Consider the following 139,642-nt stretch of genomic DNA (forward strand, 5'->3'; position numbering starts at 1 on the left):
GGGGGTGGACAAGATTGGGGGTGTGGACTCGAAACTACCACACCAATGCAACTACCAACAATGTGGAAATTGGTCTTGATCAAGGACACATGATAAAACTAGTGGAAATGCGCATCGGCTATGGGGGGGGGAGTGGGGGGGGGAGGGTGAAGGGGAAAGGAGGAGCATGAATCATGTAACCATGTTAAAAATGAATATTAATAAATGTTAAAAAAAAAAATGTAGGCAAATCACATAAATTAAATCTTCAGCAGTTCCCTGAACTTATAGGGATCCCTAAATAAATAGGAAACCATGCTGCCTATTTGTAATTACATCTTCCTTTCCTAGACGTTCATTAATTAACCATTTGACCAGGAAATGCAGTTAGGCCAAAAGCAGTATTGATTCCATTTCCTTTCCTTTTTGAAAGCATTTAACATTTGCCCCTTTCCAGTTCTGTAACACTTCTCCTGGGTTCCATAATCTTTCAAAAACCATTTATAGAAAGAGGGGAGAATATACAGACAAAAGGTGGTACAGAAATACATTTCACTCAAAAGGGAAATCGGAGGAAGAAAGTTAGAATATAGATTAAGGGATTAGTCCTAGATGAAATATGGATATACAAAAATATACATACCTCTTTAGACTCTGGGGTGCACATCAGTTGGGGAATGGCTAAACAAGTTATAGTATATGTGATGGCATACTATTGTGCCCTAAGAAATGATGAAGGAAATCAATTCCTAGAAATCTGGGAAGATTTGTGATGGGCAAACTACAGCCTGAGGGCCAGATGAGCCCCCCACCCACCCACCCACCCAAAGTTTAAAAGCAGGAGACATTATTCCTAATCTGATGAATACAATGAGTAGGATACAATACAATGAAACTTCGAAAGGGTTGCCTTAGAAAGAGACTGACAGATGAGCATTTCCTTTGGCCCCCTCTTTAAAAAGAAAACCCATCACTGGTATAAACTAACATTCAGAGTGAGGTGAGCAGAACCAGAAGAACCTGTATTTTCTTACTCCCTATGACATCAAGATTTTTCTTTACATTATGCTTTCTAGGCAGAGATGAAGCAGTTAATAACCTACTTTTAACACTCTTCTTCATTTCATACCTATCTCTAATACCAAGTGATTTTTGCTTAAATGAAAAATCTTATGTTCTCTGCACATCTGTTAAGGTCCAGTAGTGATTGTAACCACCCAAACTTCTTTTCCTTTCACAATTTTCTGCCTCTAACAAAACAATTTATTTGGGAATATGAATTTGCCATAAAACTGAAACTCAGGAAATTCACGTTTCTGACTAGCCTATATCAACCTGGACAAGTTATTTAACTTTTCTGACCCTCAGTTTCCTTATTTGCAAAATTGGGGGGGCCAGCCCTGAAACAAATGTTCCCTAATGACTTTCCCTAATCTAATAATCTATGGACAAACTTTTAAGGTGTAGGAGAGGGCTACTATATTCTTACTTGCTTCTGTTTTCTTTGCCATATATAAGGATACTTAGATTGCAAAGTATAAAACAAAAATGAATAACAGGGAATTGATACCTGAGATAAATAAGGAGATGAACTAGATAAATAGATAAGAAGTGTGTTTAACTGTCAGAAATATGTTCAAGTCCTTTGGCCCAGATGAACTGTATCTTTGAATACTGACTAAACTGGTGGACATAATTCCTGAGCCACTCTCAGTCATACTTGTATTTTTAAATTAAATGTAATTTTTTAAAATCAATAAAAATCTGCCTTTTCAATCTTCCCCTTCCCTCAAGTGAAAAAGAAAAACAAAATCTTTGTTACAGGCATGGATAGTTTAGCAAAATAAATTTCTCACATTGGTCATGCTAGATGGCATGACTAATGTAGAAATCTATTTTACTTATTTATGATTACTGGCTGTGAGTGGGTTTTGCTTTTCTTTTCAACGGGGAGAATAGTGGTATGAACAGAAGGAAGGTCAGAAACTGGACAACTTTGAAAGCTACATGATTAATTTATTGTACTTAAAAGAAAAGAAAGCTCTACATAATAAAGATGCAGTTTCATTTACAATCCCCTTCTGTTCTACCATCTATATAGAAAAGCTCATTTTGTTATATTAAGTTTTTTAAAAGTTAAAGTATTGATACTAAAAAATGGAATATGGATGAAAGAAAAACATTAAAGTTTTGAATATTGACTTCTACAGGATTAATTCCATTATATATTACTACCTCACACACTCTAACCAAGCTAGCTTTCTTCTCTTCACACAAAACACAGCTTCCGGTCTAGATGCCTTTTGACTTTCTGTCCCTCACACCTAAAGAATGAGATCCCTCCTCCCTCCCAGTCTCCAAGTCCATTTCCTTTAAGGGTCAGCTTTTCAACAAAGACTTTTCTAACAGCCCCAATCCCTTTATAATTGATATATACTTTTATCTATATATTTACTCTCATATCTTTGTTGTCTCCCATATTGGAACATATGCTCTATGGGTAGGAATTGTTTTATTTTGGCCTCTGTATCCCCAGAATTTAGTCCAATTACTAGCATATTTTAAGAATTTAATAAATGCTTGTTGTTTAACAAGGAAGTCCCCAAAAAAGCTAAAAGAAAACTACCTTAGCAGGTATTTCACTGGCTAGAAAGATAAAGATGGCAAGTAAGGGAAATACTAGTTTAAATATATTTTACCTGAGCAGTTTTACAGCATGATCCATGGAACACTGGCCTCCAAATGAGTCTCACACCCAAAAAAAATCAGTGGAGAAGTCTGGCAGGTTGTGAATAGGAAGGTCATTGAAAAACTTTTTTTTTTACAAAAGCATCTCAAGATAAGCAGAACAGCTCTGAAATTAACTTGCTGAAATATATACTTTTTAAAAAGTAAACAATATAGAAAAGAAGTTCAGGGTATAATATAGAATTATATTTTTATGTTCTATTTTATATATGGAAAACCTCAAAATGTTTCTTAAATACAATAAAAAAATAGAGTGGAAAAAGATGAAGTGGTCCTGTGACAAAAATCGAGAGATAACCAATGGACAGCCTTGTATCAAGAGAAAATGAGTTTGATCCATTAAACAAGACTTTGTATGGTGGGCAATTGGTTCAAAATATAGGGAATGGATAGGTTATAATAATTACTGAAGAGACTGCAGATCTAGTCAGAGTATGAGTGTAAGAATGAAATTTGGGGAGTTAGAAAGTTCAGAATTGTCAAATTGAAACACACTATGTTAAATTAAAAAAGAAGAAAATAGCGTTGGGGGAGAGGAGGGATTTGGATGAGTTCTCAGTTCTATTTCAAGAATAATATTCTATGAAGATGTGTCTCAATATGCACATTTAGTCCTTAATCTCTATTACCCAAGCTTGAAGCTAAACAGAAACTGAATACAACACAGAAGTCAAGAGAAATTAGAAAGATAAATTGAAGAATGCTATCCTTCTTACAGAGGGAGAAGAAACAAATGTCCTCTTCAGAACTCTAATGTCTAGGTTAGTTCTGCTTCAGTTCAAAGAAGGAAGTAAGAATTAAAAGTAAAATGAATCCAACTGATACATGGCAAATACTAGGTGCTTAATAAGTGCTTGTTGACTTGTAGAAAAGAATGGAGTGGAACTTGCTATTTCCCATAACTGAGTCAGTTTGCTATTTCTCATAATTGAATCTATGCTATAAAGATTATATAAACATGGGAATGAAGCAAGTAGGCATCAGATGAACCTCACTCAACTTCAACAATGTGAAACACGGTTAAGCACAAGTCAATAGGTAATATATTCTAGCTTACCCATCACTGCCTTTTTGGTTACTTGAAAGTTTTATTAATTGGCCATCACAATAGCCCAACATTTTCATCATGAGACTATCTGTGTTGTAAAGATGAGTACTAAGTTTAGGATTATTGAAAATTCTTTGCTAATTTCCCCAAACCGATCCCTGCTCACATTCTATCCAAATATGGTCTGAACTCATAATCCATCTGAACTGTTTATTCAAGATATAAGTACTGATTCAATGGATTATCCCAATTGCTTATTACATTATGAATAATATCTTGTATTATGGCTGGAAATCTTGGAACCCTACAGTCTGTTCAAAATTGAAAATTACTAAAACCCAGAAGGCCATTGAAAAGCATATGGTGAGTACAAACAAAAAATTAGGGGCAACCATAATATTACCACTCCTGGGCCAAGGATGGTCCCTAGCCCTGATGAAAAAGGAGGGTTGGGCGTGGGGCTAGCAACCCCACCCTGTAAAAACTACATCTGCTAAAGAAACTGCAACCTAAATTAGGGGCAGCTGGGCTAGCTCAGTGGATTGAGAGCCAGGCCTAGAGACGAAAGGTCCTAGGTTCAAATCCGGGCTCAGACACTTCCCAGCTGGGTGACCCTGAGCGACTGCGTGACCCATTGCCTACTGGTTGTGGCCCTATGCTCCTAAAATGGAGTCCCAGGATAAATATAAAAATAAAAATAATAATATTATCCAAGGAACATATGAGCAAGATCTTCTGGGTTAAGATGACAATGTGAAAGATAATTTATATTATTTAGACACATATATCTATGTAATTTTTCCAAATGGATAACTAATTACTCTCTTTAGGGCTACATCTCATTAAGGAAGTTCTCTACTATTGTGGGACTTAATGCAATCATTACAATGTCATCCCCATCAGAAGCATCCGAAACAGGAAATCCTAGTCCTTTTTGGACTTTGTAAAGAATACACTTCAGGAAATTAAAAAACACCTTTGGTGAATTTGTCTCCTTTTATACTTTGCTTAACAGAATTTACCCAAGACTGAAAAAGTTCTCTGAGATATTGAGGAACAACCAAAAATAAATGAATGAATAATTAATAAATCAATAAATAGGTGCAGCACATTTTTAGCAAAAAAATTTATGTTCTATATTGCATGTATGAATTTTGTGATAAATAAAATACTATGTTACTAATCGCAAAGGTTCAAAGGCTTTAATGAACAGTACAATACAGAGATGGTATAATTTTCAAGCCTTATAGGAGGTACACAAATACCTTATTCAGGGGCCAGCCACAACTTTCATAATCATTTTTTTAAGAGTTAAAGGAGCCTTAAAGGTCATCCTTGTCCGACCTATCTTAGAGAAGGAAACTATGTAGGCCCTGAGAATACATGACTTGCCCCACAGCCACAGAGTAATTTACTTGCAAAACTCAAAAGATTTCATGTCTTTGAGATCCATTCATTCCTATATATCATTTCATTAGATGAAATTTGGAATTCTTTAAATGGAGAGTCCAATATAACATCAGATGGTTAAAATTTTCTCAATCCCAAGGACCCCTGGCTATGCAAAACACAGTGGAATTTCTCATTGGCTGGTGGGGGCAGGCGGGACATGAATCATGTAACCATGGAAAAATATTCTAAGTTAATTAATTAATAAAAATTTTCAATTCAATCCAAGGACCCCTGGAAACACAAGTAGCCTGCCTCAGACCCCAGACCTTTTTTCTAATCCAGACCTTACAGTCATCACTGAGAAGCCCTTAGGGAAGGAGTCCACTATCCCCACAAACATCAACTGTAACTGTCAAGGCAGTTGCTTAGCTTTACAGAAGAAACAAGGTATCCTGAGGGAGATAGGAAGGCATCCATCAAGAAGGTTTTCAAACCATCTTTACTGCGGGGTGGGGGTGGGGGGGGTTGGCATTCTTATGGGAATGGCAGACTTTCCACACACCCAGGCCTTTCAACTTGGCTCTTCTGCCACCATAAATGGAAACAAACTAGAGAGAAGAGTCCTGCCACCATCAACCATCACTAATAGGTAGAGTCCAAATATAAAAGCACTGAGAATAGCAACATTGCCCACCCATCTCCCACTCTCAGGGGTCCTGTTTCTAACCTGATTGTGGTACATGATCATGATGGAATACTATTGTACTAAAATAAATGGCGGAACAGGATGCTTTCAGAAAAAACTTACATGAACAAATTAAGAATGAAATGAGCAGAACCAGGAAACATTGTACACAGTAACAGCAACACTGTAAAGATGATCAACTGTGAATGACTTAGTTATTCTCAGCAATACAATGATCCAAGACAAATTACAAAGGATTTACAACGAAAAATGCTATCTACTTCCAAAGAGCTGATAAAAGACTGAATGGATATTGAGGCATATACTTTTTTAAAAAACTTATTATTCTGGAGATTTTTTGCTTTATCTTCTTTTGGAACATGGCTAATAGAAAGAAAATAGTATTTTTAAAGAGAAGAAAAAATGTTTACATGTAATTGAGAAAAAAATAAAAATTAAATATATCCCCCAAATATTTTATCATTCATTGTTCATTCAGCCTTTACTCAGAGATACACTGTACAGAGCAGAATAACTTTCCAGTTATGCTACTGTTAGGTAACTAAGTTCACTTAAATATTCTTTCTTACCTAACTTGATCTTAATTACTATGGTACTAAGATAAAATATGCAATTGTCAGAGTAGGCATTTGACAAATGTATGTTGATTGACTGTAATTATGTAGAGTAGCACATAGATACAGTATCCCTGTATATTGCACGGTCATTTCTTTTAAGTGTTGGTATTTAAGAGTTCGCTTTATGGAAGTTGCGTAAATTTTTTTAAGAATGGAAACTTTATTTCCATGTTTAACTTTTTGCAGATCAGGGCATGCAACCCAAAACAGAATGAAAATGAAATACTCTAAAAAATTAAAATCAGGAAACTAATGTTAGATTCCCTTGACTTATGTGTCTATATAGACATTCACTATATCATTCCAGATTTAAACAAAAATAGCTTTTTATTCCTGAATATCAAGAACTGCAGGATGAATTAATTAGATAGATTGTAGAGCTAGAAGGAACGTGAGAAACCATCTAGTCCAGCTTTCTCCTTTTTATAAATAAGTAAAATAAGGCCCAGGGAGATTCACTTGGCAAGTTATCCAGGTAATTTGCTTCAGAGGTAGGACTTGAACTCAGGTCTTCGGAGGAGGAGGAGGAGGAGGAGGAGGAGGAGGAGGAAGAGGAAGCACTGTACAATGGAAAAAATAATGGCCTGAATTTTAGTTCTGGTACTGACTCTTACAAGACATAGTAAGTAAGACAAGGCAACTCATTTAACCTCACCTGAGCTTTGGGACCTTCTTGGTAATTATGGACAATACTTTCCACTGGCCTAATCCAAAAGGTTGTTGTAAGGATCAAATAAGACCATGTGTAAAGGACTTTGTAATCCATAAAGTATTGGTTACAAACAGGTTATTAAGTCCATCGAGCTAACGGATATTTCAGGTGAATAGTGTTACTTCATGTTTAGGGAAAAAAATCTTAAGATTTTCTTTTAAAGAAAAATTTAAATCAAAATTTTTCCTAACATGTATAGTTAACTTTTTGAATACCAAGTTTCAGGCAGAACATGAATTAACAAAATCTATCAAAAACATATAAAACTTTTCTTCCTAACTTAATCTTGGGTAATAAAGGATAAGCAATATCCTGCCCTCAAAATTATTGGGCAGCATGCTGGTTTACATTTTCAGCAAATTTGAGTGTTGTCTGAAAATTATGTTAATCTTTCTACAGGCTAGGTGAGTTCATTAGCAATTAATAAAAAAACTACATAAACCTTTCATTGTGGGAGAAATTTAAAAGTGGCTTAATTAGCTTTCATACTACTTAGAATAGAAAAGGACATTCAATTCTGTTGGTAACACTAAGGTACTTCTTCAATTCCAACAAAGAAACATGCTAAGCACTTATATAAAGACACTATAGTTAGAGATGTATAGACATAGAGCTGATAAACTCCCAGGCTTCCATAAAGCTCACAAAGTAGTAAAGGGATATGACATACCACAATTGAGACCATAAATGAGTAAACTAAAGTGGGAGGAGAGGGGAAAAAAAACTTTCTTCCAAAATCAAATGTAATGTTAAAGTCTCAGAGAACAAGGGTAACCAAGCAAAAATCTCATGGAACAGAAACCATTTGAAACTTAAAACAATGAGGAGTAGGATTTCACATAGCAAAAAAATGGGAGAGAGAGGAGCACAAGGGACAGTAAAGGCAATATAACCTGAGTAATGGGATAAGAGCTACTAATAATTATTATTAACCCATCTGGTTAGTATAGAATAAAGTTGGAAAAAAGTTTGAGCAATGGCAAACTGTTGAAGGCTTTGAATACTAGGCCGAGTTTAATTAGAATGTTACTGCAATAATCTAAAGAGATAGTAATAAAGACATGATCAATAATTGTGGACACAGGAAGAAAGAGGACTAAACAAATAACTACTAGGAAAGAAATTGAAAGAAAAATCTAAAATAACATCTACAATATCCTACTACCAAACTGGTCTCTAGATCCTTCCATTTTTGTCTACTCAAAAATCTATGCCTCCCAACTATTTCCAGGGAGGCACACAAATGCCTCAACCTGACATTAAAGTCCTCCACAAAAAAATGACCACTTATTTCTCATTTCTCTCCTCCCCCTTCCTAGAACAAACTACCCTGTGCTACCTATTTCTCATACAAAGCATTCTATCTACCACCACCTTGCTTTCGAAAGATGAAGGCAGTATATAGTGGAACATAACTCCTTGATAGTTTTGATCCTCTTAATGCTTCCATTAATATTATCTCATTTGTTTACTTAAAATATACTGTAGACATGTAGTCTACAATCCACCAAAATCCCCTAGATCTTAGATACCCCCTTTTCCTTGCCAAGGTTAATTCCCAAACCCATGCTCCTCCCCCAAAATCTCCATTTTAAATAGGGCCCCTCAGTCATCTATTTCTCTACCTTGCAGCAACACTTTGGACTTCATCATGCTCCCAACTCCTTTGTAGCTTCCCTCTCTTGACTTCCTTTATCTTCCTTTTGTGTTGTCTTTCCCGATCAGATTAGACTATAAAATCTGTGGGGAAAGGATTCTTTCTTTTTCAGTATTTGTATCTCAGCACTTAGCAAGTGGTTTGCATATACTAGTAGTGTTTGTAAATATTTACTAACAGATACCTCTCCATTTTATTCTTGAGAAATTGGTGTTTGTACCCAAATGAAAGACTACATTTATTCCCTACTGAATTTCAACTATGAAAATCAATAGATTTTAAGTCCAATGGACTAGTCCTTTTGGATCCTGCTATACAATGTGTTGGCTATTCTTCCCAGCTTTGTGTAAACTGCAACATGATGAGCTTTATGCAAATTACTGTTTAAAAATTATTAAAACAGCACAGTCAAGACCAGATCCCTGGGACCACTTCACTAGAAATATTTTTTCCTATTGATAAAGCCTTTAACAATTACTCTGTGGGGGCAGCTGGATGGGTTAGGGGATTGAGAGTACCTAGCTGGGTAACCCTGGGCAAGTCTCTTAACCCCCACTGCCTAGCCCTTACCACTTTTCTGCCTTAGAACCAAAACACAGTATTGATTCTAAGGTGAAAGGTAAGGGTTTAAAGAAGAAAACACAATTATTCCACGTTTATTCATTCAACCAATTCTGAATTGACTATTTTATCATCTAACGATAATCTATCTCTCCATCTTCTCTAAAAGCACAGTAAGAAATACTTTGATAAGAGCTTTGCTAAAATCCAAGTAAACTATAATCACAGGTATTCATCTCATTTTTACTTTAGTAATCCTGTCAAAAAAGGAAATTAGGAAATCAGTTTGGCATGACCTGTTCTTTATGAAGCTATACTGGGTCCATACCATCTCTTGCCAATCTAGATGTTCACCAACCACCTTCTCTTTAATGTTCAAAAATTTTTCCCTTGAATGAAAATCTCGCCTATGTAGTTTGTAAGCTTTGTTCTGTTAGATTCACTAGAAATGGTCTCCAACAATACTTATAATTTTTCCTCAAAACTGTTTTAGCTAAATATACTGAAATTTTCTTTCTATTTTTCAAATGTACAATATGTACAAAAAAGAATTTAAGAATAGTCTAAAGACTTTTTAATCTATGCAAAGAACTGACTCACTTCTTGAAAATGAGACTATTTCTAACGTGACCTTTGTACTACACCTCAGGTTAGGCTGGTGACTTAAGCTTTCAGAGAACAAATGAGTTCAGAAAGAAAGGGGAAAAAGTTGAGAATAGCTATCTCTAATTCCGAACTTCCAAAGGGAGACCTGTCTTTGCACAACTTCTCAAGAGGGACTAAAAAAATTTTTCCTTCACTTTCCCACTGCTTCAAATTCTATCAACTAGCTTATTCGTTTTCTAAATACAATTGTAGAAACCTCTAGAAAACCCTCCCAACGGTAATTAAAAATTTTCCCTCACTTTTTTGCCTCAACTTTGTTCGACCAATTAACACTACCACCTAAGAATGTATATGTCTAGAAAGGATGCCAGGTCTACCAGTCACATTATTTCAATTAAAAACTGACTGCTGGGGCAGCTAGGTAGCGCAGTAGATAAGAGTTGAAGACTGAAGTGGAGAAATCTGGCCTCAAAACACTTTCTAGCTGTGTGATCCTGAACAAATCACTTAAACTCAATTGCCTAGTCCTGACTGCCTTGGAATGGATACTTAGTATTGATTCTAAGACAAAAGGTTATGGTTAAAATTTGACTCTTTACTACTAGTTCAACAAAAATCCTTTCCCACAAATATCTAACCACAAATATCTAATTGAGATATGCAGCACTGAGAGGAAGGGGATTTTGATCAATTGGTGGCACATAATTCTAAGATATTCTAATGGAAATACAAGTCTGAATAGAATGCCTAAAGCTTCAGGAGTGTATCAGCTCACAGAAGGAAATTGGAAAAAAAAAAAAAATCAGAGGGTGGGGGAGAGACAAACTAACTTTTGCCCACAGGTCTAGATCAGTGGCCAAGAAAGGAGGAAACTACCTTCCTTCCCTTGCCCAGAAACTTTTAGTATTAGTTTAGCTACTTTATTATCATGCCTGAATGCCTCATTACCTGTCTCCAAAATTAACTTCTTAAGGTTCATGAACCCATCAAACAGCTTTATATACCATCACCAAACCTTGCAAGGAAGGTTGGAAGTCTTTGTTGAGTAAACATTTTTTCTATGGGAAAATATTCTCTTTACTACTAACTTAAAAAACAAAAGCAGCATGGTGTAATGGATAAAGAGCTGGCCAGGAAAACCAGGGTTCTGACACACAGAGTCCAGTCACTGACTTCTCAGTATTCTAGGCTAGCAGTGTCAAATGGAAAAGGAAGCCACTAAGCCACAGGTAAGGAAGGATCCCTGTGGGCCCTATATATTTGATTTAGAAAAACACATTAAAATTACATATTTTATTTTTGTTTATCTTGTTAACTATTTCCCCATTACATTTTAATATGGTTCAGGGTATACTGGGAAGTGATGTGAGAGCTTCGTGTTTTTGACACTTCTGCTCTAGGCAACTTTATAATTCTAAATTATAGAGAAGATTCAGGTCTGCATTAGTAAAGGAAGTTTCCCAAAGAAATCACAAATTAGTTTTTATTTATCTCTACAATTAAAAATATGAAACCCATTTTTGAGGAAGAGTATATTAAATACATTCTAATGCTAAATTTCTTATTCAGTAGCAGGCTTAATATTTCAACAGGAATACAAATTGATGTACTTATCATGAAAAACAAATATTCTACTTTAAAAATTAACAAGCATAGAGTTCAACAATTGAAGGAAGACCTTTTATATACCCAAATTATGGTAAGAATATGTCAAATTTCTACTAAATGTTTTTCGTAGCTTCCATTTTTAGCAATTATAAAAATCATTTCAGAATCTTAAGTTTGATATAATTAAGAGTTTACTAGTCATTAGCAAATTAATCACATTTTCAAGTTACTCACTAGTTAGTAGAAGGTAAAAAATAATTTCCAATAAAACTCAACTAATTCTTATAAAATTCATAACTACAATCAGGCTTTTTCAACATGAACATGTACTAAACTGCAGCTTCCTGGTAAAGAGCCAAAAGATAACAATAGGTTTAGATAATTTACCAGAACTAGTTACTATCATATCAAGAGAACAAAGTTGTCACCTAAATAGCAAATATATCAATGTCAATACAAAGTTGAAATTTCTGAGAATAGTTTGATTCAGAAAAAAATGTCAAGTTATTGACATTAGGAGTAGAAAAAGAAAAACCACAATAAGAAATCCAAAATTTAGAGCTCATATTTTCATCATGAATCCAGGGAAATCATAAAACGAAAGTCAATACAATCAAAAAAGAAAATTTTAGTATCAAAACTGTCTACAGAGACAAAATTTAGAAGTATCAACTCAGAGCTAGAGGAATATAAACAAGTCTACCCACACAAGAAGCACTTTTCATTTTGTAATACAAAGGGGAATGCATGAAACTCAAAGACAAAGAAACGGAAGCCTTAGAAACCTGCGGGAAGAAAATTATATTCAACCAAGAAAATGTACTAGTATGGGAAATATACTCATATATCAGTGATAATCAGTTGTGAAGATTAACTGTTGCTTCAAAACTACTGCCAGCTTTTTATGCAGAATGTCAATCACAAGAGCACCTATTATCTCTAATATAGGAGAATAAAAATCCACTCAACCACCCCTCCTCATTGTTAGATCGGTTTCAAAATCTTTATAAGGTCTGGTGGCTTTCGCGATGGAGGGGAGAGAATGTTGGTTTTTCCTCCCAACTTTTTGATGGGATGGGGAGGGAAAATAGTTGGCTTTCTTCCCATTAGCTAACGAGGAGCATAAAGCCGACCTCACTCCCAGATGGAATGGTTCTCTCCCTCCCTTAAATTTTCCTAGAGCACTTTTAGTTCTCTTTTGCCCCCTCTTATAGAAATTGCACTAATTTTTGTACGTATGCTGTACAGTATTAGTTTCCCTCTTTTCCTCCAGGAACAGTAAGCTTCTGGAGGGCAGGGCCTGTTTCGTTTTTTGTCTTCATTTTCGAATCCCCCAGCGCCTTTTTGAACGTAGTAGGCTCTAAATCCAGGTTTCTCCAATTTAACTAATCCAAATCTTGACACTCTCCGGGAAAATCGAGATCCATTAGAAATGCCCATAACTGAAGGAGAAGAAAATGGGGAGTTTCGAGGATGAAAAAGGAAACAATTGGGGGTGGTGGGGGGTGTAAAAAAAATGGAGGCATATAAAAGGCCTGATAAAGGCGGGGGGTGGGGGTGGGGAAGGGAGAAGAAACGGAACGTTCTTGCAAGAGGAAATTGGATCTAAACCGACACATGGCCCTTCTTTTCCTGGACTCCGGGGCCAGGGTGGAGGCCTCGTACAAGGCCGGTCCCGACAGGTTCACCCCACCACCCGCTCGTTCCCTCCACGGCTGGGCAGCCTCGACCTCATGGCGGAGGGAAAGGGAAGGAAATAAGGCCGGGAAGCTGGGCGCGGGCGCCTCGGGGGACAATAAGCCGGCCCAGCCGAGGCCTCCCAACTAACCAACTAACCAACCAACCAACCATCGGGCCCCTTCCTCGGCGGCAGCTCCCAACCGAGGTTTCGTTCCGCACCGCACGACTCACAGGGTCTTGGGCATCTCGTCCTCCATGGCTGCGGCTATGGCGGTGGCTCCTCGGCCTCCTGCTTCCCAACCCTACTACCACCCTCGGCGGCCCGGCAGTAAGGGCTACCGGGGTTTTCTGTCGCTCTAGACGAAGCGGGGTCTAGTCCGCTCTCTCCTACTACAGCAGCGGCAGCGACACGAGCCCGCCCGCCCCTGTGCCCGAACAATGAAGTCCCGACACAAGATGGCGGCGAGCCGGGCGCCCAGGAGCAGCCGAGCGGCCCGGGCCACGCAAGCGCAGAGAGAGCCCACTCTCTCTAAGACCCCGTCTGCCCCGCGCCACGGCACCACCGACGCCGGCTCGTTTGTTGCGCAGGCGTGCTTCCGTCTCACGTACTGGGGGCGCTTCTTGTACTGCGCAAGTACCGACCTCCCTGCCTGCCGCCAAAGTTCTGCCTTGTTTCCTGACTGCGCAAGCGCAACCTTTACTAGATTAGAAACCAATAAAAACAATGAAATTTAAATAGCATAGGTTTGCAATCAAATTAATCCAGGTTTTCAGTGACTTGATTTTTTTCGAAAGCAGGAGAAAGAGATGTTCGCTGTTTCGATAACAGGAGAAAGGTGTACAAAAATACGTGCGCCGCCCGGGAATCGAACCCGGGTCGCAAGAATGGGAATCTTGCATGATACCACTACACCAGCGGCGCGGCTGGAGAAAAGTTTTCTTTCGAAGCCTGAAGTAGATTAAAGGGGAGGAGTTTTTGTTCTGTTTTGTTTCTTTTGGTGGGGAGAAACACATTTTGCAGAGTTCTCAGTTGAAATCGAAAGCCGTCCTCCCCCACACCCCCGAGCCGCGTGTTCCACAGAAATGGATGTCGTGAATGCCCATTCTTTAAAGCTACTTTTAACGACTCCTGGCCATCTTTTAAACCTGCCTAAATTTTAGAGCTTTATCTTCATCTCTTAATCAGCCAGGGGAAAAAACACTGGATTAACGGAAGAGAAAACGTAACTTTCCTTATTATTCTACTGTTTATTCGACTTTTCTCCAAAAAAAATCTGAATTTCCTGTTTGATGAGTGAGCCCTAAAAGGAGTCACAGGCACTCGGGTGCTCAGGGCACAACCATGACTATAATGAGAGACTTTGGGCATAATTATCCACATTAAGACCCCGGAATAATTCACCTGCACTTTGGAAATGAATACTTTTCTTAGTGTTTTCAAGTCTTTCTAGAATACTACGTTTACACTAAAACAGCAAGAATTAATTTAGCCAAGAAGAGGTAGGGGGAGAGTGAGGAAGAAGAAGGGAAATAAAAATGAAAAAAGAATCTACGCTGTCGAGGAGTTTCATTCTCTAGGAGGGAAAAAAACCATATATAACTAAAGAATAAGCATACAAAGTAATGGGGAGGTTTGGAGGAGAGGAGGTCCAGTGGGGGTTGTTAAACTGTGCCTGACTTTTCAGGACATCGTACTGTCCAAGAGGTTTTCTTGACAAAGATACTAGAGTAGTTTTACCATTTCCTTCTCCAGTGGACCAAGAAACAGGTTAAGTGACTTTCCTAAGGTCACACAGTTAATGTCTGAGGTCACTTTCAAACTCTGGTTATCCTGACTCCAGGGCCAGGGCTTTATCCACTGAACTATAGCTACTCAATGAGGATGAGGGAAGTGATGGGAGGCACTAGCAAATGGGAAGTGGAGGCAGAAGCTAGGAAATCTAAGGCTGAGATGAAGAGAGCATGCATGCATTCCAGGAATGAGCAACATCCAGTAAAGTACTTGGGCTAGAACCTAGAGTGCATAAAAGGGAATATTGTGCCCAGGAAACCTGGAAAGGTAAATTAGAGCCAGGCTGTGAAGGATTTAACACTTTAGCTTGTGCAAGAGATAAGTTGAAACCACTCTACTTGGCTCTAAATTAGGTGAAAACTAATTTTGATTGAATCAATAAGAATTAAATACAAACAAGGCCTTAACTACTCCTAGAAGAAATCAAAACCATCATGAGAGTTATTAGGTCATGCTTTTAAGAAATTTGTATAAAAGGCAAAAGTTTCCTCCAAGTGTAGGGAAGAAGAGATTTTTGAGCATCTGATTTTGAGAGGTTGGAATAAAGTTGGAGGAAATGTCAACTTGGAGAAACACAGAACTACCAAAGTAGTAAGAAAAACCAAGTCTTTAATCAGGAAAGAGACAGGTCCATAATAATCTGCTGCTACACAGAGCCAAGTGCGAAATATTACACAGAATCAAAACCCTGGGGCTCTGGAAACAGTATCATTGGAAGGATCATCATTCTAGAAAATTATCTGAAGAATAATAGAACTTGGGGAGCTTATATACCATTTGCGGAACTAAGGACAGGGAAGTATGATTGACTGGCATTACCATAGCTACAAAGAAATGAGAAGTCCAAGACAGAATTATCAGGGACAAGCTGATGCTTTACAATAGATATAAAAGGGAAAGGTCCTGCCAAGCACTGGGCTACCTGGGAGAGGACTTAATACAATGGGAGAGACTACTAGGAAAAAAAACATTTGATTAGGTCTACTAGTCCCAACTGCACTGGGGCCATTAAGTATTTTAAGGTCTATTGTTCAGTGGAGTGAGTTCTCAGGGGATATAGACAAACTTGGGGACTTCAGATTTCAAGTTGACAGGGAAGACTGAGCTATAGCAAAGGAAGATATCCAGGAGAATCACTGATCAACCAGCAATTCAGAAATGAGGACCCAGGCCAAGGGAAGTTCCAAGAAAAAGGTTACCTCTTTTTCCAACTTTCCCTCCCAATGCCTCTTTATCCAGATACACAATAATATAATCTGCTTTTTCATTACCCAAACTTTCCAGCAAACTGAATTTATCTTCAAACAAAAAGAAGCCAGAAGTTAGAGACAGACATAAATGTAGGGCTTGACTGAGAACCTAACATCTCTCTAAGTATCTATGAAAAAAATTAATGCTAATAATGTTCTCTGTTTTACACTGAAGTCTAGCAGGGACAATTTTGTTGAATTTAATATTAATCTATAAAAAATATATTATATAACATATAATATGTTATATAGTTTATATACATATATATTTCTAGCTTGTAGAGAGAGATGACATAATATTCCATGCCTTCCACATGACACTGTAATTCAAGAAAATTTCAGGTAGCATTTACAAGAATCTTGAAAAGAAAAGATCATTAGTTAAAACACAGTTTTGACTTAGCATTCAAAAACTGCTCATTTCCTTTCTGGACCACTACTGTTAACTGAAAAGAACTCTTACCTGTCCACATATCTTTATCAATCTGTTTTCCTACCTATATTAACTACAAATTTTAAAAGAGAAAACAGCCTTTAAAGTGGGTCATGTTAGGGATTCACTGTGAGTGAGTGGAAAGACCAAGATCTTATCTAGAAAAATTATTTTGATTATTATCCTTATACCATTTCAAAGGAAGGCCTTAGCTTTTCTTACCACTTTCCTAAAGGGTAAGAAATATTATTTCCAAATATTTTCAGAGAAACTAAAAAGGAGAGTTTTTTAAAACACACCTCCAATGCAATGACCCAGGACAATTCTGAGGGATTCACAGAAAAGAACACTCTCCACATTCAGAGGAAAAACTACAGGAGTTGAAAACCCAGAAGAAAAACAACTGCTTGAACACATGGGTTGATGTGGACATGATTGGGGATATATACTCAAAATGACCACACCACTGCAACTATCAATAATATGGAAATAAGTCTTGATCAATGACACATGTTAAAACCAGTTGAAATGCATGTGGGCTATGGGAGGGGGGGATTGAGGGGGAAAATAAAAACATGAATCATGTAACCATGGAAATTTTTTCAAAAAAAACATGCCTCCACAAAGGTGTTGGGAGTTTTTCCTAACTGGGGCCCCAGAGTGATTCCTACTGATTTTGGAACTTTTCATCTAAAATAAACTCCCCAAGACTTCTGGGGGTGGAGCCAAGATGACAGAGTAATCCAGAGCAGTTCTGTACCACCAGGAAAATCCTCTCCAACCAAGATTAAAGTATTGCCACAAAACAAATAAAGGAGTGAAAGAACCAATAAGGAGAAAGAATGAAACAACTTTCAAAAAAAGAAAAACCTAAAAGATAGGCAAAGAACATCTGGAGCACTGGGGTGAGAGGAGAGCCAAACCAGCAAGAAGCTGTAGCAAGGAGGGAAGAGCAAGCCACACGCTCCCACAAAACATTTGCTGCCCCACCTTTGGCCAAGCTAACATCCAGACCCTAAGATCCTCCCTGGCAAAATAGTGGTACAAGCCAACTCATAAGCCTTGAAATTTCAAATCTGTGGAGAAGTCTGGAGCCCCAGCCCAGGGAATTCTAGACTGGGCTTGGGATAAGGACATAGTTCACACTTAGGAATGGTTGATAGTATTAAATACTAAGTACTAATCCTTTTGCCTAAAGCTCAGTATGGAGCTCCAAGACAGGACAATCTAGGGTATGTCTGATTGGATCAAGTACGTAGTGAGACCAAAAAAACTTGAGCCTAAGTCTGGGGCTAGAATTTGATCAGCCCCTGACCTAATCAAGTTCAGAGTGAGATTGAAAGCTTCCACCTAAGACTGAGACAAGTCTTTAAGCTATCAGTTTCACAAGGGTCAATTGAAACAGCAGGGAGGGAGAGCTCTCAGAGCTCTCAGACCTCAGACCATCACATTATCCCCCAACCTATATATAATCAGATAGGAAAAATGAGCAAACAACCAAAAAAGCACCTAACTCTAAAGAATTTTTATGGAGACAAAAAGCAGAGGACAGTGAAAGCAAAGGAAACACATGCAAAGTCAAAAAGAAAAATATGGATTGGACACAGATTCTGGAAGAACTCAAAAAAAGATTTCAAAAACCAATTAAGAAAGGCAGACGAAAAGTGGGAAAGAGAAATGAAAGTGATGCAAGAAGAAATAGGCCAATTGAAAAAAGGAGAACCAAAAACTGACAGAGGAAAATCAGGTCTTAACAATCAGAACTGACCATCTAGAAACTAATGATTTCATGAGAAACCAAGTAATAATAAAACAAAATCAAAGGAATGAAAAAATAGAGGAAAATATGAAATATCCTATTAAAAAAACAACTGACCTAGAAAATAGATCTAGGAAAGGCAATTTGAAAGTTATTGGACTACCTGAAAGCCACAATCCAAAAAAATAAAAAAATAAAAAAACCTTAGACATCACACTACAAGAAATTATCAAAGAAAACTGGCCAAAGATCCTCAAAAAATAAAATAAAATGGAAATGGAAAGAATTCATAGATCACCTCCAGAAATAAATCCTCAAATGACAACTTCCAGGAATGTAATAGCTAAATTCAAGAACCACCAAGCTAAGGAGAAAATTCTTCAGTCAGTAAGAAACCATTCAAATACCATGGAGCTACAATCAGGATCACACAGGATCTAGTGGTTTCTATAGTAAAGGATCAGATGGCATGGAATATGATATACAAGAAGGCAAAAGATTTGGGTCCATAACCCAGAGTCACCTATCTAGCAAAACTGGAACTACTCTTTCAGGGGAAAAAAATAGATATTCAATAAGATGGAAGATTCCCAAGCATTCCTGAAGAATAAGTCAGACCTAAACAAAAAAATCTGAAGTTCAAACATGAGACACAAGAGAAGCCCAAAAAGGTAAATAAGAAAGAGAAAATTTAAGGGACTCATCAAGGTCAAAATGTTTATATGTCTACATGGAAAGAGGATACCTGTAATTCTCAAAAATTACTCTTACTAGTAGAGAAGATAGAAAGAATTTACCCAGAAAGAGGGTGGGAAAGTAAGCTGATTATGATGATATGATGTATAACATAACATAACATAACATAATATAATATAATACAATACAATACAATATAATATAATATAACATAATATAATGTAACAATATAATATGGTTGTAAATGTGATGATATGAAACAATATGTATGTATGATATGTATGCATATGAATGATATGTAAAAAAATTCAAGGGGTGAAAGAAAGGACCTCTGAGACAAAAGAGAAGGGAGAGATAGAATGGAATAAATTATATAACATAAAGAGGTATGAAAAATAATTACAGAGAGGGGAGGATAAGGATGATGACGTGCAATTCTTAAACTTTATTCTCATCATAACTGGCTCGGAAAGAGAAAAACAAGTATACTCAGTGGGGTATAGAATTTTATCACCCTACAGACAAGTAGAAGAGGAATAAGACAAGAGAAGGGGAAGGTAATTGAAGGAGGGGAGAAGTGGGAGGAGGTGACAAAAAGCAAAATGTTGGTGAGGAGGAACAGAGTGAAAGTGAATAGAGCAGGATCTAAAGGAGATAATATGAGGGAGGGCACTACACAGTTAGTAATCATAATGCTGAATGTGAATGGGATGGACTTACCCATAAAATGGAAGTAGATAGCAGAGTGGATTAAAAACCAGAATCCTATTATATGTTGTTTATAAGAAATACATTTGAGGCAGGGTGACACACACAAATTCAAGGCAAAAGGCTAGAGCAGAATTTATTATCTGTCAGCTAAAGCAAAAAAAGCAGGAGTAGCAATCATGATAATACCAGACAAAGCTAAATTAAAAGAGATAAGGAAGGAAATTACATTTTGCTAAAGGGTACTATAAACAATGAAGTGATATCACTACTAAACATTTATGCACCAAATAGTATAGCACCTAGATTTCTAAAGGAAAAATTAAAGGAGCTCAAGCACAAAATAGATAATAAGACCATAATAGTGGGGGGATCTCAACTTTCCCCTTTCAGAACTAGATAAATCAAACCAAAAAGTAAATAAGAAAGAAGAAAGGGAATTAGAGTTAATAGATATCTGGAAAAAAATTGAACAGAGATAAAAAGAAATATACCTTCTTCTCAACAGTATATGGTATATATACAAAGATCAACCATGTACTAGGGCATTGAAATATTGCAAACAAATGCAGAAAAGCAGAAATAATAAATGCAGCTTTTTCAGGTCATAATGTGATAAAATTTTAATTAATAAGAATCCATGGAAAGGCAAATTTAAAATTAATTGGAAACTAAATAATCTAATTCTTCAAAACTGGTGAGTCAAAAAAGAAATAATAGAAACAATTATGGACTTCATTAAAAAGAATGACAATGAGGAGACAATATGTCAAAACCTATGGGATACAGACAAAGCAATACTCAGGGGAAATTTTATATCTCTGAGTGCGCATAGCAACAAAATAGAGAGTGAGGAGATCAATGAATTGGGCTTTCAACTTAAAAAAATTAGAAAAAGAACAAATTAAAAATTCCCAGATAAAAATTAAATTGGAAATCCTAAATATTAAAGGAGAAATTAATCAAATTGAAAGTAAAAGAACTATCGAACTAATAAATAAGACTAGGAGCTGGTACTTTGAAAAAACAAATAAAATAGATAAAGTACTGGTTAATCTAATTTAAAAAAAGAAAGAAGAGAATCAAATCAATAGTATCAAAGATGAAAAGGGTGATCTCACCTCTAATGAAGATGAAATTAAGGTAATTATTAAGAAGTATTTTACCCAATTATATGGCTATAAATATGATAATCTAGGTGAAATGTGTGAATATTTACAAAAATATAAATTGCCTAGATTAATAAAAGAGAAAATAGAATACTTAAATAATCCTATCTCAGAAAAAGAAATTGAACAAGCCATCAAGGAACTTCCTAAGAAAAAATCCCCAGGGCCAGATGGATTCAGAAGTGAATTCTATCAAACATTTAAAGAACAACTAATCCCAATACTATCCAAATTATTTGACAAAATAAGCACAAAAGGAGTCTTACCAAATTCTTTTTATGACACAAATATGGTATTAATTCCAAAGTCAGGTAGACCAAAAACAGAGAAAGGAAACTACAGAACAATCTCCTTAATGAACATAGATGCAAAAATCTTAAATAAAATACTAGCAAAAAGATTCCAGCAAGTTATCACAAGGATTATTCACTATGACCAGGTGGAATTTATACCAAAAATGCAAACATGGTTTAATATTAGGAAAATCATCCACATAATTGACCATATCAATAATCAAACCAATAGAAATCTCATGATTATCTCAATAGATGCAGAAAAAGTCTTTGTCAAAATACATTACTGATTCCTGTTGAAAACACTAGAAATTATAAGAATAGAAGGGCCATTCCTCAAAATAATAAACAGTATATATTTAAAACCATCAACAAGTATCATCTGCTGTGGGGACAAGTTAGAAGCTTCCCAATAAGATCAGGAGTGAAACAAGGATGCCCATTATCAGCTCTGTTATTAAATATTGTACTAGAAATGCTAGCAGTAGCAATCAGAGAAGAAAAAGAGATTGAAGGGATTAGAGTGGGTAATGAGGAAACTAAACTATCACTCTTTGCAGATGATATGATGGTCTAGTAAAAGAATCCTAGAAAATCAACCAAAAGGCTAGGGGAAATAATTAACAACTTTAGCAAAGTTGCAGGGTACATGATAAATCCACATAAATCATCAGCATTTTCACATATTTCTAACAAAATTCAACAGCAGGAGCTAGAAATAGAAACTCCATTTAAAATCACTTTAGACAATATAAAATATTTAGGGGTTTATCTGCCAAGACAAACACAGGAAATATATGAACACAACTACAAAACACTTCACACAGTTAAAACTAGATCTAAATAATTGAAAAAACATTAATTGCTTATGGGTTAGATAAGCTAATATAATAAAAATGAAAATTCTACCAAATTAATTTACTTATTTAGTGCTATATCTATCAAACTACCAAAAAACTTTTTTTGTAGAATTAGAAAAAATTATAACAAAGTTCATCTGGAAGAACAAAAGATCAAGAATACCAAAGGAAATAATGGGGAAAAAATGTGAAGGATGGAGGCCTAGCAGTACCAGATCTTAAACTGTACTATAAAGCAGTGGTCAGCAAAACAATATGGTATTGGCTAAAAGACAGAAGGGTGGATCAATGGAATAGACTGGGCTATTCCCAGCTTTTAGGACAAGCATTTGCTATTTGACAAAAACTGCTAGGAAAATTAGAAAAATAGTAGGGAAAAAATTAGGTTTAGATCAACATCTTACACCTTATACTAAGATAAATTCAAAATGGCTAAATGCCTTAAATATAATGAGTGAAATCATAAATAAATTAGGTGAACATAGAATAGTATACCTGTCAGATCTGCATGAAAGGAATGAATTAAAGACCAAGCAAGAGATAGAAAACATTACAAAATGTAAAATGAATGACTTTGATTATATCAAATTAAAAAGGTTTTATACAAACTCAATGCAACTAAAATTAGAAGGAAAGCAACAAACTGGAAAAAATGTTTATAACAAAACTTTCTGACAAAAGTTTAATTTCCCAGATATATAAGGAACTAAGTCAAATTTGCAAAAAAAAAAAAAAAAAAAAGCCATTCCCCAATTGACAAATGGTCAAGTGGCATGAATAGGTGGTTTTCCCATGAAGAAATCAAAACAATCAATAGTCACATGAAAAAATGTTCTAAATCCCTCCTGATTAGAGAAATGCAAATTAAAACAATGCTGAGGTACCACCTCACACCTAGCAGAATGTTCAAGGGGATGTTGCAAAATTGGGACAGCAATTTGGAATTATGCCCAAAGGGCTTTAAAAAAAAGCTTGTCCTTTGTTCCACTGCTGGATTTGAACCCCAAAGAGATAATAAGGAAAAATACTTGTGCAAAAATATTTTTAGGCATGCTCTTTGTGGTAGCAAAAAAATTGGAAAATGAGGGGGTGTCTATCAATTGGGGAATGGTTGAACAAATTGTGGTATCTAATGGTGGTGAAATACTATTGTGCTGAAAAGAACAATGAACTGGAGGAATTCCATGTGAACTGGAATGACCTCCAGGAATTGATGCAGAGCAAAATGAGCAGAACCAGGAGACCATTGTACACAGAGAGTGATACATTATGGCACAATGAAATGTATTAGACTTTTCTGCTAGCACCAATGCAGTGACCCAGGACAATCCAGAGGAACCTATGAGAAAGAACACTATCCACAACCAGAAAAAGAACCATGGGAGCAGAAATGCAGACGAAAAACACATGATCAATCATGTGGTTTGATGGGAATATGATTGGGATTTTGATGTTAAAAGATCACTCTATTGCAAATATGAATAACATGGAAATAGGTTTTGAACAATGATACATGTATAACCCAAGTAGAATTGCTTGTTAGCTCCAGGAGGTAGGAGGGAAGAGAGGTGGGAAAAATCATGAATCATGTAGCCATGGAAAAATATTCTAAATAAGTAAATAAAATTAAAATAAAATATAAAATGAACTCCCTTAAGCTGGAGAGAAGAAAACCACATGGTCCTTAGGGTCCATTATTTTGTTCCTTAGGCTCGAAATGAGCTCATTATTACAAAGTATTACTCTTAGAAGCAATACATATACACTGGGGCATTTGCAGCAGGAGAGTGACTTGGTCATCTCAGTGATTTATCATTGTTCCAGGTGCCTAATATACATTCCTTCCTATCTGCCTCTTAAGATCCCTAGTTTTCTTCCTGACTCAGCTCAAGCACCACTTTCCACATAAGATTTTTCTTAATACCCATAATTATTAGTGTCTTACCTCAATAAATTATCTTATATGTAATATATAAATATAAAAGTACATAGATGTAAATTATATGTGAATAGTACATGCATGTATGTGTATGTATTCATATACATGTATATATATATACATATATACACACACACACAAATATAGGGATCTCTTTACATCCATGTCCTGGGTAACAGCCTCAGAAACTTACATAGTCTATGACTTTGGGCAAGTCTCTTCACCCTGTTTGCCTCAGTTTCCTCATCTGTAAAATGAGCTAGAGAAGGAAATGGAAAGTTCTTTCAGTATCTTGGCAAAAAACTCCCCACAAACAAACCCAAATGGAGTCATGAAGTCAGACATGACTGAACAACAGCAAAGAGAAATGATAAGTATGTGAGGGAGAAGAGGGAACCTTACATTTTTAAGAGCATGTCATTATTTTTGCCAATAAAACTCCAAAGAGGGTCATGAAGAGTCAGACATGATTGAACAGCAACCATTATGCTTCCTATATAATACAATAGTGTAAAATGGGAATTTAAGATGATGAATGAGAAAATAATTTTTTTAAACCCCTAGTTTCTGTCTGAAAATCAGTACTATGCATTGGTTCTAAGGCAATAGAACAGCAATGGTTAGGCAATGGGAGATAAGTAACTTGACCAGGATCACATAGCTAGGTCGTATCTGAAGTCAAATTTGAAGCTGTGACCCTCAGATGAGGCCCTCAATCCACTGAGCCACCTGGCTGCCCAAAATAACTTTTAAAAATCCCCTACCTTCTGTTGGAGATACTAAGTATCAGTTCCATGGCAAAAGAGTGCTAAGAGGTAGGTAATTGGGGTTAAGTGATTTGTCCAGGGTCACACAGCAAGCAAGGAAGTATCTGATGTAACATTTGAACCTAGGACCTAGAGCCCTCAGGTGAGAGAGAGAGAGAGAGAGAGAGAGAGAGAGAGAGACAGACAGACAGACAGACAGACAGACAGACAGAGAGACAGACAGACAGAGAGACAGACAGACAGAGAGACAGAGACAGAGAGACAGAGAGAGACAGAGTCAGAGGGAGAGACAGAGAGAGACAGAGAGAGACAGAGAGAGATTTGACAAATGTAGCAGAGGTTGCACCTCATGGAGCACGTGAGTAATGAACTCCTATAGAGGAGCCATCCCATGGAGCATTCATCAGTGACTCTGACAATTTATGTGGCTCAGCACTCACCACTGAACAGATTGGCACTTGAGATGAAGAAGGAAATTCCAGGATGGTCCCTTAGTCCTTCTCTGTTATTGAGATAGGGAAGGGGAACTTCATCAGTTAAAAAGGAGAAATCAGTTTTGCTCCTACTCTTACTTCAGCTCTTTAGGACTTGTGGCAATTAACTCCCTGAAGTGATAGGGAAAGTCACTAATATTTATTAATGCCACTGAGGTTTCATGGTAGTAATGAGCATAAGACAGCTAAATAAAGCATATGTCCTGCCTTAGCAAGCCTGAGATTGGATCTCAGAATTCTAGTTGCCACTTCTACTTTCTATTTCTTTGTCTGGTCATAGGTAACAGAAGAACAATCCCAAGATGGAAATGTCCAGACTTGGAAAAAAGTCTTCTGAATTTGAGAGAGGTCAGGAGATCCTGCATCCAGTCAATGCTAGCTTCTCTGGGTAGGAATTATAGATCCACTTAGAGCAATTCTGGGAAATGACCACAGACTAGCTTTCCAGAAGACAGGGACCTGGAGGTTAAATTATTTGGATAGTGTGAATTGAAGTCAAATATAAAATGTCTGTTTAGCAATACCATTGTTTTGATGGTATTTGATGTTCTCGAAGTTAGTTATTCAAATCCTACCATTCACACTTTTGACCTCATAGTATTCCAGATCCTTTTCTAAGACTACAAGTTACAGATCAAGCATTCATTTTCATCAATGGAGGGAATTTCCATACCGAGATTTCCCTAAACTGACAAAATAACAGGTCTGAATCAAAAAACAAGTGGGCTAGGCACTGTCCTTATCCNTTTGCCATTTCCTTCTCCAGTTCATTTTACAGATGAAGAACTAAGGCAAGCAGAGTTAAGTGGCTGTGTATGTGTGTATACACACACATATACATATAGATATGAATATGTATATGTATATGGACTCTAGGTTAAGAACTCTGCCTTAGGAAATTGTGTCAAGAATATAATGGTGGTTTAAATCTTGTCTTAGACACTTCCTAGTTGTGTGACCCTGTACAAATCACTTAACCTTGTTTGCCTAGCCCTTGCCCCTCTGTCTTAAAACTTTAAGAAAGAAAAAAGGAAAGAAAGGAAGGAAGGAAGGAAGGAAGGAAGGAAGGAAGGAAGGAAGGAAGGAAGGAAGGTGGCTGAAAGGTCACAGGGCTTTTGAATTCTGGGACAGTTGGGAGTTTTGTAGCTGGTGGAGGAGCTTGTGCCCTGATCTCACTGGAGAAACCCCATTTGGACTGCATTTTGAGGAACTACAAACAGGTCTAGATCAGTATCTTTGGAGGGTGGACCTCCAGGCCTGTGACAGCCTATTGGAGTGACCCAGTGGAGTTTGTGGACTGTACCAACATCCTGGACCCTGGGACAGCTGAGAACATCATTGGAGAAAGCAGTGAGATCCCCATAACCCTGTCAAGCTTGCATTTAGTCTAGTGTAGTATAGTATTAATTGTATCTTCCCTGCCCTGATTTCCTGAACCACCTAAACCCCTGTTTCTTCCCTCTTGTAGCTGTTAAGAATAATTTGACCCATTACCCACTTGTCTCACCTTATTCATTATTAAAATCCTTTAATGTTACTTCCTATTGTCTCAATATAACCTTAAAGGACTCAAAGAAGGTTAATTAGTTCCCCTGGCTAAGTTGTGTTTTTAACTGTCACACCAAGTATTTCCTGTCTTCCTCCATTCCCCTATTTCACTATCCCTCATCTCTGGTTCTTTTTGTAGGGTAATATTGACCATTAAGGATCTAAGTTCAGGAAAAATGGGAAACACCAAGGCAATGAGAAATCGTAATAGAGATGTCACAGTGGATAGAGTGCCACTCTTAGAGTCAGGAAAACTCATCTTCCCAAGTTCAGATCTGACATTAGATACTGTAATAGGCATAGATTTAAAAGTAGGTGTGTAAGCAGGCTAGGAAAAGCCTTAGCTGGAGGTCTTGGACATTCTGAATGGAATGCAGGAGAAGGAGGAAGTGGCTTGTGCTTGAGAGAGACTCCGTGGGGGTTGGGACAAAAACTGTGGCTGACCCTGGGGGAGATCTCGGAGCTAGGGGAATTGTATCCAGATTCCCTAGTATCCTGGAGAGCGGTGAAGGCTTAAAGCAGAGGACATCAGACCTGCAGAGCAGCACTGAGTAGGGAGTGGTTTGTGATCTGGTGGACAGCACTGCAAACTTTCTCTCCCTACCTGGATACCTTGGGTCATCTGTTCTGGTGGAGTTGGCTCCTGGCATCCTGAAACCATCCCTGGATTAGCAGTGAGATCCCACGTAAAGCCATCCTCAGGTCCTTAGCTAAGCTGACCAAACCTGGCTGGAACCAGGTTGGGAGGAACTTTCCCCTTGTAACTCCAGTACTGCTTTCTTTGGGCCCTGTCTTGCTTAGATCTTAGAAGAGTGAAGTTAAGTCCCTTTCCCTTGACCCTGTGGTTTGCCCTTAGTCTATTAGTGTAGAAAAACCCTATTCCCATCCTTTACCTTAGTTTGTCCCTGATTAAAATGTGTTATTAAACTCTTGCCTTTACTTATCAGTTTCCATAGGCTCTGTCTTGTTGATGTTGGGTAACAGTTGGAGGCCAACAGCCATTTCTGTTACAGACATCCAAACAACCGTTATAACCCAGTCTCCCTACTTGTTGGGCCCCTTTCTGTCATTCCTGTCTCCCACACACCCACTTGGACCCATATTTACTGTTTAAGGCACCTTTCCCTGGTTTCTCTCTTAACAATACTTACAAACTGTGTGACCCTGATGAGCAAGTCACTTTATCTTATTTGCCTCAGTTTCTTCATCTGTAAAAAAAAAAAAAAAGGTAAAGGAAATGACAAACCATTCCAATATCTTTGCCAAGAAAACCCCAAAAGGGATCAAGAAAAATCAGATGTGACTGAATAATGGCAACAAATAGAAAAGATATGTATATGTGGGACTGGGGGGAATCTTACATTTTTAAGAGTAGGGGCCAGCCAACTATAATAGGGAGCTCCTGATATAATGGGTTTGATCTGGGCAGATGAAACCTTTCTGACTTATCCTAGGGCCGTACTTTGAGACTGATTTCTGTGTTTAAAAGAAATCAAATATGTTTGTGCATTTAGATCTTACCCAATAGGTAACCCAGTGGTTCAGCTTCATCTGGGTGAATATTAAATAACAAAAGGGCAAATAAGGGGAGTTCTGCAGGTCTGGTGTTGACAAAAGTCATTGTACATGTGATACCAAGGGAGATCCTTTGTACAACCTGTCTTTACAGAAATAAAATCTTCCACAAATTCCCTATCACCTATAGGCATCATCAGTTTCTTATCACCAGATGTGTGGTTTTAGATTTTTCCAGGCAGATTGCTTTGGCAACCCCATCCTACTGGTCAAACCCAGGCTCATTGAATAGGCTTATATTTCTATCTACCTCAACTCTATGCAGAAGAGATGCATGCTTGAATACTGTGTGGAGCTTTTATTTTTAACACAAGAACATTAAAAGCAATCAACAATATAAATATCAAATATCAAATGAGTAACTGCTTACCTTTCCCCTACCATTCCCCAAGCACAGTTTTATTTATTTTATTTTTTAGGTGTAATAGGGCTTTTTTAATAGACCAGCTAAGAGGTGACAAGTGGTTATGACATACTTCAAAAGAAACTACTAACTCTAAATATTCAGTATGAAAGGATACAATACACTCTGATACCTTCTATTGAGAAAGGAAATCTCTCCATATGGAGGAGTTACAGTGGCAGTTTTAATATACAATATGTAATAAATAGATCTCATCCAAAAGAGATTTTAAGAAGGCCAGCTTATTTTAAAATTTTTATTTCTTTTCATTTTATTTTCCCTAATTAAATGTAAAAAGTTTGTAATTTTTTTTTAGTTTCCAACATTTTAAAAAGAATTTTGAATCTCAGATTCTTTCCCTCCCTTCTTCCTACGTCTCACTGAATTGGAAACAATTTAATAGATTGTACATGTGCAATCATGTAAAACATTTTTACATATTAAGTTTTTTGTGGAAGGAAACTAGAACAAAAAAAAAAGTTAAGAAAGAAAGTAAAAAAGTTTGCTTTGGTCTGGATTTAGATTCCATCAGTTCTTTCTCTGGAAGAAGATAATATTTTTAATCATGAGTCCTTTGGGATTGGTTTGGATCATTGTATTGCTGAGAATAGCTAAGCTATTCACAGATGTTCACCATACAGTATTTGACACTGTTCTCCTAGTTCAGCTTACTTTGTTCTGCTTCAGTGCATATAAGTCTTTCCAGATTTTTCTGAGCTCCTCCTGATCTTTACATCTTAGAACACAACGGTATTCATAGCTTACTCAGCCATTCTCCAATTGATGGGCATTCCCTCATTTCCCAAAATCTTTGACCCTTTAAAAAGAGCTGTTTTAAGTATTTTTGTACAAAAAGATCCTTCCCCTTTTTGTTTTGTATCTCTTTGGGACACAAACCTAATAATGGTGATGCCTGGTCAAAGAGTCTGCACTGTTTTTTACCCTTTGGGCATAGCTCCAAAATGCTCTCCAGAATGGTTGAATCAGATCACAAAGTATAATGTACAGTTCACAAAGTATATTTAATTTCTCTGTTAGAAAAAAGTCTACTCTATGTGTTACTCATTCTTTTATTTGGACTAATCTTTGGAGTTACAAAAACTCTGGACTCTTAGAAACTTGGCTGGGCTTTTGACTCAGAACTCAGAGACCCAGAGTGCACTGGAACTCTTGAGAGCTGATTGGTTGCTGGCAGAGACCTCTAACAACTTCTAGTTTTGACCAGCCATCCATCTCAGAAAAGGAGAAGGATGAGTAAACCTAACAACCAGGCCTTACAAGGAGCAATGCTACTGTTACATGCTAGCTTCCCTCCAACAAGTAACTTGGCAAGGAGATATTCTCTCTTTATGTTTCCATCCTGAAATCCAATTCAATTTAATTAACCATGCAGAGCCCTGAAGCTCCAGATAGCACAGGCAGGGGAGAGACCGACAAGATGAGAGGAAATCCCCTAATGGTGATAAATTTTTTTTTAATCCTTACTTTCCATCTTAGAATCAATACTGAGTAATTATTTCAAGGCAGAAGAGCGATACAAGCTAGGAAGTTAGGAATAAGTGACACCCCAAGGTCATACAATTAGGAAATGTCTGAGGTCACATTTGAACCCAGGACTTCCCAACTCCAGAACTGGCTCTTCTCCATCCATTGAGTCATTTAGCTGCCCCTACAAGTAGCTTAAGTGTTAGAAACTGTCAGAAGTTATTTGGTATACTATAAGAAATCAAGATTGGTTTTCTTAGTCGAAAACTATTAGCTCTATGAGATAGTATCCAGAAATGTAGAGCTAGAGAGGACTTTAGATATCATCTCCTTCCAACTGCCCTATTTTACAAATGAGGAAGTTGAGGCCAGAGTTGGGTCTGTGACACCTCAAGTAACATAGGTATCAAGTAGTAAAACAGAAATTTGATCCCAAACTTGAGACAACAAATTCAATGTTCTTTCTGCTTGTAGGTTTCATTTTATTCTCTTTTTATTACAACTCACAAATTATCTTTGAAGGCAATTCTGTAAAAAATGAACTCTAAAAATGTTCTGAATCCAGGTAGCATTACTGGAATTAAACCTCCAAAGGAGACTGCTTTGATGATACAGTACAGGAAAGTTCGGAGGATCAGCAACCGAGCCACACGGGGATCACAGTTAACAGAACTTTATCACTATTCACAAAGAGAGAAGGGGAACAGGATGCAGTCTCCATTTCCCTCAGTGAAAGGCAGCCTGCTGTGAGATGGCTTCAGGACAGAGAATTATGCAATAGCTTTAATACTCTTGTGGAATGCCCAGAGCTCCTCGGGGCTCGAAATTATCTAGAGTTTTGAACAAAGAGCATCTAAAAGAATGGCATTTAAGAGAAAATTGCCCTGATATCCGTGAGGCTTTAGTAGCATAATCTGAGACAGTGAAATGAGTGTTTTCTAAATCACCTAAGAAGGATTGAGGAATGAGAGGCAGAGACAGAAGGAACTTAATTCTAATTGTCATCCAACAAAAGGCTGGGGTGAAAAGGAGGTAACTGCCTAGTCTCTGGGTTATGTCTTAGATTAAATGCATTCTGGGATGCTGGGATCATGCCAATCAAAATGACTTACACCAGTTCAAGGACATTACTTTGGTATATACATTTTACTATGTTAAAAAAAAAAAACAAAAAATCCTCAATAGGTTACTCTTCTTGCAAGCTGTAGCATTTCTCTCCTTGTATCTATTTCCTGGAATTGTTGAAAGTGAATGTTAATATCGAGTTTGTTTTAAGTTTTACTGATGACCCTTGCCCCCCTCCCTTTTTTAAAAAAACAAAAATGTAATTTCCCCATATTTTCTTGCCAGGCATTCCGCAAATATTTAAGTGCTACTATGTGTCAAGTACTGTGGTAGGCACAGGAAACAATGCAACAAATAAATCTGACTCAAGCAGTTTACTTTCAAATAAGTAAGACAAGAACAATTAAAAGTATATACAAAATGGGGGTAGCGAGGTGGTTCAATGACAGAACCAGGCCTGGAGAGGGGAATGTCCTGTGTTCAAATCCGACTTCAGACACTTACTGTTTTAACTCCCATTGTCTAGCATTTACTATTCCTATGCTAATATTCTAAGATGGAAGGTAAGGGTATTCTTTTTAAGTACATATGAAATAAATGAAAACAATAAATATTTAAAAATACAAAGTAATTCAAATAAAGGTATTTTGAGAGGAAGGGAACAAGCTATTGAGAGAATCATGAAAGGTTTCATATAGAAAGTAGTTTGTCTGAACTTCATAAAGAAGATTCTCTGAAACAGAGGTGAAGTGGATTCTAGACTTGAGGGAAGACAAATGCAAAGATATTGAGATGGTCGATAAAATATCATGTGTAAGGAATAAAGAGAAGGTCAGAATTTAAGAGGAGAAGAAATATCCAATGAATCTGGAAAGGTTGGCCAAGGAAAAGCCATGAAGGGCTCAAAAGACAAACAGAGGAATTTGTTTATATTTGATCCCAGCACTAGCTTTTTAAATCATCCTTTGTAACAAAAGGAAAATAGGTAAGCCAAAATGACCAAGAAAAAGATCATATTTGGCAAATAATGAGATATTCTGCAACCATATTTCTCTATTTCTCTATGATAAGTATATTTTGCCATCTATGAAAATGACCAAAATTGGCCACTGTGATTCATTTGAGTTGAATTGCCTTTTAGTATATTTTTCATTCACTTTATTAAAGTCATTATGTATCTTTATACTCCTGGCGATACTTATTTTACAATATATGAGTTAATATATGTTTTCTAGACAATTGGAAGCATAGTGAATGCCTAGAGCACTGAGTCTGGCATCAGGAAGATTTGAAACCCTTACTAGCCGTGTGACCCTGGGCAACTTCTGTTTGCCCCAGCTTCTTCAACCATAAAATGGGGATAACACCTATCTCCTGGGGTTGTTATGAGGATTAAATGAAATAATATTTACAAAAATTACTTAGCATAGTTTGTGGCACATAGTAAACACTATATTAATACTTATTCTCTTTCTTTCCCATAAATACCAGAAGTCTTTCTGGCATTATAGTACAGTAGCATTCTATTATATTCATATTTCATATCATATTTGGTTATTTCCCAACAGATGATTATTCATTCAGTTTATTTCATATATATATACATATATATGTATATATATATATATATGCCTCGATGCCAGCATTTCTCATTGATTTTATGATGCTGATTGCCTGTGGGTCCAATAAAATGCCTAAAGCTTCTCAAAAAAAAGTATTACTACTACAACAGTACTACTACAAATGTGTATGTGTGTCTGAATATGTCTCTGTGTGTGTGTGTGTATGTGTATATATTATTCTACTTTTTTGATTTTGACCTTCCTTGGGGTACATGCCCTGGAGTAGTATCTCTGAGTCAAAGAGTATGAGAGATTTGGTGAATTTTCTTCTATGATCTCAAACAGCTTTCTGAGATAGTCTCTTCTGTTCACAGTTCCACCAACAGTATGTTTATATGCCTATCTTCCCACAGTTTCTCTAACACAGGTAATTTTGACCTTTCACCTTCTTTGTAAACTCAATGAGTATAAGGTGAAACCTCAGACTTGTTTTAATTTTCATTTCTCTTATCTTTAGTGGCTTGGAGCATTTTTCATACAGTTGTTGATCATTCACATTTTTTCTTTTGAACATTTCACATCTTTTGAGTACTTATCTACTAACTAATAGCCTTAAAAATTATTATTTTTAACATACATTTCTTTAAAATTTTGAGTGCCAAATCCTCTTTTTTCCTCCTTCCCTTCCTCCATCCTTTCAGAAGGCAAGCAATATATCAATTATACATATGAATTTATATGAAACATATTCCATATTAGTAATGCTGGAGGAGGGAGGAAATCCCTATAATAATAAGCAAGAAATATAAAGAAAGTAAAAAGTATGCTTCAATGTGCACTCAGAGTTCATTAGTTATCTCTCTGGAAGTAGATAGCATTTTTCATTATGGGTCCTTTAGAATTGTCTTGGATCATTGTATTGATGAGAAGAGCTAAATCCTTCATAATTGATCATCATTATAACATTGCTATTAATGTTTACAGTGTTTTCCTGGTTCTGCTCATTTCATTTTTATCAATTCATATAAGTCTTCCCAGGTTTTTCTGAAACCATTCTGCTCATCATTTCTTATAGCACAATTATACTCCATCATTTTCATATGCTACAACTCATTTAGTCATTCCTCAATTGATGGGTATTCCCTCAGTTTCCAATTTTTTGCTACTATAAAAAGAGCTATATATATGCATATATATATAAATATTTTTGCAACCTATAAGTCCTTTTCCCTTTTCTTTGATCTCTTTGGAATATAATGCACAGTTTTATAGTCCTCTAGATATAGTTTTACATTGTTCCCCAGAATGGTTGGACCAGTTGATTAATGGCTTTTAATGATATGTATATACATTAGCTTCCTATTTTTTCTAGATATATGACTTTGTTTTATTAGGGGGCAAAGGTCCTGAAAAAGAAGACCCAACACCTCTTGCCCTCCTCAAATCTCTTACTGTATAGCCTCTTCTCCAGCCTATTCTTTTTTATTTTTAAACCCTTAACTCTGTACATTGGCTCCTAGGTGGAACAGTAGTAAGTGTGGGCAATGGGGGTCAAGGAACTTGCCCAGGGTCACACAGCTGGGAAGTGTCTGAGGCCGGATTTGAACTTAGGACCTCCCATCTCTAGGCCTGACTCTCAATCCATTGAGCTACCAGCTACCCCCTTCTCCAGCCTATTCTTAGCTTTTGTTCATAGAAACTTATCAGTTATTTAATGCAAAGCTTTTTTTTTCTGGTGGTATTAATTTTTTTTTCAGCAGGACTTGTTGAATAGGAAGGGGGTCTTTTTCTTAATCAGTTCAACTACATACTCTCCTCTGTGCTTTAGTCTTTTGACCCATTGTTTTATTGCCATCCATCTCTTTCCAAACCCAAGCCCTAGATTTTTCCCACCATCTGCTATCCCCATTGTTATTCTGGCCTATTGAACATTGTAGAGGAAGTAATATAATTTTGCTGACTGAGTCTACTACAAATTTATAGTATCCAGTTTCAACAGGGCCCTCATTGCTACCCAGAAATCTTTTCACTTCCTCTCCTGAATATCTTAGTCCTCATGGCTTCTGCCCCAAGCTTTCTATTCTCTCACAGAGCTACTCCTCCCCTTCCCTTTCATCAGAAGATCTCAGCTCATATATCACTGTAAAAATCGAGGCCATCTGTGTTGATCTGATTCTCCTCCTGAATTCCACATTTCATGTCACCTCAACATCTTCTGTCATTATATCCTTCTTTTTAGACGATGAGGTAGCTCTTCTCTTTGCAGATGTCAACCCCTTGATCTTCTCAGTCCTTCAAGGGTCCTTTAGCTGCTTTACCCCTTTGATCATCTCTTTCTTCCCAAAGATCTTTCCAATGCTAGGACATTTGGTGCTGCTGGCAGGATCTTTTTATGGTAATTTAATTCTTCTGTCCTCATTGCCCCATGAATGACAAGCCATTTTTCTTGGTTTTTAATTGCTATTTTAACTGCACTATCTCTTTTACAAAGCTTGTTAATGTTTTTCAAAAAAGTGGTCACGAGCAGGTGTAGTTCTCTGGGAAATGATTTTCGGTGACTGGAGACTATCAAAGGTAGACATTGTGGGAGTCTGGGAGCTGTATCCTAAACTGATAAGACCTCCTTGTCTCTAAAATGCAAGGGTTAGACCCTAGAGTCCCAATCTTTCTAAGGGACTAGGTCTGCCATGAGTTCTGTCTCCTGCTGGGGGATAGTCATAGATGGAAAATCCATCAATTCTGTAAGTGAGCCATAAATTGGGGTCCTTTTGGGGTCGAACTTTTCCTTTAGTGAGAATCTGTTACTTGCTTTGATTAGCTCTAGAGTATGTCATAAATTGGATGACTGCTAAATCAGAAACCATCACATGATTGAGAGAGCCTCAGGGAAAATGGCATTAAGAAACAACTAATCGTGGGGGCAGCTGGGTAGCTCAGTGGAGTGAGAGTCAGGCCTAGAGACAGAAGGTCCTAGGTTCAAACCCGGTCTCAGCCAATTCCCAGCTGTGCGACCCTGGGCAAGTCACTTGACCCCCATTGCCCACCCTTACCACTCTTCCACCTATGAGACAATACACCGAAGTACAAGGGTTATAAAAAATAAAAAAATATATATTTCTAAAAAAGAAACAACTAATCGTGAGGCCCAGGGAATGCTGTTCACTGTTCCTAAAACCAGCACAAGGGGAGCCCTATTCAATGGCAAGCAAGAGATGCTGATACTTATTGCCAGGAACCTTCTGCCAATATTTGTGGTATAAAAAGAAGGAGAGTACAGAGGGCCGTTTTGAGGAGAAAAGCTTCCAAAGCCTAGAAATGGGTGTTCAGTGTCTTTTCAAATTGTCATTCCTTTGTGTTAGAAAGTTTCCTTCTCTATTGAAGAATTAGGAACTCTAGCAAAACAGACATTTCAATATTTTTGTATGAATATATTTTGTTTTATATCATCTTCTTTTCCCAGTGTATCCTTCCTCAAACCCTGCATCTGGGAGTTAAACCTAAAACAAAGAATGACAATATGAGGCAAAAAAGCCATTAAGCAAAACAAAACCAACATCAGCTGTTAGCAATAGTATATTCAGCATCTACACCCATAGGCCCTCATCTCTGCAGATTTCCAGAAGGTTCTGTCTAATTACTTTTCTTTCCTGGACAACTGCTCTCACCATGTTTCTCTTTATTACTCTGCCATCTTTTCAGATGTCTTAGTGTACATATGTAATCCCAGCCCCTTTTCCAGTTCTACTTAAAATATTCTAATGGATGAATTAAAAGTTGTTATTCACAGATGAAAGAATATTAAAAATTGTTTTAAGGTTATTTTTTGTGACTTCAAAATTATCATTGCTGGGGCAGCTAGATGGCTCAGTGGATTGAAAAACAGGAGGTCTTGATTTCAAATCTGGCCTCAGATACTTCCTAGCTATGTGACCTTAGATAAGTCACTAGACCCCACTTGCCTATCCCTTGCTGCTCTTCTGCCTTGGAACACAGTATTCCAAAAAAGAAGGTAAGGATTTAAAAAGCAAACAAACTGTCAATTCCAGAAAGAGCATATTAATCTTTGCCACTCTGTCTTTGTAACTTCCCAAAATTAAAATACCCTTCCCTTGTCAATACTCTACTATTATATCATTTCCCTAGGTAGAATAATATATTCTCTTTGTGAACAGGGACTGTCTTCACTTTTGTTTTCATATTCCCCATGCTTGGCACGGTCTTTTAGCACGTAATGATGCTTAATAAATACCCTTTCTTCTATCCATTCATTATAATTACACAATCTTTAGTTTTGTCATTTCAATTTACATTGTTATAGTCACTGTACTTATTGTTATCTGGTTCTGTTTACTTCATTTTGAATCAGTTCATATAAATCTCATTCTTTCTATATATTCTTCATATTCATTGTTCCTTAGGGGACAGTAATAGTCTATTACATTCATGTACCACAATTTGTTTAGCCATTACACAAACAAAGGAAATTTACTTTGTTTCTAGTTCTTTGCTACCTTGTGATGTTGTAAATATTTTGGTGTATATGAGTTCTTTATATCTTTTACCTCTTTGAGGATATACCTAAAGGTATTATCTCTGGGTCAAAAGATTGATGGCTATTTTAATCACTTTATTAAATTTTTATTTTTCTATTATTTATTTGTTTGCTTATTTATTTATTTATTTATTTATTTAAGCCCTTACCTTCCGACTTGGAGTCAATACTGTGTATTGGCTCCAAGGAAGAAGAGTGGTAAGGGTAGGCAATGGGGGGTCAAGTGACTTGCCCAGGGTCACACAGCTGGGAAGTGTCTGGGGTCAGATTTGAACCTAGGACCTCTTGTCTCTAGGCCTGGCTCTCAATCCACTGAGCTACCCAGCTGCCCCCTTAATCACTTTTTAAAATAAATTGTTTTCCAACATGGTTGAGCCAATTCACAATCTCATCAACAATGTATTTAGTCTGCCTGTCCTTTCAAGGCTTTTCTGACATTGATTACTCCTATCTTTTGTCATCTTTGCTAATTTACTGGGTTTGAAGTTTGAAAACCTCAAAGTTGTTTTCACTTTCATATCTCTTATCAGAGATTTGTAACAGTCTCAAATATTGCTTTTAATGTTCTTTTGAGAATTGTTTATTTCCTTTGACTACTTATCAACTGGGAAATGGCTATTCCTCAGCTTTATTGCAAGCAACCTCTGACTTTGAAGTTCAAAAGTAAGAGTCAGGCCTTTGGAGAGAAGATGTGTGATCCTAAATTATCACTGGTCATGGCTTGGCTGAATCCCACAGGCAAGACTGCCAGTGCTTCAGAAAAGGAAGTTTAAGAGTAATGAATAGAGAAATACATAGAATTATACTAATAATTACATATGATATATAATTATATATTATTGTATTAACTATAATATGGCATAACATAACAATATCAGTATATAATATATATGTAGAATTATACTCAGCTAGAAAACAAGAAAAAAGAAACTGAGAGAATGTACATAGGTATATCTCCTTATCCATCCCCTCTCCCCCTATCCCCAAGTTTTCACCTGGCTATTCAACTTTTGGTCTTCTTTGACTTTTCCACCATGTCTCCAAGTCAGATAGTTTCCCCTGACCACTGCTCTCTTCCATTTTCCTTCTTCCTTGTGTTGTCTTTCCCCATTAGATTGTAAACTCCTTGAGGGTGCATACTATATCTCTTTTTTTCATATTTGTATCCCCACACTTAACACAATGTCTGGCACAGAGTAGATACTTAATAAGTGTTTATTAACTGTCTAATGGGACACATAATGTCTACCTCCTCTCTCTCTGTCTTTCCTTTTCCTTTCTGCAGGAAGGCTATAAAAAGTATAAGACATTTAATGGTATACAGAACTATATCTTGAGAGGAAAATGATGGAATTCAGTTCCATCTATGACATTTATGAAATGCTTAAAAAGGATAGTCATTAGATTAGGAATAGAAAAAGAAAGAGGAAAAAACCTACCAAAATTCTTGTCTTCAGGGAGCTTACATTCTCCTAGGGCAAAGAGGTATAAATATAAAATATGTGAAGTAAATTCTTAGTATTTGGTTGGGGAGCACATGAACCCCCAGGGATTGATGAATAATGGGGAAATAAGCAATGTCCTCATAGCAAATGGTACTGTAGGTAGCAAAATTATCTCATAGAAAAAATGACTGACTTTTGAGAGGCTACTAGGTGGCATAGTGGACAGAATGTTGAATTTGGAGTTAGAAAAACCTGAGTTTAAATCCCATCTCAGCCAGTTCCTACCTGTGTGACCCTGAGCAAGTCACTTAATCTTTGTCTGCTTCAGTTTTCCCACCTGTAAAATAGAGATAAAAATAACATCTCCCTTCTAGAGTTGTTGTGAAGATAAAATGACATACAACTTGTAAAGTACTTTGCAACTTTTAAGTGCTATATGAAAGAAATAAAAAGAACTGGGCCCCCAAAAAAGAATAATAGAAGTAATTGAGATGATTCACTGATTTACTAGGCTGGTATGTGAGGGTCACTCCATGAAATATGCATGGAACTGAATCTGTGACCTAGCCCCTTCTGGTGGGACCTGTGATTGAGACACTTCTGTTAGCAATTTTGCCTTGGCCTCTTACTAAAAGTTATATGTGACTAGTGTTTTGTGATTGTACTTGTTAGGCCAAAAAGGAATGATCATTGAGCCACCAACTTAATCAACAGAGTAACTTAATCCTCTGTCTCTCCTCTCTTCTCCTTCCTCTGTCCAAACTATACTCCCAAGGAAGATCTAAGATACTTTGGAACTCCCTAGCTTTTTATCTTTACCTAGGTCATTTCTCAAATTGCCATGAGTACCATCCCTCTCTCTTTTTCTCTGAGAACTTTCATCAAAGTAAAGCAGGCATTCCTCAGAGATACTGTAGGTTGTAAAAATTTAAAAAGCGAGCTGTAAAAATAAGGGGGGGGGTGGGAAACTATGCCAATACAGGTTCAAAACTGTTCAGATACTTTTGATACATGTAATCAAAAGTATCTTCAGTGATAAAATGAAGTGAAGCTCATAAATGAACTTCTCTTAAGAGCCAGGCACAAGGATGCTAAAGAGACTCTTGTTATAAAAAATAAAATATTTATTGAAATATATAAGGATAAAAAAGATTTCTAATTCTAAGGGATTCTAACTCCACCCAAATAAAACTCCCTGGTTCCACAAGGAATTGCTTCTAATTTGTTTCATAGGCTAGACTAATCCCTCCTGATCTGACTAACCGAAATTTTTACTATTCTAAATAAAACTAACAATATTATCCTTATAATTCTTAACTTCACCTCTAAGTTATAAAAATAACAACGACTAGCTGGTTGAGTCTCAATGAGAATCAAGTTAGGACTCTGAACCTTAATAGACCCAGAGTCCAAACCAAAGACCAGCATTTTCTTTGGTCTTCTCCGAGTTAAATCAATCTAAAAACAGCAATAGATAGTCAATAGTGTTTCCCAAGCTGGAAAAAGAAAACACTAAGAAAACACTAAGCTCCTTCAGATCTTTCCCTCAGACAGAGAGAGAGAGGCAAAAGATGTTATCTCCTCTAGCCCTGAGAAAGAGAGTCCCTGTGTGTGAGTCTGCCAACTGCTAAAGACCAATTGCCACTCTGCCACACCCAGTGTCTGTTTTGAATTCAGGGAAGTGCTATTTAAAAGTGTCTAGCAGACTTACTATGGGCACATGGGGGCTATGAGACTACATTTTCCATGATTCCAATGGGTTCCAGTTTTTGGGGCATGGGGACGTCAAATGTCCCCACGCATAGAGTAGCTTAAATTTGGAGGAGGGCCTAGAGAAAGGGCTCTTTGGTTTCCTGAGTGGCTGGCTGGCGTATGAGAGGGACAAGATAGGCTCTGGCAGTAAATTTAAAAGATAGTCAAGCGCGGTCATATATATTTTACCAACATGGCCATGGCTATTAAAATATTAATTTCTCTTATTTTATCAGTTTTAATCATTTTAAATTGTAACATTGATGGCAACCAGAAGGTCGAAATTCGAACTCTCAATTTTCCAGATAGCCTAATGAGAGCATTTAGAGCCATGCCTGCCTTTTGGCCATCTTGCTCGGCACTTTTGAGCAATGCTCGCCATACTTTTGCTAAAAGCAACAGCATGTTTTTGCCTCACATGGGACTCAGCCAGCCAGTCCAGCCCGACCCACCTTGGGAAGTCAGACCAGCCGATTCTGGCATCTGGCTTTAAACCCAAAATGCCGGTGTCCAGCCAGTGTTCTTAGCTGTCGATCTTCCTGGGTCCTGACCTGGCCTCCCTTCCTGCCACTTCTCTGCCGAATCTCGAGCCCGCCAGTGCAGAACATTTCTGTTGATCCTGAATCCTGAGATTTCCAAGCAACCCCCGCCCTGACTTGCCGAACGTCGCCATTTTAGCTTCAGCCTCTGCCGCTAAAGATTTGGGAAGTATCCCCTTTCTCCCTACTCTCTTATAGAGGACTCAACCTGAAAGACCATTCTTGCCCTCCACGGGGCACACCTGCCCACAATTTCTACATGTGGGATTTTCTACAAAACTGACCTAAGCTTTTCTCTAGCCCAGAGCCCATGATCCCACATGGATGCTAGTGTCTGAACCTTGAACTTTAACTCAATCAGAAGAACCTTAAAATTGAATCAGGGGTGGACTTTTAAAACCTTAGAACTGAGTTTTGTTTCTGTTTTAAAGAGACTCTGTATCTTACTGTATTTTGCTGATTAGTTTTGTGAATTAATCTTGCTTATTTCATTGATTTTCTTGCTGCACTGAAATCATTTTAAGCTAATGAAGTTTCTGCTTATGATTTTATTATATTTCCTAATTTATTTAAAGTTTTACTGTATCAAAACAATGCCGTTATATGTACCATCTATGAACATCTTATAGGAGCACATGTCTTTTAAGTTTTATTCTGTCTTGGTAATTGTATAGAACTTTGGAAGTATCCATGCCTTGAGATTTAAATTGTAATTTTATGAGAGGTCTTTTAACTTTTACTTTAGATCCTAAAGAATTGTTGTCTTAAAGGATAAGCTTTTATATATTTTATTATAAGAGAAATTATTGCCTTTAAATGGGTAGAAGCATGAAAATTTCCTACCTGGGATTTTTTTTAAAACAGGAAGCCAAGGAGCTCCTGTATACTTTTATCAGAAGGATCTAGAATTCCTGAGGATAATTTAGACCAGAAGGTTTTTTAAATATCAGATTTTGATATGGAAGCAGTAACAGTTTATTGAGAAACTCTTAGCCAAGATTTAAAAGTTGTAACAAGTATATGATTTTTAAACATCATTGTTTATTGTTTTAAAATGTGTTATTAGAAATTATGGTACTCTATTTGAATGTGCATTGTGAATCGGCTATTTTGTAAACCCATTTATACTCACAGAAAATCTCATTTCTGGGGAAAAAACCCTTCACTATTTCTAAGCTATATATATATTTTTGATTTTTAAAACATTCTTTTTTTAATTAGAGCAATTGATTTTTCTCATCTTGTACTGGAAGTACATATATAATCATTATTTATCCTTTTTTTTAAATTTTACAGTGATATAAGCTTAACGCAAATACCTGAAGAGCCTGAGACTATGGGACTGTGATTTAATGCCTGTGTCTGATTCCAGGAGAAGTGCTGAGCCACATGGTCATAGAGACTTGACTGAGAATCTGCACAGATTGCAGAAGTCTATGCCAATCCTTAAGGGCTTAAAATTGGGGTTTGAGTTCTGGAGTCCCAGTCTTTTCTAAAACTTTAGAGGATGTGGGTCCCTTCAACTTAAATTCCTAGTGAAGCCCCTAAGATTGGTTATTTATTGGCTCATTTCTCTGAGAAGTTAAAGGCGAATCAGATCAGAGAGAGAGACGTTTCCCTTATCTCTCTTATATATAGAGAGAATGGCAATTTTCTATAAGTCCTGGCCCTAAATTGGTAATTGCAAACTGCTTAAATCACTTTAATTGGGCCTTGATTCAAAGGCCTGTTTATTTTCCCTACATTTTTTGCACATCTTACATTTCATTCACAAGTTAATTTTTTTCTTCTTTTTTTTTAATTTTCTTCTTTTTATTTTTCCTATTACTTTTATGCCAATTGATTCATACAACCCCCGTGACTCAGCCACGCATCCTTAGCTGACCTGAGGTACCCTTTTCAAGGAAAAAAGGTGTGTTTGGAATTTTCCTCAGGGGGATGTGTATTAAGTTTTAAAAAAAAATAAAAAATGTAAAAATATATATATATTTAACTCTTTTAGGAGTAATTTCAGGGGGAAATGTATGATTCTTAGAAGGAAATGTATGTTTTATAATCTATAATGTTAAGTTTAAATTCTTTTGAGAATAATTTCAGGATAAGGATGTTGCCATCTCCCCAGAATCCAGACAATGATGAACCTGTTTGGTAGAGGCACAAAAAGATGCCTAAAGACCCTTCACTGCACCATGAACATCAAAATTGAACTTTGGGTGCAGTTGATTTGAACTATGGGGAGTTGAATGCATTCATTTTAAATGTGCACTATTATGCCAATAGGGGACTGCCCCCAAATTGGTTTTTTGTCAATGTGGCTAGTTTATCCATTTGTTTATCCATTTCTTTTATCCCCCAAATTCCTAAAATTTAGAAGTTGTCTATGTTTACAGATCCAGCGAAGAAAAAGGGCCAACCTTTTTTTGCTGGATCTCAGGGGGAAATATCTGTTTTGAATTCAGGGAAGTGCTATTTGAAAGTGTCTAGCAGACTTACTATGGGCACGTGGGGGCTATGAGACTACATTTCCCATGATTCCAATGGGTTTCCGGTTTTTGGGGTGTGGGGACATCAAACGTCCCCAAGCATAGGGCAGCTTAAATTCAGAGGAGGGCCTAGAGAAAGGGCTCTTTGGTTTCCTGAGTCACTGGCTGGCGTACGAGAGGGACAAAATGGGCTCTGGCGGAAAATTTAAAAGATAGTCAAGAGAGGTCACATATATTTTACCAACATGGCCATGGCTATTAAAATATTAATTTCTCTTATTTTATCAGTCTTAATCATTTTTAATAGTAACACCAGAAAGAGTAACTGTCACAGGACACCAGTTACAACTGTCAACATTTGAAACTGACACACTGTCTCAGTTCTGGTTCAAACTCCAATTCTTTCCCAAGCCAGCTTCTCTACTTTTTATCTCTAAACTAATATAACAATACTAATTTTCTAATATCATCCTTATAAAGTTCAGTTCCAGACCAATGCAATAAAGTGAATATAGCAAGACAACCATGAAACTTGCCACATTGACTGACTCTTCTTTTTCACAAAAGATTTCTTTTTGTTAAATGCGGTTGTCAGAGTGGGTTACTTTGACTTCGATGACTTAATGGTTGGAGCAGGTCTTGTAGTAGTAGCAGCAGTAGACCACTTCACCAGGATGAGGGACATGGGTTGAGTCATGGGGTTCAGCAGCTCATAAAGCTCCTTTAAAATTGTCAGATCGAAAAATGGAGTTTGGTTGAGCCAGCCCATTATGACTCTCCAAACATTTGCTCAGATTACCAGGGAAGCTATGGAAGGGAAAGCTTTAACTATCTTTTTATCTTTAGTCCTGGGTTGGGCTGGGTACTACTCCTCTCTCTTCAGTTGAAGTTTTAACAAGCTCTTTCACCTTGGGAAATTTACCTTGGCACAGAATCTCCAGATTTTTCTCTTAGATTGGCTTAGAACATTAGTTCAGTATAAAGTTGTACTGTTGTCTAAAGGCAGAAGATAAAAGGAAGCTAAGCTCTTCTTTCCACAAATTCTTCCACACTCAAAAGTTAGCCCCTTTATTTTTCCTTAGGGTAATTGGTTTCAGTTCATTTCTACCTCTCATACTCCTTTGGGAATGTTATGTAGAGAGTGTGACTAAGGGAGAAGAAGGGAATACATATCTAGAGTCTTATACATTCATGTTCAGTTGGCCTCTTCATATAAAATTAATTTTTTGAATCTCCTTCTAAGAGTGGGAAGGATCTATTTGTCATATGAAAGTTTTCCCCTTTATATCTATATTTTAGACTAGCCAGACAAGCAGATTTGGCTAAAGTCTCACTGTAGTAGTATCTCCTATCCCTACTCCCTACAATCTATCCATCTATCCATATCCATCTATCCATCCATCCATCCATCCATCCATCTATGTATCTATGTATCTATGTATCTATGTATCTATCTATCTGTCTGTCTGTCTGTCTGTCTCTCTATCTATTATATAAGAATGAGGTAAAAGTCTTTTGAGATTTTTCTGGCTGTAACAATGTGTGAAAAACAAGGACTATGGGCAGAAAGGTAGAAAGGTTAGTGACTTTGACTTACGGACTGTAATGGTACTACAGGACTTAAACCTTGGCTCTGTAAATTTCACCAACACTGACCTCTGGCACCCTTATTTGTGTGAAAGAATGTGGAAGAACAAAAGGCTCCTAGAAAAAAAAATTGAAGACAATGTCAAAATGATTTGGTGGTTACTGAGCAGGAATTCTTAACCTTTTTTTGTGTGTCTTTAACCCCTTTGGAAGTCTGTAGAAACCTATAGACCCCTTCTCAGAATGTTTTCAAATGCATAGAATGAAATGTACTGGATTACAAAGGAAATTGACACATTGAAATATGGTTATCAAAATATTTTTTTTAAAACAAATAGTTGTTTTGTTAATCTGGACATCTTTATTTTTTTTGAATATTCATCCATTTCCTTTAGATTATTTGACCTCTTAGCTGGATGAATAGTTCCTCTAGTTCTTTTATTTCTTTTCACTGATTGTGAAATCACCTTTTGCATTTTTGATAATGATTATTTGCTTTTATTTCTTTTTAAAAATTCAAATTGGGGGCAGCTGGGTGGCTCAGTGGATTGAGAGCCAGGCCTAGAGATGGGAGATCCTAGGTTCAAATATGGCTTAGACACTTCCTAGCTGTGTGACCCTGGGTAAGTCACTTGACCTCCATTGCCTAGTCCTTACAGCTCTTCTGCCTTGTAACCAATACATAGTATTGATTCTAAACAGAAGAAAAGAGCTTTTTAAAAAACAAGTAAATAAAATAAAAAGCCAAATTAGCTGATGGCTGTTCTATTTTGTGTTTTTTTTCCAAAACAGCTCCTATTTTTGTTTATTAATTCTTTCTTTAATTTCAGTTTTGATAATCTCTCCTTTGATTTTCAAGATGTCTATTTTGGATGTTTAACTGGAGGTTTTTTAATATATTGATTTTCCAGCTTCTTTTTGAGTTGCCTGCCCAATTTGTTGATTTGTTCTTTCTTTCCTTTCTTTTGTTTTTTGTTTTTTTTCCTCTCTTTTATTAATAAAAGTGTTTAGAAATATCAATTTAAACCTAAGTATTGCTAATTCTCACAAATTTTGGCATGTTATTTCATTGTTACCATCTGTAATAAAATTAGTTATGTAATATCAGAAATTTGTCTAATCTGAAATAAAACAAATCATGCAGAACTCTGAGCCAAAAACTATTTAGTAGAGGGTCCTGGTCCCCGCCAACAAATAGGATCCTAGATCTTCCTCATGATCTGAGACCCCTACCTTCTCCAGAATACAGATTTATTCCTTTCAGTATCCAGCCTTATCCTTGTATGCCTGATCATTTTGTTATCTCATTGGGGTCTCCAAAATCTTGGTATGTCCTTGGTAATTTCTCAACAACATATAGGAACCAGCCCATCTATTATACTCCATTCTCAAGACAGCCACTCCTATCAATGGGTCCCTGGCATCCCTGTTGGCGAGCCCTCCATCGATATGATCTGGTATTAGGTCAAGCCTCTTATCCAGGCCTGCTTGACATGGGTCATGAGGAGGAAGTGATACAAAGTGGAGGGGATCATAATATAATAGGACTATTCACTAAAGCTTGGGACATCTGCCCTCTTCAAACTATATTAAAAGGTTAAAGTTTGACATAAAGTTTATGAAAGAAAGACTCTTATTTTTACAACCTACTCAACTATGACCCATATCTAGTTGCTTCTGATTATTGTTTATTAATAATAAGTAACTAATCTCTATCCCTATGAAATCACACCAACCCAAATAACACTGATTAGAACTTATCATAGGGATAAAATTATTGATTTAAGATGGTCAGGGGTCTGCTAAAATAGGGCAAGGGTAAAATTATTTCTCACAGTTCTTTGATCCACCCATTCTTTAGGATTAAGCTATTTGGTTTTAAATTAATTTTTAATCTTTCCTTCAAAGGTCCAAAATAATTTTATTACAATATGGTTGATATAAATGCATTTAATACTTCTGCCTTTCTGCATTTGTTTTTGATATCCTAAAAAGGGTTAATTTTTAGGAAGTTGCCATGCACAGCTGAGAAACATACACATGTACACATACACACATGTACACATACACATCTTTCTACTTGAATTTAATATTCCCCAAAATTCTTTCATGTCTTACTTTTGTGAAATTCTATTCAAGTTTTTAATTTCTTTGTTAATTTTTTGGTTAGATTTATCCAGGTCTGAAAGGGATGAACTGAGGTCACCTACTATTATAATTCTGCTGTCTATTTCTCTATTTCTCTAGGTAACTCATTTAACTTTCCCTTTAAGAATTTAGATGGTATGCCATTTGATGCATATATGTTTAGTAGTGAAATGAATTCACTGTCTATGGTACCTTTTAGAAAAATATAGTTTTCCTGCTTATTTCTTCTTAATTTAGTCTATTTTTTTTTATTTGCTGTTGCTTTATTTGGGATGATTGTGACCTTGGCCTGCCTTTCTTTTTTAGTTAAAGCAAATTGGATTCTGTGCCCGTATTTTAACTCTGTTTATCCTTTTCTTTCAAGTGTTTCTTGTAAATAACACATTGAGATCTAGTTTCTAGATCACTGTGCTTTAAGCTTCCATTTTATCAGTGAGTTCATCCCATTCTCAATCACAGTTATGATTGCTAATTTTGTATTTACCTCTCTGGTTCATTCCAAGTTCCAAACTGCTAAATGTCAATCATTCTGCTCTCCATTTTGCATAGCAGAAATGATATTACACTTCTAACCCATATTCTTAAGCTTTTCCTTTCTTTTTTCTCCCCATCTTCTTTTTAAGAGTTTGTTTTGCTTCTGACTAATCCCTCCCTTAATCTACACTCCCTCTTATTACCCCCAACCATTTTTCCTGAAGCCTTTTTCATACTGTTTCCCTTTGTGGTGAAATGTATGCTTGCATCAAACTCTGTATGTGTATATATATTCTATCAATTTGGAAAAAACACAGAACTACCTAAAGTAGTAAGCAAAACTCAATCTTTAATCAGGAAAAAATAGTGTTCAATATTAGGCTACCACACAGAGTCAAGCGCCTAAAAACCACACATAGCCAATGGCTCTGGAACTCTGGTAAAAGTATCTGAAAGGATCACCAGGAGAGATGATTCTTCAAAGAATAATAGAACTTGGGGACTTGAGGAACTAAGGACAAGGAAATAGGATTGATTGACTTTATCATGGCTTCAAGGAAATGAGAAGTCCAAGACAAGATTATCAAGGATAGGCTGATGCTTTACAATGGATATAAAAGGGAAGGGTCCAGCCAAGGACTGGGCTACCTGGGAGAGGACTCTGAGGCACTGGGAGAAACTTCCAAACAAAAATTAGGACTACTAGTCAGACTTAACCTGGAATCATCAAGCACTTTAAGGTCTAAAACCTGGTCAGTCTGGGACTTCCTTCAGGGTGAGTTGTCAGGGGACGGGGGTAAACTTGAGGTTCCCCAAAACTCAGTTGACAATTCTTTCCTCCTTTGACCAGTTTAGATGAGAATGACTTTCAAATATTATCTGCTCTCCCCTATTCCTACCACTTTATTATATAGATTTCTACTTGTACACATGATCTAAATGAGATAACTTCCCCCATTATTGTCCATTACCCCTTTCCCAATATATTTCTTTCCTCCTCCCTTTCCATTCTTCTTTAAAGATGATCAAAAAGTAATAGAAGTACTTCCAAGTTTCTGTTTAGACTCCCTCTATAACCCCTGATGGTGATAGGGTATGAGGGGTTACATGTATCATCACCTCTGATAAAAATGCAAATAGTCTAACCTTTTTTCACCACGCATTCCTGCTCAGTCATATTTACCTTTTTATACTTCTCATTTATACCTCAGATTTCCTACTCAGTTCTGGTCTTTTCATCAGGAATGTTTGGAAGTCCTCTATTTTATTAAGAGATCCATTTTTTCCCTCCACTATAGGATTATATTCACTTTTGCTAGGTAAGTTCCTCTTGATTATAGGTATAGGTCTTTTGCCTTCTGAAATATGACATTCTAAGCTTCTTATTCTTTTGTATAGTGGCTGCTAAGTTTTGTGTGATCCTGAGTGAAATTTTTTCTCTCTGGATACTTGCAGTATTTTGTCTTTGACCTGGGAGTTTTGGATTTTGGTTGTGATTTTTAGGTCTTCATGGAGGAGTTTTGGTGGGAAAACTAGGGTGTATTTGATTCTGCTACTTTGCCATTTTAATGCTGCCTCCTCCTCCATTTTTCCTCTGTTGTATTATACACAATTTTGTTAGGTAAGTCATGCCTTTTGCCATTTGGAATTTTGAATATCCAATTCTCTTTCCTATAGTGGAAGACACCAAATCATTTAAACTTTTTATGGCTGCATGTAGTATTTCTCCTTTGACCTGGAGGCTTTCATTTTAGTAGTTCTTCCAGGGGGTGATTTGTGGATATTTTTCAATTTCTATTTGCCCTGTTTATTATAGGTCTAAGAGTTGTCATTAATAATTTCTTAGAATATAGTATTCAGGCTCTATTTTTTTTTTGTCATGGATTTCAGGTAACCAACGATTCTTAGATTTTTTTTTCTTTGACCATTTTTCTAAGTCAAATTTTTAAAGTAACATGAAACATTTTACATTTTCCTCTTTTTTCTTGGCCTTTGATTTTGTTTTAATATTTCTCACTATCTCAGAGTCATTAACTTTTATATGGCCCATTCTAATTTGTAGGGCGTGTCTGACTTGAATAAAGTTTTGCAACTGTTTTACTAACCTGTTAATTCTCCTTCCAAGTCTTTCCTTTAGCACTTTCATTTGTTTTCCAATTCCTTCTTCTAGAAATCTCATTTTATTTTTATTATTTTAAAACTCTTGCTTCATTTTTCCTGTGAATTTTCATTGACATTATGATCAAGTTATGTTTTCCTTTGACATTTCACATTTGGATTTTGTTATTCAGGAGTTATTCTCTTCTAGTTTTATATCTTGGATGTTTCTTGCTCCATAACAGCCTTTCATCATAGATGCCTTTCCTTTTTTATTCTTTTTTCCAGTTTTACTGAATTGAGACTATGTGTTTGGCCCAGGCTCTGCATACTTCTGGAAGGAATGTCAGGACCCTTTTTAGACTTGATTTGTATTCTCTGGGGTCTTGCTGCTGCTTTCTCCATAGATTGAAATTTGTGTTCTTTAAGGAATTCAGAGGAGCTCAGTCTAGGGACTTGCAACACTTTTAGCTTGCTGAAGGTCATATGACCTAGCATCAAATCTAATTGCTTTCCTCTTGGTCTGGGTTTCTGATGCTGGTCTCAGCAACACAATTTACAAGTTTGGCCCTGGTTGGAACTTTAGTAGATTGCTGCTGGCTATAGTTCCTGTCAACTAGCTAAAAGGCTCAGAGTGATGGAGGGTGAAGGTTGCTCCTTTTTCTGCTCCCTGAAAGGTATATAACCTCGAGGATTACCCGATTCCTTACCATGATCAAAAGTCTAATTAGAGGGCCCCAACCCTGATCTGGGATTAGAGCAACCCATCTGCTTTCTGGCTACACTTCTACTCCCTACATAGCATACAGTGTTGGGCCCTGTCCACCTAGTGACTCTGTTTCCTTACTGTGGGCCCCAAACTCAGGCCACAGTGGATCCTAGCCAAAGCTCTGATTGCCAAAGCAACAAGGCTATTATCTCCCATTTATTTGTGGTTCCTGTTGAGGATATAGTATTAGGTCCCATCCCTGCCAAATCCCAGACTGTTCTTTTCTCTGTTGCAAAGTTTCAAGGAATTCAGGGCATCTCAGGTCAGCAATTTGCAACACATCTAGAATGCTCTACTTGGCATGATCAACCATAAAGTCTAATTGTTGCCTTTAGCCCATTCCCCATACCAGAAGTCGGCTTACTCCTACTTCTCCTCTGGTCACTGGCTTTTGCCTCTCTCTGTGCTGACCTTGTCTAGAAAAATGACCCATTATTTCTCCTTGGATTTCCCAATCATTATTCAGTTTGGTGCTCTTCAATCTTTGATGGAAGGACACACTGAACCACAGAAGGTTTGGTTACAAAGTTTTATTATTTACAACTCAAGAGGATAGAATGTATGTAACTTCCTGTACCCAGGTCGGTCCCACTGGACAAGTATGGGAGTGATCATCAGGTCATTAAGTGGAAGGGATTCACTCTGTTTTGGGGCTTCCATGCAGCCAGGACTGGGATTAATGGGCTAGGGTAGGGAGGAAGGATCAGCCCACATTAGTTAACCAATCAACAAAGGAAAAGGGTCCTCACACTATAAGGTGAATTTTAACTTTTCCACAAGCCAGCCAAATGGGCAAGTGGCTGCATATAGGATTCACTCTGCCTTAGGCAAACATGCATATCTTTATAGACACTGGACATACATTTACATAGAAAAACCATAAATTAGCATTATCCATGTTCTTTATTTATTTGTTAAATATTTTCCAAATAGAAATACATATTCACCTTCCATCTTAGAATCAATACCATGTATTGGTACCAAGGCAGTAGAGTAGTAAGGGCTAGGCTATTGGAGTTAAGTAATTTGCCCAGGGTCTCACAGCTAAGAAGTATCTGAGGCCACTTTTGAACCCTTTCTCAATCCTTATTTTTATTGATCTCTTAAGTCTTTTACACCACTGATGAAATTCTCTTCTTTCTGGATATTTTCTCTTCTTTTTGTTTTTTGTAACCCTTCCTTCTCTTGATTCTCTTACCTGTCTGACTGCTACATCTCAGTTGCCTTTGCTGGCTCTTCATATCATACATACTAACTGTGGGTGTCCCCCAAGGCTTTGTTCTGGGTCCATTTTTTCTTATCTATGTTCTTTCTAGGCAGCTGGGTGGCTCAATGGATTGAGAGCCAAGCCTAGAGACTGGAGGTCCTAGGTTCCAGTCCGACCTCGGACACTTCCAGCTGTGTGACCTTGGGCAAGTCACTTGACCCCTATTGCCCACCCTTACCACTCCTGGGCCAAGGACTGGACGGTCCCTAGCCCGGATGAAAAAGGAGGAGGGTTGGACGTGGGGCTAGCAACCCCACCCTGTAAAAACTACATCTGCTAAAGAAACTGCAACTTTAAGTAGGGGCAGCTGGGCTAGCTCAGTGGATTGAGAGCCAGGCCTAGAGACGAAAGGTCCTAGGTTCAAATCCGGGCTCAGACATTTCCCAGCTGGGTGACCCTGAGCAACAGTGTGACCCACTGCCTACTGGTTGTGGCCCTATGCTCCTAGAATGGAGTCCCAGGATAAAAAAAAAATGTTCTTTCAGTTGTTGTCCTCACCATCACCCAAGGGTATTCAATTATCACCTCTGGGCCGATGAATCCCACATCTGTATTAGAACTCCTCTTGATCACCAACTGACTCCTGATATTTTAAATTGAATGTTTGGCAGGCATATCAAACTCAGTGTACCAAAACAGACATTTGAATTTCCTATTACTGCTGAAGGCACCCTCATCCTTCCTTTTATTAAGGTTTGAAACTTGTGTCATCCTTGGCTCTTCATTCTTATTTGCCCCCCATATCCAATCAGTTGCCATATTTTCCTGTTTCTACCTCTAAAACATTTCTTCTAATCTTGCATCTATCTCACCACTCACACAGCCACCATCCCAGTTCAGGACTTCATCACCTCTAGCTTGGACTATTGCAATCAGCTCCTTATTTTTCTCCCTGTTTTAAGTCTCCCCTATTCCAACACATCTTCCTTAGAGCTGCCAAATTGATATGCCTAAAGGTCTTGGTAATTTTTTGAGTAAAATGTTACCCATTTACTCAATAAACTCCAATGGCTTACTTCTAGGATCAAATAAACTTCTCTATTTGGCATATGAAGTTCTTCACAATATGGGCTTGAACTATCTTTCCAGTCCTTAAAAACAAAAAACAAAAACTTTTATTCCTTTTATTTATTTTTTTAATTACATGTAGAAACAATCTTTTAACAATTGTTTTCTTACCTTTTGCCATCCAAATTCTCTCCCTGCCTCCCTCCTCTCCCCTTGTCTCAGATGGTAAACATTCTGATATAGGTTATTCTAGTGTTGTCTTGCAGTTAAAAATGTCCATCTTTCTCATGGCTTTCCAACCTTCTCACACATTACTACTTGGCACATAGTCTATGTTTCAGTCATATTAGCTTATTTGTCTTTCCCATTATCCAGTTTTTGTGCCTTTTGTACTGGCTGTTCTCCAAGCTGAGACTGCTCTCCTTCCTCACCTCTTTCCCTTAGAATCCCTGGCTTCCTTCAAGAGTCAGCTCAAATACCATCTTCTATAGGACACCTTTCCTAGTTCCCCTTTCCCCTCCCTTGCTGGTCCTTTTTGCTCTAAGTTACTTTCTCTTTATTCTGCATGTATCTTATATATACTGTACCTATTTTTCTCCATGGGGTCTCCCTCATTAGAACATACTCTCGTTAAAGGCAAGGTTGTTTTTTTTTTTTTTTGCCCCTCTTCTCTTTGTATCCTCAGACCTAAGCATAGTGTCTACTGTAAAAAGTGAAACTTGGGAAATGTATAAAACTACATTTCCCGTGATCCAACATGGTCCAACTGATTTCCGTTTCCGACGTCTTGACGCAGGGGAGAGCTTAAATCTCGTGGGTTAGGAGGGAGTGGTCTTTTTTGCCAGTAAGCGCTCTCTTTTTTGGCGAGTAGGGCTTGGCTAGGAGGCAGTATGGAGGCGGCAGTTTTGAATGCTTACAAGCGCGTGGTCTAATGATTTTATCTATCAACATGGCTTTAATTAAAATACTAATATATATATTTATGGCAGCCTTTATCATTTTTCATTTTTATACTACTTAATATTTATTTATTGATTTGATAAATCAAGTGCATTCCAGCAGTGAAGATAGGGACTGTGGGTTTGCATCTAGTAGGTGCTTAATAAAGAAGCAGCTTACTTTAGTCAAAAGAAACCTCATTTTGCAGTTAGGTGGTGCAGTGGATGGAGTGTTGGACCTGGAATCAGGTAGACTCCATTTACTGAGTTTAAATCCACTCTCAGACATTTATTAACTATGTAACCCTGGGTTAACTGTTTGTCTCAGTTTCCTCATTTGTAAAATGAACTGGGGAAGTAAACAGCAAACTACTCTAGTATTGCTACCAAGAAAATCTCAAAAGGGGTCATGAAGAGTCAGACATGACTGAAAAATGAAAAACAACAACTAGTTTTACTTACCTAGACCAAGCTCCTTCTGAGCAAACCTCTACAATTATAGGTAATAGGCAATAAAGAATTAGTAAGGAACAGTTACATAGTATCATGGATAGAGAGCCCCAGGCCCTGAGTCAGGAGGACCTGAGTTCAAATGTGGCCTCAGATACTTCCTTGCTATGCGACCTTGGGCAAGTCACTTCACTTCCATTGCCTAGTCCTAATTGCTCTTCTGCCTGAGAATAAGACAGAAGGTAAGGGCTTAAAAAAAAGAAAGAAAAGAAAAGAAGCACTTGAAGTCAGAAGATTTGAGTTAGAATATTGCCTCTGTCACTTACAAGACATGAAATCTAAGGGGGAGATTAAGTGGCACAGTGGATAGAGTGCCAGTTTAGAGTCAAGAAACCTCCTTCTGAGTTCAAATCTGGCTCTAGACACTTACTACTTGTGTAACCGTGAAAGGGAATTTAAAACTCCCTTTGTGTATTTTAACTTAAAATCAAGAACTTGGGAATGCCCCTTCTTTCACACTTAGTCAAGCACTTGAAGAACCTTTTACTAGAAAAGGAAGTTTACACCCTCAAAGATTGGAAGTGGATCCCATAAGCACTGATCCCCCTGGGTAGTGCCAGGCAAATTAAGAAACTATGATTGGCTCCTGAGATGTGACAGACCAGACTATAGAGAAAGGAAGTAGAACCCAGAGAGACAGGAAGTGACATGGGAAAAGGGCTTATAAAAGGTGAAACTGGAGAGCTGATCATTCTGCATTAATGACTCTGCCTTGGTGGCTCTTGCTGAAAGAAGGATTTTGCATTTAGAGACTCTTTAGTGGTTCAGTCTCTTCTGCATTGGTCTTTCAGTTTAGTGATATGCTTGGCTGGAGACACTCTTGTGGGCTGGTGAGATTCACATTTTTGGTCTGGAGGCACTCAAATCTGGACTTAGGGTATTTAGCTAGGCAATATTTTTTACCTCCTTCCTACACTTCCCTTTCTTTACAATCTCTACCTTGCTGTAATAAAGCTACTAACAGTCTCATGACGAGTTAATTTTTATAAATGGTGACCACAACAACTTTTTATAACTCTTAATTTGACCAAAACCAATTTTAGCTCTTACAGTGACCCTGGACAAATTAATTCTGCCTCACTTTCCTCATCTATAAAATGGGCTGGGAAATGGCAAACCATTCTAGTATCTTTACCAAGAAAACCCCAAATGGAGTCATGAGTTAGTGGACAAGATTGAAATGAATGAACAAACTTTAGGCAAGTGGGTAAGCATTTATCAAGTGTTTACTATATGCCAGGCACTATACTAGGTTCTGGGGATCCTAAAGACATAAATCAAACAATCCTTGATCTCAGAAAGCTTATAGTCAGTCCACTAAGTTCATTTAGGGGAGACATGTACCCATATAAGTGTTTCAAAATAAGCATATATGAACTAGACACAAAAGAAATACAAAGTAATTTTTGGCTCCCACTGTCATTTTATGAGTGAGGAAACAGTTCCAAATAGGGCAAACTCATGCCATCTGCCTCCAAATCCAGTGCTTCTTTTACTTCACCTCTCATGGCCTATGTGGTAGTGGAAACAATACTAGACTTGAGAGTCAGGGAACTCTTGAGTTTAAGCCCCTGTCTCAGATAACTACTTCCACTCTGGGTAATAGAACAAACCAGGAAAGAAATTAAAATGCCTTGCCCATCAAAGCTAAAATATCCCAGTTCTTTTACTTTGGTGGATGGCATTATATGGGGGGAGAAAAAAATGTTGGCAAGGTGACACCAGAGTTGGAGTCAGGAACCTCAGAGGCTTACTTACTAGCTGTGTGACTCTGACCAACTCAATCTCTAATTCAGTTTCTTCATCAGTAAATAGGGATAACAAAGCATCTAATATTTATAAAATTCTTTGCCAACCTTAAAGTGCTATATAAATGCTGTTACATAGTACCTTTGTGAATATGTGGATTTAGACCATATGACTGACTATTCAAAGATCCTCCTACCTTTCCAACTGTTTCTTCTTTGTTACTCACTCATCTCCTACCCTCACCTATAATATGATGTCTTTTTGTGATTATGTCCTCAATCCTCTTCGACTTGGATTCAGGGTCTTAAAATTCTGCCTTGGCCACTTGCTAGCTGTATGACCCTGGACAACTTACTTGACCCTTTCCTGCCTCAGTTTCCTTGTCTGTAAACTATGGAAAACAATAGTTTCTACCTCTTAGGGCTTTTGTGAACCTCCAGTGAGACACATAAAACGCTCTGCAAAATTGAACATACTATACACGTCAGTTATTTCTCTTATTGATTCTCCCCATGTCATTTATTTTCACCGCTCAGGAGATGCTTAATAAATGCTGTACAATAAGAAAGTTGGGCTAGATGACCTCTTTGTTTCCTTGCAGCTCCGAAATCCTGTCTTTCCTGAATGCTAGTGGAATGAATGAACGGCACTCTTTCTATCGCCCACAGTTACCTCTTTTGCTCTGCTCCCCAAAGCCGCCTCCATCTCCATTTCACTCTTCCCTTTGCTTCCCGCAGGCCCGCCGAGTTTCCAGCAGGTGGGCGGGGCTAGGAGGCTGCGGGGCGGGAGGAGGAGGGAGGGGGGAGGAGGAAAGGGAGTGGGAGGGGTGGGGCGTTCAGGCTCCGCCTCCCTCTGGTCACCTGGTTATATCCCCGGCACTAGAGCGAGAACGAGAGAGTGAGGCCATGGAAGGCGAGGCTGTTCCGCGCGCGCGCCGGGGCAGCCCTGCGCTCCTGCAGCGTCTGGCCACCTCTCGGGGCCTCCCTGGGCCTCCTCGGCTACAGCTGCTGCTACCGCCACTGCTGCTGCTGCTCCTCTGCGGCCCGGTCTGGGGTGAACTGCGCGCCCCGCCGGAAAAGATTGGTAGGAGAGCCGGGGATGCCGGGGGAGGGAGGAAAGGAAGAGTGCATGCCCATTCCCCCAGCCCCCACTCGCGTTCACAGGCGCAGCCACTTTTTGCACACTCTTTGCACTGAGCTGGTAGAGGCAGGGCCTGCCCTAGGGCAGCGTGTTCCCGCTGTTAAAAAAAAGAAAAGAAAAGAAAAGAAAAGAAAAGATTAGGCTTTAGAGTTCTACCGCCAATGACTCTGATCCGGCATGGGTTCGAGATAAAAACGGGGAAACTGAGGCCCGGAATGGGAATGCCCTTTGGCTCCAAAACTTCCAAGCTAGTTAGGAGCCCAGTCAGGATTAGAATCTAGGACCTAACGATTCTAGGGGCAGCCGTGGTACGGAGGAAAGATCACAGGTCTGGGAACCAGAAGATGTGGGTCTGATAGTTGTATGATCTTGGGCAAATCACTTAATTTTGCCCTGGGCCTCAGTTTTCCTTCTCTATCTAATGGACCAAGTAGGCAGCTATTACAGAGAAGATGAAATGAAAAGAGCAGTGGAATGAGTGGCATATTTTAATATTCTATTTTTTTAAATTGCCATCAGATTTATGATTTCTTTGCTATAGGAAAACTACTGATGCTGAAAGACCTCATTCAATTCTGACATTATGCTAGTTCAAAGTCAATGTTCTTTTCTACTCTGAGGTGGGAGTTACCTAGTCCTAGGTTTGGAGCTGAAAGAGATTCTAGAGACCATCTAATCCAAGCTCATCTCTGGGCCTCAACTTCCTCATCTATAAAGCACTCAACAATCTAGATCTTTCCATCCTTCCCCACTTTGTGGAACGGGAACTTGACTTCTGTGGGTAAAGAAATGGAATAGACTTGGAGATTCCTTTAGCATCCCATGAGCTGGTGGGCTTTGTGAGAGCCCTGCAAGGTAGCATTTTCTACAAGCAGATACTCATGCTTATACAATGTATTGTTTCCTTACTAGTCTCCTCTTGAAGTAAGACATGCATATGTCACCTTCCCCATTTTCCTGGAGAGGATAAGTGCGGCTTACCTGGAGGCCAAGTCATTTGAGCACAGTGAAGAAGAGGGTAGGAACTGGAACTGGAACCTAGATTTTCTGACTCCCAGTCGGATAGTTTTTTCTTCCCATTATACCAGACTGCCTCTCTTGATAACCCCAAACTCAAACATTTATAGTGAGCACATAAGGGATGAAGGAGCTCAGACATAAGACGCTTAGTTTATATCTTGGAACTCAGAAGGCAGCCCTTTCTCCAATCTTTTTGGAGTAAACTACCAGCCAGGAGCACAGATTGTTCTTTGGTTTCGGCTTGGATGCTCCTCTGTATGAGGGAATGAGAATTGCGTGGAACAGGAGAAAGGGGTAAGTAATCTGTTGCTACAGAAGAACGTGAGGCCAGGGCTATTTCTTCCTGCTTTGTGGTAGTAACAAAAGCCCTTTAGATTCTGGGGGGGGGGGGCCAAGTTGGCAGCTGCTACAGAGATGAAATGAGAAGAGTAGTGAAGTGAGTAGCATATTTGAATATTACTCTTTTTTTTTTGCATCAGATTTATGATTTGTTTGTTATAGACAACTCCCTCTACCAATGCTGAACCCCACTTGTTTTGCAATTTATTCTCTTAAGAGAGTTGCTTACAGCACTGAGAGGTTGATTTGCCCAGGATCAGATAGGTAAGGGAGAATAGAGAATCTTGAGAGAGAGAGAGAGACCTCTTTAAGGCTTTCTTCTGATAGGTAATCTTTTTATATGCGCATTAAAAAAAAAAAAAAAAGGTAAGGCAGCAGGGTAGCTCAGTGGCTAGTGAGTCAGGCCTAGAGGCATGTTCAAATCTGCCTTTCAACACTTCCTAACTGTGACTCTGGGCAAGTCACCTAACCCCAGTTGCTTAGCCTTTGCTGCTCTTCTGTCTTAGACCTGATAGGAAGACAGAAGGTAAAGGTTAAAAAAAAAAAAAGTTCTTTATGTCACATAAATATTTATTTTATGGTAAGTCTGGTTGAATTTGTTACCTTGAAGATCTCTGGGCTAGCCTTGGCCTGATTCTCTTTAAACCTAATCCTTCAACTGCCTCAGATAAGTTTATTTTCGTTGTAGGTTAAATTACCTTACTAGTTACCTCTCTTTTCTCTTGTTTGAAATGGTATACTGTATACTCATTAACATATGTGTGCTTCTGTACCTCCATAAAGCCCTTTAGTGTGCATGAATCCTAGTTTCCCAAAGGGCCGTGTCAGCAAATTCTGTCAGGACCTACCAAGCTGGAAAAGCTTGACTATCAGCTCACTGAAGGACTATATAGAATGTCTGTTGAGGACCAGATTGGCTAAGACCAGAGACACTTATCACTAGAAGACTGGCTACCAGAACATAATGTGCTACATTCTACCACACATTCAAGGTTGAGCTATCCAGTTTGCTGAGTCGTTTATGGTCCCAGATATTCCACTGTATTTTCTACAAGTGTATAAGAAACAATGTTGTTGTTAAATCAACTTGTATTTGGCTAATATCAATTGGGACATTTTTGCTTTTGTATCGGATTGTTGAAGCATTTGTTAAAACAGACCAAGTTATTGTGCTTCCCTTATCTTTCTGCTCACAAGGTTTGAAAATTATCTAGCCCAGCAATGGGCAACCATTTGAGCTTGGTGTGTCAAAATTCACCAAAAAAACAAGCATAACTCCAGAGGTGTGTCACTTTCAGAAAAAAACCATAATTTCATGATATTTATAGTTTAAATAACAAAAATGTATGATTGTAATATATAACTGTATTTAATAAACCAAAATAGGTAAATTAATGTAGGTAGAATTGTCATCTATAGTACACAGAATGGCTACACTAAACTACAGCAGATGTTTCATCCTCGGCATGCGGCCCCATACTTCTCTGTATGTGGCTGCATGGCCACGTGTCATGAAAATGGCGGGTTTGCCATCACCAATATAGCCCCTTCTCCCTATTAACGTGCCCCTTAAGAATTTTACCCTGTAGTTCTTAAGAGGCTTTGAACCTCTATTATAAGTGAATACAACTTGACTTATCATAAAATAAATAATAATAAATAAATAAAATGTGGTTGTTGGGATTTTCTGTTATTAAAATTATCTGTGCATAAAAAGTAATATTTTAATTAACACTAATTATTTCTCCTCTCCTTATCCCTTCCCTATTCCTCCCATCAGAAAAAGAAAAAGAAAAAACCCATGTAACAAGTTATACCTACTCAGCTAGGTGGCACAGTGGATAGAGTGCCAGGTCTGGAATTGGATGAACCTGGATTCAAAATTGGCCTTGGACACTTTGTAGCTGTGACTCTGGGCAAGTCATTTAGCCTCAGTTGCCTAGCTCTTGCTCTTCTGTCTTAGAATTGTTACTAAGATAGAAAGTAGGGCAGCTGGGTAGCTCAGTGGAGTGAGAGTCAGGCCTAGAGACAGGAGGTCCTAGGTTCAAACCCGGCCTCAGCCACTTCCCAGCTGTGTGACCCTGGGCAAGTCACTTGACCCCCATTACCCACCCTTACCAATCTTCCACCTATGAGACAATACACCAAAGTACAAGGGTTAAAAATAAAAAAAAAAATAAAAAAAAGAATTAAAAAAAAAGATAGAAAGTAAGGGTTTAAAAAAATATATATATATATATATATATACACATATGCCTACTCCAACAAAACAGCTTCCCACATTTGCCATTTCTAGAAGTGTTTCATTCTTCACACTTAGTTCATAAGCTTTCTTTTAGGAGGTAGGTAATAGTTGATCTTATCCATGGCCTTTGGGAATCAGTTTTGATTAGAGTTCTTAAATCTTTCAAACTGCTATTGTTATAGTTTAAATTGTTTTCCTGGGTCTGTTTATTTCATTCTGCATCCATTCCTAAATGTCTTCTCAGATTTCTCTTTTAGTCTTAAAAAAAAATTTTTTTTTTAAATTTTCTGCCCTGGTAACAACTCTAGTACAGAAGGGCAAAGGCTAGGTAAATGAGGCTAAATGACTTGCCCAGTGTATAAATGGAGATTTTGAACCTTGAACTTCGTTCCTCATAAGTTCTTAGTTTTCCCAAATTCACTTTAATCTCTCCTGCGCCTCCATGTTTATCATGGTCATGTTATTATTTTATAGTTGGCTGTAACTCCTCCTTCTTTCTCTTTGATTCCTGAGAAGGTTAGTACCTTTCGGTTAGTCTCTTTTGTTAGTTTATTGTTAATAAAATATTTGGTATTTTGCATATTAATTTTAATCTCCACACCAGGGTCATATAGCTAGAAAGTACCTGAGGCCAGATTTGAATCCAGCCTTTCATTATTTCTTATAGCAACATATAATACTCAATTATATTTGTATGCCATAATTTGTTCAGCCATTCCTCATTCAATGGACACCTTTTTTATTTCTAGCTCTTTTCCACTTGGACAAAAAGCTGCTATAAATATTTTTGTTTTTATAAAAAATACATACAAAATAAATATAAAAAAAGAAACTTTCTCTAATGAATAATATAAAAAAGTGCTGCTTGTTGCATTTTCCTGCTAATATACCACTTTCTTAAGCCAATTTTGCCTATCCATAGTTAAGAATTCAAAGGATCATAAGATTTAGAGCTGGAAAAGACCTTAGAGTTTTGCCTTTTTTGTCTTTTTCTCCGTTTATGAAAATGATATGTCTTGATAAAGGTCAAAATAGCAAAGCCAAGATTAGAACCAAGATGTTTCATCCAAGATGTTTGCTGACATAGCCCATTCAATCTGTTGATTTATTAATCAACCTCAGCCTATGTGGCTCTGTTGCTAGTATCAATATCTGTTCACCAGTGTCAGTTTCTCAGGAATGTAAAGAGTCTCCATTGCCACCATCTTACATGTCCTTTAGTTCCAATGAATAATAACTAAAATTTTGGTAACACTATAATCTGTGAGCTAAGTAGTATAAGTATTATTCTCTAGCACTTAGCCCACCCAGTGCTCAGCACAGATAATTAATAATTGTTTGTTTTATTGAATTTTTTAAACTTTTACCTTCTGTCTTAGTATCAGTTCTGAGAAGAGTGGCAAGGACCAAGCAATTAGGGTTAAATGATTGGTTCAGAGTCACACAGCTAGAAAGGGTCTGAAGTCAGATTTGAACCCATGTCCTGCTGACTCCAGGCCAGGGGCTATCTAGCTACCCCTGTGTTTTTGAAATTTTACAGATGAGGAAAACAAGGTTCATCTTACATGATTTCAAGGTCACACAACTTGTGAATAATAGACCTCAAAATGAAATCACACATCAGGACAAAAATCACAATAAGAACACAAAACTTGAAAATGGAAAGATAAACAACCTGCTAATCTTGATTTTAGGAAGGAATAGAACTTTCTCATTACTCTTTTTTTTTTTTCCAGCTATTATTGGAGCTGGAATTGGTGGCACATCAGCGTCCTACTACCTTCGGCAGAAATTTGGGAAAGATGTGATGATTGATGTGTTTGAGAGAGGAAAGGTTGGAGGCCGCCTGGCAACTCTAAAGGTGGAGGGGCATGAGTATGAATCTGGGGGTTCTATCATACATCCCCTAAATCTGCATATGAAGCGCTTTGTCAAGGAATTGGGTAAGTAGGTTTTTCTGTTGTTGGAAACTTAGGATGTTGATGTCTCGTGACCTATGGCTATTTTTGTCTAATGGAACTGAAACCCCAGAATTCACAAGCCATTTTTTTTTCTTCAAAAGAAGCAAGTTATAAAAAAAATTCCAACATCTTTCACTTTCCCCTAACAATCTAAGGTAATAAGTTTGGAAAGATGTTTGACATTTCAAGGATGGTGGTGGTAGGAAGAGTTTTCTATTAACTTAAATTTATTCTTTGAAACGGTTGAGAGTAACGACAGGGGAACTGCTGTTGGCCATTAAGGCTGCGTTCATTAGCCACTGACTTTGCATCTTAAAATCATGATATCTGAGAGCTGGAAATGACTTCATTTTTACTGTTGGAGAAATGTCAGAGAACATTTGTACAAGGCCATGTAGATAGTGGTAGAGGCACTGGGGGTTGCCAGCCCAGTCTGGACCTTAGACATAGTGTTCAGCTAGGTGGCTCAGTGGATTGTGAGCTAAGGCCTGGAGAAAGGAAGTCTTGGGTTCAAATCTGGCCTCAGACATTAGCTTTGTGACCCTGGGCAAGTCACTTAACCCCTGACTTGCCTAGCCCTTACCATTCTTCTGCCTTGGAACCAATTCACAGTATTGATTCTAAGATGGAAGATAAGGGTTTTTCTTAAAAACAAATAAACCAACAAATTCCAGAGTGTTCCTTCTACTATAATCATAACAACAAAATAAAACAATAATAATAATGATAATAATGATGCCTGAGATAGGACTAGACTTGTGATTTCATTGGTATAGGGAGCTCTCAGGTGAGGAAACATTCTGTAGCAATGGACGGCAGCATCTTCTTTGCTACCTAGGAGTGTTAGAAAGTTCCCCATTGCTCTGAGATATTAAGGAACTTGCCTATGGACAAGGGTTAGAAGCAGAACTAGAACTCAGGTCTTTGGGGCTTCGTGACTTACTCCCTGTATACTATATCATGTTGCTTCTACAGTAGTAAGAATAATTGCTTGCATTTATATGACACTTGAAAGTTTGCAAAATGTTTTCTAGATATTATCTCATCTGACCACTCCCAACTACTTTGTGAAATAGATGCTATTATTAGCCTCATTTCACAGAAGAAACAGAGAGTGACTTGCCCCAGGGTCATACCAATAGGGGACAGAATTCTTATTTGATTTTTCTGTTAACACCATTAGCTTGCTTTTGGGTAGCTTGGTGGTTCAATGGATAGAGTGCCAAGCCTGAAGTCAGGAAGATCTGAGTTTAGTTTTGACCCAAGACAGTTCCCAGCTTTGTGATTCTAGGCAAGCTACTTAACCCTGTTGGCCTCAGTTTCCTCATCTGTAAAATGAGCTGGAGAAGGAAATGGCAAACGGCTCCAGTACCTTTGCTAGGAAAACTCCAAAATGGGATCATGAAGTGTCGGGCACGACTGAAATGACAACAGCAAGACTAGCTTTCTTATTCAAAGGCAGGGCTAGGAAGTGAGAGAGCGGCTTAGGTAGTTTAAGAGGCAATAGGGGGGCCAGCTGAGGGGCTCAGTGGATTGAGAGCCAGGGCTAGAGACAGGAGGTCCTAGGTTCAGATGTGACCTCAGACACTTCCCAGCTGTGTGACCCGGAGCAAGTCACTTAACCCCCATTGCCTAGCCCTTACCATTCTTCTGCCATAGAACCAATACACAGTATTGATTCTGAGATGAAAGGTAAGAGTTTAAAAAAAAAAGAGGCTATAGCAGGGGTCAGCAACGTATGGCTCTTTCTGCAGGAGCCATAAAGTCCATTTTTTTTCAGGCGCTGTTACAGGAGCCACACTGTGAGCACTGTACGGCTCTCACGAAATTACATTTTAAAAAATGTGGCGTTTATGGCTCTCATGGCCAAAAAGGTTGCTGACCCCTGGGCTATAGGGATACAGAGCAAAGTATTTTAAAGTTTTGTATTATAGCTGGTCTTTATTCATTTATTAGGAGTATTTGGTTATGCAGACTAGACTGATTTCCATGCTAATTTTTGTGGTGCAAAATTCTGAAGTGCCCTACTTGCCTTCAGACCTTGCCAAAAGTCAAACAGATAGTAAGTAGCAGACCCAATATTTGGACTCGACCACTGACTCCAAAACTGCTGGTTTTTTTTCAATTGCCACATGCTGCCTGGCTCTAGCACTGACCATAATGGCACATCACCAAGTGACCTATTATCAGGCCGGAAACGTTCTAGCCAGAGAGTAAATCCAATTAAACATTGATAGGAAAAGTTTTCAGGGAAGTTAGTGTCCTAGACCTGCAATGCCAGCTACATTGTATTCAAACATTTACTGTAGAGTTAATATTGAAGCCTAAGAGAATATCAGTATAAATAATTCAAATCTGGGTAGCTCAGTGGATTGAGAGCCAGGCCTAGAGATGGGAGGTCCTAGGTTCAAATCTGGCCTCAGACACTTCAGTGACCCTGGGCAAGTCTAGCCCTTACCACTCTTCTGCCTTAGAGCCAATAACACAGTATTGACTCCAAGACGGAAGGTAAGGGTTTAGTTTAAAAAAAAAATAATTCAAGTTTAAATATGCCTGATAAACCTTTGGCTTTTAGTTTATTGCATTTTTTTCTTAGACTTTTCTTTTCCCTTTTCTGGGTATAATGTAATAGCAATCAAGAATCACAGTGGAGGGGCAGTTAGGTAGCTTAGTGGATAGAGAGCCAGGACTGGAGATGAGGTCCTGGGTTCAAATTTGACCTGAGATTCTTCCTACCCATGTGACCTTGGGCCAGGCACTTAACTCCCATTGCCTAGCCTTTACTGCTCTTCTGCCTTGGAACCAATAAACAATATTGATTCTAAGATGGAAGGTAAAGGTTTTAAAAAAGAGAAAAGAGATTAGAATGTAACTCTGGCCTCAGAGGTTAGAATTGGGATCAATAGATAGAAATATGGGCAGCTAGCTGGCTGATCCTGGACAAGTCACTTCACCCTATTTGCCTCAGTTTCCTCATCTATAAAATGAGCTGGAGAAGGAAATGGCAAACCACTCTAGTATTTTTGCCAAGAAAACCCCAAGTGGGGTCATGAAGAGTCGGACATGACTGAAAATGATTGAATAACAAAAGGAGAAGTACCAAGGAATAAGAGTTCAGTTGTGTGAATGACAAAAATGCTTCGTGGGGAAAATGGAGAGCCCGGAGTCACACTTAAAATATAAGATGAGGGTGCAAATGTTTAGCTATGCAGACATGAAAGGGAGAAGAAATGCAATAGTAAAGGAATTTTCAAGAAAGGATTATGTTTATATTCAAAATCTGCACATTAGAGACCTAGCAGGGAAGAAAGAAGTCCCTTCCAAAGCTAAGATTCTATGACTTTTGGTTCCTGGCATATAGTAAGTGTTTAATAAATGATTGTAGTTTGATTTGAATTGGCTTCTTTTCTATTTGAAATCCTTACTTAGCTCCTGTGCTGAAAGTTTGAGTTTTTATAATTAGCTTCTAGATAGAGGAAGGCTTTTCTCCCAGTAGATTTCCCTTTCTAAAAAATGTTTTGTTGATGCCCCTTTTTTTTCTTACAATATTGTCACTTCCTAATCATTCTTCCTTCCTTGAGAGAATCCTCCTTCATAACAAACAAAGGTAGTTGAGCAAAACAAATCAATACATCGGCCACGTCTGAAACTGTTTGTATGCCTTGTTCTGCTTCTATTTGGAATCTGAGAGCATCAGTTCTAAGAGGTCATTGCCTTGACCAGAGTTTTGGAGTCTTTCAGTATTTTTTTAAATAGTATTGTAGTCATTGAGCAACAAGGTGGCACAGTGATAGAGCCCTGAGCATGGAGTCAGGAAAACCTCAGTTAAAACTGGACTTGGACACTGACTTGCTATGTGACCCTGGACAATTCCCTTAAGTCTGTTTGCCTCAGTTTCCTCATCTGTAAAGTGAGCTGGAGAAGGAAATGGCACATCACTTCAGTATCTTTTCCAAGAACATCCCAAATAGGGCCAGGAAGAATCAGATATGACCGAAACAATTGAACAACAATATCATAGTCATTATATATGCTTTCCTCTTGGTCCTGCTTATTTTGTCTTACCATTGTTTATGCAACTATTGTGTTAAAAACTGCTTTAAGTGGTGCCTAAGTTACAGATGAATCACTGGATTTTTCTCTCTCTGTTTTTGTAGATCTCTCTACTCTTCAGGGTACTGGTGGCCTTCTGGGTATTTATAATGGAGAGACGCTTGTGTTTGAAGAAAGCAACTGGTTCATCATTAACATGCTTAAGCTTCTCTGGCACTATGGATTTCAGTTCCTCCGGATGCATATGTGGGTAGAAGATATCTTAGACAAATTTATGAGGTAATTGTTTTATTATTAAAATTTTTAAAAATATTAGGAACTTCAGGAATTCCAGTTTCTGGATTTTGCCTCTCAGATTTCCCAGTGACTGCATGACTCATCTATAGGGCTGTCATAAAAATTGGAGGATTCACTAAAGAGATTTTCTCATTCATAAAGTGGAGGGGGCTAGTGCCAGTGGAAGAAATGTTCCAGAGGAATATGGCAAAGTGCATTAGCCAGGCTAGCTGGATAGAGGGTTTTCAGGCTTTCTATCCTGGCCCATATTTAATGGTGTCACCAAGATGAGGTCAGTCAGCAGTAGCAGCAGCCTGAAGGATGAATCACGTTTCTAAAGCCTTTACTGTGTTCAAAATATTTTCTTCTCTGCAGTCCTTTGAGGAAGGAAATTACCTTCATTTCACAGAGAGACATGAAATGATTATTCAAGGCCACACAGCTATACCAAGGATCAAATCTGGATTTGAACTCAGATCTCCTGACCCCTGGGTCAAATGCTCTTTCCACAATACCAAGCTGCCTCCTTGTGGGTCTTATGTCGTTTAAAGAGTTTTTATTAAGATACAATATTTACTTACAACCTAATTCTCTTTCAAGATATAGCCCTGTTTCTTTTGGGGCAGTGGCATATGGTCATTGGAATGGCTGATTTTGAACTTTGTGGAGAAAAGAGCCTATGGATCCAAGATGATAGCAGGAGTAATAATTATGACCGTGAATGCCTTGCCAAGGGGACAGATGAAGGACAGAAATATCAAATGACTTATTACTATTTCTTAGCTCCTTTGGGATGTGTGTTATTATTTCTTCAACCTCTTGATGAATATCGCAGATTTCTTTTCCTCAAACCTTAATTTCTGTGTTTAGGAAGTTTGGCTTTTTTTTGGTGTTTCTTTGCAGTCCATGAAGTTTCCTCTATTGTGGATTTTCTTCTGAAGAATCTGTCAGGGCCACAGAAGACATTAATTAGGAGGACCATATGTCTCTGAGTCAGTCATCAACCCAGGGATAAAGATATCCCTTTAAAAGTCAGTAGGAAAAAAAAAAGTCAGTAGGCAACTTGTTTCTGCAGGCCTGGGGAAGGTGGAAAGGCTGACTGAGATGGCTGAGGTGCCTCCCATGGGCACCTTATCTCTGGCTGGCTTTCAGGACATAGGGAATTGCTTGTTTGAGTAACAGAGCAGGAACCTCCAGGGCCAATTTAGCAGTGAATAAGCCTTAAACAAGAGCCAGTAACCAGCAAAGGATGAATGTGTCTCAAGAGGAATCTCAGGGTTTTGGAAATTATGTTTTGATCTAATTAAGTTAAGCAACACACATTGATGAAGTATCTTGTGTGTGCTAGGTGCTCTAACTATAAAGAAGAATGATAGTATCTTGACTCTCCAGGGAGCTTATAATAAAATGTCACAGTTCCCAAATTTTTTGGAGTTGTGGCTGCCTGAGCCCCTTTCCTGTTTGATTATGTGATAAGATATATCTGTCTATTTGGATGTTGTTTTCCCCATAAGAATGTAGGATCTTTGAAAGTTTGTACTATTTGCTTTTCTTCGCTTGTTTTTTTTAAAAGCCCTTACCCTCTAGAATTGGCCTAGAATTTTCCTTTACTGTCACACTGGCCAATCTGCTAGGTGTGAGGTGGTACTTCAGCATAGTTTTGATTTGAACATCTCTAATTATGAAAGAATTAGAACACTTTCATGTGCTTGTTGATAGTTTTGATTTCTTTATCTGAAAACTGCCTATTCAGGTCCCTTGACCATTTGTCAACTGGAGAATGTCTTGATTTTTTTGTACAATTGATTTAGCTCCTTATAAATTTGAGAAATTAGACCGTTGTCAGAGGTTTTTGTTATACATTTCCCCCCTAATTTGTTGCTTTCCTTCTAATTTTGGTTGCATTGGTTTTTGTTTGTACAAACCTTTTTAATTTAATGTAATCAAAATTATTCATTTTACATTTTGTAATGTTCTCTGTCTCTTGCTTGGTCTTAAATTCTTTCCTTTCCCATAGATCTGACAGGTATACTATTCTGTGTTCACCTAATTTACTTATAATTTCCCTCTTTATATTTAATTCATTTACCCATTATGAATTTATCTTGGTATAGGGCATTCCCATTGTTTTTTTTTATTTCATGAGACCATTTCTTCTTTCTTTCTTCTATCTTTACCCCTCTGGAAACACAAGCTGTGGGGTTGGAAATTATTGGTGTTTAATGGCCCCTTTCCCTTTTTTCAATGCAGGATTTACCGCTATCAATCCCATGACTACTGTTTTAGTAGTGTTGAAGGCTTGCTGCATGCCCTGGGAGGGAACGAATTCTCTGGAATGCTCAACCGGACCATTCTTGAGGCTCTGCAGAAAGCAGGATTCTCAGAGAAATTCCTCAATGAAATTATTACTGCTGCCATGAGGGTTAATTATGGCCAGAGCACAGGCGTCAATAGTTTTGTAGGTGAGCCAGCATGTCCAATTTGTTTTGGATGTACTAAAGAAATGTCTTTTGTAAAAGGGTTGTGGCTGTGGTTATAATGGCCCTGGCCTCTCTGTATCATCTCTGTGTGGGAGAGCATGGCTTTTGTTCCACAAGACCACAGAAGGTCCATGGAGAAACAGAGGAGAGTCTGTTCCTCGACTCTCTGTTTAAGGAAGGCCTAGCAAATATCTAAAGGAAATAAAGATGAAACTCATAGAATCATCTCCCTTCTAGCTCCTGAGCCTTTGGGTGAGGAACTATGAACGAACGATCTAAACATTCTTCATTCATCCCATTGCTATTCTGAGCTGTTGGAACAATGCTGACAATTTTGGGGAAAGTGGATGGATGGGAAGCCTTCTTTTGTGTTCTGTCTGCCCTTCTCAATATTTTTTTTTCTTCTCTGATAGGTGCAGTATCCTTGGCATGTGCAGATTCTGGGCAGTGGGCTGTAGAAGGTGGAAATAAACGTGTTTGTGAAGGGCTCCTTCAGTCTTCCAAAGCTCGGTTAATCTCTGGCTCAGTTATTCAGATAGAGGAGAAATCAAGGACCAAACAGATAGGTAAGCATCCCTGCAGGTTCTTCAATTTTCTCCTCTTAAACTTCTCTTCCAGAAGATGATGGTTTAGGTTTGTGCTTGAGGGGCAGGGATAGGGCAGTCAGAGAAGTCCATCTTTTCCATCCTGGCATCCCAAATTTACCAGTTATGTGTTAATTTCAATTTAACAGACATTGATTAAGCACTCATTGGCACTGTGCTAGACACTCAGGAAACAAAACCAAGAATTAAACATTCCCTACCTGCAAAAGGCTTACATTATGCTTGTTGGATAAAACCTGTGGTCAGATAAGTAGATTCAGGGTAATTTGAGGACAGAGGGAGTATTAACAATTAGAGGCTGAAAGGCGAGATTTCCATTTTGATTTAAAGCTTCAAAAAGGAGGTGGCAACTGACCCTAAGGAATGTAAATATTCTGAGAATTAGAGGGGAATTGTCTTTGTTGCTCAGTTGTGACTGACTCTTTGGGACTCCATTTGGGGTTTTCTTAGAAAGGTTACTAGAGTGGTTTTTTTACAGATGAGGAAACCGAGGCAAACAGGGTTAAGTGGCTTGCCTAGGGTCAACCCAGCTAAGTGTCTGAGGTTGGATTTGAACTTGGGAAGATGAGTCATCCTGACTCCAGGCCCAGCACTCTGCTACACCATCTAGCAGCCCCAGAGTTGAAGAGTCTGGTGTATTTTGGCTATGGGGGACAATTTGGGCAAATGCACATAAAGAAGGGAGTTGAATCGTCAGTTTTAGGAAACAGCTTCTGGGATAATTTGACTGGAACATAGAAAATGCAAAGGTGAATAAGTGAAAAGGCATTTGTTCAGTGATTAACTATGTGGATTTATGTACAAAATCAAAGGAGTTCCTGCTGTCAAAGAACTTACATTTTAATAGAGGAGCTGACACATTAGGTAGTAAGTGTAGGGACTAGGGAAGGAGATTTTGGTTTGGTTTGCCACATACCTTGCAAATAAAGTAAAAAGGATATAGATTAATGCCCTTTCTAATAGGAATGGCAATAATGATTCGATGATGGTTCCAGATGAGAAGGGGTGATGATGGTTGAAGAGCAAAGTATAGCCAGAGATGTGTCTAGATGTAAGTAAGTGCCTGAGGCAAAGATGAGTATTAAAAATGAGGATGAAAGTGTAGACTGGAACCAGACTATGGTGGGCTTTAAATATGAGGTGATGGGATTTGTAGGTTTTTCCCCTAGACAATAGAGAAACTTTAAAGATTTTTAAAAAATGTTTTTTATTATAAACAATAATGGTCAACAAAAACAAGTAGTATAATAAACATAAAAAATAAAATAAAGTTTCAAATATGATGTTTAAAAATCTTTTAAAAAGGTAGAACCAGCTGGGTAGAGAGCTCAGTGGATTGAGAGCCAGGCCTAGAGATGGGAGGTCCTACGTTCAAATATGACCTCATACACTTCCTAGCTGTGTGTGTGTGTGTGTGTGAGACCCTGGGCAATTCACTTAACCCCCATTGCCTAACCCTTACCACTCTTCTGCCGTGGAACTGATACTTAGTATACATTCTAGACAGAAGGTAAGGATTTTATTATATATTGATAATGATAGTGTAATATGTATTAAGAGTAATATGGTCAGGCATGTACCTTAGAAAGAGAACACTGAACTATCTGAAAGATGGACCAAAGAGGAGTTAGTGTAAGGAGGAGTATGTATATTGATGAAGATAAGGGTACAGATGAAAGAGATACTGAAGTAAACTCAGTCAGACTTGTCAAATGATTGGATATGGGGAAGAATTAACAAGGACTTAGCCAACAAAGTGGATCTCCTTGAGCAGTCAGTGTTGAATCTGGAAGATGAGTTAGAAACCATAAAAACTCAATTGTCATTGAAGTGTGATCATAGATATGTTAAAATTTGTGTCACTCCATATCCATTTAATGAGTCTGTTCTTGTTACGAATTAGACTTCTTGGAGCATGGCACACCAGTAACATTTCTTTTTTTAAAATTTGAAACATTTTAATTAAGAATATTTTTCCATGGTTTCATGATTCATGTTCTTTCCCTCCTCATTTCTCACCCCCCTCCCATAGCCAACGCACATTTCCACTGCATTACCACAGTGTATCAGTCTCTGTGTACAATGTTCTCCTGGTTCTGCTCCTTTCACTCTGCCTCAATTCCTGGAGTAACATTTCAATGGACATAAAAGATTTATATGCAGTTACCTGTTTTGTTGAAGAGAGTAAGGTTCTTAATGTAAACCCAAATAGCAGATTCTATACTCAGTACTTTTAAGTCTCTTAACCCTTTTGGGAACATGTCTCAGATATTACCATACTATTCCTGTTTTTGTTATAATCATTATGTGTATAATTTTTTTCTCTTTTATTATAATTTATTGTACTCACTGTTAACACTGTTAAGAAATTGCCTACTAAAGTGCATGAGATACAGCTTCTTAATAATAAAAAAGGGGGATATATGGAGGAACCATAGCTCTCAATGTCAGTGCTGTGTGTTTTCCCACTCAGACTCTCTCACCTTCAGTCTGGAAGGCTCCTGCTTTTCTCTCTTACTCGGAGTTGGCCTCCTTGTAAGCTGACACTCTTACCATGGCTGTAATGGTGGGAACAGACCCCAGACCTGGCCCTCCCATCCAATCATTTGTCACCTGACATCGATGAGAGAGAGGGAAAAGTCAAGGCTGATTATTCAAGTTAAGAATTTCAGTGACTGGGGTTGTGACCATTGTCCCTACAAAAAGAGAGAAAAGGGCTCTTTAAGAGTGAAAGATGATGTGGTAAAATTTTGGCTGTAGAATCTGAGAGAGGGTGTTGGCAGAGCTACTAGGCAAACAGATTTCAAGAGAAATTAGGGCTGTATATATAGATTTTTTTAAAAATTTAAACATTTATTAATATTCATTTTTAACATGGTTACATGATTCATGCTCCTACTTTCCCCTTCACCCCCCGCACTCCCCCCACCCATGGCCGATGCACATTTCCACTGGTTTTAACATGTGTCATCAATCAAGACCTATTTCCAAATTGTTGATAGTTGCATCGGTGTGGTAGTTTCGAGTCTACATCCCCAATCATGTCCGCCTCAACCCATGTGTTCAAGCAGTTGTTTTTCTTATATGTTTCCTCTCCTGCAGTCCTTCCTCTGAATGTGGGCAGCGTTCTTTACCATAAATCCCTCAGAATTGTCCTGGGTCATTGCTTTCTGCTGGTACAGAAGTCCATTGTATTCGATTTTACCACAGTATATCAGTCTCTGTGTACAGTGTTCTTCTGGCTCTGCTCCTTTCACTCTGCATCAGTTCCCGGAGGTCTTTCCAGTTCACCTGGAACTCCTCCAGTTTATTATTCCTTTTAGCACAATAGTATTCCATCACCAGCATATACCATAATTTGTTCAGCCATTCCCCAATTGAAGGACATACCCTCCTTTTCCAGTTTTTTGCCACCACAAAAAGCGCAGCTATAAATATTTTCGTACATGTATATATAGATTTTGAAGGTATAGGAACAGATGAGTTCAGGAATGGTATGAATGTAAAGAGAGGAGAGGAACCAGGACAATCTTAGAGGACAGCTAAGATTAGGGGGCAGAAGTTAAATGATGAACCAAAAAAGTGCACTGAAAAAGAGTGGTCAGGCAAGGAGGAGGAGAAGCAGGTAAAGGCAGCATCTCCGAAATCAGGGCAAGTGAGAATATCAAAAAGAGGATGGGCAGCAGTGTCATGAATTAAAGAAAGATTAAGGAAGATGTGGACTGAGAAAAGTTCACTAGATTTTCATTCGTTACCTAGGAGAGCACAGTTTGGTAGAATTGTATGGTCAGAAGCCATATTGTTTGGAGCTTGTGACAACTAAAGGAAGGTAAAATATGTAATAAACTCTAGGGATAGTAGTATCAAGGGAAGGATGGGTAATCCCTGAGTACATTTGGAAGCATCATTGCTGGAGCCAGTAGATAAGGAGATATTGAAAATGAGAGAAAGGGGAATGATTTGTCAGGCAAGCTTGCAAAAGAAATGGAAGGGAATGGGATCTTGGGCACAAAGAGAGAGGTTGGCCTTGGTAAGGAGAAAGTCCAACTCTTCTTTGGAGATTAGAGCAAAGAAGACAAGGATAGGAGAAGATTTAGATGGGTTTGGAGACCTTGAGTAGGGGAGACAATACTCATGATAAAGTCTTAATTTTCTCATTAATGTAAAAAAGCAAGACCACAAAATTCAAAATGGAAGAGACTTCCAGTGTATACATGAACAATGTCTCTGATAAATGGTCCCACAGTCCCACAGACCTCTAGCAAGGGGAAATCTGAAGCAGCCTATTCCACTTTTTGAATCTAATGGTTAGGAAGTTTTTCCTTATACCATATTTAAATCTTCATCTTTTTTTGGCTTCCATAAATTGTTCCTAGTTTTAGTTTCTGGGGCCAAGCAGAACAAGTCTAATCTTTTTTTTTTTTTTTTAAATAAGACAATCCTTCAAATACTTCAAGACCTCTTTCATATCCTGTCTTTCTCTACCGCTCCAGCTCTAGCTAGTGGTCCCATAATTTTTGTTCTATAAGTCATCTTTTCTCTAGGCTCCTCATTTCCAATTCCAGTTAATCTGATTTACATATTACATAATCTTAAGGTCCATCACCATCCTGATCATCATGTTTCTCCCTTTCTTGCCTTCCAGAGAAACATCCCATCTAATAACCATCTTAGATTAGTGAAGTTGGATGTGCAAGTGCCATTTCTGTAACATCATCCCAAGATGGCAGAGGGTCAAGTACATCTAGGAGAGAACCTGCACATGGCTAATGCTAGAATCTAGTTGTTCTAGGACCAGATGATATGGGCCTTAGTTCTCTTGGATACTTGAGATCCTTGGTCATTCTGGGATTCCTAGTAAGTGAGTGCCCTCTGATGTTCAAGTGAATTCAACACTTATTGGGTGCTGAGATCAGTATTCAGCTATCAAATGCCTGCTACACTGTATTAGGGGAATAAGAAATTTAAGGCATGGTCCCAGTTTCCACAGACTCACAGTCTATAATAAGCATAATGACAAATTATAAGCATTATAATAAATAAATATAAATATAAGCATTATAAGGATGATGACAAATACACAGATGATTGCGATCTACTGTATTACATGAAAGGAGCATTAGAGAGGTGTATTGTGCTCTGGGAAATTTGAAGAGGTAGAAGAGCTGAGTTAATTCATGAAGAGGGCCAGTTAGATGACTCAGTGGATTAAGAGCCAGGCCTAGAGATGGGAGATTCTAGGTTCAAATCTGGCTTCAAATACTTCCTAGCTGTGTGACTCCAGGCAAGTCATTTAACTCCCATTGCCTAGCTTTTACTGCTCTTCTGCCTTGGAACCAATACCCAGTATTGATTTTAAGACCGAAGGTAAGGGTTTAAGAAAAAAAAAATGTCTTTTTGGAGCATACTTTCTAGCTGTGTGAGGCCCAGGGCAAGTCACTTAATCCCTATTGCCTAGCCCTTGCTGTTCTTCTGTCTTAGAACTGATACTAAGATAGGAGATAAAGATTTAAAAAAAAAAAATTTCCTGGAGGAAGTTCATAGGTCTAATGGTAGAAGGCACTTCAGTGATAATCTTATTTAGTTCCTTCATTTCACATATGGGAAAACAGGCTAGAGAGATTGAGTTATTCAGGGTCACATAGTTAATATTTGTGGCAGGATTTGAATGTAGGTCTTTGAACTCCCTGTCAAGAATTTTGAGGACACTATCCTAAGAAAGTAATCATGTTAAAAGGATGGAATAGAGGATGAGTAATCATAAAAGAGCAATTGGAGCAGTAGGAGAACCAGTGGAGAATGGAGCTGATTATATCCACAGAATCACAAATTGTTAATATATAACAAGAGATCCTTTTTATGCCTCCAGTGTGACGTCACCCTCCAAAGTAAAAGTCCTATGATATTTTAGCATTTGTTGGCAGGGCATTATAATTTCTCTCCTGAGTTGTTACACTGAGGGGCAGCAAAAGAATAGTTTTTTATCTTTTTAAGAATGAAAAATTCCTGAATTCCTTGCAGTAAGAATCAAGCTATTAGGAAACCTATAAAAATGGTTTTCCAGACACTGTGAGATATGTTGTCATTATTTCTTTGTTACAAATTTAATGAAAATGTGATTTTTTTTTCCCCTCCAGGAGGACCCACGAAGAATTATGAAGTCACCTATAAAACAGATTCAGGAATAAACAAAGACCTCTATGACATTGTCATCGTGGCTGCTCCCCTTAACCGCAAAATGTCCAATATCACTTTCCTAAACTTTGATCCACCCATCCCAGAATTTCATCAGTACTACCAGCACTTGGTGACTACTTTCGTTCACGGGCGACTGAATGCATCTTACTTTGGCTACAAGGCAACTGAGAGCATGTACCTTACTGACATCTTAACCACCAATAACCCAGATTTGTTTATTAACAGCATCGCAATGGCGTCTCCTGTAAAAGAAGAGGCCAGGCTTCGATCTAAACCAGTGACTGGTTTTGCTGTTTGGAAAATCTTTTCCCAAGAATTTCTTACCAAGGAGCAACTTAATTTGCTATTTGTAAATCATGATTCTGTACAGGAAAAGGAGTGGTTTGCATACCCTTACTATGAGCCTCCAGAGAAGTGCCCTCCCATCATACTCCGTGATCACATGTACTATCTCAATAGCATAGAGTGGGCAGCAAGTGCTATGGAAATGAGTGCCATCTCAGCCCATAATGCAGCGCTCCTTGCCTACCACCGTTGGAATGGGAACACAGAGATGATTGACCAAGAAGGACTGTATGAGAAACTCAAAACAGAACTTTGAAGTGTCACCATCACCCTTTTCTTCCTCCTTCCCAAACTCCCAAATGATCCTAAGATGACAAAAAGGGTTGAGTCCCTGTGAGCCAGGGATGTTGGTATGGGATTAGACATAGTTGATTTTGTCATTATCCTTACTTGAACATAAGTTATTGGTGGTGGGCTTGAAGGAGATAGAGATTCAGCCAAGGATGAATAAATAAGCATTGCCCTTAATTCTGTCTTTAAAGCTACTATGTAAATCTTGAGGACGTTTTTCAGGCTAGACTGAAGTAAGGAGTATGATATTCCAGTTGTAATTAGTTATCAATTAATTTGGAATTTTCCCAACTTTGAAGTAGTCTCTGCTGGTTTTGTGGAAGTTGTTGTAAAGGAGTTAAGAGACAAAGAGTTTTAAGTCTTTTACCTGCCACCTAACTGGTTTGTGTGATCTTGGGCATGAAGCCCTTTAAATTTCATTTTTCTCATCTGGGAAATGTGGAGACTGGATGGGATAGATGATCTCTAAGGTCTTTCCTTTCTAGTTCTGAGTCTTATAACCTAGTATCTGAAAGATATCAGTAATGGGATGAATTAATTTCCCTTTTCCAATACTATACGTCTCCCTCTTCATTGTAAATGTGTCGTTGCCAAATACCCTTTGAAGGCCAAATTCTCAATTCTCTCACTCTTTTTGTGCTTTTTCTTTCTTAAAAGGATATGGCTCAGGTATTTTAAAATATTTTATCATTTAAGATATCAAGGCAGAAATCACAAGAGTTCAATCTTGAAGGAGAATCAAAAGCAAATGGGGATTATTGTTACTTGGGGAGTCAAGAAACCTTTCTATTCTCAAACCCACCTCTAAAAGTTTGATTTAACCACTATTTCCCTGTGGTGTCATTGTTCAGTAGACTATTCCTTTAAAGGTATTCTGTAAGGGTTGGCTTTTGAACTGTTGGTTTTGCCTTTTTATTTTTTAAGTAGGTAGCTAAATGAGCATTTAAAAAAGTTCTGCCTCAATGGATACTGTTGAAAAATCTAATTTCTACAGCTAATGCAATGGAAAAAGCCTTTCATGTCAGAATCAGAGTGGGTTGCAACATGGCATAGCAGATAGAATGCTGGACTTGAAGTAACCTGGATTCGAACTCTGCCTCAGATATTTACTAGCAGTGTCAACCCCTGGGAAGCTTTGTAAAACCTCTAGGCCTCAGCTTTAGAGATGGTGGGGTTAGACTCCCTACCTTAAAATCCCTTCAGCTCTTAATTCCTAATGAAGGTGTGTTCTTATGTAACTCTGGGGTAACCCAGAGGGGTTGCTACAGCCTTCAGAGCTGACCACTGTGGGCAAATAGATCAAAATTAGCTGATGGATGATAAAATGCCCAAAATGGGATAGTGTGCGCCAGGGAGAGGGCAGAAGGGGAAAGAGCACAAATAGCTTAAGTATTCATGTAAAATCCTGTTATAATCAACTCCCCAAATAGTCAAGACAGACAAATGAAAGAAATGTGCATCAAGATTCACATGAAAGAGATTCTACACTCTCTCCAGCTTCTCTTTAACTTTAGGGCTTTTGGGGCGGGATAGAGAACACTGGGATACTTGGTGTCATGAAGTCTGAGAGAAGTGTCACTAAGCTTCCAGAGAGAAATCCTAAAACTCAACTAGAGCGAATTCCTATTTACCTCCCTTCTGAGTGGAAGATCAAGTGCTTATTTAGAACTAGTTATCTGAATGATATCTAGCAAAAACCTAAAATCCAGATCACTTCTTTATGACATGGAATTTTTATCAACAAAACACTTTAAAGGGTTATAGAAATCAATCCTCTCACAGAAGTCAGTTGTCTTAATAAAACTTTGCCTTTCAGATATTTATTCTGAGCAGTGATTAGTGGCTGTCAATATTTAAGTCTTTTTGCAAGACCCTAGGGATAGGATGACATTGTTTCATGGCAAAAATTGAGCTTACACGGAATGTGGTTGTTAAAGGGTGCTGTATCCGCTTTTATAATTCATAGGCTGGTTTTAAGAAACTAGTTTCCCCTTTTGTGGGTTGTTCCAGATGATGGATCTAGTGCATAATGCGTATCTGCTAGGGATGGACAAACACTATAATGTAACAAGGTTTGAATAAGATCATGTTTATCATTAACACTGCTATTAGCTTTTTTTCTTTGAGTCAGGAAACCAAATGTAAACTTGTACATTAAGGTCATGTAGGATTTGCTCTTACTGTTAATAGTTATGCCAGGGAAGCCAGGTATGCAGTAGGTAGTTCTAGCTCATGATGTTTTTAGAGGGTTTTATGAAAAGGTTTATAGATGTTCAAAAGGACTGAGAGCAAAATAGTGATTCTGGATTAACAGGTTTGTGGGGGGATTTTTTTTTATGCTGTCTTTTATTCTGGATTATGATGGGGTAAGGGGCGGGAAGAGATCATTTGTGAGGAAACTGTCACCACAGATGTTTTATCCTATTTGACTGTCATGCTTCTTACACTGTTAAAAAAACATAAGCCTAGGCTGTGTTGTTTTTTTTTTTTTTCATAATTCTAACTCAGGGGCCTAAATATCACAACTGATATATGAATCCTAGCCTGAGCTTTTAGAGGAAAAAATACTGTTTGCTGCCCCCTTCCCGCAATCTATCTCCAAACTTATCTCTATAAATGATTTCCTGTGGAGTTCTCTTTTCAACTAATTAAAACCTAGCTAAGGATTTATCCCCATCACCCCCTTTATTTTTTTCTTGCTCACAGTGAACTGAAAATAAACAAATATGCCACTCTGTCCAGTGTTTTTATTTTACCTGGAGAAATATGAATACAAAAGCCAAACTGGCCAAGATATTAATATTGTAAATAGTTTCCTCGGTTTTGGTTTAACAGTACTTTTAAATTTAAAGGTATTCTCTGATCATCCTTAACTTGCAGCATCAAACAAAACCGAAGAATTGTTTAAAAGGCATTGTTACTATGTGGTTTTCCTTTTAGGATCACCCAAGAGAAAGAAAATATCTAAACATCTTACAAAAAGTTTATTTTTAAAAAGTTAAACAAAGAATATACAGTGACATCTTATGTATCAAATGAAACAAAAAAAAAAAAAAAGAGGCTCTTCGGAATGTAAAGGATCAGAGGAGACCCATGGCACCTCCGGTGTTTCATTCCTTATACTCGTTCCAAGGCTTCTAACATAATGATACTGTTTCCTCGGATCACCTAAAAAATATTAAAGTTGTTAGTCAAACTATACATTGAAACCTGGTTATAGAAATGGAAATAAACTTTTAAACAAATCACCACAAACTGTCAGTTAAGGATGGAATCCATCTGTCTCCTCTTTTCTCTAGCTGAAAACTATTTGCTGCTGTTATTACTTTGGTGTAAGAGATTCTGTTTTTTAGAGAGGGTTTCTGGAGCCTGTGAGGAACATTATGTATAAAAGTATGTAACCAAACTAGGAACTTTGTTTCACATGGGAATTTTTTCCTCTCTTGTGTAATGATAGATAACTTGATAGATGATGAATTATTAAAAGATCCAGTTCAGAGGCCAGTGACTTTTTGGCTCACATCTCAATTCTGACATTTACCAGCTTAGTTTGTGAGCCTGCAATTTCAAGCAAAGTAACCAATAAGGATCCATTAGACATCTACTGTGCCCTGCCAGGAACGAACGGTAACCACACAATTATCCACTTACCACTTGTCAATACCACTAGGTCTTAAAGGTGTGGCTTTTTCTAGTTTAAAAAAAAACAAACAAAAAACTATCCATGGCAGAATGCAAGGTAAGGTATCAGTTTAGGATTTCTCAGTTAACACTTTGGCAGGGATTAGTTTACAACCAGAGCTGAGAGCCAAATGACGCATTTAGCATTGGGAGGCCTGAGAGGCACTGGGGTATAGCTCAGGGGCATGCTTTCTTCTTAAAACAAAATTGGTATCATGAACATCCATATAACCACATCTCATTGTTAATATCCAGGAATGACCACCCATAAGTCTTGAAGAACTATAGTAATAGTTCAAGGTGGCACCTATAATGGAGACTGGGATGGTAGAATGATTAAGTTTATATTTTGAATCCATATGAATATGTATCTGACCCAGAAATTTACAACAGAATAATAGTTCACATCAGAGAGACAATATAGGTTGAAATTGTAATTTAAAGCTACTCAACATAGGCATCCCTCAAGGGATCGGATCACTGACTGACTGCACAAGGAAACAACAGATCTTGCTCTCAAGAAATATAAAATTATAATGGCAAAGGGGAGAAAAGAAGAATTATAAATAATACTTCAAGGCAAAGTGCTGAAAAATTTGAGGAAGGAGAGATCACTTTTGACTTGAGGAAATTTGGAAACCTTCATGAAGGAGGTTAACACCTGAGTAAAGCTTTCCCCCCCTTTCTCTTTTTAAAAAAAACCTTTACCTTCCATCTTTAGAATCAGTACTATGTACTGATTCTAAGGCAAAAGAGTGGTGAGGGCTAGGCAATGGGGGTTAAGTGGCTTGCCCTGAGTCACACATATAGAAGTGTCTAATGCTACATTAGGGGCAGCTGGGTGGCTCAGTGGATTGAGAGCCAGGCCTAGAGACTGGAGGTCCTAGGTTCAAGTCCGGCCTCGGACACTTCCAGCTGTGTGACCTTGGGCAAGTCACTTGACCCCTATCGCCCACCCTTACCACTCCTGGGCCAAGGATGGTCCCTAGCCCAGATGAAAAAGGAGGAGGGTTGGGCGTGGGGCTAGCAACCCCACCCTGTAAAAACTACATCTGCTAAAGAAACTGCAACCTAAAGTAGGGGCAGCTGGGCTAGCTCAGTGGATTGAGAGTCAGGCCTAGAGACAAAAGGTCCTAGTCAAATCTGGGCTCAGACACTTCCCAGCTGGGTGACCCTGAGCGACTTTGTGACCCATTGCCTACTGCTTGTGGCCCTATGCTCCTAGAATGGAGTCCCAGGATAAAAAAAAAAAAATGCTACATTTGAACCCAGGTCCTCCTGACTCAAGGTCTATTCACCATACTACCTAGTTGTCCCCACATAACATCTTAAAAAAAAAAAAAGTGTAGAAAATTAGCTCTCTAGGTATAGAAAGTTACTGGATGATGAAGGAGGGATTAGTAATAATCTGAGGAATCCAACTATGTTTAAATGATTTATCCTAATTGCTTAAGACAACTTTTAAAACAAATGGCTTATATTCCATAGTTATTATAGAAGAGATGCTCATGATATATGCACTGTGCCTGGCAAGCTTACTAAATAAAATGATCTCACAAATTGACTTACCACCATTCCAATATTGTTCTGTTGGCCACCTGGTGCCATCTCTACACATTCATCAATCACAAGATTCATAAATGGATCAAATCCCCGCAATATTCCTTGGACGTGCCTCCCACCATTTAATTTCACTAGAAAAAAAGGTGAAATTTTAGCAAAACTGTTCATGAACAATTCTAAAAAAAACTGAATAATCATTACTAACATTTACATATTGTTTTAAGGTTTACAAAGCGTTTTTTTTATTGTGTTTCATTCTCCAAATTTAGGACTCTACAACAGCACCTACTTTTCCATCCTGGATATACAGTATTAAGTAACAGTTCACAAGTATGTGAAATAAGGACACCTCTTGCCCACTTAAGATACTGTGCCAAGCCAGTTCACTGAATTTTCAAAGAGTTAACATTTTTAAAAAGAACATTCCATTCAATTGATCTCAGTTAAATTCTGAATTAAGAGACTATAAAGAGACTATCAGGGACTATTAATTCAAATAGTTTGAACTTTAAACATTCTCCCTAAAATGATCTATTAATTTTTAGTTGAACCTGAATTAGAAGTTTTAGTACATATTATTTCAATTTTAGCCAAATTATTCTGAATTAGATATTGCCATTAGACTCACAAAAACTTAGAAATCTGTTAATAAAATAATTTAAAATAACTCACATGATAGTTTCTTGTCCATAAATCTGAAAAAGCAAAAGGGGAAAGTAAAACAACAATTTCAAACTAAAAAGAAAACAACCCACAAGAATACTCAAAAAAACAATCAATCACCACTTGTGCAAGTAATCAGCTGCTTAAATCTCAGGAGGGTGAGGCTTTTAAAGAAGGTAGCTGAACTTAAATTGGTACACTTGTCTTTCATTAGGAGCAGTTAGAGTGTCAAATTAAAGTAAATTTAGATCAAATCACCCCCTCCCCCCAAAACCAGCACTATTTTTTGAACATCTTAAGGGCACGATGTGAATCTATATTCCTAAAGTAGTCCTTTTGACATTACTCTAATTTTTCTTCTGATTCAGGGATAAAGGTCATCTGTTCATACTATTTTATATGAAAGCGGTAATTAAAAAAAATGAAGATGAACTCCCTTTCATCAAGTAATTTAACGTTTTCCAATGCCACATATGGATTTAAAACAAAACAAATAATAGGAAATTTTTTTTGGTTTCTTTTTTTTGGGGGAGAGGGGAGAATTTTAACCAAGCTATAAATATTAATTGTGTGACATTTTTTTTCTGTAAAAAAATTAATGTTTTAGCTAGGCCAACATTAGAAACTTAAAATAATGAATTATGTTATTAATTCAGTCTTGACCTTCTTTTAGGTGCTCACTGACTGGAGAGCTAGATTTTCCTACTTTTTTCAATTCCCAAAATATTTTTGTTTATAATCAATTAATTCAAAGGAAGAAAAGATGTTTCTCCAGGTGTAAGAAGTTACTGATGAAGGTTGGATTAATAATAATAATATGGGAATCCATATTTGTTTAGTTGATTTATACTGGCAACCTAATATGACTTTAGAAAAATGGCTTTTTTGTATTCCATAAATAAATTTTAGAAGAGATGCTCATGATACAAGCAACTTTTTAATCAATCTAAAAGCAATTCAGGATTGACCCTGCTACCAAATATTATGAATGCCATAAAAATTGAGCTGAAGGCTAGATATAACTAGTTATATATTTATATGTACTATTTATGTATTTTTCCCTACATGGGTTTATAGTCCTTGAATGTAAGAATTTAGTTAAAGTTCAATGGAAGAGAAAACTGAGGCCCACCTAATAATTTATATTCTTACTCATGACATTAATACAGATTCCTATCACTACCTTTCCATCTCCTGTCCCCAACCTGTAGTGAAAACTTGGTCCTCAAATCTAATTCTATGCCTGAATCTTTTATATCTTACATGACCAGCACCTTTCTAGCCTATGCTATTTTACTGAGGGGATCCTAAACCATTCCACTTTTGTTAGGAAGTTTTTCCGACATCACGGCTAAGTTTGCCTTTTTGGCACTTTCTATCTATTGCTTTTGGTTCTACTGTCTGGGGCTGAATGTCCTCTGGAACATCTCCAGTTTAACAATGTTCTCCATAAACTAGTATCCAGATGTGGTTTTTGTTTTGTTTTGTTTTGTTTTGTTTTTTTAAACCCTTACTTTCTGTCTCAGTAACAACTCTAAGACAGAAGGGCTAAGGCTAGGCAAGGGTTAAGTCACCTGTCCAGGGTCACAAGGCTAGGATGTGTCTGAGGTCAAGATTTGGACCTAGGTCCTCCCAATTGCAGGCCCAGATGTGATCTCTGGAGGGTAGAAGGTAGAGGGACTACCCCCCCCCCCCCATTTCTAGAAGCAAAGTCCATCTATCCAAGTGCTATCCAACAATGCAACTGCTTTTGTTTGGCTTCCACATCACACTGCAGACTCAAACGGAATTTGCAGTCCACTAAAAAACCCCAGATATACTGTAGTCATTTCTCCTCATCTTGGCTTTGAGATCAAATCATCTCCCCCTAAGTTTAAGACTATATTTATCCCTATGTAATTTCATCTTATTGGATTCTGCCCAATGTTCTAGCAGGACAAGATCTTTTTGTTTCCCAATTGTCATCCAGTTTGTCAACTATCACCTGCCCAGTCTCCCAACACTTTCTCAGGAAAATACTTTGCAAATTTTAAAGCATTATATAAATGTATATTAGCACTATCTTTTCCCCTTCACTTCTCAAAACTTGCCTCTTTATCTCAGTCTCTCTCCTCAAGGTTATAAATCCTTGGGACAAGTGTCCTTGATCCTATCTCCTCCCAGTACTTTCAAGGTTTCATTTGATTGACTTTAGTTCAAAAGCATTTTCCTCCTGGCTCTAGGACACAATTTCTAAGGTGGGCAAATTTAAGGCTCCCTATATCCTACCTTTTCAAATGTATTTCATATACTTTCCTTTATGTACTCTGCATTCTGGCCAAAATGCCTTAGAGTTCTTTGAATCTATTATTCTATATTCCATTTCTATCCAATCATATAAGTCATGTCTCACTAGCCTCTCTGTCCTGTCTTCATGTAGGGCTTCATCTCTGCCTGTCAGAATCCTCATTTGAATTCAACTCAGGCACTCTCTTCACCAGAAAGCCTTTCCTGATTCTTCCAGTTCTTAATGTTCCCCTTTCCCTCAAGTTACATTTACTTTTACTTATCTCCCAGCAGACCTAGTTCCTAGAGTGTAGAGGCTGTTGATTTTGTATCTTTGTCCCCAACAATGAATTGAAAATAGTAGGTACTTAGTACAAATTTGTTGAATTAGACTCCTAAAATTTAACTAAGTAAATAACTTAAAATTTAAAATTAAAGTAATTATAAAAATGAATATAGATTTTATCTAGTCAAACGTTTTTATATTCTAGATGAGGAAACAGACAAATAGGTGAAATGATTTGCTCATGGTTACACAGTGGCAGACCCAGCCTAGAACTAGAAGACCGGCTTCTTGCCTCCCAGTCCATCGCTTTCAAGGCACTATATTACTACCATTTTTCTCCAAAGGATTCTTCCTCTCTGACTAATATCAAACTAAAACCTTTCCTAAATCTTTCCACTCCATTAAGCTATTATTCTATCTTTCTAAATTTACCAAAACATTTCTTAAGCATCTACTATATACAAATAATTCTAGTCCTCAAAGAACTATACTAGGGGAATGGGAATAAGTCTTTCTTTATATAGTACCTGCAGGACAATGTGCTAAGTCCTTCAGAAATAAATATGTAATTTGAGCTTTACAACTGTATAAGGCAGGTTTTTTATGATCCCCATTTTACAGTTGAGGAAACTGTGGCAGAGGTTAAGTGACTTGCCCAGGGTCACAATATTAGTGTATGAAGCCAAATTTGAATTTGAGTCTTCCTGATTTTAGGCCAAGGGCTCCATCTAAACTTCACTGTCTAGCCCTAATGGAGTAAGATACAAATAAACACAAAGAAAACTGAAGTGGAAAAAGCTAAGGAGAACTGAGAAAAGCTTCATGGAAGGAGATAGAAGCAAAGCTGAGTCTGAAGACAAATCAATTTCATTAGGGCCTAAACAAGATGCCTCTACTTTATTACTCATTTACTTAATCACATGCAACCTGGCTTCCATACTTAACCATTTAATGAAAATTGCTTTTTCAAAGTTCACCAACAGTATCATACTTATCAAAACCATTTTTGGGGAGATGCGGGGGAGGGGATTCCTCATTAGATCAAAGCTCTTGTATTTAGGGGTGTGGCCTTCCTCTTTGATTGCTTTCCTTCCCTTGGATTTCGTGAAATTATATACTTCAGGTTCTCCTAATGTGTCTAATGATTTCTTACACCTGATTTTCTCCTACCCACCTACTTAGGCATTAACCAACATTCTATACTCAGCCATATTCCTTTCCCTTTTTATACTAAGCACCTCTGCTATCAAATTCACTTCCAGTTTTAATTATAACTTTTATGAGACTGACTCCAGAACTTACAGCCAGCTGTGACTTAAATCTAGTTCCATAATAATAATAATAGCTAGGATTTAAAAAGCTTTCCCAAAGCACTTCACAAATTCCCAATTTTATGCTTACAACCCTGAGGGGTAGGTATTATTATTCCATTTTACAAATGATAGAGGCAGTCGGAAGTTAAGTAGCTTGTCCAGAGTCAAAGAACTAGGAAGCATCTGAAGAAAGACTGGAAGTCAGGTTTTCCTAACTTTAGGGTCAGCATCCTTACCAGCTCCATCACCTGACTGCTCTAGACCAGCATGTTCTACCAGCACTTTAAAGCAAGTGTTCGAATTTATCTTTCCTTCCAAAACCCATTAGTATTTTTTTTAAAAGTTTTTATTTTAAAAAGTTATTTATTAATTTTGAATATTTTTCCATGGTTACATGATTCATGTTCTTTCTCTTTCCCTTCCCCCTCCAGGAGCTGATGAACTGGGTTATACATGTATCATTGTTCAAAAACTATTTCCATATTATTAATATTTGCAATAGAGTGATTATTTAAACACCAAACTCCCAATCATATACCTATCTAACCCCATGTGATCAATCATAAGTTTTTCATCTGCATTTCTACTTCTACAGTCTTTCTTTGGATGTGGATCTATTAGTCTTGACCTCTTAATGGCACCACAACTCCCCTAGTCGTCTATTTGAAAAATCACAGCCTTCCCTTTGGACCTTAGTTTCTTAGTAATGGGAGGGGGTGGGGTGAAATGCTGTTTCCACTACTTGCTAAAACACTTATTTGATGTGCTGATCACTTAAGCTGAAAAGAGTTTCTCTTCCACCCCACTTTTCTTTCTTATAAGGGACAGTTTTCTGGATGGAAAGGGGAGTGGGGTATATTGGAAAATGAAGACAATGTTAAAACAAACATTCCCTATATTTTTTAAAAAGGAGAAACAATGAATAATACTTCATAACAGTATATTAAAGTGAACTTGTCCTCATTTTCTTCATCTGTAAAATGGAGAGGTTGGATTAACCATGCCATTCTCCTATCTGATTAGGTCTTATATACGCATACCAGTTTAAATCCTGGCATATGTCCTAAGTAGGTGTGTGTGTGTGGGAAATCAAGCTGTATTTGGCTTTGCTTAAACCACCTTAATCAAGTTATTGTCCCTCCCTAGGCCTCAGTTTGTTCTTCTGTCAAATAAAGGGGTTGGAATTACCTCTAAACTCACCACTAGTTTTAAATCCCACTTTCCAAACAGATTACATAGCAATTCAAATTAGCAAGCATTTATTTTAAGTTACAAAGGGGCCCAGACGGAATCGAAACAAGGTAGGTGCGAAGTCTGAATCGCCTTACTATCTATCAAACAGTTTGATCGCTCGCCCAACCCACGCCGTACCCAGCACCGCCTCCCAAACTTGAAGCCATTTAACAACCGCTGCTTCGGCAATGAATGGAGGGCGAGAAACACTACAGAGACCGCGCGCGCGCGCCCCTCCCCCGCACCACGTGGCTAGAGTCGGAAAGGAGGCCGGGAACGCGGCGCATGCTGGGAAGCAGAAGCCTCTAATTGGCTCCCTCAGGCCTTCCTATTGACTATGCGGTGCAAACTGATATGAGCCCTCGGATCTTCCGATAGTCAGTTCACCATACTCACTTTTTTAGCTCGGGCGGGTGTGCTTTGCTCATCTTGTTTCAGTTGCGGCTGTTCGCCTTCTCTCTATGCAAGCAGCGCCTTCGCTCACGCTCCCCTTGCCGCCACTGACGCCACTTTACGTCTGGCATCACCGGCTCAGACGAACCAATCATAAACCGATCAGTCCCGCCTCGTGCCGCAGCAGCCAACCGAAGCCTGCTACGCATGCGCCCTGCTAGTGCCGTGGGCGGAGTTGGGAACTAGCCCGGTAATTGAACAGTTTGTAGGATTTCAGCGTGCAGCCTGAACTTTTAGTCTGTCATCCTTTAGGTAAGGTACTCATCTGAGGCAAAAGCAAATAAATAGTTAGTGAAAGTGACTCAAACATAGGTCACTATTTCTCCAAATACCTAAACGTGTCTTAACTTAAATTAGGAAACATTGGATCATACTATAAAGGAGCAAGGCCTGAAAGGGCGCTTAGAGATCATCTCTAGGCTAAAATGGCCAGTATGGTGATAAGCTTCCTTGAATTTAGCTAGTCTGATCCTCTTGGACAAGCATAATCACTAGAAGACAGAAGAATTATAGTTAAGGGGAGAAAAATCCATACTGATATCAATAAGTAAGGGCGTGTGCAAGGATTGTAATTTTGTGAACCTTAAAAGTGTTCTACTTTGGAATGTCTAAAAGATCTGATTTATCAGAATGGATAACTCCATCCATCAGGAATAAATGTCAGAATCAAATGAGAACCTGAGTGGTGGCGGGAACAGAGGAGACTACCTAGCCCAACCCACATATGAAAGGAATACACACTACAATATACCTAGCAAATGATTTTCTAGCCTTTGCTTTGGGGAGGAATTTACTTTTAGACGCTCTATTTCTTAGGAAGTTTTCTCTAATATTAAACCTAAATTGGCCTCTTTGCCTTTTCTCGTCGTTCCTGGTTGTTTTCTGTAACCAGAGAACAATTCTAATTTCTCCTCTGCGACAGACCTATAAAAAGTAAAATGGGGAGAACATCTTATAGGATTGTTTAGTGTATCAAATAAGATAGCATGTAAATCATTTTGCAAACTTTAAAGTACTCTATGATTGCTAGCTACTAACAGTTTTTCTTTTATGCAGCTCAAGATCATAATAGCTTTTTTGGCAACATCATACTGCTGATTTATTTAATCTTTGTAAACTCACAAAAATCCATGTTTTTCACAAGTGCCAACTAATAGGGCCTCTTCTAGAAGCTGACTTTTTGTACATATGTAAAATATTATATACTCAAGTGTAGGTAGGACTTTACAAATTTGAAAAATAATTATCTACAACATATATAACTAATCATCCTATGGTTTCTAAGCCAAGGGCACCTACTACTTTGTGAGGAAGCCCATTCCACTTTTGACTAGCTCTGATTATTTGAAAGTTTTTTTTTGATAGCAAGCCTAAATTTCCCCTGTAACATCTACCCACTGTGTCTAAACCACCACTTTACAGATTGTGATGAGCCTCTCTGAATTTAGATAGGGTGATTCTCTTAAGACAAACTTGAAGCTTCTTGGGCTTCACTTGCATGGACATAACAATAAGGAGGCAGGAGAATTATAAAATCAAGAGGGTAGGATCTCTCTGGGGTCAATCTAATCCTTCCATATTACAGTTTTCAAAAATTTGAAGATAGCTATCATGTTCCTCCAAACATTCTCTGTTCCAAGCTAAATATCCTTGGTTCCTAGAGGTTAAAGTGCTGCCCTGGGAATCAAGGAGATTCAGTTTTGATTGTGATCCTCAGACACTTAATAGTTTGGTAAGAGCCTAACACTGGGCAAATATCACTCCTCTAGTACTAGGGTGGCAAAATGGAGAGAGCCCTGGACCTGAAGTCAGGAAATCTCATCTTCTTGAGTTCAAATCTGGACTCAGAGATTTAGTAGCTGTGTGACCTTGGGCAAGTCATTTAATCCTGTTTGCCTCAGTTTCCTCATCTGTAAAATGAGCTAGAGAAGGAAATGGCAAACCACTCCAATCTTTGCTAAAAAAACCCTAAATGGGGTCACAGAGTCAGACACATCTGAGACAACAGAACAACAGCTTCTGAGGTTATTGGTTCAAATGCAATAGGGGAAAATTATCCTGCAAACCTTAAAGCATTATATAAACATTAATTATTGTAAGACATGAGTTCAAAGCTCTTCAATGTGCTAGTCCCCTTCCTCTGGACAACTTCCAGCTTATCAATGCCCTTCCTAAACAGGAACACCCAGAACTATGATGTGGTCTGAACAGGAAGACAGAAGTGGGATTAAAACTCCCCTACCTTATATTTGATGTAGCTCTTCTGAACCCATGTGGAAAGCTTTGAATTTACATGTATTGAATTAATTTTATAGATTTGGCCTAATGTTCTTTTTGGAACACTACCAATCAGTGGATTATCACTTTATCCACTATTCCATGTTGCCATTACTTTATAAAAATGATTTTTATAAAGAAGCTAAAATTATATATCCATTCTTAGCAGTTGTGATTTTAAAGATTACAATCCATCATATCTTCTAGTTATTTTGTCCAAGTTTCGTCATAAAATCTCCATCATTTTACCTCTCTCCAATTCCTCCAATTCTCCAATTTTAACACTCTTTACCAATTTTCCATCTTTACCACTTTGATAAAAATACAAAATAATCATCAACCTATTATCAATAAGACCAAAAATTTAGAAGAATGGACGTTGAGAGGTTCTTCTTCAACATGATAAAATGTGTCTAATCAAAATAATATTCCTGGTTAGTGATTTTGTATAACTTCATTTTATCTCTCTGGTTCCTAGTTTCCTCAGAGGAGGTCAAAGGTCTATCAGTCTATAATTCTTTTGAAAAGTAACATTCCTAGCACTACCAATCATAAGCATTCTTCAGGTATCACCTTTAGGCTCAGCATTGCTGGGTATACAAATAGTACAACTTCAATAACTCCTTTCCCTGGCTATCTCCTTTTTGTTCACCATGGAAACACTCCAATCTCCCTTTGATTCTAGAAGCAAGGGGAACCCAACAGCCAGAATATCTTACATCTAAACCTTTTGCTTCAGGTCAAGACTATTACAGCTGGAAGGATCTTGAAATTATCTTCATTTTATATGAAATATTTGAGGCTTATCCAAGATCATATGGGAAGTGAGTTGTCTTTCTTATCTGAAATCAGTCATCCTTATGATCAGATATTTCATAGAATGTCTTAACTGGTATCTCTCAGACTTTAAGGTTCATTAGTTAGTCTAACCCTCTTTCATAGGAAGAGACAAGTTTATGGAGGAGTGCCCAGTGCCACACAATTGATTAATGGCAAAGCAACTAGAGGCCAAGTTTCTTGATTCCTACTCTTGTATTCTTTCTGAAGGTGTGAACAATCCCTGCATTAAATGCCAGGATTTTGTTTAGGTGAAATGGGCTGTAAGTGAAATGTTTCTTATACTTCTATAAATATATTCTTCACACATTATGAGAAAACATTCAGAACTAGGTAAAGTATGTCATTGTCTAGATGTAAAGAGAAAAACAGTCCACTAATGGGAGAAGTAAAAAAAAAAAATCAAACTTTATTTTTTAATCAAACCACTAGGAAAATATGGCATAGCCTTGAAACACTAAACAAGAAGGCTATGTTAATTGCATTCAGTAAGAAGTTGGTATAAAGAGAACAAGATCTTTTCCAATACAATGTCTGGTACTAACATGTTGCTTGTAGTTTTAAAAGTCAGTGATAAATGAGTAATTGGTGCCAGTTTTCTCCTGTACTCTGAGGAAGAAAAAAATTCTCCCATTCTCCCTTGCAACCTGCCTACTCCACAGAAATTTAAGTTGTTTTCCTATCCTTTCCTGTTCTCTTAGGTACCTATCAACAAGGTTCTGTTGAAGAGGACAAATCAGTAGAGCCAGTGACAAGGCATCAAATCGTTTTCTTCTTTGGGGAAAACTAATTTTCTCCCAAACCAACCATCTACCATTACTTTAACCAAGACTTAAAGTTCTCCAAGCAAAAAGAAGCTTTCTTTGGCCTTAACTGTTTCATGTTAGTCTCAAAAAATAATTTAACTGAATGTTGCCCTTGTAGTACCTTCTAGAAGGGTAAGAAAAGGTAACTTGAGCAGCAGTCCTAGAGAAGCCAAGGTGAAGGAACCAGAGTTCTCAGACCTGGTGGAAGATTTCCTTTTTATGGTCTTGTTTGGTGTCCCAGCTGAAAGCAGGAGTGAACACTGGTCTTATTAAAGAGAAGATCACCAGGCAGCTAATTGCTCATTTTTCTAATGCAAGTAACCTTCTATCCCTAGACTCCCCTCTGAGTTCCAGGTTCTTGTACTGGGAGAAAACCACAACTGTTTCTTTTTTCCAATCAGAAGTGAACTCATGGCTACTGCTTTATGGTATAAGGGAAATGGCTTAATCAGGAGGGCATGAAATTGGCACTGAGTGTATGGTTACCTCAGGGATTCACACGAGATGGAAGGTAGGTTGGGAAGGAAAATCACTAATACCCACAAACCCATGGGGCTATTTATTCCTGCTTCCAGGAAAGGAATACCTCTGAACCAGCTGAAAGCCATTAAAGGCTCTAACATGTAGAATAGGGGTCAACTTCACTGATGGGATGGATCTGGGTACTATTAGCTCTCCAGGCTACCTCCAATCCTGAGCACCAGTTTCTTCCATTTTATTCACCTGTGGACTAAAACAAATAATGGAACCAACTGAGTCTAGAGGCAGATGCCAAATTCCCATAAAAGTATTCTTAACTTGCTATTAGTCTCAATTTCTTCATTCTCAAATTTTCAATTAAAGGTAAAAATTTCCACTCATTTTTACAAATAGACCCATTCTCCCACCCGATGACTATTGACAATGATTATTTTGCAAGAGATGCCAGGGAATCTTTCATCTTCTTGGTCATGGTGGGGATGAGGTACATGTGGTCATCAACACATTTGGTCACACAGGACTCTAGCTGCCTCTTCACCTGCTGCTCCTTGCTCCCAGTATCCATTGAGTCTTTGGCTTTGTCATTGCAGTGCATGATGCATCGAGTCAGGCGGTCCTGGAATCAGAAACCATTAAGCCAGGGAAAGATTAATATCATGGTAATGTGGTATCAGCTCACAACCTATTATTAAGCTTTAATAATATTAATATACAATTAATAATATCATACATAAAATATATAACATATAACACAAATAATATTAATAATAAATATATAAGAATAATTAATAATAATAGTATTAAGCAAAGCAAATGGGAACTAGAGGATGAGTAAACCATTCACTCAGAACACTTTTCCTGGAAACACTGAGAGGTCAGGTTAGTTAAAAGGTCCTTAGTCAACAACTTGATTTCTGATAAGGGGAGAGCAATGGCCCTAGACTCAGAGAATGTCTGTTCAAAAACTATCATGCTTACTGCCCATGTAGCCTGGGAAGGTTACCTGACCTTCCTGAGTCTCAGTTTCTTGATTTCTAAATTAGAAGGGGTTAGACTATATGACCGCTAAAGTTACTTTCAGCACTAGAGCTATAAATCCATGATAAAATCTTTATAAATTTTGAGACCTCTTTTATGGGCACAGCATTTTAGTCTACAAAGCCATTACTTTCTTCTTGATTTCTGCCTTTGTTTTGATGCAACAAACCTCTTTGTTGGTGTATAAGTTTTAAAATGATTTTTTTCAGTGGATAGTCACAGACATGGAGGGTCCTATAGTAGTAGAGGAAACTTTTAGTTTACCCAAATCCCATGTATCCTTCAAGATTCAGCCCAAGACTCCTCAAACTAGAATTGTAAAGTACCTTAGAAGTCATTTAATCTAATCCCCTTCCCCAGGCCCCCTAGAGGAATTCCTTTTATGGCATTTATAGTACAGATAATATAGTATCTGCTTGAATCTCTCTCCAGTAATCTCTGTTCTCCTGTCAGGGCTTCTAAGTCCACAACATATCCCAGGGCACTTAAATTCACTATAGGAGAATGGACAACAAAAAAGGGTAATAAACCAGATATTCCTGAATCAATTTATCAAAAAAGCCAGGATACTTCCTGAATGCTTCCTTGCCAGGAGGAAGGAAATATGGAAAAGGCAACATAGGTCTCTGTTAGATCACAGCTGAAAGGGGCCCTTGCATTGGTAATCAGGAGCATCAGAAACCAGACTCTGGGTACCACTGGCTAACATCATTATTAACCAGATTCACTCCAACTCATCAGAACATTGACCTGTAAGGATGGCTGCATGTATTAAGTATTCTCTTTTGACTTTTGTTACGGTGTAGACATGCTTACATGACAACTGAGTCATCAAAAAATAACTTAAAAAAAAAACAACCCACAGCATCTATTAGAGCAAAGTCCTCGATCTGAGGTTAGAAGACAGAGTCAAGTTCTTTCATCCCATTGGGCTTCAGTTTCCTCATCTGAAAAGTGAGAGGTTAGAAAGGATAACTCTTAATAATTAATAATTCAACTATGATTCTGGCCACCATTGTAGGGACACAAAATGTGTAACAAGGGCCCTTGTGTTGAAGTTTATAATCCATTTAGGAGACAAGGTTTAAACACACAGGAAAGAAAAGAAATGACTATATATTCAAGTGTTAAGTGATAAGACTTTTTTGTGTTTTAGAAAACAAGACATGGAAGAGATTACTAGAAGTAGATACTGTATCCCTTCTCTTATACCTAGAGGTTGTAAAAGGAAGACCTACATGTGAGAAAGTTTAGACTAGACTGAGCTCTAATGCTCCTATCTCAATTCTAGACTAGGAAGGGTACATGGAAGCAGTGAATTGGGAAGGTAGGAAAGATAGGCAGGAATTAGATAAGTGAAGAGAAACCATCCTTCACCTTCAGGGAATCCCCCAAAATGTGAATATCCACTTAAACCCTTTAAAAACCTATATTTTATAGAAATCTCTATATAAAGGAATTACTTTGTTCTCTTCTTTGAGACAGTAAAAAACAGGGCAGGATTATGAGACAAGGAATTTATAAAGCTCAGGGGTCACAAGATTATAGTTGTTAAGCAGGAAGTGGGTTAGAGTGCTAGATCTGTAGTGAGGAAGATGTGAGTTAGAATCCTGCTTCAGATTAGCTATATGTCCCTAGGGAAGTCACTTAATCTCTTACTCATTTTTCACATTTGTAAAATGGAGTAATAACATTTATTTCATAAGGTTGTTGTGAAGATCAAATGAGATAACATGTAAAGTGTATCACCAACTTTAAAGTGATACCTTAATGGAAGCTTTTATTAGAATCCAGGTTGTCTCACTCCAAATCCAGTGGTCTCCTCACTGTACTAGGCTACCTCTCTAGTTTTGGGACCATAGAAATCAAGTCCAACTCCATCATTTTGTTTTTTTAAATGGCTTTACTTATTACCACTGGGACTCAGGGAAAAATTTCAAAGTTTACAAAGGTTTGTTAACTAATAAGTTTTTTTTTAAACCCTTACCTTCTATCTTAGAATCAATACTAAGTATCAGTTCTAAGGCAGAAGAGGGGTAAGGACTAGGCAACTGGGTTTAAATTACTTGCCCAGGGTCACATAGCTAGGAAGTATCTGAGGCCAGATTTGAAGCCAGCACCTCCTGTCTCCAGGCCTGGCTCTCTATCCACTGAGCTGTCTAGCTGCCCCATTTTATATTCTTGCCAAGAAAAATCCCATGGATGGCTATGGTCCTTGGGGTTACAAAGAGTCAGACATGACTGAAAGAATGAACAACAAAGAACATTCCATTAAACACCATTCCCCCACCCTAGTCATTTCTCATTTACTTGTTATGCCGTTTCCATTTTTTTTTGGGGTGTCATGTAGCACTTTAAGGCTGGCAAAGTGCTTTACATATCATCTGATCCTCACAACAGCCCTGTGAAATAACAATAGATATAGCTGAATAATAATAACAATAATGATAAACTTTTAAGGCTTATAACTGATAAGACTTTTAGCACACCCTGTATAGTGCTTTAGTTTGCAAAACACTTAATATATTATCTTGTCTGATCCTCACAACAGCCCTTTGATAGGTGTTATTATCATCCTCATTTTACAGAAGAAGAGACTGAAATTGAGAGGTTTTAGTGTCTTGCCCAGAGTCATTTGGTAAGCTAGCAAAGTGATCTGACACAAGATTTGAACTTGGGCCTACTTAACTTCAAATCCACAGCTCTATAGACTATACCACCTATCTGCCCCATTACAAATAATATTATAACTAAAAACAACAACACACATAGGGCTCTTTTTCTCTCTCAATAAAAGAATCTTTGAGTCAACAGGTCTGAACAATCTGGTAAATACTCTTGCTTAATTCCCAAATGTTCTCCAGTTGAACCAATTCATAAATTCAGCAAGATTGAATTAGTGTGTCCATCTTCCCACAGTTCTTCCAACAATGAGTTTTCTCATCTTTGCTTCTTGATATTCAACGCCATATCCAGGTTGTTTTGATTTGCTTTTCTCTGATTATTCTAATTCTGAACATATTATTCAGGTTCATGTTTTGAACATTTGATGTATTTTTTATTTTGAAAGATGGTTCATATCCTTTGACTACCTATTTGGAATGCATTTTCAATGGCAGTCCTCGTGCCTGAAATGTTAGACCACCTCATCTTTACCACTTATTTTTCTACAAGTCTCAGATAAAATTTCACAAGAAATCTTTTCTAGGTCCCTTAGTGTTTTCTTTATGAGATCATCTCAAATTTAGCCTGTGTTTTTTGGGGTACATAGTAGTCTGTATGTTGTGCCTTCTGTGCTAGTTCCTTGAGGGCACAGGCCACCTTTGCTTTTCTTGTATCCCCTATGACTTAACACAGTGCCTGGCAGATGGCAAGTATAGTACTTAATAATGTAGGAAATATTACAGTTTTCCTTCAGTCTGTAGCTTTCATTTTAATTTTGAACTGAAAATTTTGTGCAAAAGTGTTTACATTTTATATAAAAAAGATTGTTTATCTTTCACATTTTATATCTGGTATATGCATTTTCCCACAATTAGATATTCTCTTCTATTTTTTAATGTACTACATGACCTTTATATTTAGATTATTTATGCATTTGGAATTTATAATGTAAGATGTTGATCTAAACCTATTTTTAAACTAGATTGCTTTCCATTTTCCTAGTAGTTCTCACGAAATACTTTCTTTTCCAGTTGGGTATGTTTTTAGCCCAACTCCATGTCTCCCTTGTCCCCTATTTTATAGAAAAAAAAATTGAGATATTTGTACTATATAACATATTGAACTATGTAATTTATAGTTGAGAAGTGGAAAAGTGGAAAAGGCCTTGGATCTGTAGTCAAGAGGACCTGAATTAAAAGCCCAGCTCTGCCTTGGGCAAGGTACTTACTATCCCTAGGCCTTGGTTTTCTTATCTCTGCAACCAGAGGGTTTAACTAAATATTTATTCCAACTCCATATACAATGAACTAAGTAAGTATGCTGCTTATGATCATTTCTATTAAAAAATGGTCATCAGGTTCTTGGCCAGATACATGATTACAATATTGTTTCTATGGGAAAATCAAATTCAGTTTATGTCATTATATAGCTTCCTTCCAAGAAGATAAGCTACTAAAAATATGGAAAATTCCTGTACTAAGTTAATGTTCTTATTGTTTGTCCTTTTTTTGAAGATGATCAATGACATCAGGGGGTGATGTCTTGACTTGCAAGTGAATTAGATTTAAGTAAGGCAGAGCTACACAAAATCGCCAGTCTCACTCTCTTACAGAGACATCAAAGTTTAGTGGCAGGACAAAAGTCAGATGACCGTGGCATCTTTCATGTCTCACCAAGCTCTAAGAGCTCCACAGAACCTGCTTCATGGCCACTTGGAACAAACTGTTCTCTTCTGCTCATTCCAATGGGGGAAGTCTTCACATGCTTGAGGTAGGCATCTCCCTACTTGGTTTGGCCTGCCTGCTGAGATGATTTTACCTGAGTGTGTGGACTCTGAGGATTGAGGGACAGGTGGACATCAAAGGTGGATGAGGAGCCCTGAAAAAGGCTTGGAAAGCCCTCATAGTAGATGGGCTTTCTCACCTTATATAAATGTTAACTGAATTGAGACATAACAGATTGAACTTATGGAATTTTGAACCTAAAGCTTGTCATCTCTGACAGGGAGATGATGATTTCTTGACAGGGATGAAGAAGTTCTTCCGAGAACAGCAATATTGTGTCTCACCTGGAATTTCTCTAGTTCGCTGGTCACAAGGGCTTGGGCCTGGGCCAAGGGTGCATGGCAACGCTCAATGCACTGATGAACCTGCTGCATAGAGGCCTGGGAATCCTCACAGCAGCTGGCACTGCATCGGAACATGGTACTCTAGGAAATATAACAAACGGAAAGGGTCAAACAGAATTACATTCTTCAGCCTTAGGTGAAGGATGTGCAAAAAGTAATTGAAAGACACAGAAGATTGCACAATGGAAAACGTGTAAGACTGAAGCCATTTGAGTCTTGAGTTTAAAATATTGTCAGTGACACTTATATAGCAACATTGCCTCATTCCCATCAGCCATTCACTAAAAAGCCCACATCTCCCACTTATAAAACAGGTAGATTCCAGAAACTCAAAGCCAGAAGCAAAATCTTAGGCTATCTATTTCAACCCATAGTTGAACAGGAATACCCTTTTACAAAGTCCTCCAAACTGGCTGCTCAGTCCTTACCTGAAGATCTTCAAGGCAGCCCAGCTTGGCCTAGTCTACTTTGGGATAAGTCTAATTGTTTGGAGGCTTTTCCTTATATCAGCTCCAAGCAGGCCTCTCTGCAACTGTCATTCACTGCTCCTACTTTGGGTCCAAACAAAACAATTCTAACCTCTCTTTCATATGAAAAGCCTCCAAATGAAAACAACTGACATTTACATAACATCTTAATGTCTACCAGCTTTATATACATTACCTCATTTGAGCTAGGTGTCAATGTGGAGGGAGTACAGGACCTGGAGGATCTGATAAGCTTTGTGGCCCTGGGCAAATCACTTAACCTCTTTGTGCCTCATTTTTTCTAATCTGTAAAATGGGGACAATAATAGCACCTATCTCCTAGTTTTGTTGTGAAATACAAATGAGATTATATTTGTACAGTGCTTTATAAATGTAAGCTATTATTATGCTTACAAGAGGGAAGGGAATAAGCATTTATGTAGCATCACTAGGAGCCAGAAACTGTGCTAAACATTGTGAGCAGAGCATAGTGAGATACCCTAGTAGTAAAATATGAAGTTTAGATATGATCTTTGTTCTCATAAAACTTATACTTTTTGTATGGTTGAGAATAGATGGAATTATAGAAAAGGCAGTATGGTTTGGCATATAAAATCCTGCAGAGGTGGTCAGGGGATGCAAGATCTACAATGGTCAAAGGGTCAGCTAACAAATGTCCTTTGAACAAACACTCTCTGTCCAGGAGGGCAGGCAATAGAGAACCAGAGGGCATAGTTTTCAGGTACACACCCTATTCAGTATAAGGGAAAGGATTTCTGCATAGGGGAAGATTAGCAGTTTTCAACCCAAGGATTTCTTCCAAGGGTTCTCTGTATCCCCATGTGGTACCATAAATCAGAACATGTGTGCCAAGGGCTTATTTAAATGCCATCCACAAAGAGATATATATATATATATATATAAAGGAGCTTCCTGCCTTCAGCCTGGGGGACTCACATCTTTGGGCTATGTTTTAGACATTCTTTTATCACCTTCGCTGCATTCCTATTCCTTTATTCCCCAGGCAAGGCATTACTTAATGATAAACTAAGCATTTTCTTAAGGAGAAATACAACTAACCAAGTCGCTTATACTTTCAAATCCAATAACATTTATTGAACATCTACTGAATGAAGTTGCGGTTGCAGGGCACCTATTTGTCTAATGAATTTCTCCTCCAGCAAAGTTCCCTTTACAAGGACCTGGGGCAGAGTGATTAGTAACTTGCTTCAACCCCAGGGTCGCAGCTTAAGCTTCAGAAACTTTGTTTGAACTCCAATCGCCAAGTCTATTCCCCGTACCCGGAATGGGGAGAGGTTCGCTCCCCTGCGATGGTGGGGGCAGTGCAGCATCCGGGGATTTGGGGGTGGGAGTGCGAGAAGCGTTGACACAGGAGTCTCCAAAATTGACAGTGAAACACCCGCGGTGCTTGGCAGGCGGGAGAAGCTGACTTTAGACTAAGTGCAGCGCTCAAGAACAGAATCATTTCCATTTTACTCAAGCAGATAATTGACTGAGTTTCAGAAGTGAGAAGGGGAAAGGGGAGGGACCCACCCAAGATCACTGTTGCAGGCGTTCATCTGGGACCCCTACACTTGCGGACAGTGCTCTGCCCATGTTCCCACGCGGCCTCCAAGGCGGCGTCCAGTGGGCACTGGCCGAAGGTTCTCCGCCCTTTATGACCTTGGACTGGCTCCCTCCACTCCATCTCTGGGCACCTCAGTTTCCCTTTACGTAAATTGAGGAGGGGGCGGGCCTCGATATTCGGGGAGCCTGTTTCCCCGAGTGTAAAATTAAGGGAAATTGGATTCGGTTCTCTGTGCCACGGTTTCCCTGTATGTAAAATAAGGAGGGGAGGAACTGGATTTGTGCACGCTTAACGGAGAGGGTATGGACTTGATGCTCTTCGCCTCAGTTTCTCTATGTGCAAAATGAAGGGGGTGGGTTGGACTGGGTGCTGCCCAAGGGCCCGTCCATGAAGTCATGGTTTGATTCCGGGGGAGGGTTCCCGCCTGCCCTCCCGCTGCCACTACCTGCATCTTGCGGATGTTCTCCCGCTCCAGCCCCTTCACCATGGCCTCCACCGCCTCCTGCACCCGCAGCTGCTGCGACTCGGCCATGGCGCGCGCCCTCACCCCCCCAGGCTCAGCGCCCTGCCAGGCTTGGCCCGCGCGCTCTACCCCGGCGTCCACATGGACACCGAGGGCAACCCGCTCCACCCCCTTCCCGGGACGCCCACTTCCGGCCTCCACAGTCACAGCGCTTCCCAACCAGCGAGTCTTCGCGGAGCGACCCTTCTTTCTGTCTTACCTGTGAGGGGTGGTGCTGCCCCTCGCTGGAGTAGAAGAGGAACTACAGCGCTCGCCGCGACCGCTCTCTCTTGGTCTAGCTACGCAAGGTCCGCTCCTGGCCTTCCCGAGGGAATTCATACTAGGCAACCTTCATATTTTACAAGCTGGGAAACAGGACCACAGACGCTAAGCGAGTGGTTCAGGCTGCACTTGGATCACCCGAGATTCGAATCCAGGCACTAGGTTTTCATCTCCTGCAGTCCTTTTCTCATCTCGCCTGGCTCCCTCCTTATAATGAGCAAACGTTGTCACGTACACTTTCACTGTAGCCAAGAGAGTTTTGAAGCATTTAGGGTTGGAATAACTTATGGGAAGTAATCGTTCATAGGATCATTATAGTGCCACTTACTGGTTAGAACAGAATTCTTTTTTCAATAAGTTTTTTGATGCATTTTGCTTTTAAAGAATCATAATTTCCCTTCATCTCTCTCTCTCTCTTCCTCCTCAGAGAACAAACACAGGTAACAATTTTTTTTAAATCAACAAAAAAAGGAAAAACCAACCAAACCGATCAATATGTAAAAAATCCAACACAACGAAGTCCGAAAATGCACTACACTTGTGAACCTCCCACTTCTGCATAGCAAGCGGTAGGGCGAACAAGGCTCTTTGGAGACGTACTTGTTCCTTAATATTTTGTAATACTTTCAATTTTTGTGTGTGTGGTCGATCTGTTTACATTGTAGTAGTTATTGTGTCTATTGTTTTCTTGTCTCTACTTCCTTCACCCTAAATCAGTTCGTGTATAACTGTCTTTACTTTGTATTCATCACAGCCATCCTTTCTTACAGCATAGTAATATTTCACTGCCTTCCTGTGCCACAATTTTTTAGCCATACCCAAATTGGTGGGCATCTATTTTGTTTCTAGTTATTTGCTGTCATATTTGCTATAAATATTTTGGTACATGCAGAATATTTTTGTTCTCAGGAGACTCCTTGGGGTTTAAGCCTGGGCACTGGAATCTTTGAGTCAAAGGGGATAAATATTTTAGTAGTTTTTTTTTTTTGCATAATTCCAAACTGATTTCTGACATGATTGTGTTGCTTCATAGAAGAGAAGAATTCTTAACTTAGGGTTCATGAACTTGTTTTTTTAAAAATAATTTGATAACTATGTTTCAACATAATTGATTTCCTTTGTAATTCTAAATATCTTATTGTATGCATTTAAAGAATGATATTCTGAGGAGTCAATGCGTTTTACCAGATTATCAAAGGATTCTATCCATGATGAAAAAAAAAAAAAAAAGAGGTTCAGAACCCAAGTATTCTATCTCATGAGTATTGGCTCTAGAGCTAGGAAGTATTGCCTCAGATACTGGGTTTGTGATCCTGGAGTCAGGAGTCAGGAAGACCTGTGATCAATAAGTCATAATCTTTCATTGCTTTTCTTCAAGGCAAAAATCCTGGAGTGGTTGCTATTTCCTTCTCCAGCTCATTTTTCTGGTGAACATACTGAGGTATATACTTGTCTACACAGCTTGTGTCTGGGGCCAGATTTTAACTGATGAAAATTCCTGATTTCAAGCCCAAAGTTATACTATGCCACCTGTCTGCCCTAATTTATGTTATATTATTTATTATAACCTGATAACAAAGTACATTATACAACTTAAAATTAGAAATGAAAAAAGGATGAAATAAAAATGAAATAATATTTGATTCTAGACTCAGTAGGGAGTTACCGAAGTTTTTGAATGGAGGTGTGACAAAGTGAGACTGGTGTTTTATTTTATAAATTTATTATACATAGCTCTAAATTTTTTCATGAATGCAGTTGTTCTAACTTTTTGGATCAGAATATGAATTTGCGGACCTTGAATTGATTAACATTTTGAGTACTTTATTTTTCAGAAATATCTGCCAAAAATGCAGTTAAAGAAGGAGATTTTCATTATTAAATGATTTTTTCTCTTTATTATTTTAACTAAGGAAAATGGAAAATTCTACTTTTATCTCAAGTACATTTAGCAGTCTTTGGCATAAGAAAACCAATGAGCTTTATAATAGTATGGGAGTGGCTTGTGCTCTGTTATATCATGCAATTTTTTTTTTGTATATATCATGCAATTTTGTTTGAGCCTTCCTTTTAGTGGATTATTTATTACAAAGCCAATAACCTTTATGACAACTTGAAATATATTTATCTCCTTACTCATTTCTCGAGAGACAAGTGATAGTCTGTAAAGCATGAATATGTCTAACTTGTGCTAAGTACCATATTATGAAGAAATTCTCTAAGCCTTCATTTTGTCCTGACATGGACTGAGCTATGTCAGTGCTCTCCAGAATAATTCTCCTAATACATATATAACCCAGTGGAATTGCTCGTCAGCTCAGGGACGGGGAGAGAATAGGGGAAGGAAAGAACATGAATCATATAGCCATGGAAAACATTCTAAATAAATAATTAATCAAAGAATAAAGAGCCAAAATAATTCTACCAGGTTGTAGCATTAAAAATTATATTGGTATCTCTTGTTTTTATATCTCCTTCAAACTATTCCTGGTAATAAAAAATAAAAAAAGGAAGAGAAAAATGAACAAAACCAACCAAGGCAACAAATGATTCTGACAACATAGGCATGATTCCATAATCACAGTCTGTCTAGCAAAGAAGGGAGGGTGTTTTTTTTTTCAGCTCTTTCTCAGGAGCAAGCTTGGTCATAGTAATTACACAGCATTCAAGTTTGTGATTATTCTTTCCATTTATTTTGTTGCCATTATGTATATAATGACAGCAGCTAGGTGGTTCAATGGATAGATTATTAGGTCTGGAGTCAGGAAGACCTGAGTTCAAATGTAGGCTTAGATACTTTCTAACTGTGTGGCTCTGGGCAAATCACTTAAATCTGTTAGACAAAAGGATTCAATGGAGAAGGAAATGGGAAATCTCTCCTATATCCTTACCAAGAAAACCCCATGGAAGTTATGGTCTATGGAATCATGAGGAGTTGGATACTACTGAATGACTGAAAAACTATATTATATATATTATGTTCCTAGTTTTGCTTACTGATGACCATTAGAATTTCATATGCATAATCACCATATTTATATGAGTTACTAATATTCAATAATAATAATAAATCATTCTTAATATTCTTATGATACAGTAATTCTTTTACTTTTTTTTTAAAACTCTTACCTTCCACCTTGCAATTGATGCTGTGTACTGATTCTAAGGTAGAAGGGCAGTAAGGACTGGCAATGGGAGTTGAGTGACTTGCCCAGCATCACACAGCTAGGAAGTGTCTGAGACCAGATTTGAAACCACAACCTCCTGACTCCAGCATGGCTCTCTATCCACTGAGCCACGTAATTGCTGCTGCAGTTACGTGTCACAATTTGCTTGACCATTCCCCAATTTTTGTTTCCAGTTCTTTATTGTCACACATACACAAATTGCATTTCTTTTGCAGACATGCTTTTTCACTTTGCCTTGCTTGGAGATTATGTCCTGCAGTATAATCTCTGGGCCAAGGGTATAGACATTTTAGTCATTTTTAAAAACATAGTTCCAAATTATTTTATATAATGGTTGGTGAGATTCATACCCCTATTAATAACTTGTACTAATGTTCCATTAATATGTTGTATTAGTACAATGTATTCATTTCCTTTCCCTATGATATTTGATCAGTACAATTAATCAATTGACAAAGGTGTTGGGGTTCCAAAGACAAAAGTGAAACAATCTCATCTCTCAAAGAGCTTACATTGTAAATATCGATTCTTTTCATCCTTCGACATCATATATATATGTTGGTTATTCAAAAAATCTATAAATGGGGATAGCTGGGTTGCTCAGTGGATTAAGAGCCAGGTCTAAGAAATGGGAGGTTCGGGGATCAAATGTGACCCTGGGCAAGTCACTTACCTGTTGCCTATCCCTTACCTCTCTTCTGCCAATACACACTTTTGATTCTGAGATGGAAGTTAAGGGTTGTTTTTTTTTTTTTAAATGTAGATGGGGCAGCTGGGTAGCTCAGTGGAGTGAGAGTCAGGCCTAGAGACAGGAGGTCCTAGGTTCAAACCTGGCCTCAGCCACTTCCCAGGTGGGTGACCCTGGGCAAGTCACTTGACCCCCATTGCCCACCCTTACCAATCTTCTACCTATGAGACAATACACCAAAGTACAAAGGGCTTAAAAAAATGTAGATGATGCTCACATTTCTTTGGATGTGGCATTGCCATCACTAAGTTTGCAAAGTAACAGACATACCCTAACATCCATTCCAACACCATATCAGATCAAGTGAATATCTTTAATTAGGGTTATTGCTTCATCTACTTGTAGAGCAATTGAAAGGCACAGCTTGTGAACTCTAATTTTAGAAGTGCTGACCCACAGAGTAGGTTATAACTAGGATTTGCTCACTCTCCTTAGTGAGGGTCTATTTATTTGCAGGAGAGATGTCCTAGGGCATCTAGTGTTGGTGAACATTCTTGAGTTCGTGTGCCCAAACTGCAACTTCAAGCTACCTGTGAGCCCCTTACATTACCTCAGAGAGTGGAGAGAGGAAGTGCTGGCTTTGGGCTGCTAGAGAGAGGGGCAAGGCATGCCAAAAAACGCCCTCAGGCACTAGGAAGAGGGGGAATGGAACAGCTCCCCCAGTACCAGCCCGGAGCCCATGCCAATACTTTGCCAACACTGTCCTAGGATTAAGGGCTGGTGGAGGAATGTTCTCTGTAAATAGAGCATTCTGTTTCTCTGTCTATCTCTGTCTCTGTCTGTCTGTCTCTCATATATGGTGTTCTCTTTTTGGGTGATGGGCTCTTGGCTGAATTAGGCTGGAGACTCTTTCTGGCATAGCTGCATTTGGCTGGCCAACTGAGACAGTGTGGCAAACTCAGATAAATTAGGCATGACCAGTTATCTGTGATTTTCTCTTTTTCTCTCTTTCTAACCTTTACTAATAAAAATTTATACATTAATTTATAGTCTCCAGAAATTTTTTTTATCATAACAAGTATAATATGTATAGTTTATAATAGACTTATAGACTAAGTACTTCAGTTAAAAAAGTGGAAGTGAGGTGAGCCTTCATAGTCAAAGTAAGACAGACTGAAATGTGAAAAAAATAAATGTATTCTGTTAGGAGTGAAGAGATCTATGTTTGGGTCTCAGCTCTATTACCAAGTATGTGACCTCTCTTGGCTTCACTTTTCTTTTCTTTAAAATGAGAGGATTTGGATTTAGATGACCCTTAAAGTCCCTTATAATTTGAGCAATCTATGAAGCAAAGCAACTTTCTCAAAGTAAAACTTAAAGCCCTTTATAAGGTTTGTACAAGCTGTATGAGACCATATAGCTAATAAGTAGAGGCCAAATTCAAGTTCAAGTTTTCTGACTCTTTGCCCAGTGCTATTCTTTCCACTACTCTATTGCCTCTGCCTTCCTTCTCCTCCCTTATCCCCACTGGACAAATGGATTTTGTAGAGGAGACATTTGGATGATTGAATGGAAAAGCAATAGTGTAGTACTGTCATCTGTGATGGGCTAGGGTGGCAAGGTAATTGTTCTCTGGACCATCTTCTGCAAATGAATAGCTTTTAAAGAAGATTATTGCAAACTTGGGAAATAAGCAACAAATAATAAGTGTGATACAGTAACAAGAATTTCATCCAATGTTTATCTTTTAAAAAAAATAAAAAAAGATAAAAAAAATCATTACAATGGATAAAAAAATCTATTTTCTTTCTTTCCTATATACTAATTTCTCCCAAAAAAGTGGAGGGGGAAGTAAAACAAATAAGTATAGTCAAACAAAATAATTGAATTTCCCACATTGAGTATGTCCAAAAAATATCCCATTCTGCAACCTGAATCAGGGTAAGGAGATTATATAGTATACTTTCATGATTAGTCTTCTTGAATCATGATTGGACCTTGTATAGATTGGCATTATTAAGTCTTTGGAAGTTGTTTGACAATATGTTTTTATTACTATATAAATTATTCTCCTGGTTTTGCTCACTTAACTCTGAATTAAATCATATAAATCTTCCCAGGTTTTTCTGATACCATTCCTTTCATCATTTCTTACAGCACAATGGCATTCTTTCATATTGATATACCATAATTTGTTTGGCCATTTCCTTTAGTTTCTGGGACTTTACCACTACAAAAAGAATTCCTATAAATATTTTTGTGCAGATGGGGCCTTTTCCATTTACTTTGATCTTTTTAGAGGATAGGCCTAGTATTCTGCTATTGCTGGGTCAAAGGGTGTACGTACAGTTTAGTAAATAGAAGTAGTAGTATTAGTAGGGAATAGTACCAAATTGTTATGTCATGTAACTGGGGCTTGTTTACACACCCCCAGTTCGCCTAAGGTCTAAGGCCTTTGCATTAGTTGCTTAAAGAAGGTCTACCTTCTTTAAATCTGGCAGACCCTTTTTTTCTCCTTTTCCCTATTGTGTCCAGAGGGTGAAGATCACAGTTCATCCCTAGCATGGGCTCCATGAATTGAACTGATAAGAGAGGAACAACAACTTCTCTTATCCTAATCCTCCTCTTTTACTCCCAGTTCTAAGAAATGAACCTGGATATATTTGTCTGTTTTGTGAAGTTTGTCGAACTTGGTTTTAGGTGCCAGAGGTGATCTTCACAGGATGGAGAGTTTTTTTTTAACCCTTACCTTCTGTTTTAGTATCAATGTCTTTCTTTTTTAAAAAATTACACATAGAAACAATTTAAAAAAATTGCTTCTTAGAATTAATTCTAAAATAAAAGAGTGGCAAGGGCTAGGCAAACAGGGTCACACAGCTAGGAAGATTTGAACCCAAGTCTTCTCAATTCTAGATCTGGTGCTCTTTCTCCTGTGCTACCTAGCTGTCCCAGGGTAGAGAATTTGAGTACATGGTAGCTTTGGAGTTAGCATTGCAGGGGGGAGGGTGGCTTCCCCTAGCTAGCCTAGCAGAGAAATCCTGAAAAGCTAGGGTGTCAGGGCAATGGGGTTTTGGATTTGGAACTGAAACTGTGTTGTATGGGACCTGAGCTAAGTTATGAATCTAATCTTCTCTTCTCCAGAGACTGAGTAGTGTTAAAGGGAAGGGGAATTATGCCTCCCTGATGTTGAGGGAGTAAGTTTGTATTTTTTCATTATCTTTTTTTAAACCCTTACTTTCAGTCTGAGAATCAGTACTGTTTATTAGTTCCAAGGCAGAAGAGTGGTAAGGAGGTTAATTGACTTGCCCAAGTCACATAGCTAGGAAATGTTTGAGGCTTGATTTAAATCCAGGACCTAGACCTGGCTCTCAATCCACTGAGCTACCTAGCTGCCCCCTCAAATTATTTTCATATATTTTTATTTTAATTTTTTCCCTGTTTAAGGAATTTTTTTTAAAGCAAGAATTTTATAATCTAAATTACGTTTCCTTGCTCAGCTATCAATTCTGTTATCTAAAACAGTGGATATTCTGAGCTTTTCCACAGTAAAGAATTACAAAATTAAAGAAAGGAATGCTTTAAATTTTTGTACTGTGCTGAAAATTCTCCCCTCCCCCCCCCCGGGTCTATAAAACATTAATTTGTTTTTATATTTTACTATTTTTTGGTTTTTCTTGTTTTTTGTTTTTAAATCAATAAGTAATCTAGGACTAGCATTAAGTCTGCTAGACCTGGCATTTGCTCAGTATATCAGGTTCAAAGTTTCCTTTCCTTTTAAAATTTATTTTATATTCATATATTTTTATTTATAAGATTTTATGTATATATGTTACTTTTCTCTAATAGAATATAAATTCATTGTCTTCATTGGCAAAATAATGATAATAGCACCTGCCTAACAGAATCAGTATCTGGTGCAAATGAAATAAGGTAACAAAACTTTTCCTGAATGTCAGTTGTTCTTATAGAGGTTTACCACATATTGTTTGAATTGGCATTATTCAAAAGATAAGTATTTACCTACCTACATAAGTCTTCCACAGACTTATGGATGGGTAAAAAACAAGATGCAAAAGGAAAATAGACTTGAGGCTATATTGTTGTATTTCTGAAAATACCAAAAGTTGGAAGGTCAGGAAACATTCTCTTTGAGTCCATAGGTTCACAGGATTTTTGTGTGGGAAGAAATTAAGCACCTATGATGTGCAAAGCACTTTATGAATATCTCATTTGGTTTTTACAACAGCTCTGGAGGTAAATGCTATTATTATCCCCATTTTACAGTTGAGGAAATTGAGTCATATAAGTGACCTACCAGGGGTCATATAGCTAGTAAATATCTGAGGCTGGATTTGAATTCAGATCTTTGGCCAGCATCACTTTCTTTACTATGCTACCAGTTGGCATAGATTCAAAGGTTTTGGTATAAAGAGGAAGGGGAAGAAAAGCTCTTAAGAAGTACCTACTATGTGCCAGGCATTATTCTAAATGTTTTACAAATGGCATCTCATTTGATCCTCACAACAACCCTGAGAGAGTGAAGTGCTGTTATTACCCCCATTTTGCAGGAGAGGAAACTGAGCTAGAGGTTAAGTGACTTGCCCAAGGTCACAAAGCTAGTAATTATGCAAGGCCAAATTCAAACTCAGGTCTTCCAAATTCTACATCCCAGTGCTCTATCTACTTTGCCACTTAGCATTAATTTCTAGCAATTAATTGCATTAAACAATTTGTCTAAGGTAACACCGATAAAGGTGGCAGAGCTGAGATTAAAAAATAAGTCCTTTTGACCCCTAAGCAAGTACTCTTTTCATGACACCATCATGCAGAACTTTTAAGTTAAGATAGTGCAGTCACTGACTGATACTCATACTAGTTAGAAGATTCAGCATTTTGACTGACTTGCCAAGGAATAAAATGCTCATTTTCTTTAACCCACTATTATTATTACTGCCTATTTATATGTAAGGAAAAACTGGGAACGAAACAGGTCCCTATCAGTTGTGCAATGGCGAAACAAATTATGGCTTATGAATGTAATGGAACATGCTAATGCCTTCTTTGTTGTTACCTCCAACTTATCCTATACATATCTTATTTCTACATAGTTATTTTTTATGTTGCTTCTTCCTTTAGAAGGTGACTTCTTTGAGAATACAATCTCTTTTGTCTTTGTATCCACAGCACTTAGCATGGTGCCTGACACATAGTAAACACTTAAAAAAAATCTTCCATCTTAGAATACATATTAAGTATTGGTTTCAAGGAAGAAGAGCCCTATTAGGCCAGTGATGGTGAACCTTTAAGAGATCTTGTGCCATGCCTTGCCCACTATGAGAGTGAGTGCTATGCCCTACACTTACTTCAGACAGGGGAGGGAGAAAGCACTCCCATTGGGCTGCTGGGCAGAGGGACTGGTGAAGTGAAAAAATGTCCTCAGGCATGGTGGAAGGGGGAAGGGAGCAGCTCGGCTAGAGTCCCTCTGCTTTTCTAGTAATGAACTCTGGAGGGCCACAGAGAACGCTCAGTGTGCCATCTTTGACACCCATACCATAGGTTTGCCAGCCCAGGGCTAGGCAATGGGGATTAAGTGAACTGCTAAATGACTAATCCACACAGCCAGAAAGTGTCTGAGGTCCAATTTGAACCTAGGACCTCTCATCTCCAGTCCTGACTCTCTATCCACTGAGTCACCAAGCTATACTTCCATTTTAAAAACCTGTACACACTTAATAAATGTGTATTGACTGACTTTTGCATCATAGAGAATAACCAATGTGAGGGATTCAGAGAAACTTTGAGATTTGTATGAATTGATGAAAAGTAAAGGAACTAAGAAAATATTGTACACAATGACCACAATGCTTTTTTTTTAAAAGGGAAAACAATCCAAAATACAGCAGAATTAGTATTATTGCAATGACCAATTTTGATTCTAGATGACTTATGATGAAAAATGAATTATAGATACAGAATGTGGGATATGTTGTCAGATATAATCTTTGTCAGTTTGTTTCATTTAACTTACTGAGTCTTTTTTTTAAATGAGAAAGGGGCCTGTGGTGAGGGTTAGGGGTAGAATTGGGAAGCAACAGTGATGTTAAAAAGCTATAAAGTATCAACAACATTTTTTATTTGAAGTGGAAATTAAAAGAAGAGTACAATTAAGCTTTCACAATTTTCTATAATAGATAGCATCTTGGAAGTCACATTGAAACATACCAGACTCCATTTTTCTTATTGTTTTTTGACAAAAAAAAAAAAAGAATTTGATTTGGCTAACAAAATGCCACCTTAAAAAGTTGTCCTCCAACAAGGTTTGTCCCCAAGCATATGTTAAAATAAATATATTTTAGTAACAGCTAGGTGGCTACATGAATAGAGAGCCAGGCCTAGAGATGAGAAGTCCTGGGTTCAAATATGATTCAACACTTCTTAGCTGTGTGACCCTGGGCAAGTCATTCAGTCTCAATTGTCTAGCCCTTACTGCTCTTGGAACTGATACTTAGTATAAATTCTAAGACAAAAGGTAAGAGTTATTTAAAAAAAATCAATATATGTTGAAAGAAGTTACAAATTTACAGAATAATTTTGATGACTCATAAATATCAATTGAGTCATAGAATAGGAAGATAAATATCTCTGCCAAAGGAGTTTGCTATTGTAACTGGAAGGTACTACTTTGTACAAGTAAAAGAGAAATTCTTTATAGCTCATGAGGTTGTCCAAATGTTCTTGTTTGTGGTCAACATCCTGGTTGCATCAAGCCTTGAAAAAAAACTTTAGGGGCAGCTGGACAGCACAGTAATAGAGGCCAGGCTTGGAGTTGGGAGGACCTGGGTTTTGACCTCAGACAATTCTGCCTAGGTCACCCTGGGCAAATCACTTAACCTTGTTTGTCTAGCCTTTCTCTCCTACAGTTGTCACTAGAACAGAAAGTAAGGGTTAAAAAAAAAAGAAAGAAAATGAGATCCATAACCATTCAAAAGAGTTTGGCTTAATTATCTATACAGGAAAAAAAATTAACAAACAAGTAGATGAAGGATGCCTATTGTTTGGACTGTGATACACAATTCAATGGACAGCCCACAGCCCTGGTCCATCATTATACATATCTTGGAAAGATACTTCAGATGGACAATAAACTGGGACCAGAATTGGAGAGTAGGAAGAGAGTAGGCAGCATTGCATTTGGAAAATTTGACAGTTCAGTGTTTTTAATGACCCCAATCTAGAAACAAAGATCTATTTTTTTAGCACTAATATTCTACCAACGATGCTATGTGGCTATGAGTCATGAAATACCACTGACTCCAAAGAATTAAAGTTTTGAGTCACTCAAAGGCCAAGAGAGAGAATCATGGTGGACATGAAAAGGTTGTCATCCATACTAACACACTTAAAGCTGTCCAAAGGATATCATTAGAGAGTTAAGGTGGGTTGGTCATGAAGTGAGAGTAAGAGGGAACCAAATGGAAAGCTCATCTGTTCCATTGTTTCCACACAGTGTCAAAAGATAAAAAGAATGGCTCCCAGCACAACAGGCATACATACCCACTGTGGAGGACTGATAGGAGAACATGGAGGAAAGTTGAACAGATTGAGAAGGCATATATGGTTTGTGTTTTATACATCTGGAAGTAGTATCCATATTAATGAGATCACAGATTTATCAAAGAATCAACAATTCCTAAATAGCAAAACAGAAGAGGGATTTTTTTTTAACTTAACTATTAGCAGTTACCATTTGTCTACAATAAATTTTGAAGGAGCTGACTTAATTTTCATAAAATTTAGTACATTGCTAAAGGATGCCAATTTTTAATTTCTTTTTTTCAGGCTGCCATTAGATCTGTACACTGTAAAACATTTGTGGTTACCATCTTGTTAACCACAAATGTTTTCCAGTGTACAGATCTGTGATTTTTAGTAAATTTCAATGAAAGTTTATAATAGATAGGCAGATAGATGATCGATAGATGGATAGATAGAGCATTTATATAGTGCTTCCTAAGTTCTAAGTACTATGCTAAGTGTTAAAGATACAAATACAAGCCAAAAAGACATTCCTTACACTCTAGAAGCTTCCATTAAAATGGAAGAAGACAATTCATAAAGAAGCTGGTAAGAGGAGGTGGTGCAGTGGATAGAGTGGCAGCTCTGGAGTTGGGAAGATTCATATCCTGAGTTCAAATCTGGCCTCAGACATTTACTAACCATGTGACTCTGGACCAGTCACTTAACCCTGCGTGTCTCAGTTTCCTCCTATGTCAAACAAGCTAGAGATGAAAATAGCAAACCACTCCAGTATCTTTGCCAAGAAAAACCCAAACGGAGTCATAAAGAATCAGATTCAACTGAACAACAACAGGGGGAAAGGGGTGTTACTACAAAAGGAAGGCTAGGAGGTGGAGAATTTCAAAGAATGAGGAATCAAGCTGGGTATGAAGTGAGCACGGCCTGGGTGTCACACAAAATGGTTGTCTAGGTCAGAGACTTACCTATCAAAAGGAGAGGCCAAATGGTGGAGGTATCTTCTGGGTGAGAAGGTTGCTATGTAGGACTGGACAATAGAGTCAAGAGTGGAACCTGGGAAGGTATGCTATTTTTCAAGGCAATCCATTCCATTACAGAACAGTTCTAATTGTTAATAATATTCTGATTATAATAACTAATCTCTATTGAAGATAAGAATAATTTTTCTATAATAATTATAGTTTACTTTTAAATAATACTTTAAGGTTTGCAAAATACTTTATATATATGTGATGTCATTTGAGATAGGACATTAGGAAGTCCTTCCTCATATTAAGCTGGTGTTTTCCTCCCTGTATTTTGTACTCACTATACCCAGTTCTGGCATTGCTCAGAATGTCTAATCCTTTCCCTACAAAAGAACCCTTTAGATAATAAAAGATCATATTCCTCCTAAGATTGCTCTTCTCTAGGCTACCTATTGCTATCCACTTCAACCATTTCACCATGTCATTTTTCCTAGTTTATTTACTATACCAGTGATGGTGAACCTATGGTATAGGTGCCAAAGATGGCTCAAAGATGGCAGAATGTTCTCTGTAGGCATGCAATACCCCTAAAGTTTGTTACTAGAATGGCAGAGGGACTTGGGCAGAGCTGCTGCCTTCCCCCTCTCCACCATGCCTGATGATATTTTTTCACATCACTTGTGCCTCTGCCCAGCAGCCAGTGGGAGCACATAGTGGGGTAAAGTGGGCGACTCCTAGGTGATAGAGCTGGAGGAGAGTAGAGCTTTTAGGCCCCTTTCCCTCTCCCCTCTCTACATTCACTGAGGATATTCCTCTCTTCACCCTCCCCTCTTCCCAATAGTCCAATGGGAGCACTTTATCCCTCCCCTGTGTGGGGTAAGAGGGATGGGGCATGGCATGAGGTCTGGGGAGGAGCAGGACCTGGTACTTCATCGCTAAAAGCTTCACCATCACTGCACTATACTGATTACTTTCCTCTGGGTAGCTTCTAATTTGGAATTTAGATTTTGTTTTCTGCCTTGCTCCAGTTTCCACACTAGGTGGCAGAAGAACCCTGGGCTTGGGGTAGTAGAATAAAGGTTTTCAAGAGTCACAACAAGGAGCAGGAATAAATGGAAACTTTTTTGGTCTTATTGAAAACTGTGGTGTAAGGAACCACCAACTTCTTCATGTGACAAATGACATTTCTTGTTCTATTTTGTTTTCCCTCATTTATGAGTTTAAAAAGCACTAAACAAAATGGGCATTTGGAAAGGGTATACCAGAGCCAGTTGGTACCAGCTCTGAAAGCTGATGATTAAAATTTTAATAAGAGCATTTATACCTCAGAAATTGCCAGAAAACAAAAACATATCAGGGCTTATCTATCTATCTATCTATCTATCTATCTATCTATCTATCTATCTATCTATCTATCTATCTATCTATCCATCCATCTATCAATTTATTTGTCTATTTATATTGTCTAGACAATCTATTTTTATTATCTAATAATCTATTTTTTATTATCTATCTATTATTATTATATCCATCTAAGATAGAGAAAATGTTAATGATACATCTTAAAACAAAAAGAGAAAGCAGGTTGTTAAAAATTCACCAGCATACTGCTAGGCATTTTCATTTAGAGAGAGGAGAGGATTGTTTATGAAATTGCCCTCCTCTATTATGTATTCTGATATTTATTAATAAGTAGATGATATATTTAGAGATATATAGATGACTCAGTAGATAAAGTACTGGGATGGAATCATGAAGATCCGTGTCCAAATCTGGCCTTAGACACTTCCTAGCTATGTGACCCTGTACAAGTCACAACCTCTGTTTGCCTTAATCTACTGGAGAAAGAAATAACAAACCATTGCAATATTTTTGCCAAGAAAACTCTGTGGTTAGTATGGTTCATCGAGTCATGAAGAGTTGGACCTGACTCAACAACATGTCCAGCCTATAGCTTTCCAAGCTGTCTTGCTTTTTTTATGGTTCTTTGGAACCTTCCTTCTGTTCTCTGCATTTTTTTAAAAAAGATGCCTCAATAACCATCTTTTCTTTTTCTTCTTGATATCCTAAGCCTGTCCCTATTGCCTTCGAATCCTTAAAACACCTCCCGTCCTCCACTAGAAAAATAACAACAAAAATAAAGTCTGCCAAATGACATTTCTTAAGAATCTCAGAATCATAATATTACAGAATATTAGAGCCTGAATAGACTTTAGACATCTCCAAGTACTTCTCTGCTTAATTTTGTTTTGTGGTTTTGTTCAGTCATGCTTACCACCTAGCTGTCCCTTATTTTATAGACTTAGACAAAAAAAAGTAGCTTTGATTAAGGTCACAGATAGTATGTGGCCCAAACTGCACTGCAAACCCAGGGCTTTTGTTCCATCCGTTTTCCTCTCTACACTGCTTTCCCTCTCTAATTTAAACTGCTTTGTGAACATCTGGGAAGCCTCTGAATTTAAATGTAAATCTTAAAGCACTCTGTAAATATGGGTTATTATTATTAATGGTATGACATATAACTTTAAAGTGTTTGTTGTTGCTTAGTTGTTTTCAGTTGTGTCTGACTCTCTATGACCTATTTTGGGTTTTCTTATCAAAGATACAGGAGTGGTTTACCATTTCCTTTTCTAATTCATTTTATATATGAGGAAACTGAGGCAAACAGAGTTAAATGACTTGCCCAGGGTCACACAGATAGGAAGTGTCTTAGGCCAAATTTGAACCCAGGACTTCCTGTCTCTAGATTTGGCTATCAATCCACTGAGCCACCCAGCTGCCCCCAGGTATATTATTCTTTTTTTTGTTTTTTTGTTTTTATATTTTTTTTATTTTAAACCCTTAACTTCTGTGAGATTTTGACATCAGTCTTGATTCCAAGGTTCTTTGATAAATCTTAAAAACTGTATCAATGCTGATTATTATTTTCATTAGTTTCCTTAAAGTCTAAATAAATGCTTCTTTTATTATTAGCTGCCACTATCCTCAATCATTAACCTTTTTCCTCTTTCTCTCCTTCCATTTGTTGTTCAATTATCTTTTTTCAGTCATGTCCAACTCTCTGTAACTTCATTTGTTGTCTTCTTGGCAGAGATACTGGAGTGGATTGCCATTTCCTTTTCCACCTCACACACTCACACACACGTACACACAGTATACACATATGCATTATAGGTATATTGCTAACTTAGCAGAGTTGTGATCTATTTCACAGAAGTGGGTGCTCCCTTTAATAGTGAAGATCACAACCTTTCCTATCACACTTTCTCACGGGCAGTTAGGTAGTGTAGTGGATAGAGTGCTGGGCCTGGAATTGGGAAGATCTGAGTTCACATTTGGTCTGAGATCAATATCTACAAATTAAACGTATGAAATTTTTAAAATCCTAGAACCAAGTTGGCAAACCTATAGCACATGTTTGGGAGGGGGCAGCTCCCTTCTTTCTCATCACCACACCTGAAGGCATTTCTCACATTACCCACCCTTCTCTGCCTAGCAGCCCAATGGGAGTACTTCCTCCCTTCCCTCTCTGGGGTGAGGGGGTAGTTAGCATGTAGCATGTAAAGATTAAAATTAATATACAATAACTAAGTATTATATTTTTAAAAGTTTATTAATAATAACTAAAGTAAAAACGCTAGTTAACCCAGCCCCAGTTGCGAAGAAGAGAGAGAGGGGGAGGAGTTACAGAACTATATAAACAATAACAAAAAGATGCACGTAAAGGAAAAGAGGAAAGTAATTTTGGGATGAGGAAAGAATTCTGGGAGATGAAGTCCAAGGTACAAAATTGTCTAATTATATAAGCATGAGGGTGTAGTTTGGGCATTCAGTCTCTAAAAAGGTTTGCTATCACTGTCTTAGGAAGTGATCAAATATATAAAACCAAAAATATGAATGAATCATATTTGCAGGCATTGTTAGTGCCTGCAAAATGTATAATATTCAAATGATCATATTAAGAAATATAGAACCATATAAAAGTAGAATCCTAGAAAGAGAAGTTTATGAAACCAGAGATGAACTATATGAAATGAAAAGAAAAAAATTAAAAGACTCCTCATCCAGGGACATTCTTAACACCATTTATTTATTTTAATTCTTAATAATATTTTCTCCTTCTATTACATATAAAAACAATTTTAAACTTTTGTTTTTTTTTTAAATTGAGCCAAATTCTCTCCCTACTTCCTTTCCTGCAACAACAAGCAATTTGATATAGATTTTTCATGTCATATCATTTATAGCACAAACAATCCATTTCCTACACTGATTCTTTGGGCTAGATATGGGTGACACACATGCAAAAGTCATTCAGTCTTTACCTTCTTGAATCATACATTCTAAAATAGGAGTCAAAAAAGGACTGCCTTCTTTAATTCTTTTGCTCTGAAATGGTGCTAGAGTTGAGAAGTTAGCATCTGCTCTGTGAGGAAAAACTCTCCAGAGAGCAAGTTAGGGTCAAAAGCCAGACAAGGAGAAAGGGAATAGGGAAATGCACCAGTGCCAGGAACATCTGAGCCCAATAGCAGGCAGGAATTAAGAGATATCCAGGAGCTATGTAAATCTATAAACACTATATAAATGTTGTCTATTATTATTACTACTATGATCCATTTCCTCCTATATATCCTCCATAGAGGATCTATTCAACATGTAGTGTGTGTGTATATATATATATGTGTGTGTGTGTGTGTGTGTGTGTGTATGTGTATATATATATATACATACATATATATATATATATAAACACTCAAACACATACATATGTACACATATTCACTTACACAGAAGTAGTTTAGTATGGTAGATAGAAGGTTGCCCTTAAAGTCAGTAAGACATGGATAGGGGCAGCTTGGAAGCTCAGTGGAAGAGTGCCAGGCCTGGGGTTGAGAGTCCTGGGTTCAAATCTGACCTCAGACACTTCCTAGCTTTGTGGTCCTGGGCAAGTCACTTAACCCCAATTGCCTAGCCCTTACAATTCTTCTGCCTTAGAACCAATACTTAGTATTGATTCTTAGGCAGCAGGTTAGGGTTCAAGAAAATAAAAAGGAAGATGGATTAAATTCTTACTTAAGAAACATATTACGTGGCTGGGTACGTCACATATTCTTTTTATGGCCCAGGTAAATCAAAACTTTAAGTTTCTGATTTTTATGAAAGGAATTTCTACATCTTCCTTCCTTCATTGATGAAAGCACAGGTTTAGACCAAAATGAACCCCAAATAAACCCAGCATATTTATATATCTATATCTATATACGTATACATGGAACATATCCCAAATGTGCTGAAAGTATAAATAATCTATATCTGTCTATATGCATAGACATGGAAACATAATACACATGTATGTAATACAGTTATACTGTATAATATATATTATATATATAATATATGGATGTAGATGAAATGCAAACACACAATTGTCTACTAAGATCTTCCTCAGATACTTTGCTATGGTGAGAGGTCATGCTGGGTTCCCCACTGTTGCGCCTGTTCATCCAGAGTAATATAGATCCCAATGAGCTCTGCAGCCCTAGCAGAAACAGGACATGGAGAGTCCTTGCCTTCTCTTACCCTATTCCCTATCCTTCTTGCCATCAAGATGTGCCCCTTCAGCTGGATGCTGACCAATTCCACCCACCCCTACTTACTTCTCACCAGAGTTCTTCTCCACTCAGACCCTCTGACCCAATAGCTCCTTCCCAACATTTTTTCCCCCCAGATAAACAAAGTTAAATGACTTGCTCAGGGTCACACAGTTAGAAAGTGTCTGAGGCCAGATTTGAACTCAGGAAGTCGAGCCTTCCTGACTTCGGACCTATCACTCCATCAGCTGGCTTCTAACACTTTTAGGACGGAGATACACGTTGAAGAGGGAGTTACCAGCTAAAATTCTTTTCATAAGATGAGAGACCACTAGGCTTTATGAGTCTGCCCTTCTGTTCTTCCCTTTGGACCCCTTGACATTTCCTTTCGATTTGTTGCCAAATTTTAAGGATGCCTAGATTTTGTCATCTGCCTTGCCTCTGTACTCTAAAGACCAGCAGGCCTTTTCAAATGTCCTGTAACCGAATCTTCCTGTAGATATTGTTCCTCTAAGAGCATGGTTCTTGGCATATTGTAAGTCCTTAAGAGATGCTTTCCCATTGTTGTTCATTGCATTCTATTCCATTCCATAGAAGGCTATGCCATGGGAGCCTAAGCTCTGGCAGGTTCTACAAAGTCAGAGAGGCTTTGAATTTGGCCCTGATCCTAGATTTATGGCTGTAATTAGAGGACTAAGTGCAGAGAGGCTTGTTACGCAGAGGGCTGGCCACACAATGATAGATTTCTTCTGCTAGAATTCCTCTAGAAGCTCTTTATACTGAGGCATAATAGGGAGTTAAGATATGTGTTAATGAAGATAACACTTGCAGATCCTCAAATACTGAACATAAGTATGTAGGTTTATATTTGGATATACACTTACAAATGGAACCTTTAATATAATAAAGTAAATATTAGCATAGGATTCTCTTCAACAAAGACTCAGACGTGAAGCTAGGAACACCTGGCAGTCTTCTTTTAGCATTCTACACTGAGCTATCCATTTATGTGCTCATACTTTGTCTATTGGTCCTATACTTCTAGCAAAGCTTGGTATGTGTTGCGTTTCCTAGAATACCACCTGGGACCTTGAAGTCTGGATTTATAAAAATACAAACAGTGGCATAAGGCAAAGATCAGGAGACTTAGAAGGATGAGATCTATGTTTGTGTCATCCCTTTGCTACTTACCAGCCAAGTGACTCTGGGCAGGGCACTAAACTTGTCTGATTCCTCATCTATAAAATGGGCCAATAATACTTGAATTATTGTTATGGTTATTGTGAGAAAAGCATGCTATATGCTGCATATTGAATTATAAGCTTCAAAGTACTATAGAGATATTAGCTATTATTGTGGAAGTTCCCATGGCCTAAGGAAGTAGGGGTGGGGTGGGTACTGTCTCCCACTGAGAGGACCTGTCTCGGGATCAACTACATGGCTCTATGTACAGAACACTAAGTCTGCAGTCAGAGAGAGTCAAATCTGGCTTCATTCACTTCCTAGTTGTATTACCCTGGACAAATCACTTAACTGCATTTGCCTAGCCCTTGCCCTTCTGACTTAGAGTTGTTACTAAGATAGAAAGTAAAGGTTTTGGAGGAAAAAAAGAGGGAGGCCATGACTCTGGACTCCCAGTGAGGGGAGAAAGCCTTTTCTTGGACTCTCTGCACCCCACAACAGAATTTATAAAAAAAATCCTTTTATTTAAAAAAAATAAATAAATTAGTTAATTAAGAATATTTTTCCATGGTTACATGATTCATGTTCTTTCCCTCCCCTCTCTCCTCCCCTATCCTGGAGCTGATAAGTAATTCCACTGGGTTACATAAGGGGTAAAAGGGGGTTTTTGGTTGAATATATTAAAAGATTAGGTTGCCTTGGAATTGAATAATTATCAATTCCCAATTAAAGAATAACCTTAAGTCAAAATGACTTTTATGGAAGTTTATTTACAAATGAGAAGAGAGAGAGAAATTAAGAAATTTAGAGAGAGGATAAGGTAAGATAATTAACCTGACAAACTAAATAATTCACTTAGGTCCCTGTTTTAACCAAAGCATATCTAATTAGTCCTCAGTTGGAAAAAGAGCAAGCCTTGAGCTGAGGGCTGAGGCCCGAAGGCCACGGAGGTGTATGAAGCAAAATCTTCAGTCACAGAGTCTCTTTTGAAAGACAAGTTCCTTAAAGGAAGTTCAGGAAGATTTAGTCTTTACACTCACCACGTGGAATTCCAAGGTCTCAGGGTCCAGGGCTTCTTCATGTCCAAGCAAGAACCAGAAGAGACGTCAGCTCACTGAACTCTCTTTTTAAAGGGGCCTCTTTTACATCACTTCCCGTGCCTTCCTCTTAGTTTATGTGTCCAGTCACAACAGATGTTTTTCTTAGGACTGTCCAGGAGGCAGTCAGTAAATTCTGATTTGCCACTCACTCTAGCACACATGGGTTACAGACTTCCTAACTTGTGAGATAAGTGAAGATGTTTTTTCCTTTGATGATTAAATCTAAAGATGGGCAGGGTAGATTTAATCTAATCATCACAATTATACATATAGAATTTATAAGATTTTTAAACAAATCTTATGACTCATGTTTAGAGTCTCTTGAAAAGGGATTGCCAATCTGTTCTCAGATGCTTCTTAGCTGTGTGACCCCGGGCATTTCATTTAATCCCATTTGCCTACCCCTTACTCTCTCTTCTGCCTTGGAACTGATACTTAGTGATTCTAAGACAGATGGTGAAGGTTTTTTAAAAAATTAAAAAAAAAGAAAAGAAAAGGTATTGACAGGGACTTTATAGAAAGGTACTCAATGTTTAAAGCAAGTCAGATATGGGACAGCTATTTATTTTTTCCAAGAATGAAAGAAATGCTTAAAACACAATTGAGTCAAGAGAGCTCATTGACAAATACATAGAGCATGAAACAGTAAAGTAACTCCTATTATTCTCTCCCAGGAAGTTGATGCTTAAAACATGAAAACATGAACACTTTGAGGCATTTCCCATTCACTTTGCATCTGCATGAGCTCACAATCCATATCTTGCACCAGATCAGAATATGGTTTTGACTTTCTTATACTTTCTGTCCTTAGCATCCCTCTGAAAAGTTATCTTCTCTAAGAATTTTTTTGCAGAGATCATCTCCTTCTTGAGATGCAGGATCATCTGATCTTTCATGCTCATTACATTGGTTCCAAGGAGAGAAACACTTGTTTCAGAACTGTTATTCAGTCATCTGTGTTCATGGAAAGGAACACAAACCAGAAGAGATGGACGAGGACTTGAGAACTGAGTCTTACATCCACTTAGGCAAGCACAAAATTTTTCTGCCAAGTGCAGGCAGTTGCCATAGCTTTGTAAAAGTGAAATTTGGGAAATGTATCAAACTACATTTCCCGTGGTCCAACGGGTTTCCGTTTCCGGTTTTTGGGCTTGGGAAGGCTTACGTCTTGACGCAGAGAGGGTTTTAAATCTCCTGGGTTAGGAGGGAGTGGCCTCTTTGCGAGTAGGCGCTTGGCTAGGAGGCAGTAATGGAGGCGGCAGTTTTGAATGCTTACAAGTGCGTGGTCTGATAACTTTATCTATCAACATGGCTTTAATTAAAATACTAATTTATATATTTATACAAGCCTTTATCATTTTTCATATTTATAGCTTCCAAGGAGAGGTGAGGAGAGCAGAGAGATTTCCTTCTCTCCATACCTCCCCTCCTTTTCCTGGAGTCCTGAAGAAGAGTCCAGAATCCCAATATTCTGTATAGATAGGAAGAAAGAGATTGAGAAAGAATGGAATAGTATTTCTTAAACTTGGCTGAGGGAGTGGCTCCTCTGGTTCAGTGGCTAAACCTGATTGGCTCAGCCCCTTTCTTTCCTGTCTTGGGGACCAAGGGATGAGTATAGGATTGTTAAGTCATTCCAAAGCACAAGTCACTGACCCTCTTGAAATGACCCTTGGAACAAGCCCATCTCCATGCATGCTCCATAGGTGTGTTCCAATACAACTTCCTCCTACTTGCTTACTACAATTATTATTGGAAGTGATTGTTATAATTGGGAGGCCTGCACCAGTTTGGAATCATGGTAATTTCTGGAAGAGATCTACACGGTTACTTCTCAGCCTGTAGTCCTTGATTCCTGTTGGATCACAGATTTAGAACTGGCAGAGACTTTAGAAGTCTAGTCCAACATCCTCACTTATTTAGAGAAGGGTATAGATCCATAGGGGGAGGTTGCTTGCTTCATGATCTAAAATGCTATAATTCATGAGTCAGGATTCAAACTTAGATTCTCTGATTTCAAATCCAATGATCTTTCAGGACTTCAGCTATCTTCACCCCCTGGGAATCTAAATTCTTCCTGACATTCTACTAAAACAAAAGATTTTTGTGGACATATAGGTGAAGTTTGGGTTTATATTATCCTTTGGATCAGCAATTGATACAATACTAAGTGAATTCACATGATTGCAGAGAATTTCAGCCCAAAGGGTCACCACTTAGCCTAGGGGGAAATGCACAATAAGGCCATCTTTCATTTTCAGGAAGAGTCAGCTGGCTTAGAGTTTCCAAGTTGATAGTAACACTTTTCCAAGCAGCAGAGGATTGCCAGAGGTCCACTGGTATTCAGCAACCTGCTTATGTAAGTGGCCTTGGCATTATCTGGTATGGACCATAAATCTGCCTGAACTGTTTTCAGTTTTCCTCTGGGTAGCAGGCAGCTCCATGGATACAGAATTTTGTTTAAGAGATGTGGAGAACTGAGGGCAGAGTTGATGGTTAAAAATATTATTGGAGTTTTCTGGCTAAAGCGCTCTTTCTAACCTGATAGAAATAACTCTTCATTTCACATATCACATCCCCAAAATACACATAACCTTTTGGAACTCCTTTTCCTCTTGGAGGCTGCCTTTGATTTTTCATTTTAATTGGATTTTACCAGTTGACAAATATTCAAAGTGTTTACTAAATATTTACACTGTGTCAGGAACTGTGCTAAGTAGTGGACAAACATATGTATGTATGTGTGTGTGTGTGTGTGTGTGTGTGTGTGTGTGTGTGATTTTTTTTTGGAGGGGCAGAGTGGGGAGAATGACAGAACAGGCCTGATACAAAGCATGAATTGTCCTGGATCTTCTGCTAGAGACATGTTCTCTTATTTTATAAATGAGAAAACTAAGGCCCAGAGAAGGGAAGCAGGGGGCATAATAGTTGAAAGAGCACTGGGCTTGGAATCACAAGACTTGGGTTCAAGTTCTAACTCTTCTGTATGTATCACCATGAGCAAGTCACCTTCCTCTTTGGGTTTTTGCCTTCCTTTGTAGAAGTGAGGAGATTGGTCTAGACCTTTAAAGACTCTCCCAGTTTTAAATCTATGTTTCATAGAGAATCAAGGTCTATGGACCTGGAAATGTAGATCTTTACCAGGAATTGTCATGACACCAGATTAGTACATATATGAGCTGTGTGACTCTAACTTTTTGTAGCTTCAGTTTCCTCATCTGAAAAATGAGGATGCTAATATCTGCACTATCCAGCTCCATGGTTATTCTGAGAGTGTTTTGTTAACTAAAAGGCATTCCAGGAATGTAAGCCATTACTGTTATTTTATTTAAAATTTTTTTTCATTTTTTCCATGGTTACATGTTGTCTTCCTCTCCCTTTCCTCCCTGCTCCAAAAAGTGACAAGCAATTCCACTGGGTTATACATATATTATCACTCAAAACCCATTTCCATGTTATTCATTTTTGTAATCTTTTAAAACCCAAACCCACATTCTTTATCCATATAAATAAGTGATAAATCATATGTTTTTCTTCCGCTTTTCTACTCCCACAATTCTTTCTCTTGATGTGGATAATTTTCTTTCTCATAAGTCCCTCAGAATTGTCCTGGATCATTGCATTGCTATAAGTAGAAAAGTCTATTACATTCATTATTGTTTTTTTAAAAATTAATTTATTTGTTCATTGATTACATTAAAATTTCCAGGTATCTCCCTCCTTCCTTCTTCTCATACCAGAAGGCATCACTTGAAAAAAAATTTATATAGAAATTATGTCTTTCATGTTTCTATGTATGAGTTCTTTCTCTGGAGGTAGACATTCACAAGTTACTCTTTAAACATTAATTCTGTAGCTGTATATAATGTTCTCTTGCTTCTATTCATTTTTTTCTTATAAATTCATATAGGGATTTTTCCATATTAAAAAAATCAATGTGTTTATCATTTCTTACAGTGCAGAAGAATTTCATCACAATCATATGCCACAACTTGTTCAGCCATTTCCCAGTTGGTGGACATCCCAGCCATTTTTATTATTAATCCCAAATATATAGCTAAGTAGCAGTATAGTCAGAACTGGCAGCCATGTCAATGCTTCCCCCATGCAACCTTGCCAATTCCTTTGACTCCACATTTTGCCTAGGGTCAAGTAAAAAAGGAAGAAGGAAGAAAAGAAGGAAAGAAATGAAGGAAGAAGGAAGGAAAAGGGAAAATATGCTTTTGCCTATAGCCTGACTCCATTGGCTTTCTAGCTCGAGGTGTATAGCACATCATGAGTTCTTTGGAATTATAATTGGTCATTGTGTTAATCAGAGTACTTAAATCTTTTAAAATTGATCATCTTTATAATATTGTTGTGTAAATTGTTCTCTTGGTCTTTGTCACTTCACTCTACATCAATTTATATATCTTCTCAGGACAATAGTATTCCATCATATTTATATGCCACAACTTGTTCAGCTATTCCTCCTATGACAAGTATCCTCTCAGTTTCCAATTCTTTGTCACCACAAAAAGAATTATTCTAAGTATGTTTGTATATGTGAGTGCTTTCCCCCTTTCTTTGATTTCTTTGGGGCATGGATAAAGAATTGGGATTGCTGGGTCAAAGGGTATGCACAGTTTAATAGTTTGGAGTCCTAGTTCCAAATTGCTTTCCAGAATGGCTGGACCAGTTCATAGTTCTATAATGTATTAAAGTACCAATTTCCCACAGATCCTCTAGCATTTGTCATTTTCCTATTTCCATTTATTTATTTATTTGTTAAGCTATTTATTTATTTATTTGTTTGTTTTTAGAAAAATTTTCCATGGTTACATGATTCATGTTTTTACTTTCCCCTTCACCCCCTCAAACTCCCCCTCCCCATAGCTAATGCACATCTCCACTGGTTTTAACATGTGTCATCAATCAAGACTTATTTACATATTATTGATAGTTGCATTGGTGTGGTCCTTTCGGGTCTACATCCCCAATCGTGTCCTCATCAACCCAAGTGTTCAAGCAGTTTTTCTTCTATGTTTCTTCTCCTGTAGTTCTTCCTCTGAATGTGGGTATTGTTCTTTTCCATAAATCCCTCAGAATTGTCCTGGGTCACTGCATTGCTGCTAGTACAGAAGTCCATTACATTCTCTTTTACTACAGTGTATCAGTCTCTGTGTACAATGTTCTTCTGGCTCTGCTCCTTTCACTCTGCATCAATTCCAGGAGGTCTTTCCAGTTCACATGGAATTTCCTAACTTCTCAATGCCTATCTATATGTAGATGCTTTAGATAATATGTTATTTTGATGTACAAATATTGCCAGTAAACTAAGTTTTTTTCCCTATACTACAAAGAGGTTAAAGGGTTATATGTGAATTATATATATAATATATAATGCTTATATATTATATATATGCAAGAGAGATATACGTGAAGTCAGACAGAAAGCTCAATCTCCATTTAGATGCTAGCAATGCTCCTAATTAGAAACTCAGCAATTTGTGATTGAACTCAGAACTTTACTTCTAAAATAAACTCTGTAAAGACAAAGAGAAGATAACTATATTACTCCCTAGACTTAAATTACTTAAAATAAATCAATTACTTTAAATAGATAAATATATACATATAAATGTAAACACATGCATAAGATATATAAATAAATTGCTTAAAATATTACTCCCTATACTTAAAATAAAATGAGCTAATTATTGTAATAGGTTATCATACAGACACAAAAATAGCCTGGCTGCTTTGCCTAGCTTTCTCTGCCTCTTATTAGAGAATGTTAGTTTTTAGGTGAGTGAGGAATAAAAACTGGAACTGATCTAAAATTTCCTCTTGTTTTAAACTTAAGCTGAACAGAAATTTGGGGAGGAGACAATTGTGACTTTCTTTATTTCTTCTCTCCCCAAATTTCCTCAGGACATTTGATATTTATGAAGGTGTAAGCTCCTAGAGGGCAGGAACCTGGTTTTATTTAAGCTTTACATCTTTCAGAGTGCCAAGCACAGCACCCTGTACACAATTGGAACTGTTATGATTAAATTTCTTTGGAGATTGAATCTTAATTTATAATTATTAAATAATTTATTATAATAATTAAAATATATTCACATATTATTTAGTTTATAGGTTTTTATCTTGATTATAAACATATTTAATAACAATAATAATTCATAATAAATAAACATAAATAATAAAAAGTGGGTCAGAGAAAGAGAAAGCACTACCACATGTGGTTGGCTGCCTTCCTTATTGACTGGGACCACACAACAAACAAACACTTCCTCTCAGTATTGTACTCCATTTTATGCCCTTTGGAGATGTCCCTTTCCCAAACCTCTTTGCTCTGGAGAAGAGGGGCGCCCTTCAAATGCTAGGAGACCTTTAGAATGGCTGCATAGTGCAAATGTCTACTTTTCTCTACCATACTATCTTAAGAAGCTTGTTTACAGGTAAACAAAGAGCTTTTGTTTACTCTTATGAGCAAGGAGGTGGGGGTGGGGGAAAGAATCAGTTATAATTTCAATTTTTATACTCATTTTTTTCTTTAAAAGCCAAATGTTGTGTTGGGGTGCCAAAAAAGGGGCATGGGGTACAAGCTCATTTTAAATTTCCACAGCGCTTAGTATTTGTCAAATTTTGCATAAATAAAATTGACTAAATCCCCCTTTTTGTGTCACATATATTTTTTCTATTTTCTTATGCACATTGTCTGCTGCCTGAAGTGGCAGGGATGCTACTCATATAGTGGAATGGTAAGGAGGGGAAGGTAGGTAAAGTTTACAGCATCACAACATCTCTTTTCTGGAAAGGAACTCCTCCCAATGCCTTCCTTTATACGGGGAAGAAACCAGGCTTTTTTTCACATTATTTTTTTAGGAATATTTTTTAAAAGAAATTTAAGAATGGTTACATGATTCACGCTCTCTCCCTCTCTTCATCTCTCCCTACTCCTGGAACTGACAAGCAATTCCACTGGAGATACCAGGCTTTTTGATTCATTCCACTGCACCTGCTATCCTGCCTCCTTTCAACTCCATGGAACAAGTTGTCTCATGTGCTAAGTACTCCCTGGTTTCCTTCCCCACTTTCCTGAATTCTTTTGTGTGCTGTCTCCCCTAATCAGATTGTAAATTACTTGAGGGCAGGGGCTGTCTTTTAAAAAAAATTGTATCCCTAGCATTTAATAGAGTACTTGTCACACAGTAGGTACTTAATAAGTGATTATTGGGGTTGGATATTGGATTGGACCACAAAAGAAGCCTATTCCAACTCCTACCTGAATTCCTATATCTCTTCTTCTATAACATCCTGGACAAGTAATCATCCAGTTGTTGCTTAAAGGTCTCCAGGAAGGGGGAATATCTGCTTTCTAAGTCTATAGTCACAATTAGACCAGTATGGTATGTCAAACTAGTCTTCTAGGGCTTCATTCACCATCCCAGAGCACTTAACCAAAGCACTTGACTTTGGTCACCACTTCTCTATATATGTTGTCTGCCTCTATTGAGAGGGTTCTTAACCTGGAATCTGGGAATTTAGTTTTTTTTTCTTTTATAAGATTTTGATAACTTTATTTCAATATAATTGACTTCCTTTGCAATTCATGTATTTTATTTTATGCATTTAAAAACATTTCTCTGGGAAGGGATTTCCAAAGATTTCCAAAGAGGTTAGTGACATAAAAACACTGAAACTCCTGGGAAATGGGAATATTTTCACTTCCATATTTGTGTCCCCAGCACTTAGTACAGTATTTGGCTTAAAGTAGATGCTTAATAAATATGCTTTTGTTCATTTATTCATTCATGACCTTTCCTCTTTTATTTCTGCAAGTATCTGATATCTTATGAGTCATTAGGTTTCTTGCCTGTCTTTATTTATTTATCTATCTATCTATTAAAATCCCTACCTTCCATCTTAGAATCAATACAGTGTTTTGGTTCTAAGGCAGAAGAATGGTAAGGGTTAAGTGATTTGCCCAGGGTCACATGGGGGTGATGGGGGTTAAGGAATTTGCTCAGGGTCACACAGCTAGGAAGTGTCTGAGGCTATATTTGAACCCAGGACCTTCCATCTTTGCGCCTGACTCTCAATCCACTGAGCCACCCAGATGCCCCCCTTGCCTATCTTTAAAAACCCTGTCAAAAGAAAAATTAGATAGCAATTAAAAATAAATTCCAGTTATTGATATTATCATATATATTGTTCTGTTTCTGTTCACTTGCTCTGTAACAGTTCATACAAATCTTTCCATGTCTCTTTGATATCAGTTAGGGTGCTCGATGGATTGAGAATCAGGCATAGAGACAAGAGGCCCTGATTTCAAATTTGGCCTCAGATACTTCCTAGCTGTGTGACCCTGGGCAAGTCATTTAACCTCCATTGCTTGACCATTATCCCTTTTCTGCCTTGGAAGGTAAAAAAAGGACTCATCTATTTTCTCATTTCTTACTGCACAATAGTATCCATTACATTCATATACTATTTTTCAATTTATGGGCATCCCCTTAGTTTTCTTTTTTGCCATAACAAAAAAGAGCTGCTATAAATATTTTTTGTATAGATTTTCCTCTCTTTCTACAATCTCATTTGTGTATAAACCTAGCAGAGGTAGAGGTGGGTCAAAGATATGAATAGTGTATATTTATTTGTTTAAAAATTTTTTATTGATATTCTCTTATTCTTACATCACCATAATTATCCCAAATTTTGCCCCCTTACCCTTCCAGAGAGGGAAAAGTATAACTCAGTTCAAAGAATTTTCAACCTGGAATCTATGAACTTATTTAATTTTATTTTTTAAGATTTTCACAATTGTATTTCGTGAAATTGGTTTTCATTGTAATTACTATGACAAATAGTATAAGGGTATCCTTTCCATATCACAACTTTCCTCACTATGGTTTCAATATATCATGTGTTGGGATAAGAAATCAAATGAGAATTTTGGGGAAGTTTTGTGGAAGCCAGAGACAACATGGAAAGGCCTACAGATGACTCAAAAAAGTTTAGAAACTATAGAACCTATGACCAAATATTAAACCTCAATTTTATAATAAGGTATTGTAAACACCCCATAAAAGAAAAAGAAAACAAAATCAGGCTTCTTCTCTGGTACAAAGAGAGGGCCAAACTTTTCCTTGGATTTTCCAGATCATGAAGGATGTCATACCTTTAATCTCGGCAACATGTAAGGGATGCCTGTTTTTTTGGAGAGGAAAAAAAGTCAGCATAAGTGATCAATACATTGAAAAAGTTTGAAAACGTGTAACATGTAACAACTATGGTTCTCTTACTTTCACAAAGGGGTGGTTTGGGAATGTCTTCTCCTTTAACAATCTTTATAATTTGGTTAAATTTACTTTTGATTTTTTTGCCATATAGTTGTTCTTTCCATTTACATTATGGTAGTTACTATGGATATATATATGTATATATATACATATATATACACACACACACATATATATATTTTTGCTCTGATTACTTTATTTTGCATCAGTTCACACAAATCTTTCCATGTTTCTCTGTATTCATCACACATATAATTTCTAATAGCATAGTAATTTTTCATTACATTTGCATACCACAATTTGTTTAGCCATTCCCCAACTTGTATTATGTATCTTTGTTACAAGGAATTTGTTTTTCTTTTCTTTTTTTTCCTCTCAGTGAGGTGGGAGGAGGGGTAGGTGGAAAAGAAAAATATATTTCTGTTAATTCAAAAACCAAATTTATTGTAAAAAGTCAAATTAATTCAATAAGCATATTGAGTGCTTGTTGTGTAATGGTATTGTGAATAGAGTATTGAACTTGGAGTTAGTCCTATGTTCAAATTCTGCCTCAGACATTTACTAGCTATGTGACCCTGGACAAATCACCTAATCTTTTTCAGCCTCAGTTTTCTGGGATGTTAAATGGGGGCAAGAATAGCATTTACCTCTCTGAGTCATATCAAAAGACACAATATATTAAAGTATTTAAAGTTCCTTGCTATATCTTGATTCATTTATCATGGCTTCACTGTATATTAGGTTTTTTTAAAAAATCTAATTTTGTATCACGGAGTTTTTGCTCTATTATGGATGAATACTGTACTATACCAGTGGAAATGCAGGATGCTACTATCGCTTGTGCAAGTTTGCCAGTGTGAGATTGTACACGGCACACTTTTGGCTGATGGAATTAAGGCAACCAACCACAGCGCTGTGTTGTGTATACTGGACGCTGATTGGCTCAGTGACTGTAGCCTCAGTCTGTTTGCTCTCCTATACTGTGCCCATACATTCAGAAAATGTGTAAGAGCATATGAAGTGTTTATTAGAGTGTGGGAAAGGTTAATAAGAGTGTGGAAAAGGTTTATAGGAGAGCGGGAAAGGTTTATAAAGCCTTAAAATATATACAAATAATAAAATAAATATAATGCTGCTACTTGGTGGATTTTTGCCTATCGTAGGGGTCTCTGGAATGTAACTCCCATGATAGATGAGGGATCTCTGTATGTGTTTGTGTTTGTGTGTATACACTTGTTATATACACACAAAGCACCTTAGAATTATACAGGTACCCACCCACCCATGCATGTACTCTTTCTCAGATAGTTTTTCTTTTTAACCTTTACCTTCTATCTTAGAATCAATACTGTGTATTGGTTCTAAGGCAGTAGAGCAGTGAGGGCTAGGCAATGGGGGTTAAGAGACTTGCCCAGGGTCACATAGCTAGGAAGTATCTGAGCTCACATTTGAACCCAAGACCTTCCATCTCTAGACCTGGCTCTCAATCCACTGAGCTGCCCCCTCAGATCTATATTTTAGCTATTATTACAAGACATTGTACAAGGCATTGGGGATACAAAGGTAAGTCTTGACTCAGTCCCTGCTCCTTACGGTACTAGCATTCTACTCTAGGGAGGAAATAATATACATCAAGTTAAGAGTACTACAGTGCAGTCTGTGATTGTGGTAAGCAGAGGTCTAGACAAAGTGTTCTTGGAAAATTGGCAGAGAAAGAAGTCATTAACCCTTTGATGGGGCAGTAGGAGGAGAAGGAAGAAGAGACAAGGATAAATTGTATAGAGATGGTAATTGAGTAGAGTTTTGAAGGAAGAGGAGGATTTTGAGGTAAAGAATTGATGAAATATATTTGAGGCAAGGTGGGGGGAGTGGTTTCTGCAAATTGGAAATTCAGGAAAGTGAATTCTGTAGTCAAATTGGCTCAGATTGACCTTTCAGATCTTACACCCAGGCTTCCAGGCTCAAAATATCTTCAACAAATTCAACAAACATTTATTAAGGGTCTGCTTTGGGCCAAGCTCTGTGCTAGGCCCTGGGCATAGAAAGAAAACAAAACAAAACAAAAATGAAAAAGACTCTTTCACCAAAGGAGGTTCTGGTCTGTCTGAAGGGGGAGAAGTAGAAGGCCGTAGATCAGAAGATTTAGCTTTAGGGTTTGAAGTGACTTCAAGGGCCATTTAGTCCAAACCTTTTATTTAAGTCACCTCCCAAGAAAGACTTGCTCAAATTCACACACATAGTAATTCAATTCAAAATTCCAAAACCTTTCTGAAGGGCCTATTATGTGCTGGGGATACAAAAAGAGGCAAATGACAGTTCTTACCCCCAGGAGTTTACAATCTAATAGAGGAGACAACATGCAAACAAATATGTAAAAAGCAAGTCATGTACAGGATGAATAGGAAATAATTAAAAGAGAGAAAGCACTGGAATTAAGAAGTGTTAGAGAAGGCTTCCTATAGAAGGGGGGATTTTAGTAAGCATCAAAATCAAGATTAGAATTCAGTTTGTCTGAGTCCAGAGCCATTAAAAACCTCTCCTATATTGCTTTCACTTTAAAAATAAATAATACAATTCGAAGGGACTTATGAGAAAGAATGCTATCTACATTCAGAGGAAGAACTGTGGGAGTAGAAACACAGATGAAAAACAACTGCTTGAACACATGGCTAATGGGAATATTATTGGGGATGTAGACTCGAAACGATCACCCTAGTGCAAATATCAATAATATGGAAATAGGTCTTAATCAATGACACATTTAAAACCCAGTGGAATGTGTGTTGGTTACCAGGGAGGGAGGGAGGTTGGAGGGGAGGGAAAGAACATGAACCATGGAACCATGGAAAAACATTTGAAATTAATTGATTAAATAAAAAAAATTTCAAGATAAACAAACATATAAATAAATAATAGCCTGGAGCAGGTGTCTCAGCAGATAGAGAGCCAGGCTGAGATGGGAGGTCCTGAGTTCAAATGTGGCTTCAGATACTCCCTAGCTGTGTGACTTTGGACAAGTCACTTAACTACAGTTGCCTAACCTTTACCTCTCTCTTTTGTCTTGGAATCAATTCTGAGTATCTATTCTTAGACAGAAGATAAAGGTTTAAAAAAAATTGCCATTTCCAGCATCTGGCTCATGATATCCTGCCCACATGTTCCCTTGGGACCAAACAAAATGATCCCCCTCATCTTTCTTATATCCAGAACTGCTTGGCTGTCAGACACTTTTGGGGCACCAAATTCTGGTTCATCCAGTCAGTCTTAGAGTTTTGGAATTTTTAGTCTGCTCTGATACTTTGCCCTTCTTTAGCCTCACAAAATTACTGGCTTTTCTGCCTTGGGTTTTTTTTTTAATCCTTACCTTTTGTCTTAGAATCAATACTGGGTATTAGCTCCAAGACAGAAGAGCACTAAGGGCTAGGCAAGAGGTTAAGTGACTTGCCCAGGGTCACATGGCTGGGAAATATCTGAGGACAGATTTAAACTCAGCACCTCCTGTTTCTAGACCTGGCTCTCCATCCCCTGAGCTGCGTAGCTACTCCCCTTCCCCTTAGCTTTTGCTTCTGTAAAATGTTGACAACACTGTTTGCCCCTCAAGGGTGTGGCGAAGGTCAATGGGTTAATGTCTCAGAGGCACTAGGTAAACAGTTATTACTCTGGGGTTTGAGTTGTTGGAAATGCTGTGTTCCACCTCTTCCATTATTATTAATAACAGTTCTAGTAGTAATAATCATTTGTTGTGCCTGCAAGGCATGGGAGCAATAGTGCTGAGATACCATAATAATGTGATTTTTGGTGGCATTTCCAGTTCAGCTGGCAGGAAGAAAGCTGGAGCTGGGCATGAGAAGGTCGCTATGCACATACCAAGCTGTTACCTCTGAGCCTGGATGCTCTTGTCGCAGGAGGCCAGCACCATTTGTCCTGACGGGCACCCTGGTTGCCGTAGTGTTCTATCACTAACTCTGCGTCTTTGGACATCAGTTTCCTCAACTGTCAAATGAAGCGATTGGACCAGATGTTCTTGCTCTTTCCTTTCTTGGTGCAAAAAGCTCTAAATTTGGAGTTAGAGGGGATTTAGTGTGGTCTAGTGAAAAGAACACTGGAGTTGTAGTCAGAAGTCCTGGGCTTGAACCCTAGTTCTGCTGTTTGCTCCCTGGGTGATGTGGAGCAAGTCAGCTAACTTCTCTGGGCCATATTTTCTCCACCTATAAAATGAAGGAGTTGGACTAGATGACCTTAAAGGTCATTTCCAGCTCTAAATCTGTGGTCCTAAACCTGTGATGAATCGCCCTTCTGTTGTTTGCCACTTTTGTCAAATGTAAAGTTCTATATTTTGGTGTTTAATCAGGAATTAAATTTTGTTTGGAGTTGTAAGAAGGCCCCTTCTTACCTTTCCGGGTCATCTGCTTTACTCACTTCAATGAAGTCTTTGATCAGCTATAGCGGCCCACTTGCTACTTCTCTCTCAGGACACCCCGTCTCCTGACCGTGCATTTGCAATGCCTGTCTCCCATGCCATAAAGGGTCTCTCTCTTTACCTTCACCCTTTGGTTTTTCTCACTTCCTTCAAGACTGCACTCAAATTCTATCTCTTTCTAGAAGCCTTTGCCCATACTCTATTCTCAAAATGACTCAGTTTCCTTGCCGGTTACTTCCCAATGGATAGCTAGATGAGAATTCCTTACCTTTATAAAATACATAACAAGTATATTTTGTTAGGAGAGGCAGGCAGTGACCCAAAGGATAGAGTGCACTGGACTTGAAATCACTCATCTTCATGGGTTCAAATCTGGCCTCAGACCTTTCCTAGCTGTGTGACCCTGGACAAGTCACTTAACCCTATTTGACTCAGTTCTAGTATCTCTGCCAAGAAACACCCAAAAATGGGGTCACAAAGAGTTGGACATGACTGAAAATGGTTTAACAACAAACAACAACATAAGTAGCTAATATAAGAAAATACTGCTGTGGACTCTAAAGGAGATAAAAAGAAAAACTCCACAGGGAGCTTATAATTGAGGAGAGTTTGGGTGTAACTTACATTTCAATAGTATTCAGAGTTTAAAAGGCTCTCATCTGGTTCTTTCACTCCTGTATTTGTTTTGTGGCATATTTTAATCTCGGTCAGAGAGGATTCTCCTGGTCTCAGGAAGCTGCTCTGGTTTACTCCGCCATCTTGGCTCCACCCCTGGAAGTCTCAAAAGGCTCTTATCTGGAAAAAAACCTGTGAGGTAGGTGTTACAAGTATTATTTTTTTCTCATTTTGCAGATGAGAGAACTGAGTTTCAGCAGGATGAATGATTGGCCAAAGGTTGTATGTGGCTGATGCTGGACTCAGGGTCTTTTGGCTCCAAGACTGGGGTGCTCATTCCACTGTATGGTCTCTCTTCCTCTCTGGTATACCATGTTAGCCATCTATCTAAGTCGTTATAAAATGGAGTAGGGTGGATAAGTAGGTAGGGAGATATAAACAGAGAACTATGAGACTTCTGAGGGAGGAGAAACCATTATCTGCTGGAGGATAAGGGAAGGCTGCTTGGAGGAGGCAAGCTTTGACCTGGACTTTAAGCATGAAGGGATAGGGAGGAAGAAGAGCATTGTAGATATTGGAAACAGTATGGACAAAGGTACCAAGACTAAAAATCAGGGGATATGTGACACAGCTTGGTGGCACAGTGACTAGAGTACCTGAGAACAAATCTTGGCTCAGATACTAGCTGTGTGATCCTGGACAAGTCATGTAACCTTTGTTTGCCTCAGTTTCCTCATCTGTGAAATAGGGATACCTAGGGTGGTTGTGAAGATAATATTTGTTAAGTGATTTGTAAATCTTAAAGTGCTATAACTATTATCTGAAAGGAACAGTCTTGTTTACTCAAGCGTATTTTAGTTTTTCTGAGGCTCAGGGGACCATTTAAAATTATATATTTTTTCAGTTAGCATTTATTTCTCTTTTTAGCAGCACATTTTAAAAAATTCTGAACTTAAAAGCCAAGTAAAATGAACATTTTCATATACACAGTAGAACAGAAAAAGAGGATTATATATGAAATTGCAGATCTCTGTTAGGTATAGCTTGCTTTTCTTAAATATGTATAATTAGTCAATAAGCATTTATTAAATGCTTACTATGTGCCAGGAACTATGCTGAACATTTAGGATTCAAAGAAAGCCAAAGGACAGCCCCTGTACTCAAGAAGCTCACAATCTAATGGGGAGACAAGAAGCAAACAAGTGTATATAGGAGAAATGGGAAATATATATATATATATTTTTTTTTAAACCCTTAACTTCTGTGTATTGGCTCCTAGGTGGAAGAGTGGTAAGGTGGGCACACAGCTGGGAAGTGTCTGAGGCCGGATTTGAACCTAGGACCTCCTCTGTCTAGGTCTGACTCTCAATCCACTGAGCTACCCAGCTACCCCTCCTATATGTATAGATTTTTAAACTCTTACCTTCTGTTTTGGAGTCAATACTGTCTATTGACTCCAAGGCATAAGAGTGATAAGGACTAGGCATTGGGGGTCAAATGACTTGCCCAGGGTCACACAGTGAGGAAGTGGCTGAGGCTAGATTTGAACCTAGGATTTCCCGTCTCTAGGCCTGACTCTCAATCCACTGAGCTGCCCCCAGAAATAGGAAATATTAACAGAAGGAAAGCAATAGAATTATGAGGGATTAGGGGGGCAGTTAGGTGGTTCAGTGGATAGAGAACCAGGCTTGGAGATGGAAGGTTCTGAGTTCAAATGTGACCTCAGACACTTCCTAGCTATGTGACCCTAGGAAGTCACTTAACCCTAGATGCCTAGCCCTTACCACTCTTCTGCCTTGGAATTAATAGTATTGATTCTAAGACAAAGGGTAAGGGTTATTGTTGTTGTTGTTTTTAAAGGATTTGGGAAAGCCCTTTGTGGAAGATGAGATTTTATTTGGGATTTGGAGGAAGATGGAGAATCCAGAAATCCAAGATGAAGAGGGGGTTCCACTGTAGGCATGTGGGACAGCCAGAAACTGATACCTATTTGTAGACCTGTTCTTCTTAGCAAAATTCCTGGGACAGAATAAGCATTTAACAAATAACTTTACTCACTCCATCTAACATCTACCATCCATTCTATCCATCTGTTTATTATTTATCCTATCCAGCTATCATCCCTACTATCCATCTATTTATTATCTATTTTATCCCACTTTATTTATCTATTCTATCCATCTGTTTATCATTTATCCAATCCAACCATCTATTTATCATCTATATTTGAATTGTTTCAGGAAGATTCTGTAGATCACTTGGCAAGATAAGGTCCTGAAACCTGAGGTCCTTTCCCAAGCTGAACTGCCAAGCATTCAAACCCTACTCCAGAGCATGTAACTGGCCATGTTCAAATGTTAAATGTTTGCCTAAATGACTGTTTTGTGGAGAACTCACAAATGAAGCTAAATGCGCACATGGAGGTTGGATGAAAGAATACAAGGACACTCTAAAGGTCTTTCTGAAGAACTTTGATATCAATTGTGAGATATGGAAGACACTGGCATTGGATCATCCATCATGGCATGGCATGGCATCAAAGAAGATACTGTGCTCCATGAAAAAGCAAAATTGCAGTAGCTCAAAAGAAATGTGAGATGTGCAAATTTAGAGACATCTTCTTCCCAAATGTTCATATGACTATTTGTGCCAAACCTGTGGTAGAGCTTCCCAAGCTTGTATTGGTTTGATCAGCTACAGTCGGATGCACAGTACACTGTGATGTCATTATGGTCCTCTTTGAGTATGAATGACAACAACCAATTATCTACCCATCTTTCATTCATCCTATCCAAACATTCTCATCTATACTATCCATCCATCTTTCTATCATCTATCATATCCTATTTTATCTTATCTATCATCCTTTCTATCCATCCACCTATCATTTATCCTTTCCAACTATTTATCTTTTATACTATCACCCCATCTATCACTTATCCAATCCATCCATCTATCTTCTATCTCTCTATTTATTTGTTTGCTTAGCTATAGCTTTTCAAGAATAAATCTCCCAAGTTCTTGTGTCCAGTTTTATCATCTTGGTTATCCTCTATTCAGTTCAAAAAAGTCTTCCCAGTTTCTTCCAAAATTGTCCCTTTTGTAATTTAATTCTTTCTTGCTTTCCTTCCTTCCTTCCTTCCTTCCTTCCTTCCTTC

General features: G+C 37.9%; 4 protein-coding genes and 1 non-coding gene across 10 annotated transcripts in view; 1 reads left to right on the forward strand and 4 right to left on the reverse strand.

The window, feature by feature from the left end:
* Nucleotides 1–13,766, reverse strand: part of TIA1 (TIA1 cytotoxic granule associated RNA binding protein) — a 37,731-nt gene extending 23,965 nt beyond the window's left edge. For 2 of the 4 annotated variants that reach the window (XM_044663576.1, XM_044663573.1), the window contains exon 1: nt 13,546–13,765. In XM_044663576.1, the coding sequence (XP_044519511.1) occupies nt 13,546–13,571 (26 nt within the window). In that variant the 5' untranslated portion in view covers nt 13,572–13,765. Of the gene's footprint in view, nt 1–13,545 lie in introns of all 4 variants that reach the window. The other 2 variants (XM_044663574.1, XM_044663575.1) reach the window with 2 other exon arrangements.
* Nucleotides 13,767–14,165: 399 nt separating this feature from the next.
* TRNAG-CCC lies at nt 14,166–14,236 on the reverse strand. The gene has a single exon. It is a non-coding gene; the product is annotated as a tRNA-Gly (tRNA).
* Nucleotides 14,237–57,331: 43,095 nt separating this feature from the next.
* PCYOX1 (prenylcysteine oxidase 1) lies at nt 57,332–77,744 on the forward strand. Its single transcript, XM_044663579.1, has 6 exons — nt 57,332–57,513; nt 62,911–63,117; nt 67,293–67,467; nt 69,715–69,926; nt 70,358–70,510; nt 76,687–77,744. Exons 1-6 carry the CDS (start codon nt 57,336–57,338, stop codon nt 77,346–77,348), a joined length of 1,587 nt encoding a protein of 528 aa, XP_044519514.1. The 5' UTR covers nt 57,332–57,335; the 3' UTR covers nt 77,349–77,744.
* Nucleotides 77,745–80,115: 2,371 nt separating this feature from the next.
* On the reverse strand, nt 80,116–88,884 carry SNRPG (small nuclear ribonucleoprotein polypeptide G). Of its 2 annotated transcripts, none has more exons than XM_044663581.1 (4): nt 88,784–88,884; nt 83,300–83,322; nt 82,637–82,758; nt 80,116–80,551 (listed from the first exon to the last, which is right to left on the reverse strand). In XM_044663581.1, the coding sequence occupies exons 1-4, from the start codon at nt 88,813–88,815 to the stop codon at nt 80,501–80,503; spliced, it is 228 nt and encodes a 75-aa protein (XP_044519516.1). In that variant the 5' UTR covers nt 88,816–88,884; the 3' UTR covers nt 80,116–80,500. The 2 variants fall into 2 exon arrangements, with proteins under 2 accessions (XP_044519516.1, XP_044519515.1); XM_044663580.1 differs by having other exon boundaries at nt 82,634–82,758.
* Nucleotides 88,885–92,343: 3,459 nt separating this feature from the next.
* Nucleotides 92,344–101,920, reverse strand: FAM136A (family with sequence similarity 136 member A). 2 transcript variants are annotated; one of them, XM_044660892.1, is made up of 3 exons: nt 101,848–101,920; nt 99,011–99,151; nt 92,344–93,856 (listed from the first exon to the last, which is right to left on the reverse strand). In XM_044660892.1, the coding sequence occupies exons 2-3, from the start codon at nt 99,143–99,145 to the stop codon at nt 93,668–93,670; spliced, it is 324 nt and encodes a 107-aa protein (XP_044516827.1). In that variant the 5' UTR covers nt 99,146–99,151; nt 101,848–101,920; the 3' UTR covers nt 92,344–93,667. The 2 variants fall into 2 exon arrangements, with proteins under 2 accessions (XP_044516827.1, XP_044516826.1); XM_044660891.1 differs by lacking the exon at nt 101,848–101,920 and adding an exon at nt 101,571–101,721.
* Between the last annotated feature and the right edge of the window lie 37,722 nt (nt 101,921–139,642).

This window comes from Gracilinanus agilis, chromosome 2 (assembly GCF_016433145.1).
Source record: "Gracilinanus agilis isolate LMUSP501 chromosome 2, AgileGrace, whole genome shotgun sequence".
Classification (NCBI taxonomy): Eukaryota; Metazoa; Chordata; class Mammalia; order Didelphimorphia; family Didelphidae; genus Gracilinanus; species Gracilinanus agilis.

Excerpts from the sequence above, each read along its gene's own strand:
- FAM136A (XM_044660891.1), bottom strand. The coding sequence starts at position 101,657 with ATGGCCGAGTCGCAGCAGCTGCGGGTGCAGGAGGCGGTGGAGGCCATG. Across the intron at positions 99,152-101,570 it reads AGAACATCCGCAAGATGCAG|AGTACCATGTTCCGATGCAG; the intron begins GTAGTGGCAGCG and ends TATATTTCCTAG. Across the intron at positions 93,857-99,010 it reads GCGAACTAGAGAAATTCCAG|GACCGCCTGACTCGATGCAT; the intron begins GTGAGACACAAT and ends TTCTGATTCCAG.
- PCYOX1 (XM_044663579.1), top strand. The coding sequence starts at position 57,336 with ATGGAAGGCGAGGCTGTTCCGCGCGCGCGCCGGGGCAGCCCTGCGCTC. Across the intron at positions 63,118-67,292 it reads GCGCTTTGTCAAGGAATTGG|ATCTCTCTACTCTTCAGGGT; the intron begins GTAAGTAGGTTT and ends CTGTTTTTGTAG. Across the intron at positions 69,927-70,357 it reads AGGCGTCAATAGTTTTGTAG|GTGCAGTATCCTTGGCATGT; the intron begins GTGAGCCAGCAT and ends CTTCTCTGATAG.
- SNRPG (XM_044663580.1), bottom strand. The coding sequence starts at position 88,815 with ATGAGCAAAGCACACCCGCCCGAGCTAAAAAA. Across the intron at positions 83,323-88,783 it reads CACCCGCCCGAGCTAAAAAA|ATTTATGGACAAGAAACTAT; the intron begins GTGAGTATGGTG and ends TTGCTTTTTCAG. Across the intron at positions 82,759-83,299 it reads TATGGACAAGAAACTATCAT|TGAAATTAAATGGTGGGAGG; the intron begins GTGAGTTATTTT and ends CTTTTTTTCTAG.